The sequence below is a fragment of the Colius striatus genome, chromosome 9 (assembly GCF_028858725.1).
Source record: "Colius striatus isolate bColStr4 chromosome 9, bColStr4.1.hap1, whole genome shotgun sequence".
Taxonomy (NCBI): domain Eukaryota; kingdom Metazoa; phylum Chordata; class Aves; order Coliiformes; family Coliidae; genus Colius; species Colius striatus.
This window is the reverse complement of record NC_084767.1, coordinates 17,455,827-17,600,005: the sequence shown is the minus strand read 5'-3', so window position 1 is coordinate 17,600,005 and position 144,179 is coordinate 17,455,827. Positions and strand designations below refer to the sequence as shown.

Below are 144,179 nucleotides of genomic sequence, written 5' to 3'. Positions count from 1 at the left end.
GCTTAATTGGTCTAAAAGTAGTCATTTTCATTTTCTGTGCTTTGTGAGGGTTGTGCTCTTGTTTTTTCAGATGTGGTTAGCTTCATTTTTCTCAGAAAATTTGTTTGCTGTCTCTCTCCTGCTCACAGGGCACTCGCAAACTGGAGAAGCAAATGGATAGGGGAAGGTATCTTTTCAATTTAAAAATAGGAAACTGAAAAACCACATGAAGTTTTCAGTGCTGTGGCTGATACGCGAGCGGTGGCATTATTTGAGGTTGCAAGGCCGGTTTTATGCCAGACCAGGGCAGAACACAGGCCTCTCAATGGTATTTCAGGCTGGTTTAAGCCAGACCAGGCCAGCACACAAGCCCCTTGATGGCATTGCAGGTCTGTTTTAAGCCAGAGCAGGGCAGAACACAGGCCCCTCGGTGGCATTTCAGGTTGGTTTAAGCCAGAGCAGGGCAGCACACAGGCCCTTCAATGTCATTTATGCTGGATGAGGCTCTCCCCAAGGAGATTACCTGACTGCATTGTCTGTTGCCTTCCCAGAGCTCAGACCTTTCAATCCTTCAGCTGCAAGGACACGTGTTGACTGGAACATCTTTCATATGAGGAAAGGCTGCAGGAACTGGGGCTGTTTAGTCTGGAGGAGACTGAGGGGAGATCTTATTAACACTTATAACTATCAAAGGGTGGGTGTCAGGAGGTTGGGACATCCCTTTTGTCTATAGTAGCTAAGCTACGGGACAAGGCGTAATGGGATGAAACTGGAACACAAAAAGTTCCATTTAAATATAAGAAAAAACTATTTGACTGTTCGGGTGATGGAGCCCTGGCACAGGCTGCCCAGAGGGGTTGTGGAGTCTCCTTCCTTGGAGGTCTTCAAGACTCGCATGGACACGTTCCTATGCGACCTGTGACCTGTGGCCACCAGTAACTCACTAACAAAGAAAACTCAAACCAAAGCTGAGCATGGGGAAGAAACACCCAAAAGCTGCATCATTGTATAAAGTCAGTGGGATCTATAGCACTGAAAATCATTTCTGAGAAATCCACAATACCAGGCAGAGTGCCACCACCCTCACCCTCCTTCTTGTCCCTTCTCAGCCTTGGAAAGAGGAAATTACTGCTTTGATTTATGGGTCCATTGCTTGCTTTCCTGTGTGGAAATAAGCCCTGTAAAATCGAGGGACCATGATACAACGAGCCATGTCACTCTCCAGTTCTTGCACAGGCACAGCCATGAACACATCACTCACCTGTGGGACACCACAGAAACCCACTAAGTATGCAAGCAAGTATGCAGCAAGTAGGGAGAAATCCAGGATAAACACACAACATTGCTCATCTCAGATTTTTTAGTGTTAGACAGAAAAGTGAGAGCTGGGCTTTGATCATGAGAAGTGACTGTTTTGCACCGGAGGGGATGGCACAGAGACCTGAGCAGCAAGAGCAGGGCTGTTTTCACTGCGTATTTCCTTCATGAAATGGAGCAAACCACTAAATAACTTAATCATGGCTGTATGATTAACATACACCCCCATCCCTGCTACATTATTACCACAGATTATTTTGGCTAGTCACAACTTCCATCATTTCCACTTTGCAATAGCCTGAGTGTTCAAGAGCACAAAACTCTCCCACAAACTTTTCCTCTTGCACTTAAACACCCTCAAACACACAACACTCCAGTCCTCCAAAGGCAACTCATTCAGCCAGGAAGAGCACCTCCCTAGCAGCAGAAAAGGGAGAATCTGGCAGATAAAGCTGCTGCCACACCTCCAGGCTTTTAGCTTGAGAATTGGTAAAGCCAGTATGGGTAACCGGGAGAAATGAGTGACCGTAGGGCAAACCCCAGGGGAGGACAACGCAGCAGCTGCCCTGCAAGCCAGGAGCGAGGTGCCACTAGATGGTGACAGTGCCCACAGAAATTAAACTGCTCAGTCGAGGACCTCATCACCAGTACAAGGCCACGGTGACCTGAAAACTTGGAAATGAATGGTCAGCACTTTTTGTTTGTAAAGAATGAGGTTTGATTTAGCCGGTGTTTTAGTCAAGAGCCCCAGGAGGCAGTGGTTTGGTGATAAATAGAAAAAGGAGAGAATTCACCTGCTTGATGTGTGAAATGAGCCATTTCTCTATGGCACACCTCAGAAGCAGATGAACTCCATTTATCTTCCTTTCCTGCTCCCCTGCACCTCTGGTACCCTCAGGCTGTGCTCAGGCACAATCTGGGCTGTGGGATTCACCCATCATTCCTAAATGGGGCTGACAGTCTGCCATGGGGCAACTCTGACTGCTCTCTTCCTTGTTGCCAGCACTGGAGGGGCCCCCACATGAGAGCTGCTGCTGGGTATTGCTCTCCTGCTGCTTTTGCAACGCCTGCTTCTGTTCTGTTGGTTTACAGCACATTCAAAGTAACATTTCAACAGCATTCTAGCAGTCCATTAAATATTGCTGAATTCATTAACAATGATGGTAACACATAATCCATAAAATCTATAACAGGAATTGGATTGTAATCGGTTGTCTTGGTGTGCTTCTCGGGCAGACACTGGTGTTAAGGAACGTTTTATGCCTGTGAAAGTTCCCTTAGATGCTTTCTTGAAATCGGTGTTGTGTGAGAACAAACAAGTCCACACATCTGTTTCATCTACAAGTGTGACACATTATAAGATACTGGATTTTTCTTTCCTCTTGTATTAATCACCTACATGATGCATTCGAGGAAGTGCAAGTTTTTCAGTAAATTAGTAGCAGAGGAGAAACTTTTTCCTAGCATTTAATAATCTTTGTCATCTCTGATCTTCTAAAATTAAGGGCTTGTTTACATTTGGCTGGTTATCTTGTTACTGTAGTTGTCTCATCCAAAACAGCAGCTAAAGCATGAGAAAGCTCCCAACTTGAAAAAAAACCTACAATAACCAAGTTCTTTAAAAATCCATCTTCGTGTTGTGACCTGCTGTGTATTAAGACTTGTGTGAGCTCTCAGCTTGCTGCTGTGTAACACTGAGCAAAGCTGAAGTGATCATAGTAATTGCTGCAGAGCAGACAGCAAATTCACTTCTTTTTCTTCTGTTAAATAGAGCCGTAGCAGTGATGGAAAGAGAGGACTGGATGAAAAGCACAGAACTTGCAGAAACAGTGAGGAGATCTGCAAAAGTATGGGAAAGACAATGTTCTTTCAAAGATGGAGAGATAAAAAAAGCTGCGGGAAATTCTGAAAAATAAGACTCTTGATGGCTAATTAATATCTGACTTTGAGCTTCATTTAACCCTTCCCTAAGCCAGCAGAAACACTCTCTACTCTTCCCAAAGCAGCAGCTCCATCAATCAGATGGTGAGGGCAGGGTAGGCCAGGGCTCTGCAGGCACATAGACAAGAGCAAATGCAGCCAAGCCACTGTTGAGCCTAACATCAGGGCAAATCATGAGGAAACAGGATCATTCAGCCCACTGATGTGAGTCACACTTGCTCACGAACAGCAGAAGGCAATGGGAAGGATTTGTGGCCGGCGCTCCTGCAGCAATGGAACACTTCTGCTGCCCAATTGCCTACAGTAAAAATATTTACCAAAACACAATTTGAGAGTGTGTAGAAAGACAGAGATTTCTTCTCTGACTTGGCAAGTGTATCTGCAGAGCATCTTCACCATTTTGTTTTGGGTGTTGCTGCCAACACCACTACCCAGCTTCGGGTTTCTCTTTTGTCAAGCAGAGTTCTCACACAGAAGCATGCACATGTATGTCACTGTGCAGGCTGAGAGGTTCCCATCGCAAATCCCCTTTGCTTAAAGATGGGACAAATTTTACTCATTTCTGAAAAAAGCCTCATCTCTTTATTCGAAAATAACTCATTTCTAAATGGCAAAAACAAAAAAAAAAAGCCAGTGAATTTTTTAACCAAAAAAAAAATCAGGTTTCAATTTTACATTGAGTGTGAAATACCCAATTCTGACAGTTTTCACTTTTATTATACATTGGATTTATTTGCACAGCTTTTCTCTCACCCAGGGAAGTAGATGACTGGAAAGTCAAGGTTTCACCTCTTCTAAGACTGTATAAGCCTGAGAGCAGAAGCTATCTGTGTCTCTGTTTGGCACTGGGGTTCCCAGAGCTCTCCTGAGAGAGCAGCCACTGAGGGGATATCAGACATGGCTGGGTCCCTGCATAGGGACAGAGGGTGCTCTGGGGGAGACTGCGAGGGTGAGAAAATAGAGACCCAGCTGTGAACAGCACAACTGTAGGAACAGTGCCCTGCTAGAAGCTGAAAATCAAAAATATCCCTTCTCAAAGGAACGCTTGGGCTTTTTCCCAGCTGTACGAGCGTTTTTGTGAGAACCAGAGACCAAAAGTCTGCTCATGTACATAACCACCTCTTACCTTGGAAACAAAGGCAGCAAAGAAATTTGCAAATAAAATGGCTTTGTGTTCCCACTTCAGGACCTCTGCAAGAGTTTCTCTGTTATAATACTTCTTTTGTGTTTCCCATTTGGTGCCAGCTCAAGACATGCCATGGGGCTGGCAGGGTGAGGGGCACACACTCCAAACTGTGGTTTCCTGGGCAGAGTTCTCCGAATAGGCCCCTGTTCTCACTGCGCTGCTTCTGTAGCTCATAGACCTTGACAAATGGTCTGGCTGCTAGAGGTGACACCTGAGCTTGCCAACCGTCACCACCAAACCTCATGGCAGCTTTAAAAACCTGATGGGAAAATATCATCCCAATTTACAGCCAGGTAATTAATGCTCAGGGTCAGCACCACATTACCTTTCTTCGGGTAGCTGAGGTGGAAAAGGGCTGGTGTCCCCAAGAGCATCAGCCAAGCTGATCTCTGGTGTCCCAAAGATTAGCAGAAAATACCTTCAGTCTTTCAAGATTAATGGCAAGGTTTCAGGAAAAGCAAGCAGGAGCTCTGAGCATCTGCAGCTCCTCAACCCATCCCCACATCGAGCTCAGCGCAAGATGGTTCCCGGGCCAGGACTGAGGTCTTGGCCCTGCAGCCCCATGGCACATCAGGGTGTCAGAGGGGAAGCGGTGATGGGAGGTACACAGTAATGCAGCCCATTCCTGCCGCAGCCCAATAACCAAAGTGCTTAAAAACAAACTGCCTGTGGTTAGGCAAATGGAAAATATGTGAGATCGTTCCCTTCCCCAGCTTGTGTTCACCCTAAACCTGGCCCCATGGCAGAGGCTGAGCTGCTCCCATGCCCCTTTGGCAGGACAGGAGAGTACCTAGCACCTTCACTCACCCACTCCTGGGCACCTTCCAAAAACGTGCATGAACAAAGAGCTTTTGTGATTTTATTCCAACCAATCACCCCCATCACTTGCATCATAGGAGACCCCAAAATTCCCTCCAGGACCACTTTGATGCTGAGCAGCTGTAGGAGAAGCTTTGTCCTCGCATCAGTTCAACTGAGTGCAAACACATCTCTATTTTGGAGAAAACCTCTTTCAATAGTGGCCCAAGCTCACCCACAGTAACAAGAGAGCTTCATTATTGTAACCCATGCCACCAAGATGACAATTATTTTTCCAGACTTATGAAAACCAAAAATTATTTAAATATTGCATCATATAAACAACCTGATTCTCAAGCATGGGCTCATATGTTCCATCCCAAAACAGATGTGCAGTGGAAGATGACAGAGCAAAGGAAAGGGACCACCAGACAAATGTTTTGTACAAGTAGAGAGTTTATCTAGGCTTCATTGAAATAATCTGCTGTATCCCAGCAGTGAATGCTGCAAACTGTCAATGATTTCCATGTTTCCCTGACTTTCTGGCATGCACATGGAAATATGTTGTTATAAAACATAAGCAAAAATTTCAGACTAATTAAAGGGATTTTATCTGGTTAAAATCATATCTTGTTTTTTTCAAAAACACAGACATCTCCTTGCCTGTGTGTTCTAATGGCATCTGAGATTATTAAAGCTGAAAGAAGTTTTACAAAGCTAATTTACATCACGCCGTTTGTTGTCTTCTGTTTATTTTTGCATGTCTCCCAGTACAGTCTAGTCGGTCCTACCTTTCTTCAGCAGCACTTTCTAATCAATGGCATTTTCAGACTCTCTCGCCCGAAAGCAGGAGACAGGACGGTTCAGTAGTTAGGGCACTAGACAGAAATACAACTTTCTGCTGCCAACATCCCATGGGATTCCAGGCAAGGCGCTCACCTGCTCCCCGTCTCAAATCCCTGTCTGTAAAACACACCATTTTCCTAACTCACAGGGCTGTCCTGAAGCACACAACGTTTTATTTGAACGGGGTAATGAGCTACAGACTTAGCCTGTGTCTGCCTCTGTGCACACCACCACTGCTTATCCAAAAAAAAAGCTACAAAATGACTGATGGGAGCTGTACGTTGTAATTGTAAGCAGTAATGAAGCTCTAGGTAAAGCATGACTTTGAAGAAAAGAGATACATGAAAGTGTGCAAGGGCGCTTCAGTCCCTGGGGTAGAATATAAATGCCGCCTTTCCAGGCAAACTCCCTGCTCCAGAATTGGAATAAATTTATTAGACTTAAAGACTTTGCTTTAAATAGCACAGCAGTGTCTCATCTTCCTATCTTGACTATTAAGGAATCCTTTGTTTTTCAGCAGACTGCCACTGGCCCGAGTGATGTTCATGAGGCATATGACTGCTGGGGTTGATGCTAGCCAAAACAGGATGCTTGTTTTTTGCTATGAAATCCTTGCATATGGCAGACAGCCTGTCCAGAGGTGGCTGGAGTGGCCCAGACCAACATATGAGAGTAGAAAAGGAAGGCAGGACTGTCTTCTCCCTTGCCACATGCCATCCCAACGTCTTAGACTGAGGTTATGGCCTTGAAGACACGAAGCAGCTTTGCAGCCTCCCAAAAGTACATCCCAACTCAGTTGACCCAGCCCAGGGGAGGCTGTGATCTCCCACCTGTACCTCTCTCTGCCCTCAGCCAGTGTCAAGCAGGCAGTTACTGGCACATTCCAGAAGCAAGTCCTTCCCCATGCTGATCTGAGTGCACGTATCCTGTGCTGCCTCAAACCCAGGATCTGACACCTTGGCAAAGTGAAACATCCAAGCGTGTAAGGGAGCAGAGAGTGCCAGGGTCACCAGAGGTAGGAGAGGAGCTTAACAGTGCTCCCTCCCAAGGGAACCCACATGCTGCCATGCGTGCACCAGCCCGAGTCCCTCTCTGAGACCCCTTGAGGGGCCCAGGGACCTCCAGCAAATCTCTTTTGTTACCCTGTGGATTCTGAGAAGTCAAATGCTCTTGACCACCACTCTTGAGCAGAATCTGGAAAACATTTGATTTAATTCAAGCAGCTGCTCTCTTTGCCTTCTGTACTCTAGAATACTGCAGGCAGCCGAACAAAAGGGTATAGAGTTTTCCACTTCAAACAGATAAAATCCAGCTCAGAGTCCAAGAGAACTGCCATCTAACAGACAATGTAAAGAGGTTTGCGGCACCAGGTTAGCTCTTTCTCTGGCAAATGCCAGATACAACTGACAGATACAGATACAACTGTGCCAACGGCAAGTGTGGCTGAGAGAACCACCAGTGCCAGACCTTCCAGGACCCACCGCTGAGACCATCCTGCAGCCAGGCTGTTAGGCTGGCAATTGAAACGTGCCATCACCCCACTAAAAGTATCAAGTGCAGTTACAGTCAGTTTTTACAAGAACTGAATTGCCAGAGCTTGGAGCTAAACTTGGTGACGTTCAAAGCTCGTGCACATCCACAGCACATGGCAGGGGGCCAGTGTGCCATGCCTTGAATAGGCTTACAGAGAATGTGACATCATATCCCAATCAATGTAAGACCATCCATAAATCCAAATACATAGGTCCATCCCAACTACAATGGGCACTGGGTTACGTGAGCACGTGCTAGTCTCCAGCAAGTTGAACCCATATGTTTCCTGAATATTATGGAGCAATCAGGTCTCTGGTTTGTAACACAGTCCCTGAAAAGGCAACACAATTCTGTGTTTTCTCCCAGCTAGCTATCATTCAGTTACTAGCAAACTTTTGTAACCATAAAAACACACACCACTGTATGCACACGGGTAACAGTAGTACCTGCAATTACTGGGAAAAGCCCAGTTTGCCCTAAAACAGTAGTTGACTGTAATTACTTGTATTTACCTAATTGCAGCTAGTCATGCCCCTGACTAAGCAGAGACCAGCAGCTTCTCTGAGAGAAGATACTTCTGAACACCGTGGTGCACATGGAGCTTTGAGTTGCCCTTGGGGAATGTGAGCACCAAGAGTTAACCAATTTAATCAGTACCCAGCTGACGCCGGCCAGCTCCTAGGGTCAGCCCATCTCCTGCCACCCTGCGTAACATCACCCTGCAGCAAGGGAAGCCCAGCCAGCCACATCTGCAGAAGCCATGTTGATGCCCCAGCATCCTCAGACTCAGGCTCAGCCCCTGGGGAAGCACAGTCAGTGGGTGAAGATCCTGTGGATAACACAGGGCGTTGACCAAGCAGACACACAAAGATATTGTGTAAAGCAGAAGGCAAATGATTAAGAGACTGTAAACGCTTTAATACTCATTTCTGATACAAGCTGCTGATTTGAGCCACAGGTACTTATTTGTTCAGCAGGATGTTACATACAGCATGTACTTGACTTCAGCTACGTATGTGTTTCTTTTCTGAATCAGGCTTATAAGTAGCCCATACCTGGAATTTTTTTTCTCCCTGAAGTTTCATGAAATATTAAGAGTTAGAAAGAAAATCAGAAAGGAGAGATTTATTTTACTAAATGCAAATAATTTCTCCCTTCTTACCCTGGACTACAAGTGTTTAGGGCAGAGATGGGTTGGGGGAGCAAGAGGTGAAGGCATTTTCAGGTCTGCAGCTGAGCAATAGGAACATGCAGAACACCACAGCACCAGCAGTGCCAATTTCTGGGAGCCTTTATGTGTCAGATTTGACATAAAGTTCCTGAAACGGCTCCTGAAAAAAAAAATGCAATGGTGTCAAAATAACTTAATAATTTGAGCAGAAGCCCTGCTGGAAATGTAGACATAAAGAGTGAACAAAGGAAACCTATGTGGTTTCGTGGGCAACTCGAGAGGCCATTTCACCAGCTCACAGGTACCCACCATCGCACACTCCTCTGTGACCCAGAAACTCCGTGACCTCTCTCTGCATCTTCTGAGCCTGTCACCAGCATTTCAGTATGTAGCACTCACAGCAAACACTACTACAAGTCATAATATTATCCAGCTGTTTGTTGGGTTGCTTTTACAAAAGAAAACAACTAAAATTTAACTTTATGGAGCTTTTTGCTGTAATGAGACTTTAGCAGATGTTCTGTACCTTGATTATGCACACCACAAAAGCATGTTTTATAATGACATAAATACAAAGCAAGATGAAAGTCATGGAAATGCCTGTGTGTTCTTTTCTTAATGCAGCTGCATGTGAGATGGTTTTTGCATCTGTCAAGAATAAATCAAATGGGGAAAAATGATCCTCAGAACTAGCACATTCCTTGACAAAGTCAGTGCTTTCCAACACAAACATTGGTCCATGTCAATAATTATTCTCTGTTATAAACTTATCATCCCTGTGAATATGGAAAATGGAAGTTAAATGTTACTAAAGCATTTCCAATCCTGGACTGGAAGGGGCTGAGAGTGTCAGGTTTGATGACATTTATTGACTGGGATCATGAAAGACGAGAAATTAGTATGTAATGAAACGAAATTCTTCATTTCTGTTTCCAGCCGTGCCAAAACATACATGGGTGGCTATGGCCAAATCTCTGGCCTGGGTACGAGACTTTCTTTCGTGTGTTTTGAGGACATGTTAATTAATTAATAGCTTAAATGCTCAGATGAAACTTCCTCATCAGCAAATACAAGTATTTATTCTGTTTAAACTTTTCATGTGACATCTCTGGGGCACTGGCAAGCAGGATATCATATAAATGACAAACATGCTGAAGCGATTAAAAGTGTTACCGTGTAAGCACAAAATACAGTGGCACCAGGAGAAAGAGCACCCAGTTTTTGTCTGACCTTTCCCAAGCAAAGCACTATCTGCGGCGAGCCCTCGGCTGCGCGTTACCTATATCCTGTATGAATGAATTCCTTTTTTGTGTGATTGTTCAAAGCCGATATGTCCGTTTCTATAGAAGCACCCACAGGATCACCGAAAACCACACATTCAGCTCTTGTTAATGTCAGCAGTGACGTACCAGCGCAAGTACTTGTTTGTCCTGAAGAAATACAGGACTTCCACCTCTCGAGCATGAGCCTGCTGCTGAAATGCCTGTTCAGATTAAAAAAAAAAAAAAGGAGAAAAAAAAAAGTTGTTGACATGAGAGGAAAAACCAGGCTTCCTGTTTGAACTCTGACAGGTACTGGAAGATATGAGTAACATCAAATCTTGGTCTGCTCTAAAGGCAGTCTGTGGTCAGGGGGTTCTCACATTTGTTTGTGTGGAACAGCTTTGAATTGTTTGCAGATACCACGCAGAAGAAACTCAGAGATCCTTATCAGGGCACAGGGCCTGTTATGAAATATATGCATTTGTGAACAGGTTACAGGAGATCAAAACGGCTCCAGATGATATACCTCACATGCTGTAAAATGTGGTAGATGCTCCCAAGATATCTCCGAAAATATCACATGTCACAGCGTTGTCGAGTACAGGCAGTGGCCACCTTTATTTCCATTTCTCACTGCGTGGCAGGCGAAAGGAGTTTGGGGGATTTTTTTTCCAGATCATTCTTCTTTTCTTTGTGTGCATGTCTGATTGTTCAAATTAAAACTTTCCTTCGTTATGATTTTCACTAGCAGAACTGCCCAAACAATTGCAAAAGAAAAAAGATGATGGAGAAAATCATAGAATCTTTTTGATTGGAAAAGACTTTCAAGATCATCAAGTCTAACCCCTCCTCTAACACTGCCAAGCCCACCACTAAACCATGGCCCTCAGCTACATGGCTTTTCTGTATCTCCAGGGATGGGGATTCCACCGCCTCCCTGGGCAGCCTGTTCCAATGTCTAACAACTCTCTCAGTGAAAAAATTCTTCCTAATCTTCAATCTAAACCTCCCTTGGCACAACTTGAGGCCATTTCCTCTTGTCCTGTCACTTGTTGCTTGGGAGAAGAGACCAATTCCCACCTTGATACAACCTCCTTTTAGGAGGTCTCCCCTCAGCCTGTTCTCCAAGCTGAACACCACTGGCCATCCCACTTTTGCCTCAGCTGCGTGCCATGCTGTCCTCTGTGGGTGACACCACAGTGGGGATGGGGACAATGATGATTTGTCTTGCTTGTTGCTCCTCTGAGCTGCAAAACCCTACTGGGAAACCTGCAGCAAGGAGAGACAGAAGCAATTCTACATGAGTGATACAGGCTGTTTCACAGCAGAAAGGAAAGCATTTAGGTGGGAAGGTTGCAGACAGTGAGGTGAGAAGACAGGACCAGACCATGATATCCACCCCAGCTCTAAGAGGTGCTGGCAAGAATTGTACCATCTGTAAGAGACTTCCCAAAGGGCTCTGCCAAAATCATAGCTGAAAGCTCACCTGCCTTGTGGCACAGCCTGCCAGGCAACAGCATGCTGCTTCCTCCCAACTCTAAGATCAACCCTTACAAGCTTGTCTTTACTCATACCTTTGGACAAAGTCTAACCAGTTGACCAAATGCAAAGAGCACAGTCATCTGCGGAGCAGACGCTCACCCTCCAGGTCAGGTCTCCAGGTGTGAAGAGCTCAAAGGACCGTGCTCAGTTCCTTCCTTGCAAGAAGCAGGTCTCCAAGTCCACCATCCCCATTTGCTCTCACACACTTGTGATACCTTCTCCTTTCAACCACCTCCCAAGTCATATTACAGTGCTTTGCATACACAGAACTAAGCCTCAATTTTCATTACACTCTAATGCAAACCTTCATTTTCCAAAACTGTACTAAGAAAAATCCTCCCAGATCTTTGCTAGATCCAAGTCATATTGGGGGATACAGCTACTTCACAGTTCCATGTTACAATTTAGGTGGATAACTTAGAGCTGCTTTGGCTCATTCATTAAGGCAAAATTCTCTTCAAAACTGTGGATCTCAAACTCACGCCATCAGCTCTCACATAGCCCATACTGAGCCCAGACAAAGAGCCTCCACTGGAACCGAAGGCAGTTCTGCATACATACCCAATGAAGGAGGCACAGTCCTTCGGTTGGAACACTCTCCTCAGGAAATACCAACAACCTGATCCATTACCATGAAACCACCACACCAAGACGCTAGCAGGAGATTATTTGAAATTCTGGAATGTGTTTTGGCAGCAGTGGAGGTCCCCCGGATGACGGGGCACAGTGCTTAGCACCACACAGGGTCAGACCTTCAAAACCATCTATTTTAGGGCTACCTGCATGTTGCTAACCTCAAACATGCATCTGATAGACAGTGGCAGTAAGCTTGTCTCAAAAACCTGTGACACCTCAGAACTAAATGTTTCACCTCCTTACAGAACGCAGACCCAAGCACAGGAGTGTGTCACAGCTATAGAGACTGATCAAAGATAACGCCATACAGATCTGTTACTATTTGACTCTGCCTGTTCTCATGGATTTTTAGGGTTTTTTTTCAACAGTTTTATCTTTCCAACTGACATGAGTGATCCTTTTCCACTACAGTGAATGCTCACAGAAAGCAAGTTTTCAGCTTGCATGCTGTAATACATATGGAAGTAAATTTAAAATTAAACCTATTCCATTGAGGAAAGCAACACTTGCAACTATAAAACAGTTGGGATTTCAAATCTGGGCTGGTCACAAATTCACTCAGCTTGCAAAAGCTTTCCTTGAGGTAGTTGTAGTAACTAGTAAGTGTAAAGCAGAAAAAAGGCTATAAGTTCCTTTAATATCTGATGCACAGCTCAATCCCTCAGAATACACTGCCGGAAGAACAGAAACTCAACAAATAAATAGTAGGCATTGTGTTTGTCTTCATTTCTAAGCTGTAACTCAGATAAACTCATGATTTTCTATATTAATTTTTGTAAATTTAGTGGAGCTATTTTTCCCCACAAGACTTGGTGTTTTTTGTCAGCTGGACTTTAACTGGATGTTCCAGTGCAGCTGACAAAAGTGTAATATAAATAGTATGTTCCCAGTAGTCTGGTACTGAAACTCCCCTGGAATTGCTGAGACTTAAGAGAGTGGTTAACCTAAAATCTGTGCTGAAGAGCTTTCCTGAATCAGGGCTATAAATCAGAAGGGATCCTCCTGTCACTGGAATCATCCCCTAGTCATTTATTTGAGGGTATCAGGATTAAATTGTTAACTTTTTTGTCATAATTCATGGCAATGTCATTAGAAATGGACTTACACAATTAAACAGTGCATAAGATAAAACCTAACTATGAAGAATAAGAAAACCTATTAGATTCATAGCTAGAAATAGTATCAAATTAATTCTGCATTACAGGACACAGTGGTGTTTGTTTTTTTTTAAATGAGAACACTGGCTGTTTGAATACAGCACTGCAGCATCAGAAATCCACAAGAGTAAAAGTTTTGGTTTAATACTAATCTGTGATCATTTTTTAATAACTTTCAAAGTGAAACTGCTTAAAATAATGCATCACAAATCTCTGCTCCTTTGATTCTCCAAGTACCGATGTGAGTTATTACATTCAAAGTGCTGTCACTATCTATTCAGTCTTGATTTAGCAAATAAGGCCAGGTGTGCTCATGCTCTTTGTAGATTTTGAATATTAATTTACAATCAAGAAGATAATCAAATCTTAACCAAGGGATAAGAAAGACACATTAATGGAATTATTAGATATTATTTCTGTTAATTTGGTACAACTTCATTATGAACCTTTTCCCTTTTTTATTTAGCTCTTCATGCCTAAGTGCTGCTACCAAATGTTTGCATTCTTAATTGAATAAAATAATTAGGAGGAATAGTCTTCTTCATCTTATTTATTTTTTTTCTTTAACTTCTTTGAGTTTGGATTTTGAAACAGTGAATAAGATGCAATAGGGCTCTGTGTGCTCTGAGCAAAAGTTTCATTTATCATGTCCAGACTTCTCTGATAAAAAACACACGATCCAGTCCCACTTTGTAAATCCCACTGTATCGTTCTTAAACTCCAGCCATCAGGTGCCACAGACTGTATGTAACTCCAGCTCTGAATGAATAATTATCAGCAATACTACCCAATTTTCTGATATCAAGCAGGACATGCAGAGGCTGAGAATCAAAATAGCATGTTGATTTATTAAAACAAAAAGAAAAAAGGCATTCTCAACAAAGTAATTAATTTTCAAAGTGCCTGAATCTTTTTATCTTTTTCTCTTTTTTTTTTTTTTTTTGTTGAATTCTATACTTTCAGAATATCTAACCACAAGCATTTGAGCAAACTAGAGAAAAGAAACTGTTGGTAATTTTCTGTAAGTTTCAAAAGCCAGCAGGATATAGGCACCGTTTTATGTTTCTATCTATAGAGACCTGCAGGCAAACGTACAGTGGAACAAAGATAGACATCTCAATATATTTGTACCTGCCATTCTGTGCCTATATGGAGATAGATTCTTAATTAGATAAGTAAACAATGGAAACTTTTAAAATTCATAGTTTGAGTGTACTGAACTCTCTATTTCTCTCTGTTACTTCTTTAGTAACACATTTTTTAATCTGCTCCCTGGGAGTTACAGACAACCACAGAGCATCCAGCGCTACCACTGCCTGGTACAGCAGCTGTGGGCTTTGGGACCTTGCTTTGACCTGCACTGAAGGACAATCAAGCATGTACAAGTGAAATAATTATCTTTGATTCAAATATGCCTTTGGCATTTAGCATACAGTTTTTTTTTTTAAGAAAAATAACTTCTGAAGTACTGAGTGAGGCAATTGCTATGTGCAAGATCTGAAGCAGAACTAAAGCAGCAAGCTAAAATTTGACAAACATGGGATTATAATTGGTGCAATGGACTGAGTCCTGTATGGGGCCTTTAGTCACAGACAGACCTCCCTGAGCAGTCCTGCTCTCTGTCATGCATTCTCACCTCCTCACTGCTCCCAAACGAATATTCAGCAAAGTCAGGATCATTATCCAATTAATTCTAGCTGGGAAGAGTCAAACATTTTCCAAATTGGAGAAAACAGATATCTATCAGATTACAAACACACCCAGCCCTCTTGTTTTTGCCTCTCACTGTCCTTTATTGCCATGCTGCTGCTGTGATCTATTCTCAGGCTCCTTGCCAGCCACCAGCAGTAGCCACCGCTGATGCAAGATGCTTTGATACAGGACTCAACTTATTCTATATCCTGAAACCAATAGCCATGGCTCTGGGACCATGCTTTTGCTAAGGCTGCAATGAAGGTGCAGTGAAGATGTTGCTTTAACACTGCTAATGCCTAAGTTTATAAAAACCTAAACATTCATTTATGAGGAAAAAGACTACATTATCAGCTAGAGGGAATTAGAAAAGCTCTGGTGCACTGATTTCCCAGCACTGCTGGAAGAGCCATTGAAATGTCTGCAGAAATTAACCACTTCTAGCAAACTGAAAAGTAATTTGCTTATTTTTATTAAGCTTTCTTTTTCCCTATACTGGCAAGGTTTTAAGGAAGCAAAGATATAAAACAGAAATATTTAAGACGACCTTCATTAATTCGTAATATCTACAACATTGTGCATTTCAAAACCCCATCTTCTCTGGGAATCCTGTGTTAAATATTCATCCCCATACTTATGCAATTCCAAGGAGGGTACATATTACCTTTTGCATTCAAACTTCAAAAATTAATGAAGTTAAATAAATCAATCCACTAAAATCAGATTATGACTCTGACTTTCTTTAAAGAAATCTAATGGCTTCAAGACTCTCCTCCTTCCGTCACGGTCAATAGAGTTCAGTCCTAACTATAGCTGATGGTTTCTCGGTCTTTGTAACAAAGGATTTAAAAGCACAATTTTGATAATAAAGCTTGGCTGTAAAACGGAATGTGAGATAGACATCCAATATTAGACTGAAGGCTTTCCCAAATTTATCATTTCACTCTCCAGTAAACTTCCCCCAGGCACCCAGGTACAGAAAGGGCCGTGGCCTTGGGTTTGGGAAAGGAGGGGAAAAAAAATCATATTCCTGGAGAACATCAAAAAAAGCACATGTGATCTAAAACACTGTAAAACTGGCAATCTACTATCAGGTAAAAAATAAATACATAAATGAAAATCTAGTGATAGCAATGTCCAATGACAATGCTAAAATGCTATCCAGTGCTCTGGTACAGAAAGTCTATAACCTGTTTAACTGAAACCTTCCTGGAGGTTTGAAGCTGTAGTTTGAAACCTCAGTGCTTCTTGGACACCTAAAATAGCCTCTGAGTGTAGGATGAAATCTAACATATGCTGGTTACACAAGTAACAAGGTTGGATCCTTTAATATAACACATAGCTGTGTTTCATCTCATGCGAAACACAAATTTTGAGTGTTCACTAGAACTGAAAGTTGGCATTCAGACGAGCTCACTTTCTTCAAACTTCACCTGAGCTATAAATACCTCACAGGTTTTGTGACAATCCTTCACTTGTTTTTATTCCAGACTGGAAGGACAACACAAAGCAAACTGAAAAAAAATAAAACAAAGAGGATTAATGATAAAATCACACACACACACACGCACAGAGACAGCGAGAATCTTAAGGGTTGGAAGACCATCTAGTCCAATCCCCAAATTGGAATACAACCCCCAGTTTGGAATACAAAATACTCTAGAAAAAAAAAATCAGCCACTACGAGCAGATATAAGAAAGTAAAATGCATAGGAAAATAATGAGTTTCCATATTTCAGAGCCCAATTTTGCCGTTAAAAGCGGAAAGTTACTCTTAGTTTGCAAAGTCACTTTTCAGTTGATGAATTTCTCATTCCTAGTAAATGTTTCTGTGATTTTCATTTTCAGGGTCTGTGTTGTACAAATATTTTCTTTTTGCCCACAGTTGAGGCTGTTCATAACCCCTTGATGTGTTCCTTGGGCTCTTATTGATGCCATTTCAGGATTCTCTATAGCAACACATTTCTTGCTAATTTTGTCACTATCAGTTTTATCCAGTCTATTGTGCAGCTGGTGAATTCGAAAGTGCTGCATGAAATCCAGTGCTAGTAAATCACCATGGAATTTTCATTCCAGACTTCAACACTCTTTCCTATCTGAAAATCCAGGCTAAATGCAATAATTCTATTCCTGCAATACAATAAAAGCGTGTAAGTGGTTTTAAGTATTGCTATTTTTAGACAGTACAAAGCTTCTGTTTCCACAAACCAAATAAAAAAGGCAGAAGCAAATGAGACTCATCTGCAAAGGATGGGCATCTACAGTCCTCCAGTTGTGTTTGCTCTAAGTGCGTTTTGAGAGTCACAGCGATTCCAGTTTTCTCATTAAACTCCACATCAGCTTCATACACCAGGCTGGTACAATGTCACTTTTTAATCTTTCTGGCCATGATCCAGTTCCCAGTCACACTTCTTTTTTGTGTCATCTCGATTTATCTGGTCTCAGTCCTGGTTCTCACCTGGCCACGACCACTGAACCGAATGCCCAAATCCAAATCATGCCTTACCCATAATTTGCTACCTACGGTACAGGATTTCCCAGACAGGCTGCCCAGAGGGGCTGTGGAGTCTCCTTCCTTGGAGGTCTTCAAGACCCGCCTGGACATGTTCCTATGCAACCTAATCTAGGTGAACCTGCTTCTGCAGGGGGGTTGGACTAGATGATCTCTAAAAGTCCCTTCCAACCCCTACCATTCTATGATTTTATGATTCTATGATAAATGCATATGTGCACTGTAAAAAAGAAAAAAACCCTACCCTGAATGCAAACTTTCCTAAACCCTTTGATGACAGCAATAGAAAGCGGGACTGCAAGTGCGGATGCGATGCTGCTTACTTGTATTTCTCATTATTGTAACAAGCTGTCATTCTACAGGCTCTAGAAGCCAAACAGCAGCCAGGAACTAACTCTCCTCCAATTCCTACCCTTATAAATGTTACAGCATAAATTCACAGACAAATTCAAATACACAGACATGTGCAGGCCCATCAAAGGCACCGACAGCACCACTTCTAGTAACAATTACCAGGACAAGACAGGGGGCAGAGTATTTATCTGTTTGTGGAAAATACTGCTCCCAACTAGCAATACCACAGCACCTTTATTTGAACCGGAGCAAAATACACAAGTGAAGAGGAGAACGGAAAAGAAGCTGAATGGCATTGGGTACCAAAGACACACAGATCCCATGGCTTCACCGTCCCTGCTGCTGCTGGAGCTGCAGACAGCTGGGCAGTTCCCCTCAGCAGCGATGATGTGCTCACTACTCAGACAGGAGAAAGTTAAGTTTTCAAAACAAAAACCTTAAAATGTGGGAAGGCTGGAACACACACTGCCTAGGAGTTTCAGAAAGGTAGCAGTTTGTTTGGTTTATTTTTTTCTAAATTGGTTGTATTTCTGTTTTGTTTTTATTCTTTTCCACCCCCTCTCTCTCTTTCAGGTCTTACATTATCACGTTTACCTAATTAGAAAAGGTTTTCTCTAAACATTTCCAAGTAGCCTTTGGAAGGATATCTTTACACAGCCCTCAAAGTTTCTGCAGAAATCTACTTTCCTTCCCTATCTTAACAATCTTTTTTCTTCAACACTGTATTTTTTAATTTCTCTGCTCTGCACAGCCCTCCACATGGCCGTGAGCTACTAGCCAGAGACTTTCCATTGACTTCGGTGTGCTCTGGTTCACACTTGATGTTCAAAAGTTTTCTGCCACTTCTCATCTTCAGATCCCTTTACCACAATGCTTCCTACCCACACAGAAGCTAGTTTGTATGAGCTGGAAATCTCATGAGACTGTGGCTCTCAGGTTGTTTTCCAGTTCTCAAAGAAGGCAATGTTTTTACCCTCAGGGGTGTTCAGTAACTTCTGAACTAGCAACAAACATAATTGTTCAGGCTTAAAAGAGCCTCAGATTTGGTCAGCTTTCAACAAAACAGATGAGGGTACTTGGCCACTTTTAGCCCTATTAATTTCATACAGTTTGAGTAATTCTTCAGCATGAGTGCCAAAGCAGCTACCCTTTCCAGGTACCTGGGTATCCAGCCATACCCGGAGGGTGAACATCAACAACTCATTATCAAGTTGATTCATCAAAGATCTGCAGGAAACTGTCCCAGATCCAATTCTGTTCAATGTTTTCCCTAAAATCAGGGATGATAAACCAGAAAGGGCATGTTTAGATTTGCAGATGATATGAACATAGAAGGCACTGCAAACTTATCAGAGAAGACTGAAGTTCAATGTGATCTTTACAATAGAAATAAAAATGAATGAAGCTCAATATGAACAAGCATCATGAATGAAAGAAGAAAGTATTAATAACGTACCTGCAGGTGTACCTGGAGAAAGAGTCATAGTAAATAGGAGTCAACAATTCCAGGTTGTCTCGAAAAAAGGAATATGCAGTATTTCCTGTAGGATACCTGACAAAATGCATCAGCTGTGTTCAGTATCAGTGTGGTCTCAGCTGTACTACCAAGCCACTTTGAGGCTCCAACTTCAAGAAAGATATGGAGCATTTGGCGAGAGTGCATTAGTCAGAGGGATGATCACACAATCTGCAAATATAGTCCACAGGAGAGGACTGAGCTCAGCTCAGTGAGTTCCTGTTCTCCAGCAAGAGAACACCACAATCACAGCCCCTAAAAGACATCCAGACAAGGAATAGTTTATTAGGCACATACACATGTGATACAATGAGAAAAATGGACAAATTTTGGCACAAGAGACTTACGTTAGACTTCAAGAAAACCTTCAAGTGAGAGAGAGAAACACTGGAACAGGCCGATTGCAGAAGTCATAGATCATCATGGAAAGTCTTTAAAAACAAATTTAAAAGCTTTTCACTAGAAAGACAGGAGTAGTTTTTCCTGTAGTGGTTCAGGGAACGGGTCAGAAGACTTGAAAAGTCCTTTCCTTGCTTATTAAACAGCTACCTATGGTTAAGCTCTCCAGGAAGATCAAAGTGAACACTTAACCAAGCACAATGCAACTGCAGATTCATGGATGTTATAATGACACAATTTTCTGGATTTGTAAACCTTCAACAACAGTTAGTGGCCAGCCTTGCCCAGAAGGTCCACAGAGAAGATGCAATTCCACTTTGCTGACAGACATCTATGATGGGAACAGGGAAAAGTCCACCTTGATTGCTTTACACTTCCGGACCCAGAGTTCCCCAGGAACTGGCACGGCTTGTGTGAGAAGGATGGAGCTCTTGTGACAAAGCACTTTTCCACAGAAGGATCTCCATGGCACTCTTGGGCTCACATTTTCTTTCTTAGTCTTTGTCTAACAACAATAATAAAAAGCATTAACAACTCTCTCAGATCTTATGTCATCCTGTTTCCATTTCCACCCACCATCTGGCCATCCCTCACCCTCTCCCACCAGCTTCAGATCTCCTCCATCAATATAACATCTAAGCGTTGACAAGAACGTTAAGATTTTGTCTTATATAGAGAGGTCATGACTGAGATCAGCCTTTCCAAGTACTGAGAGAAAAGAATAAATTAAGAAGAAAAAAGATGAGTAACAATAACTGTCAGAGAGGCAGCAGAACTGCACTTTCTTTGAGCAAAGCAACTGCTGGCTCCAGAGCTCCTACTTTCTGTCCGTATCTTACCCTTATTCTCTTTCGCATTGGTCAAGGCAAAGGTAAACAACCAGCAGAACATCCTGCACTTCACCCAGCAGCAAGGCATTGTAATCATAACCCCTGAGCCAAATCCTCACATTACGACAATGATTTATCCCAAAGGAGGGTCTGGCCACTCATTTCAGTCACCGTCTGGCTTATTGTTGACACACGCTGTGTGCATGAGGTTCACCCAGGTTTTGCTCCCTTAACTAGCTTGATATTTACTTACACGATTATTTCATCTAGACTTATTGTTCAAGCCCTTTCTTTTGTTCTTGTAAAGATTAACTTTTTAGAAAGACATTCAGCTGGCAAAACATTTTAAAATATGATTCTCTGGTGGTCTATTTTCAGAAATGAAACGCTTGGTGGTCACTATACTTCACTACTAGCACTTAGTGGTTTTAAAAGTTGTTTTCTGTTCCACATATTAACATAATTTGTTTACTATAAAAAGATTCCTAAACATATATTTCTCCAATCTTCCTTGTCCATCACAGAATAAAACCTGAAAGTTATATCAAAGGCAAAGTCAAGTCTTAAAATGTTCTTACCCAAAACCAACTTCACTTGCAGACTCTAACTGCTTATTTTCCAAATAAGCTTAAAAGCCCTTAAAACAACAACGCGGGCACATCCACCACACCCCATGAGCGATGCACCACATTCAGTTGTTCTCACAAGAAATATCATGATAGCAGGAATGCCAGCACACAGGAGACAGACACGCTGAAAGCACAGACTCTGCTCTTCTGCACTCAGCAGACAGTATCAATGGGGAATAAATACTGATTTTAAAAGCAAGTTACAGGACTTATAGCTGTGTCTCAGCAACTGTCCCTGCTCCCTGCTCCTGCTTGCAAAAGAGCCATGCAAGGCAAGATCTCAGATGCTAGAGGAATCTTCGGAAAATGATTTTGAAGTGACCAGGAAAAACTATCCTATTCTCCCATCAGTCATGCCTGCCACTAATGGTTTATTCTGGGTAAATGTTTAACTGCAAGTAGTATTTAACGTGCCATACTCCCACTTGCAGAGTATATAATTACATGTTGGGACAGCGTATTCTCTAGTTGTGAAAGCTTCCTTAGCTAAGAGAGTGGGGTCATCCAGGTCTGTACACAAAATTCGACCCTCCATGGGTTGCATGTACACGGGCAGGGGAGAGAATAATGCCAGAAAGGCAGTGTGGGCAGTTTAGAAATCACCATAAAAGAGCAGTGATAAATAGGAAGCAGTTCAGAGCAAGACTAGCAAAATAATGAAGAGCCTGAGGGAATGGATGGTAGAAGGAAGATTAGAGGAATTGCATACTTATATCTTAGACCAAAAGAAACAGTCTGCGGATAACTGACAGGTATTAGCTTCACAGATGGGAGGGAAGTGTTCAGGATGGGACAGGATGGATAACTGGGAACAATTATGGGAAACTGAATGAAAAGAAATTTAGGCTCAACATGAGGAAGGAAAATTAAAGAAGACAATTAGAATGTTAAGTAGTTTTGGGGCAAAAGGGTAATTTGTAGAAACTCCATTACTGGAGAATTCAAAAGCCCTAACAAGTACTTGGCAAGAAGATTCATCCTTTGTGAAGCAGGGAGACTCTCTAAGTGACCCACTCATGCTTCGCCAGCTCCAAGAGCTAGTGCTCTGTTTACACCTGACCACATCATGGGACACAATGCAATAAAGTCTCCTAAAACTTGCTTTTAAGGAAGCCTTTGTTGATAGCTTTGCTTCCGTGTGGCCAGATTTGACACAGCTCCACAGACTCCAGCTTTTGCTGTGCTCCAGGACACTTAACCACTACTACTAATGACAGCAGGAGCCAAGTATATGCAGTGTTACTCTTAATAGCAAACAAAGAGCAGAGAGAGCTGCCAGATGCTGCCCTCTCCCTAGAAGGGTAAAACTTTAGAGCCATGCATACTGCTAGGTTATTCCCCTTTTGCCAGAGTTTATATCTGTGACAAACAACACAATATTCTTGCCCTGACATTTATTTCAATAAACACTGGGAGAGCTTCCAAAAGCCTGCTGCAGACAGTTACGAAAACTAACCAAGCCAATTGAACTATTATATAAATGATCTTTCAGGCCTTCATTATTATAGTTGCTGTTAGACAATAATGAGGCTTTGAGGGGCTTCCACAGCAGTAAATTCTTGTTTGAGATCCCAGAGGCTTCTAGTTCCGTCTCTTCTATTCAATCACATCAGAACTAGTCCAGCTCTAACTGAACTACAAGACACTGTGGGTTTAAAACCTGGCTTTTCATCCCAATTAAATACATCTGTTATGAAAATCTCCTGTGTTTTGCATATATGATTCAATAAAGAGTCTTAGCAGGATAATTGTTTTGTCCAGGTTGTTATTAACCAGAATTTTCTTACTTTTTTTTATTACTCCTCAGAATAATATTTAAGGTGAATCGCTCATAATTGTGCAAGAACTGCATGAAGTGGAATGTCCTGTCCCAGGTGGCCATTCCTGAATATTACGCTCTTTTGCCAAAAGTCATCCTTGAGTTACAAAGTTAATTTTGCATTTCAAGAAGCTAAAGCAGACGACATATCCAGATAAAGCATTTTTAAATCCACTGGAAATGAAGTTCAGACTATCAGAGGCAATGGCAAAGTGCATATTAGGTTTGAACAAGAGCAGAGCTCACTGCAGGGAAGGTCACGACCAGGGATTTGCACTTTACCCCTTAGTCACTCGAAGCTGGCTCGGCTCCCGCCGCCCACGGAGCGGAGCCCGCGGTGTCCCTGCCAGATCTGAACTCCGAGCTCTCACGCAGAGTTCCCCCGAGAGCCAGGCGCGGGCACCGACCCGACCCGTCGGGACTGCTGCCGCGCCTGCCACCGCCTGCCGCGCTACGGGAGGCGGGACACGGCCGGCCGCCAGGGGGCGCCGCGGTGCCCGCGCAGCCCCCGCCCCGCGCTGCGCCCCCCCGCGGAGCCCCTGGGCCCGCACGGCTCGGTCTTTCACAGCGCGAGCTTCGGCACTTGGTCTCTGTGGATAAGCGGAAGTATCTTTCGGCTCTGAAATAAACAGTTGTGTTTTGAGAGGAGGGCATTCAGAGTGAGCAGAGCAGAAAACGTGCTTCAGGGAGTTAAAGCGAACTTGAGCGCTTTTGTTCCTGGGTTACCTGAGGGACATAAAATGCTCGACAGAAAGAGAAGCTTGAAAACTATAGTCAAATAAGGAACAGGATGCATAAAGGGAGACTAGTGTGGACATTAAAGCCCAACGTCAAGCACAGCAATGCTCAAAAATCCCATCCCTTTGCAGATGACTCTATTAGCACCTACCCAAAGCCCTTCTGCCTGGGGCAAAGCACCTCAGTATCTCAGAAGCTAGTTCAGATCTGAGCCCTCAAAAGCCACGAGACACCAATTGTTCCTTTTCCTGAAGGATGCAATCCAGGAAAGTCATCGGAAGATACTTAGCAGGTTAGGTGCTGGCAGTGTTCATCTCTTCCACAGAAGAACTGAGGTTAGGACATTGGTTGGGGATGACAAGAGCACAGGCCCATGCCTCTCAGCAACATCAGCAGCATCCCAGCTGCCAGACTGCAGGCTGGCATGATGGGCAGCAAAGGCTGCACATAAACCTTGCTCCTGATGCTTTTCCCTTATCTAGTCTGGAACATTTCCAGACTGATTGGATTGGAAAAAGGGAACAGAACTGTGTAGGTCTGGGACAAGACTCTTATTCCTCTTGGAGTTTTAAAGAAAGAGCATTTCTCCCAACAAAGAATTGCTGCACAGGGATTTAACCTCTGAACTGAAAGGCTGCAACACTGTTTCCTGTGTTCAGGGAAAACTGCCATTTTGCAAACAGTGCAATCCATCACAAGTGTTGCTGGAGAAGTCCTACAAGTTTCAGCCCTTCTGCATAGACAGGCAGAGCTTTGCCTACTTGGCAAATCCTCCTGGGGCAGAGGTGTTAAATAACTACCTTAAAGCCCAGTGTCACAATACTCCAGTCTTTGCTCATTGTCACCTGACCTTCATGAGCCTGCTCATGCCTTTCTTGTCAAATTTAGCTTGTCCCAGAACTCGAATGACACCACAGGTGTCCTGCAGTGCTCTCAAGAGGCTGCTTCCAAACCATGTTTCATTAACAGTAATTAGTTGAGTAGCCATAAGGGATGAGATGGATAACTGGGAATGCCACGGTCGAAGCTGAGAGTGACCACTAGTCAGCCTTGCAGTCTTGCGACAGAAAACACATTGTTTTCTGCTATGTGGATGAACAGGTTGGACTAATTACCACATATAATCATTATTATTTATGCTCTGCAGACATCAGAGTTTTGTCTTTAAATGAATTTATAGAGAGGGGGAAAAAAAATCACAAAGCTGAATAATCCCTTTAATTATATGCTTAAAAATCCTGAATGGAAGAAATTAGGAGGCACAAAGGAACAAACATAAACTAATTATTCCTTGTTTTGCAGCTAACGTATTTCTATGGTAACCACTATAGTCTTTGAAGAAATTACATGATTTTTTAAAAATCAGTTCATCAGAAGAGTCACCCAGTAAAGCCACAAAACAAAAATCTTTCAAATAAGTCTAGAGATGAAGGAGAAAAGCATGCATTTTCCCAGCTGTTGAGCATTAGAGCTATGAAACTGCATTTTCATTAAAACCACCAAAAAGATTCTTTCTTATGTGCTGTGTGGAGAGCTTGGTGAGTGTGTGCATGGGCAGACAAGCAAATATAAATGTCTGTATATAGAAGAGAGACAACCTTCACCTCTTCTGTAAACCACATCTCAATATGGCAAGGTGAACAGAAGACAAGAATGTATGATTAGTAATAGTTGCAGTTTCTGCTCACACACTTATGTTTTTGAGGTTGAAATCTTCCAATCTAATTCTTACACAACCTCAGTTTTCCTGTGTGACTTCAAGTAGATGGTCAAGTATTGATTTAAATGTGGAGAAGCATGTCAGGTAGGCAAAGAGAGGTGTACAATTTTGGTAGGTCAACAACACATGCAAAGTGGTGTAGTATTCAGTAAAGACCAAGTTTACACATTTTTTGCCCTTGAAATGGAGCAAATTAATCAAAACCACTCGCTTAAATCTTAAAACAGCCTGTCACCAGTTTTATATTATTAAACTACAGCTAAGGGGGTTAATTGCCAGAGGAATAATTCAACCAGAACGGTCCATGAAGCAGACAGATTCTTCCTCTGTGGGAGGTTCGCTTCTTCAGGCTGTGCAGAGCTTGTTAGCCAAAAACACAGTTCATGCAGGCATGCGTTACTCTTCTTTTGACCACACCACCAAAACCAATAGTTTCCCCTATCGCATCTGTGGCCATGCTGGCACCTACAGATAAAGAAGTTAACTGAACAGGCTCATATGAAGGTATCCTCAGGCTTCAGTTAAGAGGAAAGTCCCTGCAGTTGAAGCTCAGGGACAGGGTTCAAACTTTTTCACAGAATTCTGAATTTTCTTCCTCTCTTTGGGCTCCACTTGGCACTTCACACTCTCAGATGTCTACCTTCCTTCACTGTTGCAACTAAACCAGCAACTTCGCTGCAGAAAAAAAATGTAAATTGAATGCTGTACACAATCTGCCTCCCTATGCTGGGTTGAATTGTCACAAACAGAAGAGATACCAAGAAATTTCAGTGTTGGCAGGGACTAAAAGGCTGCACAGATCCCTGATATATAGTTTTCTACAAAATAGCCATCGTCAGCTCTTGGATGGTTTTTGCCATAGCTTTGTGAGGACATAAAGACATGTTATACATCCCAGGCACAATCCAGCAACAGATTCATTCCTGGCTTTGGTTAACATAAGAATATTAATATTCTTAATAACAGCTCCTATCAAAACACTCTGGTGGCTTCAGAGACCAAGTTTCTATTTTCCTCAAATAGACAGACAGATAGAGATGTACCGAGACCAACCAACACTGAGCATCAAACTCTATGACATCTGGTGAAAGACAACAAGGATGTGTCTACAACCCTGTCTGACACCTCACCACAGTAGAAGAAATTTACTCCTATTTGAAGCAAGTTTCCTCAGCTCTCTGTGCCGTGCAAGTTGTGGCCCCATTCCACATCTGCTCTGCCAGATCTGTGTGCCCACTGCTATGTTTAGAAAAAAACCCAAACCTGTAAGGGTGAAATACTCATTTTGAGTTTGTAGCTACAGTTTTCTTCAAAAGATAAAGCAGCTTTACCTACACTGAAATAAATCTCTCAAGTCAAGCCTATTCATATCCTTTTTTTAAAATTTTTTATTAATCCAGTAAAAATATCAAAAACTACCTGACAATTTGCATCACAGTTCTAACAGACAAAAGAGCTAAAAAATAATTCATGAGGATTTTGGGTTTTTTTTTTTGGCTTTTGATTCTACAAAAGCACTTAGAAGATTAATTTACTGCAGGTAAGTAGAATGTGGCTCCAGTGGGATTTTGTATCTGATTAAAGAATAAATGTAATTGTCTCTATAGATCAATGCCATAATTTATTACTCTCTGGTGATATGAAACCTCACACACTACTGGAAATCTATACCCAGATCCATATTAACATCACCATTCAAGTATTTAATTTCTATTATACTTTATAGTTAAATAAAATATTTTATTTTTTCAGAACTCGGTATAAAGAGCTTATAAAGGCATCCCCTTACCTTTTCCAACACGAATTTGACAAATTCCAGACCAAAAAAACCCTCAAAAAATTACAGTTATCAAGTTAGATCACTTCAACAGGGACAAGTTTTCAAGACACTGAAAAAAGGGTAGTTAGAAGAATAAAAGAATTTTATAGACCAGCTGTAGGGCATAAAATCAGATATTGGAGTTGCTTTTGCTGATAGCTGGTGCTTTGGACGTGAGTTTTTTATCTGTACTTTAAGGACCCTTATTCACTAGTCTGAAAAGTTAATGCAACCATCAGAGGTATGATTTAATGGCCTTCCCAGCAAACAGTGACCCTACAGGAAGAATAAATGAGGATGTGTTGTTAGCTGAAGGCGAAGGCATGTTTTGCACACATGATGTCACTCTTGCAACTCAGGAAGAACTAATTGCTCTGCTTGCTGTAAAGTCTCATACTCGTTGGGCTCACTTGCAAATTATAGCCGTCTGGAAAGCTAGAGTATGTCATCAGCACACAACAATGTTGTCTGAAGCGTAATTAATATCTGTCTTTCTTTTCAAGTTCCTTATTTACCCTTTTTCCCCCATGACAAATATGTTAATGACCTCTCCGAAACCCACAAGTTGTCATTTTCAAAGAGCCCCCGTCTCTGCCTTGAGCTGAACACTAAATCACGGTGAGCCTGTTCTTGCCCCCATTAAAGCTATTGAGGGTTTTGTCAGTGACTTCAGTGTAAGCAAACTCTCACAGGTTGTAATGTGAGCAGGACCACAGACCTATTTTGCTTTGCACCTTTGGCTAAAGGAAGAAAATAACCAAGACACCAAACAAACAATAGGCAGGGATTGCCTTACAATTTTGTAGAATTTTGAGTTGAGTTGGGTGCTCAGAGCAACATGAGGACTGTCAAACCATCTAGTCTTACAGGTTGCAAAGTTTGTGTTGAGATCCTAAAAGAACACTTGTTTTGATTTTAATTTTGAGGTTGGGGTTTATGTGTTTATTTTCAGCAATATTATTTGCTTACCTGGTTCTCCCTTAAATACTTACCTGCAAAGGGTAAAATACTGTCCAGAGTTTAATATAATTGCATGTGAAAATGAACACACAGAAGATGTAGATCAGTGACGGCAGTAACTGTACTGGTAGCCTAGACCATTATGGGGCAACATTTTCATACCAGCTTACCAAGTGCTGCACACACTCATACGAGGACTTGGATAATTCTGAATATATGCCCATATTTTTGTGTGTGTCTTTACAAATGAGTCAGGTTTACAAATAATACATGCATTTACACTAAAACCAGAAATAGGATCTCCTATATTTAATTACCCACATATGTATTCTACTTTTCCTTTATCATTAAAAAAAAAATCCCCAGATTAAATCACCTGCTACGCAGCAGCAATCTCTGTATAACAACAAAAAAAAGTATTATTTCCACTACTACATAGCTGTTACTTTCAGATGTGAATAAAGCATTTCCCTTTCCAAGTTTTAAACACATGGCAAGTCCCCATGCTGTATTTATCAAGTTTCCACATGTTTCTATCTTTCCACAATTAGCAATGTAGATCTGGAATTCGTACCATATTATTAATATGAATGTACTTGCAGGTAAGAAACTAGAGGCTACTTCATAAATTTCTTCTTTTTTCACATAGTGCTGTAAAATAGAGGTTCAGACACCAACTTTTTTTCTAAAACACCTGTCCGTATCCAGTGTTAGCTGATGCTTAGCTCACCTCTTCTATTGATCTAGAATGACTTGCAGACCCTCTTGGGACCATGTCTGCAATCAGATGCTCATATCCAATTCCAGCTCTGCCTCCATAGCATTACAGCTGCATCAGTAGCAGTGCATTTGAGAGTGAACATGGTACCTAAGGGACACTGCAAGGTTTGTGTACTTCTGTGGCAGTGGTAAAGGTGTCAGCTAAGCAGGGGTAAATTTTGCCTTGGCTGGAGCACCTTTTCCCAAGTGCCTTTCCCCCAATCAGTAGCATTATACCATCCTCTGAGGCTCACAAGAGCACTGGGGCCAGTCTTCCAACAGGGATTTGCAAACCCCATCTATCTGTAAACACAAACACACACAAAGAGTCTACACCTACCCCATACACTGAAGTCTGTAATAGTCTCAGTCCTGTTGACTTGAGAAGGAAGGAAGCTCATGGTCTGGGAGCACTACAGTACAGTATCCTACAAGCCATCTGCCATTGACATTTTTAAAGGCTTTTATGTTACATAGGTAGAGCAGCATAAAAGGAGCACAGAATATAAACATTGCTGAATGACAGGAAATATCTGTTTCAGCAGGATTTCTTTTTCATTGCCTATATTGATTCTCATCCAATTGTGGTTTATATGTATTTCTTCAGCATTATGTTAAAACCCTCCTACATTCATCATTTAGTAAAGATAACCCCTCTGCATTTCAAAGCATGTGGAAGTTCCTCAAGTCTGCCAGACAAGCCCAGTGGATGTTAATGATCTTCTAACAATAAATGGGTAGCTATTAGAATAGGGGCTGTGATTCAGGATTCTTAGGTTCTGGTCTTCGTTTTGCAATACCATTGCTGCCAAGCTACATTTGACACCTCTGTGCCTCAGCTTGCCTAGTTCATAAATAGGCCCAGCAACACCTCTGTCACATGGTTTTAAAAGGTTTAGTTAATTGCTGCTCATAAATCATATTGAGAGTTTTGAAAAAGAGAAATATATATATATGCAAAGCAGTTTTGGTGTTGTAATAGAACTGCATTGCTGTCAGATGCAGTGTTTAAAATTAAGTTCTTAGAAGATTCATTTTTCTTGTATCGCTTTGCTACCCAGTAGCTCTTAGGATTACTTCCAGAATATTCTAAACCTAGGTACAGTATTTGTGCAAGACTCATGATACTCAGAGGGGAAGATACTGGAATAGGAACAACTTTCTCAATCCATTTTCTATTGAACTACAGTGAGTTTTGCATTCAAGGGCTGTAAGGCCCAAAACTACTCACCATTCATAAACAGCCTTGAAAAGGAACATGGCCACTTTATAAGATACAATTCCTACATGTTACAAACAAATGCTTCTCCTCCCTCTTCTTAACTAGCACATTGGATGGCTGAAGGATTTAAAATTAGTCACCTTCACTTTGTGAAGTGTTTTGAGATATGCCAAGTACAAAATAGAGTGTTAAGATTACCATTTTCACTTTTTTTTTTCCCCCCATGAATTGCTTGCTATCAACTACAGCTGCTTTGTGGACAAGAAGATAAGGGGTTTAGGAGTGAATACAGTACCTTTCAGGATCTCATACACACAAATGCAGTTTGCAGTGGCAGAAACAGGATCAAGCTATGTAGTCCAGAGTAGATGAGAAATTCCCTATTTAGACTTCAATAATTTCCAAAACCTCGGTTTTTCTTTCTGCCTACTGGAAAGACAAGGGAACATGTCCATGATTCAACAGAATCCAGTAAAGCTGTCCTTACTTGGGCTTTTGGCTCAATTTCAGCTCTAAGATAGAGCCAAAGTAGATGATTTCTTTGCCTTTCCCATGTTGCAGTGAAGTGGCATGAAAAGCAATAAAGATTCGTGGATGGAACTGCCTATAGCAATATGACTCCATTCCTACACATTTCTCCCACTGCTCACAGGAGTTGAACACTCCCCATGCTGCAGGCAGGCAGTGTATGCAACCACAAGCGGACCTTCAGAGGAGAGAGGACTTGAATCCCTATTGAGCTGCTCCATCCTGGTACAATTTCTGACCACACAACTATGACAAAATCCCAGACAATAAGACCTTCACAGACTCATCCTTCACCCCTACCTGAGGCATGAGGGAACACAAGCTCCATTCCCAGAGCAGCTTACTCAGTCTGTCCTGCAACTCATGTAAAATAAGCAAATGAAAGATTTGGCTTTTATTAAACTATTTAAGATTTAATCGAATCTGTTTTTTTCACAGATTGGGTGTGCTTCTCCAAGGAAGTCTGAGGTTTGCTACAGGCATTTTATTTCTTAAATCTTATATGTAGGAAAATAAAAAATATATACTAACAAGAGGGGAATATTTTGTATGCTTCGCAGAACGGCAACTTGCCTTCGGTGCTAAATTTCAGCATAACAGAAAGAGGCAAGTGAGGGCATCTTAACATTTTAGTAGCCACCTACCACAACATGAACAAATCAAGCTACAAGAGTAAATGATAATTTATTTCTTGCTGGAAGTCAAGGGGAGCACTAGGTATGCCGGGTTGCCCAAATTCTTACCCAAATCTGAAGCAATCAGATTTTACAGGAAGGGGCCTGGAGCCTGAATAGAGCCATCTATATGCTAGAGAATGTAAACAGGGAGATGGGTAATACATGACTGCAGGATCTGGCCCTCATTTGGGGGCAGAACCCTGAAACTATAATTGCTCTTGCAATGAATAGATGATGAACGAAAACAATTAGTCATTTTATTTAAGCTGTTGTTAGTTCTGCCAACACAAGTTTACAAAAGTTATTAGTCAGACTGCACATGAAAGATTTTTTTTTTTTTTTTAAATCGTGAGATGAAAAAAAATCCCCAAAACTGATAAAGATGTTCAAAGTCTTCTCTTCCTTTCTGATTGAGACAGCTTTTCTTTGGAGAATAAAAAAATCAAAAACAATAAAAATTCTATGAGGCAGAAAGCAAAAGCCAAGCCTTGAGACTGTGGGAGCAAGGACTTCCAAGATTCTCACAAGCCTCAGGATAAAATTCGTGTAGGATAAAATGGAGCATAGGAGCAGCACGGGACTGGACATGGGCTGACGGAGAGCGAGGCGCAGTGCCTGCTGATGCACGGCCTCTGTGCCAGATGCTGCAGCCACCCAGCCCTTCATGGGCCTGCACTGAAATTCAACAGCCTGTCAGACATGGCAGGAGGTGGAAGGAGGCCAACATGAGCACCATGGGGGCAGGAGGAGGGAGAAAGGCCAGCTCAACTCATCCACAGCACGACTGGATGGAGGGGCACGACTGTCCCCAATCTTCCTCTTCTGCCAGCCCCACAGGGACAGATGGCTCCTCAGCAAGTACTGGCCTCTCAGTGAGCACTCACGCTCCAGCCAGCCCCATGCACCAGGTGGCATCAAAATTAGCAAGAAACGTCTCACTTTTCTGCATTTAACCTTCTGAGGTTTGAGCATTTGGAGAAACATATCTGCCGTGAGAGCAGGCCTGCAGTCTTCCACCTGCCTGGCTGTCAGCCATTTTGTCTTCCCTTTGAAGGAGTGGCAGGCACTGTCCTAGAGAGGAAGGGTGGCCTTTTTCACCAGCCTCAGCCCCACCTACAGCCCTGTGAGGTGGCAGTGCCCCAGTGGAGTCCACAGAGCTGTGAGCAGCCTGCCCAAGGCAGGTTAGCCACAGATCCATTGCCCAGCACCACTGAGCACTCAAGCCCCACCACAAGACTTGCAGTGAGATGGCAGAGGGCTGCTGCCATGGCATAGCCACAGCCAGCACGAGGCTTGCCCGAGGCCCTGCCAGGAGACTCCTAATCCATTAAGACACAAACACTGACTTCAAAGAGCAAACAGACATTTTATACCCCAAACACACTCAAGTATCTAAGGAGACAGGCAAAAGTGGGACAGAAGAGAAAGGAGCACAGGGAAACAGAATAGCCTTGACTCGGAACCAGCATGGATCTTATCAACTGGAAACTTTGTGCTTTCCAATACCTTAAACCAAAAATATTTATAAGACTTTTCCCATTTCCTGGGGACCTAAATAATGGTTACAGATTTGCCTCACAGCTGTTGGTGGCATCAAAAGCATGCTCATGTGATTGTGCAAAAACACCAGGTGAAGAGCATGTGCTGCATCTTATTACTTCCTTTTAAAAGCCATAAATGTACCAATCCAGATATTTGCAAATAATGAAGTGCCACTGACAGAAAGATGGGAAACAAAATGCATGACCAGATAGTGGGGGAGGTTGGAAAGGACTACATCCGAAACACTGTCTCAATACAGGTATGCATTCGTTTCATAGGAGGTGCTTCTACTAGCCCAAATGATCTTGATGTAGTCTGTAGATGGTCAAGACTTTATGCGACCTGTCACTTGTGTTGCCCTCAATGCTTGAGTCTGTTCTTTTCACCTCTATATGTAGTATTTCAGAGTTGTTGTGGTCATGTTTCCCTAAAGAATGTGGTATCTTGCTACAAAATACACATACCACCAAGACTGAACAAGTCTCAAGCATCTGCACAGAACATGGTGGTCTTCACACTCCTTTTTCACAAGGATTCAGCACACCAAGAGGGGAGACATGCAGTGGTTACAGCTGCTGCTAGTAATACTGTAGCTTCTCTTTGGCTAAATGAGATGTACCTACCTCAGGGGAAAACAGACAAAACTTATACAAACCTCTTCTCTGTCTTGGATTCCAACACTTCTTCCTAAGAAAACTACCACAGTGCATAGTCACATCTCTACACAAGAAATCACCAAACTCCTGCAGTTTCACACCCTCTAAGAAGACACACCATCACAGACAGAGTCCAGAGAAAGAGGTAAACAGTGGCATAGCAAAACTAAATGGCTAATGACATTAGCATCTGTGAGCAGATGAGCTCTCTATAACAGATACATGTTTGAATGTGACAGATGTCAGGCAGAAATGGGACTGACTTATTTAATAGATTACAGATTGGACTGATAAGAAACAGACACGTGTCAATAATCTGAAAACAAAATGGCTTTTTGAAAGGGAGAATTTCATTCAAGTTTAGTCCCATCTTGCTTCAGTTCACAAGTTAGAATTTATTGCACTTGAAATACTACTTCATATGAACAAAAATATGTTGTACAGAACCTGGGAAGGTTCACATCAAGCTCAGGACATGCCATGCTATTAGAGACAAACCCAACTTCCCTTTATAGTGGTGTACTCCAGTATCAGTACTGGAAGAGAGCCTAAGAAATTTAGTTGTAACTAACTTTGTACAAGTAGCATATAAGCGTTGCATTTCCAATATGCTAAACCAGAGTACTTGCATATCTTCACTGAAAAGTACCTAAAGAACCGTGAGTGTAAAGTGCTGGACTAGACTTTCACATAGTGCATATGCAATCAAGGGAAAAACCCCAAGACTTAGATTAAAGCCTCGTGTACTACCTTAGAATCTGGAGAGTATCATATAATTTATTATAAGAGTGAAAATTAGGATCCAGTTCACACAGCAATTAAAACTACTGTAAAGAACAGGTATTTATCTTTGTCCCTTAAGAATTACAGCTGGAATACAGTTTGCATTTCGTATACTATGAGGTATTCATGATGTCCTCTGCCTTCATGCACCCATCCTTTTAGTGACTTTAGTCAATGTGCTCCAAACCCTCATAACCTTAATATTGTTTGTTAAGCAATATAGTTACGCAAATATTAATAGAGTGGCAAGTTTAATAGACTTAATGTTCATAAAGATAAGTTTTTGTTAGAGTCTAAACACGAGTAATTATTAGGCAAATGTAACTAATGATTCTGTGCCTCAGCTAGACCATCTCACAAATCACAAGAAATATCTTTTTTAAAGAAGATTCCATCCACCGTCTAAACAGTACATACTGCTCAAGAAAGGCACTCTGTAGTTTATTCCTCTGGCTGTATTTCCCTATGCCATATACTCAGAAACAGAAAGGAGCCTTTCTGCGATCCTTCTGTATGAGTGAATCCTGGGACTCTCTTTTGTCTGCCTGGATGTCCAGGAAATAGTGTTGGATCTCCTTAGCAGTGTTTTCATTGGCACTGCAAGAACACACTGTCATCATTCCCCTTCATTTTCTAACATATCTTTCCAAAATCATAATGCCTGCTTTTCTAATTATTTTATTTGGCAACCTGGAAATAAGGGTAATTGCAGTGTTTGCTATTAGCTGGTTAAGAAGGACAGAGGATCAGATCACTCAGAAGAAAGCAAAATCAGACCAGTAGGTTCTGGTTATACTCAAATAGGAGTCTCCAGAGGAAATATGTGGTTGTCCACGAAGTATTGTTGGCAACTTTGAGAACCGTTTTCCTGTAGAGCAATACTGAACCAGTACTCCAGCATGACAAGAAAGGCACAGTAACTCTGGATATGCTATATTCCCAAACGAGATGTTGAACAAATGGCTTTACCACATGTGGTCATTAAAGATTTGATGTCAAGATGAAAGGTGTTAACCTTGGAAATCTGGCCAGACTCCAACATGGGTAATTACATTCTGCCTCCCTAAGCAGTTCTCTGTAAAGTTTCAGCTGGACATTTCAGATCTTAAACCTTTCTGTGAGTGGCTTAAGAAAAGGACTTTGTTTGATCACTGTGACAACTCACTGATATTCTGCATCAACAACTCACATTATGGAGTTGCTCAGAGCAGTAACAGATCACATCACAGAAAAACTATTCTGGTTACTGTGCATTGCTGAAGCTTTTTTACATGTGAGTAGCCTCTGGAATGCAGTGAAACCTACTGTGCAGATAACTGTTGTGGGATGGACCTTTTGAAAAGAAAAAAAAAGGGGAAAAAAAAAAAAAAAGAGAGAGACTTTCTTTTCTGTCCAAGTGCCTGCCTTGGAAGAAACTCATAGGTCCAGGCTAGGGTTGCTGTTTTACTGTGGTTAGTTGTTAAAGTTTGCATTCTGTAACAGTTTCTCATAGAAGCAGCCTTGCTTGGGTCTGTAAGTTACTGGGAAGTTTTGCAGAGTCTTGTCTGCCATTACCAAGTGTAGGCATCGCGCTTGTAGCCTGGCCACTGGATGCTACCAGCACATTACATACTGTAGCTCTGAGACCTGCTCTGCAAGCAGAACATTAGAATGCCAGACACTCTTCCAAGGGAAAGTTCCCTAAATTGCTGGGCAGATGCTTCCTGCAGTACAGCCAACAATCCTTGTCCCTAGGTCCACACCTTCTCTGTTTCAGGAGAAGGTCTGCATGCACAACTGTCCCCCACACACACAGGTTTCCTTTGTAAGACAGCCAGGGTATGCCTGAGTTTGGAGACAAGGTGCATGCTGAGAGATCCCCAATCAGTGCAATCTGGGGACCAGGGCAGTAATGAACCACAGCTGCTGATACTACAGCTGCTGATACTACAGCTGCTGATACTACAGCTGCTGATACTACAGCAGCATTCAGAGGGCAAGAAGCAAGCAGCACTGAGAATATTTGCACAGGTTTCCCAAGTGTTGACAAGATTGTTGTTATTGCCATCCTCAGTATTACCATATGCATCATTTCCTTACAAAAAGGAATCAAATTTTAGCGAAAGCAGACATGACTTCTGCAAGTTCCGTATGAACAACATTGGCTCCATGCAAAACCCTATTGCAGAGGTTCACTGCTCACACGACTGATTAAAATGCAAGTGGCTTCAAGGACTGCAAGCTCAATACATAGAATGTGAACTTGTAAAATGTGCTGACCATCTGATATTCATAAGAGTAGAAATAAATTCTTCTTTATGGAAAAAAATTCTGAGCTTGGATTTGTTGCCCTACTATCTGAGATGTATTAATTTCAAAAGACCTTTAATGATACTGTGCAATAACCAGAGGCAGTAGCAATCTCTTTTCATTGTTAAGTTTCTAACACCATCAAGAGCAACATAGATCATTTTCAGAAATTTTCCCAGTGCTCAACATGCAACTTATCAAATTCCCTTCAAGTGTTCATCACACCCATGCAAATAATTTATTCTTCCCCACAGAAGCTTTGTGTTTGATCACAATGACAACTTGCTGCTTCTCCTCTGTCAAATATATTACGGAGCTTCAAACCTCAGAGCAATAGCTAAATCATGTCAAGGAAAATTGAGGTGAACATCCATTCCTGTAGCCCTTGCACACAATTAGTTATGTCAGTGTGGCCTACAGAACCAAGACTACACTTTGGACAAATTACTTGTTAATCCTGAAAAGGATTAACAGGTTGGAAGATAAGCAAATACCTAGCTCAAGATAATTGTTACAAAGGCACTTTGATTATAAATTACATTTTTATCATTTAGGAGTCACCTGTCCTGGAAATACACAGGCACTGATTTGTCTATGAAATCCCTGGGAAACTATAAACAGGTTTTAGAATCTGCTGATCAGTGTAAGTAGTCTGTCAGAATAGCTTTAACAAATAAAAGAAATGCAAAATACTGAAACGTACCTAGAGGACAGAGTCTCCTGGCTGAATGGAATTGCAGGCTGAGACCCAAATAGCTGGTAATTTGGGATGGAACAGCTTCTACAAATCAATCAGTACAGAAAGCCAACATCACACAAGCTACACATTTACCAGGCAGTGTTTGACAGCAAGAAACAAGCTACAGCACAGAAAATGTCTGTGTATTTTAAGCCTCCATCCCAAACTGACTCCTCATACAATTCATCTGCAGGCTGTAATTTACTAAATCCATCTGTTGTTCCTACAGCTTGATTTCTGGAAATGCTGCATTTCAAGGGTCTGCTTGTTAGAGAAGGTCAAAGAGTAAAGCAGGCCCTTTCATTTTAAGTGACTTGAAAGAAAAGGAAAGGAAATTTATATTTAGAAATAGCAATGATTAACTAGGGGAAATATATTAGAGTATTAAAATAAGTGACATAGAATAGCTTTTACTTCCAATTAGGCTGAATTTACTTCAAGAAAAATATTTATATACAAATATTAAAAGCTGGGTAATGCTAACCTATAAGATGAAAGCATCTCATATCATAATTCACGTTTAGCCATTAAAATGGCTGATCACATTTTTACGTACTTTTCCTTTCTTGTCTTTCTAAAGTCTCTGCTTCTGTGCTTTCTTCTTGTGGTGGTTTAGCCAGGTGCCCACCAAGTCATAATATCACTCCCCTTCCTAAACTGGACAGAGGAGAGAGAAATAACAAGCGGTTTGTGAATCGAGATAAGCTCAGCAGTTAATGTCATGGGCAAAACAGAGTCAATTTGAAGAGAAAATAGTTTGATTCATTAGTAAACTATAAGAACGGGGAGGTGAGAAATAAAAACAAATCTCAAAACACTTCCCCAAACCCCTCCCTCTTCCCAGGACTCTCCTTCCTTCCCCGCTAGCAGCTCAGGGGATGGGGGTTGTAGTCTGTTCCTTACAGATGGACTTTGCTGCTGCTTCTTCTCAGGGGGAGGCCTCCTCACACTTCCCACTGCTACACTGTGGGGTCCCTCCCACACAAGACAGTCCCTCATGAACTTCTCCAGTGTGGGTCCTTCCCATGGGCTGCAGTTCCTCATGAACTGCTCCAGCATGGGGCCACCCACAGGCACAGCTCCTCACACCCTGCCCCAATGTAGGTCATCCACTGGGAGAACAGTCCTTCAGGTACTGACTGCTCCAGCCTGAGTCCCTCACAGGATCACAAGTCTTGACAGCAAACCTGCTCTGGCATGGCCCACAGGCTCCCAGGTCCTGCCAGGAACTTGCTCCAACACGGACTTCCCACAGAGTCACAGACTCCTTCAGGCATCCACTTGCTCTGGTGTGAGGTCCTCCACAGGCTGCGAGTGTATTTCTGCTCCCCAGTGGCCTCCATGGACTGCAGGGGCACAGCTGCCTCACCATGGTCCTCACCATAGGTCACGGGAGTCTTTCTTTCAGGGTCTAAGCACCTCCTCCCCCTCCTTCTCCACTGACCTTGGTGTCTGCAGAGATATTTTCACATTCTCACTCCCTGTTGCTGCTCCATTTTAGCAACTGTGCAGCAACTTCTTCCTCTTCTCAAATGTGTTAATCACAGACCAGTTACTTCAGCCACTAATTGATCAGGCCTTGGTCAGGTTCAGGGTCTATCTTAGAACTGACTGGCATTAGCCCTATCAGCTAGAAGGGAAGCTTCTGGTAGATCTTGTTTATAGAAGCCACCCCTGTAGCCCCGCTGCTACCAAAAACCTGGCCCAGGCAAAACCACTACACTTCTCTAGTCAACAAAACTTTTAGCAACTTCTGTGTCTCTATTACTCTGATGCCTATTGCAACTGCATACCTACCACATCTCTATAGCCTTCAGAAATACATCATCTGCTACTACTGCATCACTCCTGGATCCATACATGTCACAAGCAGAGAGCTAACAGATTCACCACAGAATTAAGGACACAAACTCCCACATGCATCAGTCTGAAACTGAGGATCTCAAGAGCTAAATTCTGGATCAGGATTCACCAAACTATACCCTGGACTCCCGACTGTATTCAGGGCTTCTATTACCAGCCACTTATTGGATAAGGAACACTAAAGTCACATAGGAAAAACAGAAGCAAGCTGGGAAAAATTCCTGAGCGTACTCCATAGTATGATAGTGGTGGTATAACACAGAGGCACACAAGCCAGCCCACAACCCCAAAGGTGTACCCACAGACCCTGGGGACATACACAAGCTGGTTTTAAATGAGTGAGCTCACATACCACTAGTGCTGTGGCCACCATCAGGCAAAACAAGGTTGCCCTGTGACCCCTGCCTAAATACTGAGCAGCTGATACTGTAGTTGCCCAGCTGTTACCTTCCAGGTAACTAGATAAAGGTGCATCCCAACCAATGACAGTCATACTTCAGGGCTGTAACCTAGGCCATGGACACAGCTTTAAAGCAGGCAATTGACGCTATACAAAGCAGTTACTAAGAGGAAACATGGTTATTACAGATGGACATTAATTGTGAGACTGGAATCACTATCTATATGAGGGCAAAAGTCTTCGAGGACTTCAACTAGCATGAGAAGTCAGGTTTTTCAGTCTAAAAAACATCCAAAGCCTAGATATGCTAACGTCATGCAAGAGCACTGGTTCAGTCCTGACTCAGAAGAATCCATGTCACCTACTGAGTCACCAAAACTCTCCCTTGCAGCATGGGTTTCCTTGGAATTCCCTTTGTAAGCCTTGCTTAGGCCTGGCCTTGATTTGCCTATAAGATTTAGAATGATGGAAGTCAGAAGTCGTATGATGCAACGAGCCATACAGTTTATTTTCTTAGGGGCTCTCCCTCGCTCTTTCCCACTGCAACCCTACCAAAAGGTCTTTGTCTATGGAGTAGAATCAGGAACATAAGAGAGTGTTTGCATCTACTTATGGAAGAGCTACTCCAGCAACTCCTCTCAAGCCTCTGAAGTCAGCTCCAGTACAGTTATTTGGCCTAAGTTCATCTAAACTAAATGGGCTGACTTGGTTCACATTTATTGCACAACCAAATGATAAAACTGGGGGGGGGGGGGGGGGGGTGGGGGAATGACTAGTGATGACACATGTATTTAACACTGCATGTCTCCTCTTTCCAGATTAGGAGGAGCTGGCAAGCTTCACTCTGTACACATGCCAACAGCGGATGTCGGCACATATACAACACTTTTCAGAACAACATACTGTTGAAACACGTAGTTCAACTCAAAGGCACCCCTTCTGTTCAGCTAGCCCAAAACGACTATAAGAATTGTCTTGCTTAATATGGTAGGATTTGTAGCACATCTTTTAATGCTGCTTTAATCTAGTTTCTCTACAGCTACTTCAGAAGTGCAGAGAAGTAGGTAGGAGCAATGTGCTGTACTTTGCACAAGGTCCCCCACATTCATTTGAACTAGGGGAAGTGATGAAACTGTTGGCAAGTGGGAAATGGCAAGGATAAGGGGGATGGCATAAATGACAGAGGAATAGAACCCTCCCTTCCATATTTACCTTTCTTGACTTTTCTTTCATATTTCAGTCTGAAGTATGAAAGGTATGATGCTGACAAGCTCGCCCTGGCTTGTTGTCAGTGTGTCTTGAGAAAGTCATCAGTAAAGATCTGAAAGAAATAACATCTGCAAATGTACAAAAATATATTCCAAGTGGTAAATGAAGTGTTCTGCATTCATTAGCAGAAAGCTCTGCCTTGCTGAATTCAGATATCTAAATATGTTTGGTTCTTTCCTCTTGTTCCTTTCAATGATTTTGGTGTGAACATTTATAAGTTCAGTGTTTCTCTCCTAGTCCCATATTCTTTTCTCTGCTTCATCTTCCCTCTGAATTATTTTTCTTCTTTCTCTAGAGGCAACAAGCATAAACTAGGAACTAGGCAGAAAACAAACCGTAGTAAGTGCAGAGAAAGATACCTTTTGCTGTTTGTCTGGAGTGGTGCTGGGAGTAACGTACCAGAAATGATACAAGTGACTTTCAGGCATTGGAACCATTTTCCTTTGGGTCCCAACCTGGCCACTCCATCCCACCACCTTTATTCTGACAATTTCCTTTTTAGTCTCGCTTCCTACCAGCTGTTTCCATTTCTTTACCCCTTTCTCTCTGCACAGCTCCAGCACTGGGAAGGAGGTGATCAGAATGCAGAGGCTCAGGGAGGGCTTCCTGCCATGGGACTCAAATGCATGTAGGTGTACGGCAGGGGACTGCCAAAGCCTCCAGCTCTGCTCTGCAGAAGTTTGATGTGCTAATGTGGGGATCACAGAAAGAGCTGCAGCCAAGGTTGTCAGAGTAATCCCAAACTCTTTTCACTTTTCCCCAGCAGCACCAGTCCCCATAGGTACATCTCACAAAGCAGTCTCCAGTTTGGGTCTCATTCCTTTTGTTGCCTTTCGCAGCACCCAGAGAGAGCAGATCTCCATTTAGATGTCCCAGGTCATGACAACCAAAACCAATCCCACTGTCTGCCACTCGGCAATTCATTTCCACCGTCCATCTCCTTTGTTAGTGCTCATTCAGATCTGTCTAACCAAGGTTTTTTCAAATTATTCTTATTAGTGCCCTTTTAACAATAGGGCTGTCTTTTAGAAATGAGTTCCTTTGGCCAGAAGCAGGTTGGGGAGTGCCTGTGTGTGAAATTACACTGCCCCATCAGATGGAGCACAGCCATCTTTGATGGGAGATGTGTAAGAAGGGAAGAAGCAGATGGAAGCTGCCCCTGGCTAACTACCAGGTTCAGTTGTAATATGGATAGCATGTCTGAGCAAAGCCTGAGCTAAAAGACCAATATTTGGATTTCCCCTGTACTTTGTTCCTTCCAATGTACCAACAGGAATCCCAGGACAAAGTGTACTTTATGTGAGTTGTATCTCATGTACAGCAAGAGGCTACCTCTATTGGCTTGTAAGGATTTTGTTAAAATGTAAAGGATGCTATCAGAGAAAAAAAAAAAAGGAACCAAGCATTTTGGTTTGGTAAAAGTAAGATTTTATGGACCCCAAAATCAACACACTTTTCTCTATGGTTTATGGAAAAACGGTTGTGGAAGCAATGAGTGTGACTCTGCAATTCCCTCTTCATGGGTCCTTTTAATTTAGAGGCATGACTCATTGGAGCAGGGACTACTTGGATGATTGTATGACCACAGGATGCAGCCCTGGAAAAGTGTTTTTGTAAACAAATAAACATGTTCCTTCCTGTTGGAAACTCAGATCTTTGAGCATTGGCAAGAGCCTGAGAGCTTGACAGGGAAAGTAATAAGAAATCTTAAACACGATGCTCGTTACTTGGTCCAGTTCCAACAGCAAGAGGTGAAGAAAATACATAAAGTGAGAAATAGATGTCTCTTTTTAAAAGTTCCTTTAACAATCTGAAGTGTTACTTGTATCGGGAAGAGAAGGGAAAAAAAGGCTTGTTAAATGAAAATTGCCTGAAGAGATGGCCTTCCAACCTGACAAAATGGAAACTGGGGGCATCTTTGAAACAAAGGGAAAACCAAAAACTGAGCTGGGAGATTTCATGATGGCTTGTGCCATGTTGTGCCATACACGCAGGGAGTTATCCAAAGATCACAATCTCCACAATGTATTTTTGGCATTTGATGAAGTCTTTTGAGAGAGATTACCCACTTTTCCTGGAGAAAGCAGGATGCTGGCCCCAGTTGTCAGAATGCAGTGCCTTCACTACTTGCCTCCCAAGGGCCAAAACATGAGTCTCCAGTCCTCACAGCTGGAAATATTTCCAGGAAAGCAGGAAGAGATTATAAAGCAACCTTAATACAGCAATGTTGGGGAGTCAGTTTTCTGTTGGCATTTTAAAAGCAATCTCTTGGCAGCTGCCAGTGAATCCTTTAAGTATGTTTAGATCTATGTGTGAAGTGAAATAAACACAATTGTGCAAGATTAAGATGGGCAGATTGAATCAAGTAGCGAAATGGCTGAGCAGCTGCTTGACTCTTTTTTAGTCACAGACCAACAAAACTAGAGGATGCTCCAAAGCAACAAAAAATCCTCCTGTGCTTGAGTGCCCACAAGTGAAGGGAAGGCAAAGTGGAAAGAAGGGCATGAGGGTTTGTGCTTGCCTTAGCTGGGATGAGAAGTTTCAGTTGCAAACGATAGATCTATTTTACCTATTAGAGCTTGTCTAGACTAAGGAAGTGTTCCTGCTATGACTACACTGAGGTAATTACACCAATGTAAACTCCTTTGGGCAAGACAGAGCTTTCAGTGGCCTGATATTCTCTGGTAACTTGCCAGGATTAGCTGAGCCGGTACCAGCCCATCTCCCAGCTCCTGCTCCCAGCTGGAACTCCACACAGGAGTTTTCATCCCTCTCATCTGAAACATTTGCTTTGCCAATCTATCAATCAAGCCATCCTTATGGGACAACCGTGCAAATGTTTTCCTCCAAAAGAATGGTAAATATTTAGAAGGTTCCTCTGTTAGCAGAGAATTGATTAATTGGATAGAAAAAAACACACTTGAATAAATCCTTTTTTAAATTCAAGCATACTTTGATTTGTGCATGGATATCAGGAAAACCTATTTGTTGCAAATACAATGAAATAGGAAGGTAGATATAGGATCTTCAACCTGCCAGGGATAGATGTGTCACTTACACAAGTTAAATAAATTTGTATGAGAGGATAAACAGTGTCTAAAGAGAATAAAATGGGAACTACTCCAAACCAATTCTAGTAAATGAACAAAAAACTGAGAAAACCAAATAAACTCAATGAAATAAATCCAAGTGCTTCACTCTGAAGCCTCTTTTAAAGAGCAGAAGGTGAAACCCTAGCCTAAGAGCAGTTAGTGGCAATATTTACACTGACTTCAAGGAGAAGCTTCACTGAACGTAACATGGATGGTGAAGCTACGTAATGCTGCTGTGAGCAGCGCAGTATGGCAACACATGTGCTGAGTTTCACACACAGCATTCAGAGAGAGTGCTGATAAATGCAGGCTAAGGAACAGGCAGACTGACAGATAGACTTGGTTATAATTTAATCTAGTTTACTGTTACCTACAGGTGTTACAGTTAAAATGTTCAGAAAAGTTATTATAAACTTTTAATTCTAAACAGCTAGAAACCCTAATAATAAAACAAATATGCTCTTTTAAAATCTTCTTATTAAAAACAAGTGGAAAAAAAGTACGTCTGAAGCACAAAGATGACATCAGAAAAGTTCCTCAGTTCACAGATGGCTGCACCTTTCAAAAAAAATTAAAACAGGAACCCTAGATTGATTTAATCACCCATACAAGCGAAAAAACGTAATGAAGATACTTAGTGCCAAATTGGTTTCTTGGGACCTTTTCCATGTAAATAATACAAATCAAACCTTGAAGTTCAGTGCAGATACGATCTGACAAGTAAGCCAGGCTTTTTGTTTTACTTTGATCCAGCTCCAGAAATATTTTATCCAAGGTAAAGTTGTTTTTAAGTGTTTTCCATTTCAGTTTTTAATTTCAGATATTCATCATATAGGAAACTTGCTTATAACACTTAAAACATTGGTCTGGCTGAAGTGACTCACAATGCGGAACATACAGATTTCCTTCTATTTGCTCCTGAGAAGGGAAGCACAAAGAGCTCCTGACGTGACACGGAATCAATTTCCACTCACTCTGATATTTTTAATAGTACAGTAAAAGTGGCCAACCCGAGTTCAGTATTTCCAAACATCCAGTCAAAGCCAGCTACAATATTTTTAGCACTGTTCCACTTCTCTTAGGTGTGTTGGTAGATAATATTTTTGAAAATAGTAAGATAGATAGGCCTTTGTTTTCTAAGTGACTCCTCAGATTCCCCACATGCTGCCATTCCCTCAGAATGCCGTCTGGGAGTAACAGTGGCTTCTCTTGGAAGAAAATCTCCCCATGTGAAGCTTATGCTGTTTTTTTATTACTTTACTTTTACACTTCTGTTTGTTAAAAAAAAAATAGAAAAAAAATATTTTGGTTTTTTTTTTCTGGATGAAGATTCTGCAGTTCATAAAACTACAGAGATACATAAAAATGAACCTTGTTCAAAATTTTCTGTGCTGTGTCCCTAAATACATATTTAGGCACCTTGCTGTAGGCATCCAGTTTTCAAAAATTCTGCTGTTGTGAATAATGTAAAATCCTCTGGATTCTCTTCCTTCCACAAATTGGTATGTAGTATATTTAGAATTAACAGGGCTCCTTTTCTCTTTTCACTCGAATATGTGATGTAAAGTTAATGAAAATAAGATGGATCTTTTATTTTGGGTCTTAAATATAATATTATTAAATGTGCCCACCAGAAATGTAGGATAAAATATTTGCTCTGCTTGAAGATTATGTGATATTTGTATTCTAAGCCTCACCACAGTGGGTTTCTTTAAATAGAAGCTATACTTTACTCCTAAATTGCTTAAGGCAAAGGAAGCAGAGATGATGTTTTTATGAATGTTTAAATGCAAATGGAACTGAGAGTGAATGCTATGCTAGCTAACATCAAAGGCTCACCAAAGTCTCTGCATTAATGAGGCTCTTTGTTTCCTGGATCACAGATTACAACAGGTTTCCAACTCATTGCCAAGGCTTTATCTCCATTTGGGAGGGCTGTAAATCTCAGACGATTTTTTTTTCACATGCAAAACAAGAGGATCTTCTGAAAGAAGAAAAAAAAATCTTAAAGTAGCAAATATTTCATTCAAATGATTATTTCTCAAAGTGGCTGCAGCTTATTTTATTTTTGTGATGTTTAAAAGAATGGAAATTTGCAGACAGTTTCCTATAGGGTAGACCTCTCATGCATTTGGAGGGGAGAGCTGAGCAGGAAAAAAAAGCAAACGGTATCCTTCCTCTCTCCCACCTCCTTCAGCCCAAAGTAAACCGTGCCCCCTAAATCAGAACAATAATTCTATGTCATGCAAAATCAGCAATTAGCAGAAGGACGGATTTTGCTTCATTTGAATATATTCAGTACTTTTCAAAGTGGCTCCAACTAGTTCTTCTCCTCCCCAAAAAGTAATGAGATTATATCCCTAGTAATAATACCCTAATTAACAAGAAAAATAGGGACCAAGATTTTTAGCTTCCTATTCAAGGGCTGAATGTGACAATATGTAGTATATTGGGTCATAAAAAACAATTTACATGGCGTCATTACAGTCTGTAGAAAAGTCTCCAGGACCCAGGGCTATCTTATGCAATCTTAATTAAGGAAAATAAATATCGGTGTGTTGTTTTAAGCTACCAGAGACATGCACAGGACCTGTCGTTTGCGATCAGAAGAGATGAGGAGTTTCCTTTTCCATGGGAACTGCTTAAAAAAACTCTCCAACGCCGACACAGAAGTGTCTAGTGTCTTCGAAATTGGCTGCGAAGATGGTAATTTCATGTTTCCTGACCCTTGGGGCCAGTCAAGAAAACTAATAATTTTCTGCCATCCAACATCACATCTGTGCCTCTGAAGGGGCCGGGCATGAGGGAGTGATGGCAGGGACCCGGGTGCTGCGGGCATCACCTTCTGCCTCGACTGCTCTCTGTGGCCATGCTCCCTGTCCTGATGGCTGCCTGCATTCACACACATACACCCTGATTTGTCTCTGTGTGCACACACATGTATGTTGATGTGTGCCTGTGTGTGCACACACATACACTCTGATGTGTCTCCATGTGCACACAAATGTACGTGCTAATGTGTGTCTGCAGGTCCATGACTTCTGTCCTCTCTGTTTAGCTATGTATTGCTGACCTGTGCTTGTGGATTAGAGGGCAAATGTGAGCATGCAGATGTGTTTGTGTGTGCAGATGTGTGTGTGTGCAGATCTGTTTGTGTGCACAGATGTGTGTGCAGATCTGTTTGTGTGTGCTGATTTGTATGGTTGCGTGCTCACTTGTGCTTGGGTGAGTGTTCTCACCAGGGCGGGTGTATAGGTCTGTGAATGCTCATGTGAGTGCCAGATGTGCAGCTGTGTGTCCTGATGTGTGTGCACAGATGTGTAGCTGTACACCCTAACAGCTGCAGAGACATGTGTGAGGCCGCATGGATGCAGATGTGTGCTGATGTGTGTGTACAGCCTGTGTGTGAAGATGTGTGCCAGCAGGTACGTGTGTGCAAATCAGCACGTGCAGATGCGGACACGCAGAAAGTGTGCACATACAGATGTGTGTGCAGACACGTGTGGGCACAGGTGTGCGTACAGATCCATGAACTCAAGATATATGTGTGTACAGATATGTGTACAGACGCCTGCACATAGCCGGGGACTGCACCAAGCCCGAATAGCTGCTCACCTTCGGGCCACTCTGCATCCCCAACCCCCCACCCCTCGCCCCGAGTCTGGCACTGCGGGGTCCGCCGGGGTCCCTCCTTCCCGGGCCGGGCCGGGCCGGGTCGCAGGGGGTGTCACCCCACTATAGCGCGGCGGGGGGTGAGGAGGGGAGGGCTGAGGCGGGCTGGCGGTCCCTTTAAGGCAGTCACTCTGCGTCGGAGCGCGTATGCGGTGTGTGCGAGTGTGCATGTGTTGTGTGTGTGTGCGTGTGTGTGTGTGTGCGTGTGCCCGCCCCCGGCCCCGCCCCGGAGCTGCCAATCTCCCGGCGGCCGCTTTGATGTCGGCAGCCCTTGGCCGCCGCGCCGCCGCGCTCGCACACAGGCACCGGGCGCTCCGTGCCTTTGGCTGCCGCCGGCGCCCGCTGCTCCCAGGGAAACTTTCCGGGGCTCGGAGGGGGGGGTGGGGGGGCGGCGGCGGCGGCACGGGGGGGCCCCGTCGAGCCCGGCATCCCGCGACGTCTGCCCGCCCGCAGCCTGCGAGCCCCCCGCGAGCCGCCGGGGGAGGGAGGGAGCGGGGCAGGAAAGGATTTAGGAAGGAAAAAACAATTCAAATTAATTCTTTTTTCTTAAAGAGGGGATTTAAAGGGAATTTGAAAAATTAAAGGAAAAAGTTTGAAAGTTAAAGGACAGAAAAAAACTTTAAAAAGAAAAATTTCAAGAGGAAGTAATTTTTTTTCAAGAAAAAAAAAAACCAACAAATTTGAGGGAGAAAAAAAAATTGCGAAGGGCTTGATCCAGGCGACAGAGAACAATACTCGCCGGGAAAGTTGCTGCGCGGCTCGGGAGGGAGCGGCAGAAGGAAAATGCCGCAGCTGGGCAGCGGCGGCGGGGACGACCTGGGGGCGACGGACGAGATGCTGGCCTTCAAGGACGAGGGCGAGCAGGAGGAGAAGATCCCCGAGAACGCCTTCACGGAGCGCGACTTGGCCGACCTCAAGTCCTCGCTGGTGAACGAGTCGGAGGGCAGCGGCAGCCCGGCCGCCGCCGCCGCCGACCCCGAGGTGAGCCGGGCCGCCCGGGCCACCCCTGCCCCAGACCCGCGCCCCCCGCCCCGCCACCCCCAGCTCTGCCTCTTTCTCTCCTCCCCATGCAGGCCATCAGGCGTGTGCAGGATCCGCAGAGGGTTTATCAGGAGAAGCTCCCGGACCACATGGATGATGGTTAGTCACGACGAGCCCCGTGTCTCCCTCTCTCTGTCTGTGTATCCCCCGTCCCCGATCGTCGCTGGTCTCCGCTGGCTCACCCCGGCGAAGCACTCACTGTCCCCGGCGTGGATGAACCCCCCGGTGCCAGAGCCTCACCACACTGAGGCATCCGAGAGTGCGGGATGCTGGCCTGGCTGCCACAGCTTCCCCGCAGAAAGCTGCTCCTGTCCAGCAGCGAGGGTTCCCACCATCCCCACCCCACGGGACCCCACACCCCGCAGGGCCCTGGCACCCCCCCAGCACCTTCCTCAAGAGCTATGGGACAAAACCTTTCCCAAAATGTGTTGTAACCTCGTTGAGGTCCCCCAATGAATCACCTGTCGTAAGGCAAATCTTGATGGGGAACTTTATGTCCAGCAGGTATGAAGCATCAGGATCCAGGGATGTATAAAGGATCTGCATACTCTGGCTACCCTTTCCTAATGCTCTCCGACCCTTATTTGCCAAATGGATCTATGTCACCTCTGGTGAGTTCATCTTCTCCTTATGGAGAAGTTTTGTGGCCTCTCTCACTACTGAAGTATATTGCAGGTATCGTGCAGGCATTAAGGGAGAAGCACATGTTTTTTTTCCTAACAGATTGCAGCTCAGTTTCTAAAATGCCTAGGTGCTATTCTGTCTAGGCCAAAGGGAGAAGGAGTGGAAAGGAGAAAGATACTCATCAGCAAGCTCCTGCTTCACTCCAAATTTGCTAGATGAGCTTCTTTTTGCGCTTCCCCATCCCCTGTGTTAGCCTTTACTCTGTCAGCAATCAATCCCTAATACCTAATGTAAGAATGCCCTTTCATTTTTCTGGGTCACAGGCTTTTGAGACCTGGAGCAGCGTCTAATGTTTGTGTTCAGGGATATGTCCAGCAGCTTAACTTTAGTTTGACATCTCTGCTTGTAAAATGACCAGGTTTTGACTTGCCTTCAGTGTGCGTGTTCTGTTGTGGGTGATGGCCCAGAAAGTGGATCTTATGCTTCTAAAATGGCAATAGAGGTGTTTAGGAAAAGGCTTAATGCTGCTGGAGGGCTGTACCCGTCGTCTTCCTGTACAGTTTTTCCAGCTCAGGTCAAATCAGCTTTAGTAATTCTGCATATTCTAATGTTTGTAAGTTTTACTGTCTGGATAACTCAACCAAAGGCTTCTTTACAGAAGCTGTATTTTCCCATCACCATCTCTATCAGGACTTCAGAAAATAATGTCACTAGATTGCATCAGATAGTGCTCGTGTTTCTCTTTGCATTCCTTTCAGACGTTATCCTACGTGTACAGTCGGTAAATGAGAACAGAACATCATTTGCTTGATTTCAGTTTTAGTTTTTAACCTTTAAAGCGATAAGGTTTAAGGGAATCTATAATGTCATCTTTAATTTCAATCCTTTGTTCACTAGAGGGGTAGAAAATTTAACTTGGTTACAATAAATTGATGGATTGCAGGGTGTGAAAGTCCAGTTAAAGTGTGATGAAATATTATTCTTGGGAATCTCTTTCATACTCTTCCACCTGACCCAGCCTGCCTGGGTGGCAGGAGGCATATCCCTCCATGAGCCTGCCTTCACCCTAGCACAGCTCTTCTTGGGCGAGCCGAGTTCCCGGGCTGCAGACTGTTGTAACTTTGTTGATGCGCAGGTATTGAGGATCTATCCCTACCTTTTAAAGTTTCCCCTCAGTTTACAGTGAGAAAAGATGTGTTTGCAAGACAGGGCCCATGTACATTATTGTAATCCAAATAAGTGTTCCTTCTGTTGCTTCCTGCCTTGCGTCCCTTCCTCTAGGTACCACCTCAACCCACGAAAATATTGAGGTGCCCTCTTCTTGATGCATTTTAAGTTATTATATTGAATTTGTCTTATTTAAACATATTTTGTTTACTCCCTGGTGTAGAATCTGTGTAAATTCAGAGTTATGTTAGCCCAGCAACTATATGTTGTAAAAATCTTAAACCCTTACTAGAAGGGCAACAAAGTGCAACAACCTGTTTATTAGAAGTTAAGCTAAAATGTAGATTGTTGCTTGTGAATAGCCTTTCCCCTTGGCAATGTATTAAAAACACTGTACAAGACTTAAAGGGGAGAAAACTGAGTAGCAGAGAAGGAAAGATCACATCCCTTCGAGAGTCTCAGAAGTCATCCATTGATCCTGACAGCTTTACTTGGGCCTGTGTGGATCTTGTGGTGGTTTATGTTGCATGACTTAAAAAGATGATTTGATGTTTTCAGCTAAAAAAACTGTTATCTAACAGACGGGGGAAGATTTCTTCCTCAGCTCAAGACTGGTCTTTCGGTTTTTCAACTTTGTGCAATAGCTATTCTGATACGTCCTTCCAGACAATTTTGTTTTGTGTTTATATTGACTGTGCAAAGGTTATCATAGTAAATTATAGATTGTAGATCCCATATGGATTTATTACTGCTATGTATCTTCTATAAGTGTGGGCCATAATCTGGTGGCTGCTTCCAATAATTTAGGAGGTCAGACCTGTGACCGAAGATTGCAGATACTTAACCATCCATAAAAGTGTGTTTATTTAACACTTTAGCACAAGTAGAGTTGGGGAGGAGGGTTGTGCGAGTGAATGGGATTACGTATCAGTCATGCATGCACTGGATAGTGGAGGTTGTATTTTGGCTAATGAGGCTTCCTGGAAGTGGTTGTTTGCAGCTAGGATTAATTTCAGAATCTTCAAAAATAAAAATTAAAAATAAATAACCCAGGAGTATTTTGGCAAACTGTCAGGACTTTGCGTTTACTTGATTGCAAAAATATAATACAGCTCCCCGAAAGATGAACAGTGGCTGGCACCGAGGCTGCAAGTTGAGCTCCAGCCCTGCGATGCACCATAAAACCACATGTTTTTTTCTGTGGGCTCCCTCGGAGCCGTGTCGGGTGCCGTGAGCAGCGCTGGAGCCCGTGAGAGGCCCGGAGCCCCGGCCTAGGTGGGTGTGTCGCTGCCGGCACCACCGGCACCCTGCTTTCCTTCTTTCTCGTTTTCTCAGCAGCATCACTTTTGCTTTGTTTCCCTCAAGGTGGTTGCAGCCCACTGACTGTAGCACTGCTCACCCCAGCATCCTGCTTGGCTACCCGCATCTGCCCAGCCCAGATTGTCTCTTTTTACCAAAACACACCCACTCGCGTTATTTACGTGCTCTGATGTTGCTGGAGTGATGCACTGAACATCTTTAGGTACCTGACATCAGCAGGAATGCCAAGCCTAGCTGATGACCCCAGCGAGCTGCAAGATGTGGCAGAAGCCGCCCCCAGCAGCAGGCAGATCTGCACATTGGGCTCAGTGGGCCGCCTTTGCTGCAGGTGGCAAGTGCTGGTTTAGAGTAGTTCAGCCGTAGTGATGCTGGTTTGAGTATGCACAAGTTGCCTGGAATATCAATAGAGCTATCAAAAATAGAAAGAAGAGCTGTGAGGTGGCCAGGGTGGAGCTGGGGACAAGGTAGCGGGCTGAGCCTGGGTGTTCCATGTGTTGGGAGTGTGCTGTGGGCCCTCATCGGCTGGCCAGGCTGGGGAGGGCACAGACTGGGTCAGGTGTGGTAAGAGCATCTCAGTGCAGACACCGTGCGTCTGAGATCACACAATTCTGCAAAGGCACCCAGAGAAGCATCTCTCACTGGGCTCTCGGGTGTTGCCTGCCTGGTGCTTTGTGACTCTGCTGTGACCCTCCCAACCCTTGCCAAGTCCAGCTTTTCCCAGAGTGGAATATATAGGATTGCAAGAAGCTTCCAAAGAGTATTAACAAGTCAAGGAACTGTTTTTCTAAATGAAATATAAAATAATAAAACTATATCCTTTTTTAAATAGTACAAATGACTTTAAATCAAATTAAGGTACATCCTTAGTAAGAACATCAGCCTTTTAGGTGGTTACAAACATTAGAGGTCAGACATGGTCAAACATGTTAACACTTTGATCAGATTAAAATATTTTTCTTGCTACAGTTGTATAATTGAGTTTAGACCTGAGGGGGTTTTCTGAACATTGTTACATCTTGTACCATGTGGTAGTTAAATGGTAGAAGGAGCACTTATAAGTTCCTTTAAGTTCCTTTTGTTAATAGCTGTATAAAATAGGGGAATGAGCTGTGCTGTCCTGTATGTAGGGCACAAGCTCTACCCACTCCAGTCAATGGGAGAGCTCCTGGGAGGGCTCTTCACACTTTCTGTGCACCTCTATTGCATGTAGTGAGCATGTGAGGTCTGTGAAGGCAGAATTAAAATACTCTATATATAAAGCTGAGGCCCTGAACTTTCGCCAAAGGGCCTCTGTTTATTGGGAAAACAGACACTACTTCATTTTCTTAGTTATTAAGTTATCTAAACAGAACTCATGTAAGGGCAACAGGATGGTGGTACCTTCCCAAGGTCTGGACATATCAAATCCTCAAATGTGCTCTCAGGCCTAGGAAAAATGGCCAATGTTCCGAACCTACTCCCTGTGGTCTGCCAGCTACTCGAGCTTGGTTCCCGTTGAGTGGGTTTGAAATGTCCCCTTGGGCAGGGCAAGATGAAAGTGCAGTCACTGCTGGCCTGGGGCCACAGGTCCCAAATGTCTAACATGAGGTCGAAAAGCAGAGAGATGAAAGTCTCCTGCTGCCCTTTGCTGGACAGAAGCTCAGGCAGCAGCCCTGGGACACGCCTGCTTCTACTGCAGCCCCCTTCCCCCAAGGCTACTCCGTCCCTTTGCAGGAGGCTGTTGCCCCCACAGCAGTTGGTGGAAGGAAATGTACAGCTCAGCTGCTTCTCTGTAGAGATCTTTCTATCCTAGCTTGCACTGTCTGGGCAATCGTTTAGCATTGCCTTTTCCTGTGTTGGTTCTGATCCTGTTGAGACTAGTGGGAAAACTCCCTGGAGTCACCATGTGATGGGGATTCCTCGCTGTGAGAGGGCTGCTGTATCCCTCTCCAGATGTTGTGCATGGAGGGAGGGCAGCTGTAAGCAAACAGTCGCTCCGTGGTTCCCAGCAGTGCCTGCTGCTGTGAGAGAGCAGCATCGCCAGCAGCATCTCAGCCAGATTCCCTGGCAGCAGGGCTTGTGCCTCGGGAGCTCATCGAAGTGGGACTGTGTCCCTGTAAATTGTTAAATTCCCAGCAGAAAGTGTTAGAGGTGTGATGGCTCCTGACAGACGTCCTGGCAGATGGACAGATGAGTAATTTGTTCCCTCCTGACCACAGTGAATCCACTTCTTCCAGCTCTTCTACCTAGCTTGAAATAGGATAGTGGCGAAAATATTTTTTTTGTATTAAAACATAATGTTGACTAGGTGGATGTACCAAGGCACAGGGCTTCCGAGGTCATTTATTGCATGTCTGATTCAGCCTTGTTTCCCCCCCAAGGAAAATTCTTGTGTTAATTTCTGAGTTCATATCACACCCTCAATTTTGAAGCAGAACTTCCCTTTGAAATAGATTAAGAGTTCTGCTTAAGAAGCGGTGACATGATACAGCACTGCCTGTGTGTGGTCTAATATAACCTTAGTTTTTGAAATTGTTTGGAATGAAAAAGAATGAAAAAGTGTCACAGGGAAACAAAAGCAAATTTTATGTAAATCCATGCATGTGAAGAAGTGTGCACGTGATTCAGACAGTTCAACAATATCTGCTCTCCCACTGGGATTCCTTTGCAGGCTACCCTCGAACTGGCTTTCTAGGCATGGGATGCTTTGTCGGTGGGGAGTTGCTATGAGATTATGTATGGTAAAGGCACTGTTCCTGCAAGTTTCCAACTGTTGCTGCTTGTGAAATGTTATTAGTGCAAACGGTTGAGAATTTGGAGAGGAAAACAAAAACTTAGTGCCGATCTAGGCTCCCAAAGCTCATCTATGTTAATGATTAGTATTTTTGAAATCTTAACTGTGAAGACAAAAGTTATTTGGGGGCTAGCGGCGCACAACGTGTCCCAGATGAAAGAACATTGCTAGATCTGGTATCCAAAGCTGTAACCAAGAAGGGAGGGGTGGTGAGGAGCTCTGCAGCATGCTCTTGCTGCTCGCTGGCAGGACGTGTCACCTCGCAGCTTGCAGTCCCTTTCCTGCAGTAATTCCACAGGCACTATCTAATTCCTCCATTTGGGTGGAAACCCTGACAGATCCATACAGTCGGACGTGCTGGCGTTTGCTGTTCAAGGTATACGTTCAAGGAACCACGTGTGTGTTCCTGTGACTAAACAGACATTGCCAACTCTGGAGGAATGACTCTCCTGGCTGCTCTCAGATCATCTGTGAAGGGCCAGATGCTAATCGCAGGCTGAATCCCTCTCTATCTCTAGTGTGATCTGCAAGTGAGGCAGGTTTTCAGGATACAGATGGTGTGAGCTGCACACCTAAGATTGCAGTCCGGTCTGGACTGTATGTGTCTGTGTGTACATGACATGATGGTTATTGGTAGAGCAGAGTCAAGTGCTGAGAAATATGAACAGTTTTGAGGAAACATCTACAGCCTGACATTAATTTCACACCCACAGTTCTTTGTCTGCCCTTTGGCAGTGAGTGATTCAGCAAGACCAAGTTTAGTCTTTGTTTTGTACCGGTTGGCCTTTGAGCCCCTTTGGTAGTTCACCATAGAGAAGGTGAAGGAAGGATCTGTGTATCTGTGGATGTTGTGTATCCTTATGGAGAGGCTGTGCTGGACAGGGCAGGCTTGGGTCATCAGCACTCAAGCATGTGCTGCCATTCGATTAATAAAATCTCCAGCACCATATGTGAGTCACTGATTCCTAAAAAAAGTCCTCAAGGATTGTCTACTCCTGTCTGTTGCATGGATTTGAAGAGAGACTAGATGTCAGATGACCCCAGCACTATCTTCTTGGGGAGGGCATTGCCATTGCAGGAGCTTCTCTCCATCCCATCTGAGGGTTTGGATGTCTGCCTCTCCTTCCGTTTGCTGCTCACTTCCGTGGTTTCCCATGCTGTTGCTGCTCCAACTCACTGCTCATGGTGCCAGGAGATGGCTTACGTCAGCATCTCTCACAGCCTGATGTATATGTGCTCTTACCTCATCATTTACCAATGGTGGGTGGAGAGCACATAAATGGGAGAGTAGGTACAAGTTGCTTCCTGAACTCTTTGCAGACACTGTGGAAGGGAAAATTTCTCAGCCTGACCAAATCCCAGGTTGATGCCAAGCTGGGACATGGGAGTCCCCCCCTACAGGTTCCTCCATGTGCTCTTTGTCCAAATCTCCCTTTAAAACGTAGGCCACGATACTAGCTCATTAGTCTCTGTGTCTGGAGGATGGAAAAAAGGTTCAGTAGGAAGACAGGTGACTCAGGGGGTTGGTAACAGGATATAGAACTGTTCCTTCCCTTGTTTCAATTTTAAGGCAGCTGAATCAGGAAAGACCGGACACCTGTTCTGTCTCCCAGCTTGTCCAGGGGTCTGTCTGGGAGGGCTCCCTCCAGCCCCCAGGCAGGGTGAATGTTTCAGAGCTTTAATGATGAGATGTCCAGGGAACATGCAAAATCTGTGCCAAACCCTCTGTGAGTGTCAGCTGAGGTCTTCGTTCTTGGCTTGGGACTGCCAGTTTAGCATATGCTACTGGCTCACAAACCCACCTACTTCATTTCTTAAAGGAAGTGATTACAACATCATGCACCTCTGAGTCTTGATTACAGCAGGATCTTTGTCTTGGTCACCTCCCAATGATCTTGGTGACTAACTGCTGCTCTGGCCGGTGACACTTTCTCTGATTTTTACCTTTTGTTTTTTATAATTTATGACCATTCCCAAAGTCATGAAGGACTAGTCCACCACCACTGTTCCTGTGAACTGGTCTCACAAAGAATGTTGGACATTTGGTCAATGCTGAGGGTGAGGGGAGTTAGTAAAATCTGGCGGAGTTAGCAGTAGCCATCCAGAGCATCTTGCTGTCTGGAGGCGCTGGGCAAGAGGTCACCAAAGTAGCTTTAAACCACTGCTCCCATCTGCCACTTCTGTGCTAAACACAGCTCAGCTGCAACGAGAAGAATCTGACTGGTTGTGTTTCATGGGGTCCCAAAATTAGTATTTTGTTAAACAAAACAATAAACTCCACAATGCTGTGGTAAGTTTCTGAAACCAAAATAAAGCTGGATACTAGAATCTAGAGCACTTTTCCCCTCTGGTTATAACAACTTTACATTTGATTAAATGATAGGCAAAAAAATATCTCAACAGTATCTCCTTTGTTCCATTGAGAATCTGGGACTATAATATGCAAAGTACACGTCTGCCTTGAAGAGCTATGCAGTAATCATGGACTGACCAAAAAAAAGACTTATTTTAGCTATGCAGCTTGTATGCTATATGTTGAATTTGTTTTCTGCTGTAGTTTGCTCTGAGGAATAGCATACACGAGCATAAACAGAGGTTCTTCTCTGATGGAACTTGCACAAAAGAAACATGTGAAAGCCCAAGATCGTAAAGTATGCTTGGCTCAGCACGGGGGGGATGCAATTATAAACACACTTGTGGAAGAAGTGCTGGGGAGATGCTCTTCTCAGCAAAATGCTTATAAAAGAAACGAAACAGGAAAATTTTATTCCAACACTGAGGAGATGGCAGTGCAGAGATTGGCTCGTTGTTTAGGAAATAAACCATCATAAGGTCTACCACATGAAAATTTGTTGTTCTTAGCATGGAGCTGGCGCAGGAGCAGAGATAGTGAGGAGGAGGCATTGTCTTCTACAGAACTTGCTTTGCGTGACTTTGCCCTACAAGAAGAAGGGCCGATTCTAACACAGGAGACAGTGCACAACCCCTGACACCAGCATAGCTGAGGTGGAAATTTGGGCTTTGAACCTTGCCTTCCTGCTCTAACTTGCAGAATGCAACATTGCTGGCTTTGAAATCCAACCATCCAAAGGGACATGCAGATGCCAAAATCCAGGTGATGTTTTGCAGGATCCCATCCTGCCGTGCTGAGTGTTCCTTTGGGACAGCCAGTGCTGTCACAGAGGATAAATCAAAATATGCATATGATTCTTAAATCCAAAGTGAGAGCAATCATAAAAAATACAAAATAAAAACCCCTCCAAACAACCAACCCACCCAAACCTTTTTGTTTAACTTTCTCTGATACAAAGCAATTTCTCCAGGACTGTACACCATATGAAACACATTATAAATGCTCTTGTAAAATCCACATCAGTATACCACATGAAAGGCTGGGTCCTAAAAATAGCCATTCAGAGAGGATGCAGGCTAGTAGCAATTTCGGTGATCATGAAATAGTTGTGTTGACATCTCTATGCATGCACACCCACAGAAAGCTTTGACTTTTGTATATTCTTAGCAACATTTGTGCTTTATGGAATTTTCCATGTACTGGTCCTATGAATAGTCCTTTACCCAGGGGTGTTCCTTTCTGATCTTATCCATGTGTTTCTAACCCCGATTTTATTGGGAAAATGGGTAATTTCAATTTGTTTGTTTGGTTTGCATTAAATTCTTTCCTTGCTATCAATTTGGGAGCTGCTGGCAGAATCAGTTGTATTTCCCTGTCTCCAATCAATGGAAATATTTTGTTTTTCCTTCAATAGACACACACATCCCTGAGATGTTGGAGGGCTAACTGTCCAAATGTAAACCTGGAGTATTAGATGATAATACAAGGAGCTGCCACATCTATCTGGCCTTTGTATCTACTGTAGTATTCAAAAGAAAGTAAATGAAATCCACAGTAATTATGCAGTAATGTATCCACAACAAAAAAAATTCTTCCTCATCCCAGCAATCAGAACTTGGCTTTTGTTTTGAAATATGAAAAGATGCAGCCTCTTGGCTTTGGTGTGTTTGCAGCTAAGCCTGGGCTGGGATAAACTGCCATAGCTCTGGGATAGACAACAGAATCCTGCCAACTGATATCACTTGAGATCTTTTTGAAGAGCTCATCAGATTTGATTTTATTGCTGTTGTGTTTTGGTTTTAGCTTCTTATTTGTTTGAAATCATTACTATGGGGATAGCTTTCTGAAAAAACGTTGGAATCTTCAGTGCTGATCTTGTGTTTGCATTTTTCTTTCATAAGTAGAAATGGGGATGGTGGAGACATACACCCTCAAACATAGGTATGTCTGAAGGTTGCAGTTTAAGACTGTCCAGGATTTTAAGTGTGTGGCCTTTTTAAAGCCAGTAGGAAACAGTCTGTTTCCTCAAAATAAGTTTGCTTTTGGAATTGGAGCTAAGTCTTTGGAGATACTGAATTAAATAATAGGGTGTTGAAGAAAATTATATTGCTTCTTAAACAGCTGGCACAAAAATCATGAAGGCTGGAGTTTCATTCAAATCAGATGTAGCTGTAGTTGCAATGTGGCAGGACACAAACTCTTCAAGTAGTGCATCTCACAGTGATTCACTAGAAGACTTACAGTCTCTCTCCAGGTTGTTTTAACTTAAAGAGGAGCTCTGGGGTCCTTTTCCTATGGAAACAGGCTCTCAGATATTTAGATTGGTCAGTTGAATTCTTGCAGGCTGCTAGCAATTTTGAAGGATCAAGTGCTGTAAAACAACATCACACAAATGTGTTTGCTGTCACAAATTTAGCTCCCTAAAGCAGCTGCACCAGGTAACATGAGAACACCTTGACATGGAAATTATTTTATCTAAACCTCACAGAGCAAATGCATGCATTTCTACATGCAGTCAGCACTAATTTAAGGATATATTTCCAACTAAGCGCTAGGAAGTGTTGACGTACATGTTCTGTATAATGCAACAGATACTGATGTTTAGATAAAGCCAAAAAAGTGTTTGAACACTGCTGGCTTGAAGTTAATATAATGCCTAAATCCTTTTGTCTTTTCCATAATTAATTGGATGGCTGAACCCGGGATTATATATATGGTAGTGTAAGTTTTTTTACTGTTTTGGTGAACTCTGGGCTTTTCCTGCTAGGAACATAGTTCAGATAAAAATACTAAATTTGTGCTGGATGGGATTTCTGGCAGTACCTGAGCATGACAGTTGTTGTAGAGAAAATTTGATTTCTTCACTCAAGAGGACAGAAAATTATGTGATACAACAGCACCGGTTGCTTGGTTATTGACATTAAGTGGAAATGGTATATAACTACATGCATAGATTTAAACTTGGCCAAATAAAATGCTTTTAAATTATAATCTACTATTGGTACTGATCTAGTACATGGATCTGCTTATAAATGCCTACTAATAAATGAGGCTACAATGAATGCCTGAAACATCAGCTCCCACATCCAAAAGCATCACTTTTCATCTAGATTTTGTTCTAAACCCAGTGCCGTGGTAACTGCCTGCTGAGGGGATGGGTACGTTTCTGTTTGCCGTGGGTGGGAGCTGCCTCTCTCCTGCGCCCTGGGAGCTCGTTTGATATGGAGCTGAGCGATCCTCTTACCAAGAGCACCAGGTGCCGTGTCAGAGGTGTGTAAATAGCCAAATAAACAGACATTAGTAACACCAGTTGTTTATGTGCTAACACAGGATGTTCTAAAAATCAGGTAAGAAGTGAGGCATGTTACCAAGTTCTGTAGCTGAGGAACCGGATAGTCTTGTAACTGCCATGCAGGGCTGCGGCAGAGGAAGCACAGTTTTATCCCAGCTTCTGTCCCAGTCCCCCAAGAGCTCATTTTTCCGTGGCTCAGTTTCCTCTAGGAGCATTTTGAAGCTTTATCTTTTTAAGTCCAAGCAATGTTTGGAGAGCACTGCAGGGAAAGCCACGTCCATACTGAAAAAAAAGACCTCACCATAAAATCCAACACAGGCTACCGGGAGAGGATGTGTTTCAGAAACAATTAGAGAAGGACTAGCCAAAAGAAGTAAGCTGTGATGCTTTCTTAAACCATTTACTTCAAGATACTAAACAAATTGCAATTTCATAATCTTTTTGCAACTTGCAGGTGTCCCTAAAACCACAACTCCTTCAAGACAGCTGGCATCTTTTCTTGATTTAAAGACAAATCAGCTTTTCAGCCTAAACCTTTCTATGATTCTGTGATTCTATGATTCTAAATGGTAATTTCATAGACTGGCATCAATTGGGTGGATGGGAGTGATGATGGGATGGCCCAACACGTCTCAAATACCTGTGCCACACAAATCCACACAATTAAACTGAGGACAAAGTGTCATTTCGTATTTACCCACTTGTAATATGCCGATGAGAACAACCTTCAGGATTGCACGGCATAGTTTTTGGACACATCTACCAAACCCTGGATGTATACTTCAAATTCCCTGTCATGAAAAATGAGTTTATTTATCTTGGAACCTTTTTTACTTAAGCAGTAATCTCTAGGAAATCATTTGTTAACAGTAGTTAGCTGCCAGTTTGTCAGTTAATGGCTTGAGGCAAAATCAGAAGCGAACGAAAACTTTTCCAGGGAGATGCTGCTGTCACATGTGGTGAGGAAAGAGGAGGAAGCATCAGAGGAGGCAGTCAGATGAGTTCAGTCCAACTTTTAGAAGCACAAGGAAACTCGGCATAATGGGGTAGGGACAACCATTTTGCTAGCATATCCCTTTGTAAAACATTCAAGCCATCAATCGTGCCTGTGTCAACTTCTAAGCCTAAGTTTTTCTTATTGGAGGCTCCAGGTGTGAGCGCACGGAGGTCAAAACCACACGTGTTCATGGTGGCTAGGACTCTGCCTCATGCCCTGTACATCTCTGTACCCGAGGCACCTCTGCATCCTAGGCATCCCAGGCATCTCTGCACCCCATGTATCCTTTCATCCTGGGCATCCCAGGCATCTCTGCATCTTGGGCACCTCAGGCATCTCTGCATTCCAGGTGTGGGGGCAGCTGGGTGGGAGAGCCAGGGTGCAGCCTCCTCAGCTCAGCCAGGGTGCCACGGGGTGTCTAGCAGGGCAGCAGAATCCTCCAGCTCTCAGATGTTAACCGTTTCTCTTATAAAAGTCTAGCAGTGAGTTTCAGTTAGGTAATGAGTTATCTGATTTCTCTTTAATCTGAGCAGCGTCACCACAGCGCGAGAACCTCGAAATGCTGTTTATCTTGCGCATCGTGCTGCAGGGAGAGAATTGGCAAATATGGGTAAAAATTCACTGGAAAAGGAGCTGATAAAAGTTGTCCTTGTCTGTACCAAATCCCTCCTTCTCGCAGCAGGACCGAGTGAGAAGTAACTGCCCCGAGTACAAACTCTCCCATGAAGCCGCAAAATCCAGCTGAAGTAAATACCACTTCCCTGCAGCATTATCTCCCACTCTGTGCTGTCTACCCACAGAGGATGGTAGGGTGTAGGAACTGGCAGGGGATTAATGGCAGACTGGTTCATAAAAAAACTCTGCTGCCAGAAGGACGTGGGACCCAGACAGAAGTAAAGAGGGGCTGGTTCTCTCTGCAGATGCCCCCAAGTGCTATTTGTCTGAGAGCAGATTTTCCCACAGATCCTTGGCCTTCATATTATTTGAAGAACCCCCTCTGCAGCTGCAATCCTTCCCTCCCCCGAGGGGAAAACAGGGTGGTAACTTTGTGAACTGAATGGTGTGGAGGTTTAGGAGTACTGCCATGGGAGGGGAAGATTTGGCTCATTAGCGTGGAACATTGTGTTGCCAGGAACAGAGTTTTGGGGCAGAACTAATAACATGGAAGCAGATGCAGTCAGCTTTTATTAAACTGGTTTGTAGATGACTTTAAATAGGCAACAGTTGTATCTGGGGTTTTCCTTGCAAAAGGCAGAATGGCAGACCCCAGCAGCAGAGCCTGGCTTAGGTATTGGTTAGTAAGTACAGAGAAGCCAACCAAATCTCTGGATGTAAGGAAAAAATTCTCCCAAATATATATGTTTAAAAAAAAAAACCCAAAAAACACATCAGAAGACTTTGTGGTCATGTTGTATTCTTTAAACTCTTACAGTCCACACATCTCACTTGAAGCAAGGAACAGCTGTAGAGTCATAGAGTTTATAGTCTGAAGGATCCAACATTCTGTCATCTCCTCTTTATCATGGTACATCATCTCCTCTATGCCATGGGCTCCTGAAATTCACTGTTACTCCAGTAGCTGGATGTACCATTAACTGCTTGGCAGTGCATTACAAGTAGAGATGGATAAATTAATCTTCAAGTTTCGAAGCACTTCTCCCTTGAACCACCCTCTCCGTAGCACTAATTTACTCCATAATGCTTATCTGCATCGGTGATAGTCAGATGCCGTTTCCTGACACATGGCATTCCACGGCCACCAGTAACAATGGGTTGAACACACTCTGTAATTGCTTTACCTGGGCACGCAGGTCGGAATGACCACCAGCCAAATACAAATCGCCCATCTCAGGCAGCTACCAGAACCAAGCATGGCCATTGATACCTCTGAGAAGTCACCACAAAGACCATCCGTCCCTCTGTCAGAGCCAGCAATGACTATTGCTGTGTGTCCTTACAGTGTGCTTTTGGTCCTTCACCCTCTCCATGCAGTCTGGACTAACCATCCAGATTTCATGAGGATGTCAGGAATGATCAGTCCATGTCAACACAGCTGAGCCTGCAAATCTCTGTAGGAGTGTCCGTTGGATTTCTGATGTCTCCATAGTTGTCTATTAGCTGTCACCTCCTTCTATACAAACTCGAGCCATCATTGCATAGAGTAAAGAGCACCATTATCTGCCCTGCATATCCTAGAGCAGCCTGACAAATGCACCAGCTCTTCATTGATGCGCTCCTTGCAGCCTCGTCATCCCAGGCTGGCTGAATGAGGCACGAAGAATCCCATTTGAATGCTGTACTCCATCCTACCTTAGTTGTGCAATGCTCTTTTTTCTCAGGCAGTTTATAATCTCGAGATTTTCTGGGATCTGTGCAAGGCATGAAGGGAAGTCTCCTCATCACCTCAGGTTCTGTCTTTCACTACCAAGTGTTTAAGACCTAATTCTAGGCGTCCAGGGCTTGCTTTCTCTTTGTGTCTCCTTTGCTGTTGCTTTCATTTACTAACATGCTGAACTTCAAAGTCTACTCTTTCTCCTTCCTAATTTTTATGGAAAAAATGGTCTGAACCCCATTTGCATTTCCTCCCTGAGGATACTGGCAATCCTTAATCCTATATATTAAAGAATCTCAGTTTTCCCAGCAGTCTTTTATTCTGGGACTCATCTTCCACTCTGTTTTCTCCTTGAAATTGTCTCCTGTGGTTCCAAATTGCTCTTCATGGCATCCCTGACCGCTGTCACTTTCTGTTATGAGTTATTTGCATGGCTGTTTGATCACTTTTAAGTCTTTTTCACTTCCCATCCTGCCCTTTGCAGGTAATTTGTAAAGGTTTCGTGCTCGTAGCAGTGGGTGCACGTTTGCCCTTGGTGGCTGCAGCACAGGGACATGTGCTGTGCAACCCGCCGATCTGCAGGGACCGTCTGGAATAAGTAATTTTAGAGCCAAGAGGCAGCAGAACAAAAGAAAACAGGGTGAATAACTGGGTGCTGGTGTATTCAGGGTGATTCTTGTTTCACAGCCATGAGTCCATAATCCAGTCGAGGACATGGCTCCCTGTGACCACTGGTGTTGACCTGCCTGAGAAGCGATTGCCATCCTTTCCTGGCTGTGATGTAGGATGGCACTGGGGTGTGATCCTACCTGCCTGTCCCTTGTCTCTCTCCCTGCTTCCATGCAGGGACCATGGTGATTGCCCCTGCGTTCCCCAGCTCACAGGAGCTGAGGAAATGAGGTAGGATGGCAGCTGGGCTGGCTGTGCGGATCCAGGGATTTAGATCACGCAAACCCCGTATTCTCTCCTACCAGTCATTCTCAGCGATGTACTTGGGTAATTAGCATGTGCATAAACACTTTGTAATCTTGTGATCATGGCTTGCAGATTAGCTCTTTTGCCAGCTTTGCGATTTCTTTGCCAGTTTTAGTTTTAATTGCAAATCCATTACTGCCAGCTCCCTTGTATATTGTAGCAATAGGCAAATTAAAACACTTGGACACAGTTGGGCGGGTTTCAGTTAAGAAATTAATTGTTACTGCCAACCAGTGTTTTTTTATGTGAGGGTGGCATTTGAGCTTGCTTTTGAGGGCATAATCTCTGAGACTTTCTTTTTTCCCTTCTCCTCCCCCCTCCCCAGACTGCGTTGCCCTGTTGAGCAGCTCCACAGATGGCACGAAGCAAATGCTCGCCTCTTTGATCTCCTAGTCAAGAAATTTGGAAGTCGTTCTGAATTTATGAGAATCCTGTCTGAAATAAATCTGTCTGTGCACAGGGCCACACTAAGTCAACCCAGAGCTGCAGGCAGGGCTCACCTGAACCTCCCGGGAAAGCGCAGGATTACATCCCACAAGAGCATCGTGTGATGCTGTAGCGATAAAGAGAAACTTCATGCATATTGTTGAACATGAAAAAGTCTAGACAAATCTACAATTTACCAGTCGGGGTAATTGGCTAAAGGCTTAATCCACCCTGATAATCCAGTAATGGTATTGTTGGCAGGACATTGATGTAAATATCACTCAGCAGTGCTGGCAGCCGCTGTCTCCTATGATTGCTGCCGTTCCCAATTCTCTTTCCACAGTCGTTAGGGCTGACGGGGAATTTTCAGAGTTCTGAAAACTCCTTGCCTTTGGTATTTTTCAAAAGCTGCCCATGCTCAGTTGACATTTTTAACTCCATTAATGAATAGCATTTTTTCACCAGGGCAGAACTTTCGCAAAAACATTTTTCAAGATTTCTTTTTTCGTGATTTTTTTTCTTTTTCCCCTGACACATTTTTCATACAGCCCTTTCCAGACTCCCAGTGCTACAGTCACACAGCCTCCCCTCAACACAAAAAGCATCTGGTTTAGACCGCATGCCAGCACTGTAGGCCACCTGCCACCTTGGGTGCCACCCCCAGACCTGGTGATATTCACTGCAGCTTCGCTCTGCATGAGCCCGAGCCCATGCCACAGTGTGGCTGAGGCTGCCAATGCCAGTAGGGCACTTTTGAGGACAATGAGCTGAGTGGGGTTTTAAAAATACACACACCCCCGTTTTGCAGGGGTATTTTGAGTGCATATACACTTGCCCCTTGGGGACAGAGACAAAGGTGGGGAAGTGGGGCACAGGGGCTATAGCAGGAGCAGATGCAGGAAAAGTCAGGCTGAAGAGTTCCTCCTCCAGACATGGGTCTCCCACCACTGCAGCATTTTACCCCTACATGCTGCCTTTGACAGCTTAGCAATGTGTTAAGAGTGTGGCTGCTCTTTGAACACAGGCTATCTAAAAGGATTGTCTAATTGTTCATGAAGGCAGTTGATAGAATCACCCATTCAATGCCAGTTACATTGCTCCCTTTAACTGAGCCTCTCCAGTTACCTTGGTAAAACGGGTTGTTTGCAGCTGGCTTTACAGCTGAAGGGTTCTGCTCCTATAAGCATGTACAGCACCAAGCACAAATGAACCCTGAATGGAGTCTCCAGGGCTTAATTTATAGTAGAGTCATATTTGCTCACTGAAAAGCTGCTTGCTTGTTTCTCATTGCTGGCCTTGGACCATTTTAGTCCAGGAACTAAGAGACGGGTTAATTTTGTTTTCTGTGCATCACCACCAATTTATGCCCTGAGTATTGTCTGTACAACACCCCTGCCTTCAGCAAGGTTGTGGATGTGTAATTGATTGGAGTTCAGCAAACAATTCCCCAGATGACCGAAGTGAAACACCTTGGGAATTACTTTTCTGCAGGGGGGTTAACTCTGCATTGACAGCAGAAGTATTAAAAGCCCCATATATAATAGCATATATAAACTTATTTTAGTCACTGAAGCCAGGTGAGATGGCTGTGACACTGTTTTCAGGGCAGCCAGTAATGGCTTTCTTGAACATTACAGGGGGTTGAGGGGGAGGGTTCTGCTCAGAAAACAATGGGAGAAGCACAATTCCGCTGCAAACAAAACCTGAACGTGCTTTGACTTACATGTGAAATATCAAAGAGTGCTCATTGGGTACACATTACCACCCTTCCGTTTTACAGCATACACCTCGTCACGGCCCAGAGACTTTGGGAAAACTATGTATAATGTATTTGGCCGAATGTCACCCTTGCATTTAGCCCCCAGCTCTGGCCCATAGTGTTGTGGCTAACAAATCCAACCCTTAATTGTTCGTGATCTCTATCGGAGTAGGTATTGGGTTTGAGTTCAGCCAGTACAGAGTCAGGAGGAATAAACACAAACCTACAGTAAGATCAAAGCAGCGGAGAGGTGCGCATGTGCTAATAATAATAACAACTTATGAAAGCTCATATTTTCCTTCAACAACATCCTGTCATTTGTATATTAGCTTTGAAAAGGGTAAAAAAAAAAAAAAAGTTCAGTGCAGTTTACTTCAGCAAAAATGAGATAAGGCAGATACTTCATTGCACCAACTCATGTGTGGTTTGCTGCGAGGACTGTACATGCACCACGTCCTCCGGTGCCTGTGAGAGTCGAGTGTGCAGAGGCTGAGCTGGCTGTGACCGAAGTCCCATTGTTATCTGATTTTTATGTACAGTCTGTGACAATGTGATGCAGAAAGGAGGATGAGGTAAACAGTCTCAGAGTTGGTAACCGCATCCACACCTGGTGCACCTCGATAAAATGTCTGTAAACAGTTTTCATAGAGTGAGGTGACGGCGAGACTGAGAACATCTAACGGCTCCTGGCCACCCAGGCAAGTGCGGGGAGACGCACACAGAGTTTTGGGGAGTGATGGCTGTAGGTAGCTCTGCAAGTCGGCTTTCCAGGCAGTATGTGGCATGAGCAGAGCGTGGTCAGGGTGACCATACTCCGGACAACTCAGCAATCGCGGGGTCAGACAACAGTGATTTCCCCTCCAGATGATGTGACCTACTTAGGAAGCACTGGTCAGCCCTCAAAACTGGGCACAACAATGACCATTTCCTTTGTCCTCTTTCTTAAAATTTTCACTATCAACTTTTTAATCTAGTGCAACAGCTTAAACCTTCGGCGGGGTTTTTCACTGCCTGGCACTGGGATGCCCAGTGGGCTGCAGGGGGTTGGGACCCAATAAACCACGGGAGGAGAGCTGTGATGGGTGAGACTGGCCACGGGGAAGGAGACAGCATCTATTTTGAATCCATCTTTCACCTTGCATGCTGTGGTTGTTGACATTTGGTTGTGCCTGTAGTTCTCTCTGCAAGCAGGAAAGGGTTTGGGGTTTTGGTAAAGGAGAGGAAGGCTGACAATAAAAGCTGACAAAGTGGCCCACTAAATACTGAAGAAGGGCTGACTGAGGAAGGAGAAGGTTGTTTAGAAAGAAAACTAAGGGGAAGAGGGCAAACAGGAGCAGGTACAGACACAGTCTCAAACTTTTGGCTCTTTGTGTGCAGGTGCTGTGCCTGTCGATACCATGGGCTCCCAGGGTGAGGTGTGACAGTGGCCGTAGAGTGATAACAACAGTGAGTGAGGAGGTGTTTTTCAGGGTTGCGAGGCTGAGCTAGAGTCTATCCTAAAGTCTGCAGCGGCTGAATCGTGGCAAACAGGGACTCGTTAAGAAAGTGGAGCAAATAATAATGATCCGTCTGTTTAATGCAGCTGAAAGGCGTACTTCAAAGATCATGTTATCCTAAAAAAGCCCAAGTATAGAGGGGAATATACTTGATTGTGGCTTCCAAGTTTTGATGGTAGCATTGTAAGTAGGTCAGCAAACGGTAATATTTAAATTAACTCCTGTTTCTGGCAACTAGATGGAAATATAGGTCTGGAAATGGGTAGGTGCAGATTCTCTTCCCAGCTCTGCCACTCTGACAAGTCACTTCATCTCCTCGTGCCTAAGGGAAGAATACACCTTTGGGCTCTGCCCAGTAATCATCAGCCAAATGCTTCCCCACCTATCTAAAGGGTTTTAGAATATGTGATTGAAAAGTGCAAAGTGTTATTAACATTGAATTAATGTCTGCCATTACAATATGTAATGGAGTATTTCTGCACACACCCCATTTCCTCCTGCTTGACTGTTTTGTCAGACGAGTCCAAGTGTTTACTGGCTTTATGGCTGGCCTAAAAAGAGCCAGTGAGCTGTGCTGGTACCTTGTGGAGCTGCCAGGCTTGTTTGTCGGATGGGATATTTTGGGTGCAGGAGCTGGCAGCAGAGCAGAGCCGCTGGCACACAGCCGTGGCAATGGTTTGCAGAAGCAGGATTGGGATGGCCAGGTTGCCCATTGCCAGCCACCCCGGAGCTGCTGGGCACATCTCGTGTGAAGCCTGCATACCCTTAGCACCATACCGGAAGGCGAGGTGCCTTCGCTGCAGGGTGCACGGTGGGGTACAGATGTGCCACGCTTCCTGCCGGGGGTGGGAAGGACCAGACTGGGCTGAAAGCAGGGGGGGATGCGCTGCCAGAGCACCTCCCTTCACCTCTTTTCTGGGAGCTGAGAGTCACAGCCCTCCCACCGCCTGCACATCATCATCTGACAGCAGCATCTGTGCTTACCCGGGCAGCACAGCAGCACCCTGCGCAAATTGCTTTAATTTCTACCTCTTCTAAATATATTGATTTTCACTGTGCAAATAGCAAGCTGACTATTTGGTGACCCACAGCTGTATTTAAGGATATAATTCCAGACCTTTCAAGGCAGTATTCCTCTTTTTAGATGATCTGCTCATCCCATCAGACAGAAACTCCCTGTCTGCTTGTTGCCCTCGCCCATCGGGGTTTGGTTCACACGCAGGCCCTCAGCAGACCTGCCTCGCTTCTCATTATCACACCCCGTGCAGACATTTCACTTCTTTTCTAAAATATCTTAGCACATGGTGTCGATTACTGTCTAGACTGCATCGCTTGAACCAAATGTATTCACTAACATCATCTGTTATTAGAGCTCACTAAAAGTAACAAACAAAGTACATTTCTTTGTTCACTCCTTAATTGTTTGTTCATTAGCTTGCTTGCTGATTCATAAAATATGAAAACATCCAATAGGGCATCTAGTCACTAGTGCAAATTAGCTAGTTTCTAATGTGCATAAATAAATTACAACCCCGCATTTACAGTTTGCCTTTAGTACAAGGGCTGCACAGAAGTGCTTTATCTCATCAGGAAAGAAGTGGATCTGCTGCTCTGCACACAAAATGACAAGTAAAGGCAGAAGCTGGGAGTGCTGTATCCTTCACTTGCAAAACATGCTTGTGGCAAAAATTATCTCTTTGCTGGTGGATAATCTGTTTTCTTTAGCTTCGAAGGTGGAATATGACATCTTTACCTGTGCAACTGGGGCTGGATGTTCAGCTGGTGTGAGCTGGCATGGGCATGTGTGCTGTCAGTAGCTGGGAAAGCCCTGGAGCTTTCGTTATCCCGAGGCTCCATGTTTTCCCCCTGGCTTCTGTGATCCACTTCGTTCTTTCTCTCCAGCAGCAGCTCTTCCTATTTGTTGGCTATTCTTGTTGCTTATTCCCAAAAAAAGCTGTGTCCTCAGATTCCTAAGAAACTTACTTCCAGGTAACATGTGCCCATGTGCAAGACTACCAGAGGATCTAAGATCATTTTATGATGGTTTTTTTTCTAGCCTACAGAATTCTGAGTCAGGGAGTGTAATTCTCTAATACAATTCAGATATAATAATTCTTCTCTCCTTTCCGTACCACAGTTAACATGTTCATCACAAAGGGAACCATTCTCTAAAAATAGTGTAGGTTTTTAGATAAAATTCTGAAGGCAGCTGTTTAATGTCTGTGCATTTTATTGGTTCAATCCCTTTCCATTTTCTGTAATTCTCTTAAATCATGAATACAAGGTATCTGGGATAAGCTTATGATCCAAGTTGGGACTTACACTGCACAACCTGTCTAAAAGAGAGGTTGGAACCAGTGCAGTCTCACCATCAGTGGGTGAGAAAGTCCCACAGAGAAAGTACCAAAGTCCAAGCAGCACAACCTATGTATTAGTTATTAAAAACTCAGATCTTGTCTGATTTGTATGGACACTAAAGATTTATGGCTATTAATGCCTTGTGTTGATAAATGGACAGTTGCTGCCTCTTCCATGGGCAGCATTCCCAAGTCTTTGCTGCATGTAAGGCTCGGACCTGCAGATGCTCACGTAGGTAAATGATTTCACATGGATGGATGGATAGTCTTGTCAAAACCAGCCTAACAATTTGTGCATACAATTATTTGTATGTATTTGTATTTGCAAGTATTGGACTTATACATGCAAGATCAAGGACTTAGTTTGTAATTTTTTTTTTGATTCATACATGAAAGCTTTGCTGACTGGGTACTCAGAGGTCTCTGCTGTGTAAGCCCTGATGAATTTCAATAGCAATCACTCATATGCCTTTCTTGAGCATGCCAAGGTAGTCATAAAATTTTAAAGTTTATGATAAACTGAAGGATATTCCAGCAAGTCAGCTCTCTGTAGGATACAACATTTCAAATGATGTGCTGCCAGCAATCTAGACTAAAAAAATGTCTGGTTTCGGCAGAATGAAGTATACACATTTTTCTCAGCCTCTTTCAATGCAACTGATTAAACAGAGATTAGGATGATGTAGGGCTCATTTCTCTGGCTTTTTTTACCTCAGTGATATACCATTACTTTAACTGACTTTACCTCAAAGCCTTTCAAACTTCCTTTTCTTTGCTAAAACAACTCATGAATTCTCCACTTATTCACATGACCAACACCTCCACTTCTCACAGACATGGAAGAAACCTGCCCCAAGTGACATTACATGTCTGAAGTGTTCCCAGGTGATAACCTGATCACTGCAATGGGCCAAGGCTCTTCCAGACATTGCAAACTGGCATTTAGGAGGGAACTTCATCCACAGACAAAGTAGTGAAAGCTAAATGACAGTCCTGAAGACATTTTAGGACTTTCATGGTATCAAAAGGGATCATTTTTCTTACATGTTTTGAATTTGAAAATCCTAAGGCACGATTCATGTGGTCTGGGAGCTGGCAGGGCTTATGGTGCATTCTCCAGATTCACCAGGAGCCTGCAATCTGCTGTGCACTAAGTGTAGGGCAGTTAGGTCATCAGATTAAATGCAGTCTTGCTCAGAAAAGTCAGGGGCACCTTTGCCCCTCAACTTGACTCTGCCTTTCAAATGTTCTTTTCCTTGCTGGATCAATCATGGGTTTCTGTCATTTTGTCAGTATTGTACTTCAACAATAAAAGAGAATTAGTTCTAATTCTATTTAATTAACCCACAAATCAGTAATCTTTAGTTTATGAAAGAAAAATACAGAAGTGGTAAAATCTTGTGTCCTGCTGTTGGAGCCAAGCAGTACGTGATGCTGCGAAGGCCTGCAGAACGACTCCAAAAGGCGTCATTCAGAAATTCTCTTTCATCTTCATCTCATTCTGCTTGAATTTCTTCATTTAATTGTTCAAATCCTTGGCTGAGCTCGGGTTCTTACATTTTTGGTTTGCCCTGTGTGTAATGCTATCCAGGTCTCTTTGCAGATGACCAGATTAGGTGAAAGAAAATGAATTATGCTTATTTCTGTGCTTTACGTGTTTTTTCATGTGTACTGCCTTATGCAAAGCAAGGAATATGATTCTTTAATGTTTTCTTTAGATCCTAACTCTAATCCAGCCTCCCCAGCTCCACCTGAGTTATGTGTGAACGTAGCTTTCTTTGCTGTACAATTTTTCTGCATCGTTGAAGGTAAAGGTTCTTATTAAAGAGGTGGAAAGCTCTGGATCAGTATCTCTTCTTTTCGGTTGCAAACATCATTCCTTTTTTCTGTGCCTTCAGCTCTCTGCCTCCCTCTTCATGTTACGAGGAGTGGTGCTGACATTTTCTGAGGTTTTGTGACCATCAGAAATTGATTTCAAAGGCCACCACACAGCTCCTTTTATTCACTGCTGGTCCTGTCTGGATTCAGAAAAACAACTTGTAAGGCAAAATATTTTACTGCAGATGCCAAGAGTTTTAAAGTCCTCTAGCAAGCTTGCATTTAAAAGGAAGAGTTGCTAAATTCAACATACATAATTGACATATAATTTGGAATAATAGCTTTACAGGAGTGTCTGTGTAGAATTGACCTATATATTCCTTAGAATTGGTGACCATGTGGAGGAAGGAGAGAGCTTGACCCAGCTTGACATTCAAGTCCCAGAGGAAGGTTGCATGACTAACATTAAAAACCCAGCCATTTAATGTCAGTGTTGGAATTGCATCATGAAATCACAAGCTGACAACTGTGGAACCCAGTGTAGGCATTTTTGGGAGCCATTTACTGACCCTCATCCACCCGAGTTAAGAAAAAAAAGAGCTAACTACTTTCTTTTGAAAATCAGCTATATCTCCTTTTAACCACTTTGTTAAGGAGACAAACCTTCTGAGGATTCCAGTTGTACCTTTGACTCACACTATCTCCAGGTGGTGGTGATCCTGCTTTGTCAAAGTACCTCTATGTGAAATTATCCCAATCCCACAAACCACCCTGTATTATTGCATTGATGTTCTTTTGGCAAAGAGGCCTCTAAGATTTTAGAGACACAAATGGAAGCAGGTGCCTTTTTGTCCTCCAGCCTTCCCAGAAAATCTAGTGATGCTGTGGGATTTCCCTAATCCTCATAGGAATTAACCCCTTGGGGGAAGTTGCAGGTCAGAGTGGCAGTTGGCGTATTTAAATGCATCTTCCTGGCACAGAAGACCATGTCTCCAACACATCCTTCTCCTGCTTCTCTCTGCCTCCTGCTGCTGAGCCCTCACTCCCTGCTTGCATCCCTGCGCCACCTGGTCCTCTTTGTTTTCCCATTCCTGGTCCACACATGGTGGAGCACGGATAAAGGTTCAGCAGGACAGTGGTGCTTATGAAACAGGGAATTAATCCAATGACATCAGTATCCCAGGTACAAAACTCCCAGGGGAGTGCATGAGGTCAATGCCTAAGGACAAGAGCATCCTTGGGTGCTGCACTGGGTTCTGCTCTTTCTACAGCACCGCCCATTGCCCTGCGTTGCAACGTAGCGTATTCTTGATCAGCATTATGGAAAGGATTTGTTTATATCAACTGTTTCAATCTCAGTGTTTCATATGTGTGGAATGTCTCGACTTCCATATGTAGCAGAAATGGCTGTCGGGTTCGTCACTTCAGCGGTAGGACGTGGTGTACTCGTTAGGGTGATTCACCGGGCTGCCTCACTCTGCCTGCCTGTGCATTCGGTTAAGACATAACACGTTTCATGAGTATTGGATCACGAGAGAGCAGAAAAGGAGCAAAATGATGTTACTCTGATGTATTTTTTAAAGTTCTGCTTCTCAAACGATGAGTAGAGCATACTGAGAGCTGCTAGATATTGGTCTCTGTTCTCTTGCTCCCTTAAGCAACAGGTGCACCAGAGATTTGGATTTTCCCTTGCAAAGAGGATGGGTAAAATCAGCCAGAAAGGAGAGGGAGTCAGCTATTCTGTCTGCTGGAGAGAGCATGGGTGAAGTGTTTCCCACGTGTTAGGGCCACCACCAGCTGTGGAGATCCAAGCTGTTGCTGGATTGCCCAAAAACGTGCCCTGAGAGAGGAAGGGAGGGAGGGGAGAAGCTCAAGCTGCTGTAATCACAAGTAGGAGTGGAAGTGCCTGGAAAGGATCCACCAGCAAGCAGTGGGCCACTCCTTGGAAATGCCAGGAATAACTCCTGTGCTCTCCTGGCAAATGTGTGCTAACGTGGCCTTGCACAGTGCTTTCCTTTTCAGCCCAGCTAATAGTCTCAGCAACACATTTAGATAGATATTTATATAAAAATCTCTCCTCGTGTTTCATTTCCAAGCCATCACGCATGGATTTACTCATGAGTAATGGATGAGTCGCAGGGAATAATGCTCATTACACAGAGGGAGCGTGCAGGGTGGTGCTCGGAGCAGTGGCGAGGGCCGGGTGTATCCCAGATTCATCCATTCCCCCCGACGCTGGGCTTCCGCGGTGCTGGTGCCCCAGGAGCTAGGGCAAGGAATTCAGCTCATTTGTCCCCAAATTTTACTTCACTTCTCTCACAGTAAACTAAGCCTCTACCATGTTGTAGAGTGCAAACCAATGATAAAGTCTAATTTCAGCATCTTCTGCCTTCCACTGCTATTTGTGGAAGGGAGGTAACAAGTAACATTGGATAGCCACATACTCTCTTTTAAATGAGGATTACATTGCCTACAAAGAATGTCGGCAAGCCAGATGCAGTGGTGCAACTTTCTGAAGACTAGCAGCCAGTGCTAATGAGAGTAGCTGGTCATTCACAAATGGATTAATCTTTTTCCTCAGTCATATGTTTCTTTTTAAAGCACCTGCTAAAAAGGGAGGGATATAATGAAGTATCTGGGTGGTAAAAAGTGTTTTTAAAGCCCTGATTTTGCTTCCAGTTCTTCAGCCAACCTATAGAGCAAAGAAAGGGCTCCCACAGCATAGGAATCCAGGAACAGAGATGAGGAATTAGGATCTGGGCCCTAAAGCCTGAACTACACAGCCTGTAAAATCTCATTCTGTGGGTTGGGTGGAAAACAAGAGCAATAATTGAAGCAGAGAGACTGAATTTAGGAACAGAGCAGAACAAATTAATGTGTGGTCCTGGAGGGTGATTATTCCTGCTCCTGTGCCTGAGAACGCCTGGGCACATCCCATATCACAGAGATGCACAGGGGGAGGGATTAACTTCTCCTGTTCAGAATACAGTCTAGACCAACCCTAGCCAGACCAGAAAGACAACATGGTATGGAAATCAAAACACAGGCTCCTATTTTGCTAATGGTACACAGGATAGAGTGGGGCCACTGTGAGGTTTTTTGCCTGTGGTCAAGAATTCAACTTTCTTCTTTCTGAACGTGCTCTAGCATTAGTGAGACGGTTTGGGGATGAGGGTTTCAAATGAAACAAGATTCTGTGCATGCAGAAGTTGCTTGTTTGCAAATACAATGATGTAAACTTCAACCCCCTGTGGTTTACCATGGAAAATACAGCCATGGTGTTTTTCACCTGAACTTTGCTACACACAGACTGGAGGCAGAGGAGATGGTGTAGCTCAAGCAGTGAACAATTTCAGGTGTGAAACTAAAATTCACTTCCTCAGTGTGCGCACAGACAAATGCAGATAAACACACACAGACCAGGGCGCTGTCGGGCAATTTCCTCACACTGTGTTGGTTTGCAGAGTGGTTGGGTTGGTAGTGAGCAGCAGACTCTGCCCACCTCAGAGTCCTCCCCTCAGCCCTGAACAGACACTTAGCCTCTATGAAACTTTGTAGGCAAGTTCAAGTCTTTGGAAGATCTAAATTTATAAGTGCTTTCCCAGAAATAAGACATAAAAATCTTCCTTGCTTTTGCTCATACAAGATGTATACACCTCAGCATCCCACATGGATGACAGGATCTGCCCAGCTTGGAGGTGGCAGGGCAAAGGCATGGTATGGCCTTTCTGCAGGATCTGAGAGAGCCGGGAAGAGTTACTTGTGCATAGGACATGTAAATTGCCTCAGCTCTGCTTTCAAACATGCTGAGGGTCAAGATCCAGGGAGTAAAGCCCAGAAATACAGGAAAGGTGAAGAGTCCTTTCACGTCTTGTCCCTTAGTAGCGCAGTTACAGCTGCTGCCTATTTTCCAGTGCCTTGTGCCTGTGAAAGGAAAAACAGGGCGCAACAATCAGTGGTGGCATTATTTATTTGTTACCAAAAAGAGTCAGGGGAGAACATACAGTTGACCAGATCTACAATGCATCATCTGAATTGGAAAGTTTCTGCTCTGGGACTGGGGCAGATTTCATGTGTAGTTTCTCATTCTCGTTTACCCCGTGTATTCTCCATTGGTGCAAAGACCCACGGCAAGCTGAATACAAAACATCAGCTGCAATAGGGATAACCAGGACATGATCAGTTTTCACATGGGAACAGTTTTGTGGTTATTTGTCTTGAATGTACAATTTAGAAAAAAACAAAAACCACCTGGTTTAGAGATAGGATAAGGCATGTCTTGGGGGTTAAGGTTTGGGCTGGTAGAGACCTATGAACTAAATGAGCACAAGGTGCCGCTGGAAGTGAGCCTGGGGACCACAACAGAGCCCTGACATGTGTGAGACTTAGGGCTGATATGAGACGGGATGTGAGGTGAAAATTTTAGATTTAAGAATTAACTGAGAAGAGGCATGAGACAGTGTAGCTGCTGCTGAATTCCCATGATACACTGTTGAGTTGGCGCTTTCCCTCTGAGCTTTACCAGCTACCTTGAGCCTTGGTCATCAGTGCATTGCTGGCTGTGGTTGCAAGTGTGGCCCAGGGGCACTCGGCAGGTCTCAGATTGCTTTAGTGACCTCTGTAGTGTGACCTCAGCGGTTTCTCTTGGTTTAAACCCTAGTCTTGCGCTCATTGTCAGCCCAGCCCTAGCAACTTCTCCCAGTTCCCAAACTAAATATTATGTCTCCAGATGTGACAACACATTCAGAGTCCACCATGTAATCTGCTCAACTCAAATGTTAGCTCTGACTTCAACCTCAGCCCCTTCACTGCTCCAGTGACTCCTGATGCCCCCGGATTTCAACAGTCACATATGTTCTCAGCATTTGGTGCTGTCTCCCCCAAAGCTGTTTAGTATTCTAGCCCACCCGTTTCTTCTGATAAAACTGTAATTCTAGACCTTCCCAAAATAACGTGACCATCACCAGTCCGAGAAGAAAGTGGTCTCAAAAGAGCTCTGTGTCCTCTCCCCTTACTTTGTTCATCCACCTCCACTGAGCCTTCTCATGACCTGATGTCATCTGCTCATCCTATCCTGGATTAGAATCCCAACGCCTACTCCAACCTCAGTCTTTCCCCTCATCAAATACTAATCCTAAACAAAACTCTCACCCAGACCATAAAGGTGCTTGCTGTGCTCAACCTGTCTTAAAACAGGACCCAAGTGGAGCTGCCAGAAAGCTTTTTTTGGTAGAAACTACACTAAAATCGAGAGTCCCATGAGTTGGGCTCAGGGTTAAGGTCTGGGGATTACTATCGCTCTCTAAATTAAGTTTAGGGTTTTGTTTAGGTCCATGTTTCACATGAGCCATGAAGCAGGAAAAAATGGGAGAGTGCTGATGGTGCAGCGTGCCTCTGGTCACCAGTGCCGCTTTCCCAAGCAAATGGGCCAGGAAGCATCCTGTCACACATTTGCCTGCCTGCTTGCTGTTACAGGGATAAAATAAAAATTGGTACTGTAGGAGCAAGGTCTGACAAAAGTCTTCCTTGGAAAAACAGGCTTCAAGGAAGAGTATCTGATGTCATCACTGGGAGATGACTGGGCTAGAACAGTTTCCTTAATTAACCTCCTGTAAATAAGGTGCTTTGATGGACTGCAGCTCAGCAGTGATGCAAGGATCTGTTTCTGATGAAATTCTTCTGAATTCCAGAAGAGGTAAAGATGCTTTCACTGAGAAGGTACTGTATCCAATAATAGCTCTCGAGGTTGTAAATAAGTCTTTGATCTCTTCTGTTTCATGACTCCACATCACTTTTGAAAGATATCTGAATCTTCAACTCCCACTGAAAAATTCAGCTTTTTTTTCTTGCCCTGCTTACAACAAACACAGTCAAGTGGCGGGTCCTGGTGGTGCAGTGAGTATGAGGGAGTGACCTTCTCTTCCTTGCAGCTCAGTGACATGATCAAGAAATAGGAACAGAATGGAATATTTTGCTTGGAAGGAATATGACAGCTACTCCTATTTTATATATAAAAAGAGGGTTTGGGATTTATGTAATCAACGGTTCAAAAACTATCAGAAGAAGATTAGCTCAGGGCTGTTTGCTTGGTTGCTCGCAGCTAAATGCAAAGAAACTTGAGGCCAAAGTCTGTCCCAAACCACAGGCTCCTGTGTTGCAGACCACCCCTCAAAGCTGCGCAAGGATACTCCATTTCCAAACCTGTGCTGAGTGACAGTTACCTGTGGTACCGGGGAGAACGGCCATCTGCACACCTCTCCTGGGAGGTACACACCTCTCCTGGGAGGTGCACACATCTGTGAGCACATCCTTTCTGATTTGGTGTGTCATGTATGAAAAGAGGAGGCTCGTATTCAAACCTGTTCCCACTGTGCCCATGGCTGCAGGAGAATAAAGCTGTGGAGCCAGAAGTTAGTTCAGAGAAGCAGTCACAGGTTTTTCCATTGATTTCCATTCAGACATCCAAAGGTACTTTTTCTTTTCTCTGTGTTTTATAAAAGTGCTGCATACACCTACTTTCTGCTATAAATAAGAAATAATCATGTGCATTTAACACTTATTAAAATTCTTTTTAAATTTATATGCAAACGAGGAGCAGCCACAGGCTCCTGGCAGGTTGCCTATAGAGCCCTTTGTTCTGCAAAGATTGTACACCACTGATGAGGCAGATAAATTTGTCTTCTGTGCCATAGTCTTGTCTTTGCTCTGAATCTTTTTTATAACTACTGGAAGGTGTAGGTTGAGAAATGCTGGTTTGATTAGCTGGGCTTGTGGTTGGTCCCTTTTCATGCCAAAATCATTTAAGTGTTCCAGACATGGCATACACCCATGGAATCTACAAATATATCTCTCCCCAGTGCGTCATAATTCCTGGGGTAGCAAGTGATGAATCATCAGGATCTAATGTGAAGATAAGCTAATTAGCATTAATCAGAACTCCTGCCCGAGGTGGGAAAATGCTAGGTGAGCAGTCTTTTGGCTGCCATCTGACTTATTTAATTATTTTATTTTCATTTATTTCAATTTTATAAATCGGACTCTTCAAGTGTGCCAAGCTCATGGACTGGTAGCCAGTCCTCTGTGTCACACAAAATTTAACAAGCCTTCATGTCCCTCAGCCTCCATCTTGCCCTGATCTCACCCAGTGTCCCGCTTCTTACATCACCTGGAAGTCCACAGACCGTGACTATATCACGTTGTGGCGTGGAATGGCTGCTGGACTTGGAAGTTTCTCCCTGCAAGAAATCTTCTTGCAACCCCCTCCCATTAAAATCATTGAGTGACTGTCCCCAGAATGTAAATTACTCTTAACATATTGCAATATCACAGAAGAGAGAGTCCCATCACCTGTAGCAATGTGGTGGTAAGTATTTCCCTGTGCAGCGTAGTTGTGCTATCAGGCTTTGTTCCCTTCTGTCTGCTCTAAGAACTAACTTTCTGTATAATTTTTTAAATTGTATTACAATGTTTTTCTTCTAGCAAGGTACCTTCTAGCAAAAAATCCCAAGCAACAGAGATGACTGTAAATGCTTCCTTACATGTGCTGCCTGGATGCCAGCTGTCTTAGCCTGGTTGGGTCAGGGCTGTTGCAATCAGTGTTAAAGTCTGTGGCACAGAGGCACGAGGAATTCAGTCTCAGCAAACAGACGCCATCAAACACCACCCTCCGTGACTGCTGGCCTATTTGGAGGGTTGTTTATGACAAATTGCTTTGCTTATTGGCATCTGCAGCATGCCTCTAGGTTTTGAAATGCATTGGCTTTGGTGGCGTGTCTCCTCCTCTGCCTTCCCTGCACACCTTGGGTTTGGTAGCAGGAATCCCAGTGCAAATGGAACCAGGATTCAGATTCAGCCATAAGCATAATGATAATTAACTTGCAGTGAGACCCAAACCCTCTGAGGGAATGTTTTTAGAGATGTTTGGGCAACCGATGCACTATGTGGCACCGCAGAGGGGCTGTGGCTGTCCTCCTACCCCACAGACCCCACAACACATGTGCTGTCCGGGCCCTCCCAGCACAGCATGGGCTTGCCCTGTTGGGAACGGCTCATGGGCTCCAGGGGAAGCTATACCCAGCCCAACTGCAGCTGGGCTGCTGCAGCCTCACTGGGAGGTCGGGGAAGTGTGGTAGCAGACTCCAGAGCAAGAAAAAAGAAAATGTTTTCTACCCTGTGGGCTCAGGAGTCCTACAAAAGCCAAGTCCGTGTGGTCCTCCACCGTTGTGTCCAACACACGTCTTTGCCACCCAAAGACAAAACTGAAGTTATCTTTCCTTGAAACTGCTGGAGATCTGCCACTGGAAATGCCTTTCTTTGCCCTGGATTTTGCCATGATCCCGTAACTTATAATTACACCAACTCTCCCATGATGGTGAAACCCGCCCCTTCCTTTTTTAAGTGTGGCACACGGGCTTATTAGAGAAACCACCAAGAAGTTTCAGAGCAGCTCTGTGCCCTGCTGGCGTGGGTCAGTGAGTTTTACCTCTCGAGCATGTTCAAATGTAGCATAATTATTCCTTTTCACGTAAATACTGTTCCATAGCTCTTCACTGAACTGGGTTAAAAAAAAAAAAAAATACCAAAAAACACAACCAAAACTAAAAAGTGCAGGAGAACATATCTGCTTCTTTTACCGTGGTGAATAAACCACCTGGGCCAGACAGGAAGGTTTGTAGCCACCAGCAGATGTCATTGCAGCCAGCACAGCTTTGGACGCGTTGTGAGCAAACAGAGGCTCTGCGGGTGTTCAGGGAATGCCCCATGGAGAAGGGAAATGAAAAATACATCACGTAATCTCTGATTGCCAGGTAGCTCATTCTTAGATCACTGGTAGCTAGTTTACAGTAGATAGAGTAGATAGGAGGGATTAAATTCCACACTACAATTTGTTTTCTGCTGAATTAATTATGATTTATTAGTCCCAAGCACAAATTATAGTAATTTAAAATATTCATACATTTTTTTTAGAGAGCAACACACAAGTAGGTTGTGTTAGCAATAGTTGGGTCCTGGTAACCTAACAAGGCCAAGGATTAACAAGGAGGAGGGGGCTTTCGCTCTGCTTCATAGTAACTTCAGGTGTAATGCTCAAGAACGCATGGGGTGAGCATGCCAGTGCCCAGCAGACTCACTGGGGATGCAGGGCACCTTTTCCTGCCTCCTTGCCAGGAACATGTAGGATGTTCCTGGATCACAGTCTGTGCTGGTGCTCTGATGTTCCCTCCTGCACTGGCCCTTCTGAGGCAAATGGGGATTGGGGACAGCAGCCTGCAGGGATGAGGGCCAGGTCACTCAAAGGAGGGGCCCAGTGCCAGTATGTGTTATCTTTCCTTCTCTCCTTCATTTTCTCCACCAGGTCTCCAGGTCCTGGTAGTTTCTGCACATTCCTGTGTTAACAGTTGCATCAATGTTGGTGAAGCCTCAGCAGTAGTTTGGTCCTGTGGCCAAATCACCTTCTGGCTGCACCATCCCCAGAGCATGGCCAAATCCATGGGCTGTACCCAGCCTCTTCATCCAAAATCTGCCTGGGCGGCGATGTGCCATCCTTACCCATGCTACGCTGCTGGATGGGAGCACTGCTGGGCACGTGCCATTGAGACCCTTGTGTCACCTCCTGGTACAGCGTCAGGATTAGTGTTGTACTGGAGTTGTGTTGCTGGGGCTCACCATGCCTTGTCTGTACGTCCAAGGGCATTTATTGCCATTTTCTCACTAGTTCAAAACGCTTCCTCGGTGCAGACACCATACAGATACACTGTGTGCAGCAGTTCTGAGTGGCTAAGGGGAGATGGATCACAGTTGTGCGGAAAGTGCGGTCACCAGCACACAGTGGGACTGAGATGCTGCAGATGTGTGGAAATAAGTCCACCAGCAACTGGGCTGAGCATCTCAGTTCCAGTGTTGTGTCTTTGCAGTGTGTGGATAATGGGGTGTCAGACCTGCACAAACCCTGGAAACGATGTGCAGCTCTGTCTGGGAAGGAGGAGGGTGTGTGGGGTGTGCACAGGATAGCCTTGATGTGTGTGTTTGTGCATGTGTTTGCCTTGACATGTGTGTGTGTTTATACCTTTTCTAAGCAATTTCTAATCCCCATAAATGTCTGTGCTAGAGGCTATAGAGTGCAGGATGACACTCCTGTTGAAATCACTGGCAACATTCACTGTCATGCAGACAAAATATGGAAAAATGCTCATTAGCCTGGGATCCATGGTACTTTCTCACTCTTCTGTCTGAGGCTGTCAGACAGACAGAGAAATGCCACCAAGCTGAATGTAAGAGATTAGTGGGTAGCTGGTAGTTACTATTACACTGTTGTATTAAATGCATACAAATATTTTATATAAAATCTCCTGTTATAAGCAACATTTACTGTTTGCATGGTGAGGATCGCAACCAGAAGCGAGTCTGCTGAGCTCAATCTTGTTCAGATGCAGGAGATAACAGGTCTCCACCCTAAAAAGAAACACTTTACAGTTAAGAAATGCAATTACTGTTAAACTCTTGGTCTGATTATAGCCCCATACGAATACAAAACAGTTGTGCCGAGGCAGATAGATGGGAAGATAAGAGAGATCGATTAAAGGCAATGTTTTATAGGCCATGTCACCAATCTCCTAATTACAAACATTTACCTTGTGGGAAGCTTCGGGTGCCTGGTGAGGCTCTCGCAGGAACCCTGAGCACCGGAGGCAACTGGTGGTGGAGTGCTGTGGCCTTTGCTTAGCACAAAGCCCTTCCGAAACCCGTCACCTTTCATGTGGTGGGGCTGAGAACTGGGATCAGGGCAGTTTTGCTGCGGGGCCGGTGCTAGGAACGTTGGCGGGAGCAGATGTGGCTGCAAAGCCCGCGCGGGCAGGTGCCTCCTCACACTGAGGAAGGGAAGCGGGTTTCTGAAATGAGTAAATTCGAGTCGAAGCAGAGGTGCTAAAACATTGCAGAGCTCAACAGGCTAAAATTTCCTACTGTTGTTAAACTTGCAGTTTAAGGGTGATTTTCATTTCTCTACACTACGCTTCTGCCGCACCTGACGTTGCAGAATCAGCATGCCTGGCAAGCTGAGAGCACCTTACATTGTTTGTACACATTCTCAGAAAGAAAATGCAGTGAGCAAAACACCTGAAATCTCCCAGGCCAGTGAGATACAGCACTTCCTGCTTTTACAGTCTCTCAAAACCTGAATGAACACCTGGCAGCACTGGAGATAACAACATGTCTGTGGCCTTAAGGGAGATAAATCGTAGGGAAACTTTTGTTGACTCTAGTGTGGATTGAATCTTTTTTTCCTATCCTATAAATCTAATATCTTAGATGTTCTGTTTCTGCTCAAAGTCGCTTGGAGATGTGTTGTCCCTGCAAGGACCGGGGCAGGAGATGCAGGTACAGGCTGGGGAGCTGCAACCTGAATATACAGGCACTTTATTCTCATTTCACACATTTCAGCTGGGGACTTAGGGACTCACCTGCTCTGAGATGGAGTTTCCTCTTAAATCCCATAAATTCCTCTTAAATCCCATAATTTCCTCTTAAATCCCATCGATCACATCTTGTCTGCATTTGGGGATTTATTTCTTCAGAATGTCTTGGGCAGCTTTATGTCCTGAAATAGTAGAGAGCCAGCCAAAAAACATTAAAGGGAAGATACTGTGTTAAGCATGTGTTTTAAGAAGAAATTGCTTTCTCAGTGTAGCACCTCGGTTAAAGACAAGAGAGGTGTAAGAAAGCATAATCCTTGATAATCTATATGGTTTCTGCCTTTTACATTTTAAGGAGCTTAGATAATGGCCATAAGGTAGATGGGTTTATTTTGTAATTGCAAACTTTGCAGGGGAAATGGAAATCCTAACACAATGGAAAGAGAGTTTTAATTGGATTTTTCAGCAAACGTACAATCTGATGGTTTTGAACAATTTTACTTCAAAAGATGGAATACTAGTGGAGGATTTGATCATGTAGTAATGTCCTGAAGCAAGGGGTTTTTTGCCTGTGGATCATTGCACCAACAGCAAGAGAAGTTTTTCATTTCGAGATGTTCAGAGAGCGGGTATGGGACACAGACTTTCAGCTCAGTCTCTAATAACTAAGCTAAAGAGCTGCATTGTAGGCATGTGTGGTTTGTATGCATACAGGTGTGATAGTTACGTTTTTTTTCAGTGTAACTGATGTTCTTTGTAACTTCGGTTTCATCATTCAGCAGATACAGCTGTCAATTATTGTAATAGATCAGAAGGCATTGCAAGTACATTTTAAAAAATTTTGTGTTACGAAATGACCTGCAGTTAAATAGGTGATCCCTGATAGGGGGTTAAATTAGTTAACTATCTGGTTAAGAAAAAAATCTATGCCAGAAGCTTGATATGTTGTTGGTACCCTGGGTTATCGTCTGTTCTTCCTTCTTCTTGAGTCCTCTTTCTTCTTTTCATCTAAATGGGTACTGGGGCAGTTGTAGTAAATCAGTTTGTATGCTAAGGCAACAGCAGGCACAGAATGGAGCCCAAATCAATGAGTTCAGCAAATGCCTCCATGAAAAACACGATGTTTGTCTCGTGTCCATAAGGGCTGAAGCCCCATGCTCTCCCGAAGTGACCCTCAGGAGGAACTAAGAAAGCACCCTCTTTGTCCCAGCAAGTCTCCCAGAATGAGCTGCCTAAAGGAAAACAGTCACCTGCCTTGGGTACACTTCTGGTGGCCTTGTGTGGTGGCTTCAGTGGAGTCTCACAGTGTGGGCACATCCCACATGGGCAGAGGCAGAGACCTCTGCACCGGTGATGTACTGGGACACAGCTACCTGCTTGCACTTGAGCAACCCTGATCCCTGCCAAGTGTGGGACCAGCTGTACACACACCCTTCTGTTTACTCCGTTCTGCTCTGTTTAACATCTTTGGAAAACCTTCATGGAGGCCAGTGTTGCGGCTGACCGTGGGGCAGGGCAAGCTCCCAGGGCGAGCTGTTTTGGAAAACAAGCTTGGCCTCAAACAGAAAAAAATGGCATTTTCATGTTTTTGCCCTTCACAACCTGCATGAAATAGTGGTATCTCAAATTGATGGTGACGGGAGCAAACACACGCTGCCAGCCGCCACACTAAAGCTGCACTCCTCTGTCAGAGATGTGCCTCTGGGACTCTCTACGTGGTTCAGCTATCATGGTTCATGTGAAGCAGCACAGTCCAGTGAAGAACTACTATTGCAATCTGATCAGAGTATGAAAATAAAAGGAAAGATTCAGCATGAGTATGGCTTGTATTTGGGCCTTCTGCCTCCCGGGAAGGCAAGTGCGTCACTCAGAAGGTGGCTCAAAACTCTGTCTTGGACTTAAAATATCTCCCAACAAAACTTCGATGAAGATGCAGCCTGTGGTGAGTTGTGATTTCTATGACTTGTTTTTTCTGACAAAAATTAATGATGTTGCTTAAAATTCCTGAGCCCATGCTGTCTGGGATCAGGTGCCAAGCTCCCATACTAAAAACTAAATCTCTAAAACTGTAAGAAGACTTCAGTCCTTGCAGGTTTACACCCATTGCTTCTTGTATTCAGATGAACTCCAAACTCAAAGCAAAACCAAGTTGAAAGACCAAAGTTTCATCAATTATTTTTCTCATCAAAACCATATGAAATTGTGACTTTCTCCCTGTTTTTTTGACATGAAGCCTTTGATCAATCATGCCTTGTGAACTTTTGATCAGCCTGGGTTAAGGTAAAATCCAAGACCAGGAACATTTTGTGTGGTCTCTGGTTTCGAAGTGAAAATTCTCGCAAAGCTGTAGCCAGAAACTTGCTGGAGCTCTTGGAAAAAATATTCTGAGAAGTCAACCTAGCTGTAGCAGAATTCATTTATTATTTATTGCTTAGCATAAAGCATAAAGTTTGCTGTATTTCATTACCAGTCCAAGTTCTATTTCTCTGTTATGACACCTCCTGGCACTGTATTTAGCTGTATTTAGAAAATACAGTCTTTGAGCTGGAGACTCAAAGTTTGGAAACAAGCTCTCTCAAACCTGCTTTCCATACTGAAACCCAAAGATGAAAATAATCCCATGACCATCCACTCCCATAGTAAAATCTTATGCAATTAAATATATGAATCTCAATACCTGAAAAACAGGATTTGATGACACATGACAAGAGCTGAATTAAAATATGTATGACTTAACAGCAACATAGTAGGTAATCTTTATCATCATGAGTGCAGGGAAAATGAAATCAAGGCGTGAGGCAGGGATAGTGCAGCACGAGAGACTCCTTGTTTAGTCCTTTACCCCCAGTCCTGTTCTGGAAACAAGCCTGAGAACTATTGCTAAATAGACTATTTAGACAATACCAAAGAAAAAATGCCGTGGTAAGAGATCTGAAAAGAGGCCTGTGAGGAGTCGGTCATTGCTGTGGTACTTGGTGCATCCCATCTCTCTTGGCTTGCTGTCTCATTACCTAGTGCATTGTAGGTAATTAGGCCATTTAAGCAGCAGAGCTGCATGTTCCCCTTCAACCTGAGTGCAGTTCATGGGCTGGAATCAGACCACTCAGTCTCACATCTCAGACAGGATCTTGGGAAGCCTTGGCCCTGTGCTACTGATGGCCATGGACTGCCAGGGCAGCTCTTCGCTTGCTGTCTGCAAGGATTAGCTGGTGAGCCTTTAAAGTGCTCCTTGGTTTACATCTCATTGGAGGTAACATTTAAGGAACTTCTAGAAGTCAAGTGGCAGGACAAGATTAATTAGGATTCCTTTCTAATCCTAATTACGATGATATTTGCTTCCCACGATAGGAGGTGTTCATTATCATATGTATGTTTGTTTCTTTAGTCTGCTTCCCTTGCCCTGACAGAAAAAGGTTAAATAATATTTAATACATTTTACAGTCATTAAAAAAAAAACAACCCTTTTTAATCTGGTAAAAACATCAGATGGGCAGAAGAGAAAACCATTCAATTCCCTATTAATTTCCCTTGCTCTCTAATTATATGCAAATCCACCAAGCCCAGGTTTTAATTCAGCCATTCGCATTAAGAGATCAGAGGAAGATTCAAAATGGGAAAGCAGAGTTTGACATATCATCGGGGGCTCGTACGAATTTGACTGGAAGATAAATTCCACATTTTAATTAAAATGTTTATTCCACTCCGCACAATAACGCTTGCTTGCTTTCAGAGGGAAAAAGGAGTGTTAAGCATTAAAGGAACTAATTCCTCCTATCAAGAAAATTAGGATTTCTCCCAGGCAGACACAGGGTATCATCCAGGATTAGCAGCTGTAGCATTCTTTGTAAACATGTCACCCTTGAAAGTGAGCAACAAGGAAAACTGCTATCTCCTTACAGCTGCAGGGTGTCAATACAGCATCCCTTCGGCTCCAGAGGGGATTATCATCCCTCTGAGTCCTCCAGAGATATATTTATTATGGAAACTGGGAAATAAATGTGAGCGCAGATTAGGATAATGCCAGAGCAGCTCCATGCAGGCAGCAGCAGCTCTCCCCTCTCCCACCCAGGGGTCCCCCATGGCTTTTGGGGATTCCAATGAAGAAGATGCCCCTCACCACAGCCCTTGCTCCTCTGCATTCCCACCTGGTTGGCAAAATTAATACTAGGGTGGGAGTGAAATGGCAAGCTGCAGCTGGGCATCCCTGTGCTGTCCTGGCAGCGATGCTGTGGAAGGGTCTGGGAGAGACCCCAGAGAAGTGTTGGAGCAGCCGTGATTCATTCGTGGCCATCATGTTGGAAATAGGCTTGACATCCTTATAAATATCAAAGGATTTCACCCTAGCAGGGAAATGCAACCAAGGAATGATGATAACTATTACAAATTATCATCCCGGGTTGTTTGGTCTTATCTGCTTATTATCTGGTGGCATGTGCTTGCCCACGGCCACTGCTGTACATGTTAAACCATCTCTTGGTGTCATCTGCAAGCGCGTGGCCTCAGTGGTTTTATGTGACAGGGGAAAGCTCTTTCTGAACAGGTCTGCAGCACCACGGTATCATTATCATTATTGTTACTGTTATTACTATTATTTGTTCACAGGGCAGTCACTGAGTTTGGGGTTTACTTTCAGAGGGGGTGAGGCTTTTGATTTGTTGTCTTTTATTTTTTCAACCAATGATGTTCTCTTGTGGTGAGATTCCCCCCTGAAGCTGAGCTTGGAGACTAGCAGATGAAAAAGGGATAGATAGGATGGAATAGACTAGACTAGACTAGACTAGACTAGACTAGACTAGACTAGACTAGAATAGAATAGAATAGAATAGAATAGAATAGAATAGAATAGAATAGAATAGAATAGAATAGAATAATGACTGCCAGTAGGGGCCAGGAGCTGTCTCATCCCAAGCCTAGAGACAGGGACAACAGTCCTGTGATGGATCTCCTGTCCAGGTCCCAGGATGACAGTATTGACAGCAGCAGGACGGTGTCACGTGCCCCCTGGCACTGCCATGGCACAAAGGGGCAAGTTTCATCCCCTCTGATGTTCAGGGAATCGAAACGCTTTTGAGTCACAACAGAGTTGTTTGGTGTTTTGATTTTTGTTAACTCCCCTGCAGTCTTTCAAGTACATGGACTGGTTTTGTTTCTGTTTTAAATGGAAAGAAAAAGCTTGGGTGAGCAGCCAGGAGGCCCTCTATTAATGCCTGGGGATGTGTAAACAAACATTGGCCTCCAGAAAACTCTATGGCACTGCCACCCGGAGGGTTCTTCTTGGGCTGATTTGCTGACAGATGCAACCAGGAATCTAAGAGAGTTTTCCATCCATGGCTGCAACGCATCCTCAGCAGGGAGGGATGTGACAACTAGATGCCAAAGCCACCTGGGTTCAGTGTCAGGACCCAGCTAGGGCTGGGGTTTTGCAAAGGGATTCTTAAAAATCAGTGAAAATTCCCTGGGACCGGGACATGGCTCTTGCAGTGCAAGTCATCTGCATTTCACAGAGCCTTTGCACCCCAGGGCTCGGCCAGCCCTGGTGCCGCCCCTCAGCTGGGCACACAGAGGGTAGTGGCTCTCAAAATGGTGTCTCGAGCCTGAGTGAAGGGCAAGCCTTGGCTCTATATCACACTTATTTTGTTTTCCTCCCTTCCCCTCTCGGACATTTCCTGGATTAATTCTGAGTATCAGACTGACCACTCAGCTTTGAGAAATGGAGAGAAATAAAGGAGGTCAGATATTATCAACCTCTGCGGGTCAAGCGAGTGCCTTCTCATTTGAAGCCTCAAGTGTTACTGGTAACTCCAGGGTTTTCAGCTTTTACTTCAAATTCGGAGAACCACGGAGCATGAAGGGAACACAGATTGTTTTTTCTTCATAGCCCAGAACACGAGAGGGGCGATAACCAGAGATGGACATTGCAGAACAGGGGAAATAGCTGGGAGATGTGTAGCCCTGTCACAGCCTCTGAGTCATAATGCCCCAGCATTTGTTTCTATGTAGCCAGTGCCACCACTGCTCCTTGTGGCAGGTGGTACCTTGGGACCAGGGGGTGTTTCTGTCCCTCCTGAGCAGATACCGTGCCCCAGAGCTGCTTTTAGCATCACAGCAGCAGCATTTCCCGAGCAAGGCGGGCACTGAGCAAGGGGACTTTCTACACAGTTGAGTAGGCTTCTGGAGTGAAGTGGCTCTTCTGCCGAATGCGACTGTAAACATTGAGCAAGGATGACAAAAGTTCATGTTTCGGGGTTTTTTTTCCTCTCAGATACAGGACGTAACTACCTCTACGCTTGACCCTGTCACTGTAAGAGGAGTCTCTGGGAGGGACTTTTGATCTTTTGACTTTCCATGCATTTTTTTTCTTTTCTTTTTTCACAAAGAACCACCTACATCTTTCTCTGAGAAGATAAATACTTGAGAAGTGAAACGGTTCTTCCTGTGCCCGTAAACGGTGAAAGCTCAGCTATTTCCCCCACAGTTTAACTTAAAAATAATAACCATCTTTGCTTAAAAACAGAAACTGCCGGCACAGAAGGTCACTGAGAACTTTTAAAAGGTTTTTAAGTTCTTTCCCTGTATTTGTCCCTATCGTGCCTGGAGCTTGGCCACTTCTCTGAGTGCTAGGGCACGGAAAGTGTTAAATACTGGGGAGCTTGTGCCGTGATGCCCAAGCTGGGTCCTCTGTTATGCACATCTGAATCTAGGGGGACAGTCAGTGTCACGGGAACTGAGTCCTGCCACTAAGGCCAGTGCATCCCCTTTCATGTGCAATAAAGAGCAGAGCTGCTCAGGTTCTTCACTAGCATTTTCAAAGCAGAGCTGGAATTTAAAGAAGCCAAAAGAAATCAGAGGGAAAGGGAAGAGATGAAGGAATGAACTTCCCACTTAACCACCAAATGCAGATTGCAGGGATAAGAACTTGAGCAAGGACAGTGTTTGGATAAAAACCCGAGCAAGGACAGTTATTTGCCTGTCTACGCAATGTGTGTCTTACAGCAAACAGCTCCTTGCTGCAATGTGCAGAATTAATGCAAGAATAGCCACATATGATTACCTTCCCCTTTGGCTGCTGCTCATAAGCGTTTCTGGACCAGTCAGAGATGGGGTGTTTGTGGCAGTGGGGCTCTTCTGGCCATAGGAGACACGGTCTTCTGGTCCCTAGAGGAACTCTTGGTAGTGTTGAGGATAAGGGTCAGATACAGCCCTCTGCTCTGCAGCCATGCTGGGTGACCCAGACCCAGGCAGGGCTCAGGGGAATGCTGGTGCTGCTAAAATTTGGCTTTGCTGGAGGAATGCATGGCTGGGCAAGGGCAGCACCTGAGCGTGGGTGACTTTAACTTTCCCTGTTTCCTTTCTGCTGTGGCAGAGGGCTGGGGTGATGTGACTGCAGCAAAAGTGAGAAAATAGAAAAAAGCACACTGAGACGAGAAATGAGTCGACACCACGTTCGCCTGCGGGCTACCAAGGGCTCCAGCCCGGCGCTGCCGTCAGCACCAAAAACGGCCCGCAGCGGGTGGTTGGGCTGATCTTTTATCACAGGATCTCCTGGTGCAACACCACGGGGAAACAAGGGGTGAAAGTGTCTGCTGACGTGGTCTTGGGGCTCTGAGCTGGGAGGTTTCATCCAAACTCAGAGGTGCACAGGAGCTGTGCGGAGCTGTGTTTAAGTCACAGGTTCTGGGTCCCTGAGCACCCTGAATGACAGCATTGCCCTGTGAACCCTCCTAGCAGCAACTCCAATGCTGCAGGATGTACCCACTAATGTCCCTAATAATTTCCTAATTTGTATTGATTGTTGAATGAAGGGCCAAAAGCACAGTCCCCTTGTCTGCCTTTCTTTCTGTGGCACAATGACTAATTGTGCAATGAAAAGCAATTAATTCCTCAGTGAATCAGCAACAGCACAACTTTTGTAGGTTTTGTTTTTCGTAGCCAGTGCATCAACTTATCTCACCCTCTCTGAGAAATGATGTCAAAGCAAACACATTTGGGGCAACTTGAGCCTGGACTGCAGTCTGCAGCATGTGTGCTGCACCCAGGGCTTTGACCCTGGGGCCACCCAAATCAGGGAGAAGAGCACAGAGACTGTGCTTGGAGCTGAGCCTATCCATCTGCCTGCCGGAGGCGGGGGGACGGGGACGGGACGGGGACAGTTGGACACAGGGCACAGGTGGTGCCTTATCGGTGACAGCTGCCGGTGTGGCACAGCCACCAGCCCGAGCTGCCGTCCTCCAGCCAGGCCCTGTGCCCCATGCTGGCCACTGCCAAGCTGGGCCACAGCTCTTGCATTTCATTATTTTTGGGGCCAGCGATGTGGGAAAATTTGAAAGTGCTGTGACTAATCTCACCTCACCGCGGCTCAGCTCCTCGGCGAGGCTGCAAACCACAGTGCTCTCCCGGGCCGCTGGCTCAGCTCATGTGCCTGGGTGCTTCATGCCACCCTGCTGCGGGGTCAGGCCCTGCACCTCTGGGGTGCTTCCAGACACCCCTCCCCCAGGGCCAGGGCCAGCACAGTGTGGGCACTGGCCTTAGGGCATCATGGAGGGGCTATGGGGCTTTCCTCTCCCTGCAAACTCTTCTGCATCCATGGAGGGGCTGCCCAGACAGATGGTGGCTACCACAGCACAGGGCTTTCCAGCAGGCTCGTCTCTGCGCTGCTTGCTTTTGCACAGACCACAGGGATTTGGGCTGTCTGGGGTTTTGGTTGGTGCTTTTGACTGGTGGAATGTGTTTGGCAGCCAGGAGATAAGGTTTGCGTGAGGAGCAGGCAGCACTCCATCTCCATCATGGGGAGCATGGCACCCCTTGGAGTCATGTCCCCAGAGGTGCTGGGCCCCAGCCATACTGGTGCCAGGCACAGTCCTGTCCATGTTCCCTGGCCCCCAGGGTCCCCATGTGCAAGGAGTCACCTCTGTGTATGGAATCTTCCATGTTTATGGGACCCACAATGCCTGCAGCCTCCAGCATGCCTCAGTTCCCATATGTCTGTGAAGTCCCCTATGACATCCCCTCTGCATTTAGGGTCCCCATCAGCTAGCAGTCCCCCACCTCTCTGATGCTGACTCTGCAGAAGTTGTGCTCAACTGGAGCCTGAGCACTGAACCGCTTTCCCACAGGGAAGCCCCAGCTGCTCATCTCCAAACAGTCTCATTTCAGAGTAGCTGTTAAAATACCTTATAAAAAGCCATAGAAAAGTGGCATAGCAGGATTAAGATGTCTAGAAATCCTGTGGAAGAAACTCAAGTGGAGTTTTGCCCACTCCGAGTGGGGAACAGGGAGATGCTGTGAATTGCCTGTTTTTGCAGGAAGGTGATAGTGCACGTTCAGAATTGGCTGGTGGCATGGTGCGTCTCCTGGGGGCTTAGAGATGGCTTTTATAAAGTGAGAGCAAATTCTTCAATTCATTCTATTATTTCAAACATATGAGAAGTTTGTAAAATTCGAGGGTTTTTTTCTTACAGAACAGCATCCCCCATGTGACTTTGCCTTAAAAACAAACTGTGAAAAAGCCAGCTTTTCACTGCTCTTGTTCAAAATCTGGGAAAAACATAAAAAACTCTTGGAATACAGTCATCAAACCAAGAAGGGATGATTCTTAGGAAAGATGCTTTGTGCCTGTGTGCAACAGGGCTGATTAAGATCAGCCTTGTAAGGTGAGGTCTTGTCTTTGGCTCGTGGAATCCGAATCGTGGCAGACAGGTTTACTCTTCTCCTTTGATGTATTAAACAACTCGTCAAGGTGCAAGTCGGGTACGCAGCCACCACCTCCCTGTCAAGGATCAACCCAGGGTGCTGAGTGCAGCCATCATGAAATTTAACAAAACCTTTTTCGCTAAATTGAATGCCAACTGTTGGCAGGGGCAGTAGAACTAAGCTGCTTTATTTTAGTTACAAACTGTCTTCTGTCAGAAATTTAACTCTAAAAATGCCCGTCTGCAGGAGCAGAGGTGCAGCCCAGCACTGGTGGGATGCTGGGATCCCCAGCAGCCACCCAGGCATCTCGGTATGACCACTGCTGCTCTTAGTTGTAGCAAGGAATAGTTGTCCGAGGTTACAAAACATTCAGTTCATTTTTTGTTTATTATTTGAGTTTTTTCCTAAACTGATCCAAGCCCAAACAAATCTTTACAATTTTTTTTCCTAATAATTTCACAGAGCTAAAAACCCGGGGAGTTTTGCCACCCATGGAAATTTTTCAGTCTGATCATTTCACTCAAATGTTGATCTTCTGTGCTGTGTTTTGTTAAGATTAGCATTAAAGTTTAAAAGAAAAATCCTCAGTCAAGCAAAGCAAAACTACCAATTTTTAGCATGTCACAACTAAATAAATTAATCTTTAAAAAAATGAGTCAAAATACTTGCTAACACAAGGTGCTTTCCAGAAATGTTTGATTGCAATCTCTCACCGCTTTCTAACGAAAAGCCCACATTTTGTTTTAAAAAAACCTCATTTCTAGTTCTGAAGAGCCAGCAGCATCCTGGCATCTCAGATAACCCCTCAGGGGAGCATACAGCAGCCCATCTGCAACCCTTGCTGGGCATGTGGGGTGTGGGATGGGAGCAAAGGCAAAAGATGCTGTGCCTGGTCAGGCATCTCGGAGTCGAATACTACAGCAGTTCCCATCACCAGGGTGATCCTCAGGTGGAAAAGCTGCTGGGTTTGTGTGTGCTCAGCAAGAGGAGAGTTTTCTATCTGGCCTCAAGCTTCCCTCGCAATCAGGCACCCGTGTGTGAGTGCTGAGGTCTCCTAATTTTGCCTTGCCAACAATTAGTCTTTCTTAATAATTCATGCAACTGCATTTTCTTTTGCTCATCCAATTATCTCTAGTTATTATAGTCACTTCTTGGCTTCAACGTGGGTACTTCTTCCCTCAAAGTGGTTTTTTTTTCTTTTTAATCCTCTTCAGGCAGGTTGGTGGGGGCTGATTAGTGCCAGGAGGGTGATGCACTCCAGTCTCTGTGCCCGTCCCAGCACCGAGCGGTACTGGCTGACGGCACAAGGCTCGTGGGGACCTGATCAGGTACCCCATGGTGAGGTGATGGAAGCTCAGGGGAGCTGCAGTTTAGCAAGTTTGAGAAGGGAAAAGGCCCTTTAGGCTTGCAAAACCCATTCTGCTGCTCTGTTCCCTCTGAATGGAAATACCATTCTTGTGTTGCTGTAAATGTGCCTTTTCATTTCTGTAGCGAGGTCGTGGCTGCACAGCTCATTCCTAACCTGCCCTCAAAAGGCTGTGCTGGGAGAGGTGAGACAGAGCTTTCCTCAGAGCACTTCCGTATTTCCCCACAGCTGCTGAAGGACTTGGAGTGCCTGGGGTTGGGGCCAGGATGCTGGGCACTGGCTGCATTGTTTTGGGTGGGTGGGGAGCCAGCAGCTCTGTCACCACCTCTCTGAGCTGTATTGAAACAAGGCTTTGGGGAAGAGATGCAATAAGATGTTTCACCAAACCATGGCACATCCCCATGGTGTCCTGACCAGCAGCACCCCAGGTCCTCCCAGGGGACCTGCTGAGAGTACATCAAACCAACTGCCCTCCTATTAAATCAGTCCACTCAGCAGAAAACGTTTACATCAGGTTAATTTTATGGCGTAAGATCTTGTCAGCTGTGAAGTTCTGGCTGTGAAAAGAGTCTTCAGGGTTCATGTGCTGCAGCTGGTTTGCAGTAACTAAATCTAGACCTTGTAAAAAGAGGAATTGATACCATTTTTCTGGAGTACAGATATTATTCTGTAAATGAGGTATGGCTTCACAGCAGAGATGTGTGTGGCAGCCACAGTGCATCTGGTGAAGACCAGGAGCTGCAGAGTTTGGCCGTGGACTGCAGCTGCAGTATTTGAGCCAAGATTCAACACAGAAGGAGTCTTCTCTGTTTCTCCAGATCTTTGTGCAAAATTTCCTTCTTTCCTTGGATGGTTTAATTTGGGAGATGGATTCCTGTAACATGCTCCTTAATGGAGGAAGTGGGAAGGGTTTAAATAGCCTCTTGCAGAAATTTTTGGCTTACCTCCCTCCTAAGTATCCTTCCCACCAGCTTGTTATGAATTTAGAGAGCAGAGGAAAAGGTTTTCAGCTAGGCAAGTGCAAATGTAGAAGGGACACGGGGAAGGCCAGTGCTTCTTACTGGTGCAACATCTCATTTCCCATCTGAACTGATGGAAAATCTGAGTAACTGAGCTGCAAATTGTACCACCAACTTACCGTGTTCTGCTCTGATGAGGAAGGACAGCCCATGCCTTTGCTGTAACTGTGTGTGCTCTCTGCTTTTCATTGGTGAGGTGTCCGTCTTGTGGATCAGCATCAGGACTGTTCAGCTTCCTTTGTAGTGGTTTGTGTATTCTGTCATTGCTGTGAAAGCCGTTGGCAGTTGTCAGGCAGCAAGGCTGGCTGGCGGATGGTGCTGTGCTTCAGATCAGGTGTGGTGTGAATGGGAAGGAAAGATTTGCCCCCCCTTTGAACTGCAGAAATGCTTATGTAGAGGTTTTTAAAAATAGCTCAGCATTGAGCTTGCCCTGCTCCAGTGTCATGTTAAAATGTACATGTAGAACTGCATATCCCTAATTTAGGCTTTTGGGCTTTTAAATAACTTAAACCATAGCTAATTTTAGAAATATCACTGAAGAGGTGTTCTTTGTCTCATTTCATGGGCAGGAATAGTAAAAGCTGAGAGGTCCAAACATATGTTTAACTAAGCAGGAGACAGCCCAGCACCACTCTCCATGGGAAAACCACATAGCCCATGGCCCTGCTGCAGGACAGGAGTGCCTATACCACACTAGTTTGTGCTGGAGAGGAGGGTACATTCCCAGTATCCCTCTGTACACAGTCAATCTACACCTGGTAAGCACCAGGAATTAGGCTTTCATTCATTCGTAAATGCAAACCTGCACACCTCTTGGGTTTTATTTGCATAAGCAAACCTTTGTGGGAAAGAGAGATGCAAAGTGGAGTCTCCATCAGTCTATTTTCTTTCCCACTCTACGGGTTTCCTCCTCGAAGCAGCGATGCCAAACACAGGACTTGCTCAGGGTTCTTGGGTACAAGCAGCTCGGAGCAGCAGGGAAAGGGCTAGGACAAGTTCTGCAGGGCCATCGGCTCCAACTGCGCCTCCTCCACCAAAGCCAACTGGCATTTAGTGCTTGCTCTGTTGAGCAAAATCATTACCAAAGTGAAAGGCACCATTGAATCAAGTGCAGAGATCGTAAATGACTTGTCTAAAGGTGTCTTGGTGGCACAAGGTCTGGCTAGCAAACACCCACTCCTAGCCCCTGGAGAAATGTCTTACCTGCTCCATTCTCACTTTCTCTCCGTTTTGGGGTTTTCTCAGTCCTGTTTCTCTTTCTGGATTTATCTGGGGCAAATCCTAACATTCCACCACCAAGGCAAAGTTGGTTTGGGTTTAAAGGCAACCGTGGGCGAAACCAGGCATGTCGGGAGCAGCTTGGGGCGCTGGAGGCGAGGAGGCTGGCAGCAGACAGCAGCGCATGCCTGTCTCTCTCGCTGTGTTTTCCTTACAGCTCTTTTGAACAGGTTCCCCTCTCTCTGCTCCAACACGCACAAGTACTCCCCATTGTGTTCAAAAAAAGCGCCTTCTACAGAGATGTTGGGCTGCAATGGCCTCACCACACATCATCAGGAGCAGCTGCAAAGGCAGATGGGATTCTTCATGCATACATTTTCCTGGGTTTGATGCATCCCCAGCGCTGCCTCCATTCCTTCCAATCCTCTTCCCAGTGCTGGAACTGGGACTGATGAGGGTTTCAGCCCCAGGGCTCACTGGTGACCACGTCCTGGTTTCAAAGGCATTGCCCTCAGCACGGCTCTCCCTGCTTGAAAGCCCCGGTTAGGAAAGCCCAAGCATGGCTTTCAGAGTGAATGTGCAGGATGTGAAAGTCCAGATTTAGACCCTGTGGTAGCACAAGGCAGAAAATAAGAGCAATGCATTAGGTAACGTGCTTGTGGCATACATCCTGGAATAAACGACATGGGAAGTGAAGGAAAAGAGTTCTGAGTGTTGAAAACTTTTTGCTGATGCAAGCTGTTCTCCACCTGCCTGTGCAATTATCTTCAGCTGTTGTTGCTGCATGGTTTATGGGTCTGTCTTGCAAGATGCTGCAATGTTTATTTAAGTAGGCATGGGCATCTTCTGCCCACCCTTGAGAGTCACAGGGGACTTTCAGTGCTTGCAATGATGGGGCTACAGAGGGCACCAGCCCTCCTTGCTCACAGATGCTGACAACTCCTGAGCCCCATTTCTTCTTGTGTCTTGCAGTCCAACAAAGTTCCTGTCGTGCAGCCATCCCATGGAGTCCATCCGCTCACCCCACTCATCCCTTACAGCAACGACCATTTCAGCCACAGCTCCCACTCGCCCCACTTGCCTGCAGACATCAACCAGAAACAAGGTAATGGCACTACTGGGGACCTGTGTGGTGGGAGGGGGATGGTGCTGGGGACCACTGAAGGTGTCACCTTCTTGGTCCCAACTCAATGGGAAAAGTCAAGAGCTTTGGTCAACTGGGGCATTGCTTAGCAGTAGAAGTGGAGCATGAGCCAACAGTGTGCCCAGGTGGCCAAGACAGCCAATGGCATCCTGGCTTATATCAGAAATAGTGTGGCCAGCAGGACCAGGGCAGTGATTGTGCCCCTGTACTGGGCACTGGTGAGGCTGCACCTTGAATACCGTGTTCAGTTTTGGGCATCTCACTACAAGAAGGACACTGGGGTGCTGGAGTGTGTCCAGCAATGGGCAATGAAGCCTGTAAAGAGTCTGGAGCATGAAACCGATGAGGAGTGGCTGAGGGAGCTGAGCGTGTTTAGTTTGGAGAAAAGGGGACTCAGGAGAGTCAACAATCACTCTCTACAGCTACCTGAAATGAAATTGTAGTGAGGTGGGGATCAGTCTCTTCTTCAAGTAACAAGTGACAGGACAAGAGGAAACAGCCTCAAGTTGTGCCAGAAGAGGTTTAGATTGGAGATGAGCAAGAATTTTTTTCATTGAGAGAGTTGTTGGACACTGGCACAAGCTGCCCAGGAATATGGTGAAGTCCCCATCCCTGGAGACAGCCATGTAGTTGAGGTGCTGAGGGACATGGATTAGTGATGGACTTGACAGTGTGAAGTGAGTTGTTGGACTCAATGACCTTAAAGGTCTTTTCCAAACAAAATGATTCTATGATTCTATTTAGCTTATTGGCAGTGCTTTGTAATCCTGGTCAAGAGGAGTTTGATATCAAAAGTGCCAGCCCTACCGATCAAGTGTGCTCAGTTCACAGTGCAAGCTGTCCTGTAGCTTGAGACGAGACCAGAGCCTGTGGGGTGATGCGTCAGAGTCAACCAGAAAATGGAAAGTAATCTTTCCTCTGAGTCATACCTGAACTGTTGTCAGGTTGTCATTTTGAGAAAATAAATGCTTGAAACAGGAAATATTTTGACTAAATAGGATCAATGTCTGATAGCTTAGTGGATTGTTATGTGTGTGCGTCTGTAGCCACACGTTATGTGGTTGTCACACGGGTTGGCTCTCTGGGTTCCTGTGTGAATCCGGGACACGTCAGTTACCTCGTGAGGCTACAGAGGAAAGTACAGTAGGTAGAGATTAAACCCTGAACTGTAAAATATAGGTACATGCACAGGAATTCACTCCAGCCCATCATTCTTCATGGGTTACTGGCAAGCTGAGTGTAAAAATCAAACTTTGTCAGCATTATATTAGTGCAACCGAGTCTTTCAATGTCTGTTCCTATTACCCAGACTTTTGCACAAACCTGGTCTTGATTTCATGTGAAAGCAAACAAATTCACACTTTTGTGTCAAATTGCATTCATGAAGGAGTTCAGAGTACATCAGAGCCCAGGAATCAGTACAAAAATGAAGGCACAGAACCAACTGTGATGGTTTGGGCCAAGGCCTCCAGTCAAGAGTGATCCAGACTGCCCCAGAGACATCAGCTTCACCAAGTTAACATTACTGCTAAAACAATGGGGTATCAAGGCTGCTCTTGGATGGAGGATGTACTGAATTATCACTGGTCTCAACCTGGAGGCCGTGTTCTGGACTCTGCAGAGATGCTGATGAGAAGGATTCAGGTCTGATGTAAAAGACACCCAGGCGCATCCTGAGTTTTTTCCAGCCAGCACGTTGCTTGTCAGCCACCAGAGCATTCTAAACTCAGCAGAAGAATATGACGAGTTAACAAAATAAACCTATTAAAAGCTCAGCTAATGGCAGATTTCTGAATCTCCAGAGGAAGTGTGCAGATTTCTAAGTCTCCCGGGAAGGCAACCCAACACACCTTCCTTCACACTGCCTTTGCAGATGCCTTGCAGAGCACAAAATCCCCTCTCCATGAGCTGCCTCCAGGTACTCCCTATTAGCCTGGAAAGCCTTCAGCAATACAGGAGCAGCTCACCAAGAGGATGAGCTGGTTATATCTCTCTGTGGAAACTATGGCACTGGAGCAGTCCCTATGCATTCATCTCTGCAGTGGGTCAGTAATTCTGGGAAGCTGTCCTCTGGCTGCACATCCTCCAGTCTCCCATTACCCTTTTAGCCTGTACCTTTGTGGCAGAGGCAGAGGCAGTCTGTCCATCATGGGATCCTCTGGGTCCTATTTATGGAGAGGTTCAGACCACCATACTCAGATGGGACCTGTCTCTGTGGTGCAGCTGTTACCAGATTTGCATTCTCCATCCCTGGGCTGCTGGGGTGAGGGTTTCCTTCCCTGTTCATCTGGATGTGTCCCATCTCTAATTTAATCTCTGAAATATCTCCCATTATCACCTGTCTAAGTGCTGGAGAATCACCATCGTTCTCATTCTCACAGCATCCATTTGAAGTATTTCACAGTAGCCCAAGGACACAGAGACAAGGAAATACAAGCAGCATCTTCTGAGTCAGTGGCTAGTGCTCCAACCACTGGGCCAGCAAGAATAACTTGTGCTCTGGCTTACACAACTTGTTTTGTTGGAGGTCCAAATCTCAGGAAGTCCTGTCAGCTGCCTAAGGCAGCCTAAGGCACGTGCTGGGTTTGTCTGACCCTCAGTGGGCTGCTGCATCCCACTTGGACACAGCTGTAGGTAAATTCTCATACCAGGTTACATATTCCTTTCAGTTCAGTTATATATTTACTTTAGCTGACTCCAAGTAAGATGCTTGGAGTCTGTTGGTGTCCTTCCTAATTAATAATTTATCGTTAGTACACCTAGGAGAACAATCCAGACTTCTGAGATTGCTTGCATTTAAATACCAGTTTATTCAATATACTTCTTGCCCAGGAGAGCTGCTGGGCAACCTCTGTGCACGATTGTTGTCTGAGGTTTGTAGGCACCCAGGGCAGAGCTGATGCTTGAAGTTGCCATGTCCTGCAAGCTTGGCTGGATGATACGGCATCTGGCTGTTCCCGGGGACCAGGTTCTGTATAACACAATCTTGCAGCAGAGCTCAGCCCCAGCTCCCTTCCAGTTTTGTAGGCTGGAGGTCAGCTGGAAGCTGCTTTTGCTGGCAGCACCACTGCCGTCTGAGTCCCACCTGCAGCCCCAGGCTCCGTGGGCTGTTTTCAAGTCCAGATAGAAGCAGGTAGATGCTGTGGCTGTCTCCTCCGGCCACATCGCCTGTGCCAGCAGCTTTGAAGATCACACAGGGATTCCCCGTGCAAAGGGTGAATTCCCACCTGGCACCATACCCACCTCTGCTGTTCCCTGGCACCCACAGAGCCCGTGGAACAATTGCTTTGAATGGGGACTCAAGTTGTTTAAAATTGATGTAGAAGTGATGCCTGCTGGAGCATCCCTGCTGGCTGCTTACAGGAAGTCCCAGAGGTGACTGATCAGAACGGGGTAAGGAGACAGATTTGACCATCAGTTGTGCACCTGAATGGACTCCCTGGGAAGGGCAGAATGGTGTCCCAAATCCGTCAAATCCTTACCAAAGCAAGTTGCTGCTTGGCCTCATGGTGGTGCAGAGCAGGGATGATGCTTGTGTGGGAGCAAGCTGCCATCCCCACCATGACATACAAGTATTTGCGATTCTGCAGCAGCGTGGCCAACCCACCACATCCCCAGAGAGAAAACCGCAGGAATAAAAAGGGCAGTTAGGGTATTGTGCCACTTGCAGACAGCTGTTTCACAGACATTCCCTGCTGCTCACAAGTGCCCATGGATACAGCAGGGAGGGGGTTCAGGAAGTGCCCAGGTCAGCTGAGGGATGTGGTGCTGGGTCCAAATCATCTCCTTCTCCCTTCTCCAGGAGTGCACCGTCCTTCGCAGACCTCAGACATCCCTGGTTTCTACCCGCTGCCTCCCGGCGGAGTGGGACAGATCACGCCGTCGATGGGATGGTGAGTGAGGAGGGCTCTGCCCTGCGCAGCCCCGGCCCGCTGGCCGCTCCCTGCTCCCTGTTGACTCAACAAACCACCTTCTCCATAACCTCCACAGTGCTTTCACCTCGGCTTCACCCCTCCTGCGTGGTATGTGATGGGGAGAAGGATTTAGCCCTAGTTTAGAGATAAGGAGCAGATCCATGGAGAGGCTGAAGGCTTTGTCCCAGCTAGGGCATTCCTGATGCAGGGTTACAACCTGCCTGATTCACAGCCATCTCTGCCTTACATCTATCTACCTGTGTAGATCAGGAAACCCGGGGAGAATTTCCTACCCACCTCTCCTAATCAAAAGGAAAGCCTCTCTTTTTGAGAAGGACAAAGAATTCTCTCTCACTGGAGTTTTCAGCACAAACAGTGCTTTCCCTGAGTACCTCTGGAATGGCAGGCAATAAAGCTGGGAAAGGATCTGGAGCATAAATCTGATGAGGAGAGACTGAGGGAACAGGGGGTGTTTAGTCTGGAGAGGAAGTTGCTAAGGGGACACATGATCACTCTCTACAACTACCTGACAGGAGATTATAGTGAGGTGGGGCTTCTCTTCTCCCAAGTAACAAGTGACAGGACAAGAGGAAACAGCCTCAAGTTGTGTCAGAGGAGGTTTAGATTGGAGATTAGAAAGAACTTTTTCACTGAGAGAGTTGTTAGACGCTGGGACAGGCTGCCAAGGGAGGTGGTGGAGTCCCCATCTCTGGAGATATTGAGAAGCCGTGTAGTTGAGAGGTGCTGAGGGACGTGGTTTAGTGGTGGGCTTGGTAGTGTGAGGTGAGTGGTTGGACATAATGATCTTCAAGGTATTTTTCCAACCAAAACAATTCTGTGATTCTAAGAGGATGCTTCATCACTAGGCCAAGGTGCCTTGGGGTCGGGCATGCAGGGAAAAAATCATGCCAGAGGCCTATTCCAGTGAGGGACCCCAGTACCTGCAGCCTGACTATGGCACAAGCCAGGAGATGGAGCGCTCCCAAAATGTTCCCCCCTGCATGGGCCAGACCTGAGGGGCATCCCACAAATGCCTGTTGGGAAACCTGCCCTGGGGACACAAAATAGATACATGTACAAGATAGGTACACATGTGTGTGTGCTCTGTGGTCATTGCCACTGGCTTTTGTCACAGTGAGTGTAAGCACGCTGAGGGAGCAGGTCTGGCCAGCCGTGCCCTGTCAGCGTCCTCACTCTTCAGGTTCATCTTTAATCCCAGTCTGTGGCTCAGGGTCCTTGCAGAAACTGGTGGATGCAGGTGGCAGGTCAGGGTGGCCAGGGGCAGAGCAGGGAGGGTGATGGTGGGGACAGGCAGCCACATCCCCCTTGGTGCCAGCTGCTAAAAGCCCAGCAAATCCTGGCAGAGACCTCCAGGTACGAGAACATGCTGCGGAATGGGAAAGGCAGAGCGTATTAAAACACAAAGTAAAATGTTAGCTATTTGTTTTGTTTTGTTTATGGATTTCATGTTCCAGATATTTAACCACAAGGAAACAGAGACTGAGGCCTTTGATACAGAGTTTGGCTTCAAAGAGATTACATTTTGCCTTCCATGCTAAATCTGCTACTCTTGGGCGATGATTTAACTCTTCATATGATGTGATTCATCCTCAGGAAAAACAAGTACTGGGGTGACTGTGCCATAACATGAAAGAAATAGTTGGGGGTGAGAAAGGAACCTGTTTGCCAAGCGCAAGGTCCGCTGCTGGGGTGGGATGCTGTTACAGGCAGCCCTGGGCTATGGAGGGACAGAAGTCTGGTCTGCAGAGAGGGTTTGCCGTGGTTGGTGGTGCAGGGAGTTTGCATTGCCAAGAGCTGCTCCAGCTTCTGCAGGTTTGGCATCCTCAGCAACCTTGCCAGACACGTTCATTAGTGACTAATAGAGCAGATATGGTAAAGCAACAAACGGCCCGATGGAGAAGAGAGCAGCACCTTGAAGCGTGTGTGTCTGTGATAGAGCCTTTGCTCATCCCTTTACCTGCCCAAAATTTAAGCAAAGCGTCCCAAAACCACTCCCAAAGTGCCCAGTCCTCAGCTGCTGCTCAGCATATCAGTGTGGGTGGGTGCAGAAGCAGCAGTGTTGATCCCAGGCAGGAGGCAGGAGGCAGCAGGGGCTGTGTGCCCAGGATGCTCATGCCAGAGATGCTCATGCCAGGGATGCTCACGCCAGGGTAGCCACGCGTGGGAAGGATCTTTTCTTCCACAAGTTGGCAGGCGGGAGCAGGGCAGACAGGAGCAGGGCTTTATTGGTACTTAGGGAGGAGGAGCTGCAGTCCCTCTCTCCTAATTAGCTGGGATGACAGTCAGGTAAAAGCCTCCAAGAGTCCAGTCAAGTGAGTTTTGCTCAGGGGAGCCTGGCAGCAAGCATCAGCCATGAGGCTGTGGATAGTGTTGCTCACGTGCTCCCTGGGCCATGCGGCAGTGGTGCCACAGCAGCCCCTCCACGGCCACCCTCCCATCCCAAGTGACAGGGTCTGTAGTTGTGTACTCCCAACCATCAGGGATTGCTTCTGCAATTGCATGAATTTGCACATCAGAATCACGCTGGCTGGAGTCACGAGTGCCCAGCTCCTTCTCTTCCCCACTATCTCAGCCTCTGCAGCAACGCGTGTCACTTCTGGATTAGCTCCGAGTGTTTTCTCAGCCCTGGGGCAGCCGCCTTCAACTTCAAAGACTGTTTCACTTTCCCGATGCAGGGTAGCACTTGGCTGCTTGTTGGAGTGTTTATACCCACCAACATCTAAGGGGTGGGAGAGGGCTTCTGCCTGGCAGGGTGTAAACAGCCCTGCCGCCTCGGCTGCCTTTCCTAGAGACAGATCCTGCAGATTTTGGTCAAGCTGAGACACAGCAGCTCCTTGAGCAGCAGAAACAGAAACCTTCTTCCTCCCCAGGGGCCTGACTGCCGTGGTGCTGGTGTTATTCCTCTTCAGGGCAGAAGCTGTCTTTAGCCCTGCAAAATCACTGGCACCCAGGAGCTTGTTCCTTCCCAGAGCACGGCACTTAATGGGCTTTTTAGGTTTTTTTCTTATTAGAACTGAAAATAGCTGGTGCTCGTCTTAGGCACAGCTCTATGCAGGCTGGCCAGAGGAACACAAGCATCAGCACAGATTTAAGCAGCTCATCATGCCCTCCTCACGCACCTCAGTTTCCATGTGCAATTTTAGGCTGGCAGCACCTTTTGGCAGGTTTGCAGAGCAAGTTGGGTTTTTTTTCACACTATCTCCATATAATGGGGCTCCCTTGCTGGGAACAACGAGGAACTTTCTGCATGGTTGTTACAATATCTCAAAAATCATTCCTAGCTTGAGATCTGGTACATACCTGGTCCCCAGTATGAAACAACTTTCCAAAGATATGTAGGGCTGAGCTTTTGGTTTTGGTTTAAAAATGACAGACCTCCATAAAAGGGTGGTCTGGGGAAATCAGAGCATTTCTCAAGCACATACAAAGGCAAAGTATGTGCTTTCTCTCCCAACACTGGGAGGTTCCCATGTCTGGGCATCCTCCTGGTGCAGCCTGTTGCTGTGCAGCCTCTCATGCACTGCTCAGGGAGAGACTCTGACCAGGCATTCATGTTTTGATCTTTTAAGCAACTTCTTCTGTGCAACAGCAACATCCCCTAATGTTGCAGCATGCCTCTGCATTTTGCATTGTAACAGGATAAACTCAAAGCTGCCATGTTACACAGCACCAGGGACAGAGGGGGGTCAGAGCTGGATCCAGCCTCTGTAGGGAGGCTCAGCAAGTCCAAGTCGCACACTGCCCCTTGAGCCCAGGGGACACCCCCGGCACCCCAGCAGGCAGAACTCCTGGGGCATGGCTGCTGAGTCCCCATAGCAAAGGGTATCTTTAGGAATATCACGCAGCTGTGAATGCTTTATAGACTCTTTCTTCCCAATCCCAGGCAGAGCCAGTCTGTCTATCCGCTCCCGTCATGTGGATTTAGACAGCCGTATTCATCGGCGCTTTCTGCTGGGGCTTCTTTCTCCAGGTGAGTATGAGCTGTGTGAGACAGGGCAGCAGCTCAGCTGGTCTCGCAGCTTGCAGTTTGTGCAGTAGGAGCTTGCAGCAGACCACAGCCACCCAGGGACAGCCACACACCTTCCCTGGGGCAGCCATGGAAAGAGAAGGTGCTTTTAGGCAGCATCTGGCCCAAAGGGTGCTCGAGGGATATCGAGCATTCTAGAAATCAAGTTTTAATCAGCAGAAGTCAAACCAAAGCCAGAAACCCCTGCCTTCAGCTCAGCATTGGGAAAAATGGGTGAAGACCATGCTTCTAATTCCAAATATATCCCTGCCACCACCACGGCTGAGGTTTTTCTCTATAGAGACCAATCTGCTTTACTTGGTGCGAGCCTTAAAAGCAGACCAGGCAGCAGGCAGCAATTTGCTGACCTCCTGTCGGCACAAATCAGTTCTCTGAGACATATGCACAGCTTTTGTCTCCCCTATCCAGTCACCATCAGGCAGTGTGGGGCTGCCATGGCCATGGGACAGCTCCTGCACACAGCAAGAGATGCCCCCCCACCAGGACCTGGCCCTGCAGCACAACCCAACTCCAGTACTGAGCAAATTAAACCCCATAGTGTAGCTTCAGACCATTCATACTGGTCACCCAGGAGTAAATGTTGCCCTCTATAAACATATCCAGACCCAGTGATGTCCAGCTGAGCAGAATCCATCCCCTGTGAGTGGAAGTTACAGAGCCCACCCCCTTGGAGCATGCTGGTGGGCAAAGCCCCCACGGCTTTGGGAGGGCAGCACCAAGGGATGCTCACACACCAGCTTCGGCTGCTGCTTTCCATTGTCCTGAGGAGACATTAGCAAAAGTTTCCCCCAGGAAAACCGTGCAAACCCTTCATACACCTTCATACAAAAACCTTCACCTGGGCAGCCCTGGATCCAATGCAGACCCTCAGCCCTGCAGCAGAGGCTGGGGAGTGCTGCCAGCCCTTCTCACTCGCCAAGACATCGCTTTGCCCAGTCTCAAAGGCAAAAGCCAGAGGAGCTAACGGTTTGCCGTGGAGGCCTGACAGCCCCCCTGTGCTTGGTGCAGGAGCTCCTGCTTGCAGGAATTTGGGGTGGATTTTGCAGCACTGCTGCAGCCGAGAAAGTACACCTGGTCAGATAAGGATCAGACTGTGCTGGTGGATTAAATTAAACAGCTTTTCTTTTCATGCCAGCATATCTAATGAACAGTTCACCTCCCATGGGCAATTCTGCCATCTCGAGCTGCAGTCATAAAGTGGCAAGCTTGGCAAGGCTGACTGTGCTGACTTTACCCTCTAAAACTCCAGAGAGAGCTAATGAAGCCTGAGAGCTTGCAAGACCTCTCATGATCTCAGTCAGTGTTGGTGGAGAGCATTGCTTAGGCAAGGTGCACCTCCTAGAGTAGCAGCTTGGTTCATGTTCAGACTTAGGCTATTTCTGTTAAAAGAAAGGTGTGGGGTGGTCCTAATCTCTCCCATCCGAGCCCTGGGTTAAGTTTGCTGTTCCTTTCCACAGCACTAATAAGATATTGCAACAACAGAGTTGTCTGAGTAGCTGAAACCGCTGGTTGGAAGCACCTTTGATCTGCATCACCTGGCTCCCACTGCAAGCTGGGGCCTCACAGCAGCACCCGGACCGCTTCCACTCACTCGCCCACGGCTCGGCCGGCCGTGCCCACTGCCAGTGGAGTGATGGGTGCTGCCTGCCCTGTGCCAGCCAGGCAGCACCTGCAGGATCGCTTTCCATGTCCTCTGCTTACTGTCTGCTTCTGCCACGTCACAGTGCTGTCTCAGGAGACACGGCTCCGGCTGCCCAAGCACCCTGGGGCATCCCTGGCACAGCCCTCCTGGCACAGCTCATCCGCCCTCTGTTGCAGGTTCACTCACCCACTGATGCTGGGCTCCAGCATGCACACCACCGGCATCCCGCACCCTGCCATCGTGCCCCACTCCGGCAAGCAAGAGATGGAGCACTATGACCGAAACATGTAAGTGGGACATGCCGTCAGGGCTCCACGACTGCATTGGTGCTTTAATGCCTGTTTCATTTACCCCTGTGAATGCTTGCATGGGGTGGTGGGGATGGACGACCACTGGGCTCTGCCTGCAGTCAGGCAGCGTTGCACATCCGAGGAGCAAACCTCAAGCCTCGCACCTGCTCATGCCATAGGGTGGGTTTGGTGTCAAGTCTTCTGCTGCACTTGGTGCCACCAGGCAGCTGGGCTGGAGGGGGCTCCGATGCTGACAGCTCTTCTTTTGGTCCCACCAAGGAAACCTCAACCAGAACCAAAGAGAGAGAAGGAAGCCAAGAAGCCTACTATCAAGAAGCCCCTGAATGCTTTCATGTTGTATATGAAAGAAATGCGGGCAAAGGTCATTGCTGAGTGCACGCTGAAGGAGAGCGCCGCGATCAACCAGATCTTGGGAAGGAGGGTAAGAGCGTGTTGGGCCTGGAACAGCCATCCCACCACAGCATCCTCAGCCCTTGCTGCTGCTCTCAAGCACGCGACAAGCATCTGCTTCCAAACCTGTGTGCTCTTAAACAGGCAGAGTCGGACGTGCCCCATCACGGGTGGTCTCCAGTGGGGTGGGCAGGGAGGGGATGGTGGGGCCGCATCGTGTCTCACCGCCGTGCTTGTCCTTGCAGTGGCATGCGCTGTCCCGGGAGGAGCAGGCCAAGTACTACGAACTGGCTCGCAAGGAACGGCAGCTCCACATGCAGCTCTACCCAGGCTGGTCTGCCAGGGACAACTATGTGAGTAGCTGTGGCGGCTCAGGCTCCCTCCCCATAGCATGGCCAGAAACGACCACTGGTGTTTGCCAAACATCTCCCTGTGCCAGTTAATGCCATTCCTGACAGCGTGATAGCTATAGAAATTCACATTTCAGGGGTGCTTTGAACATTCTCTTGGGTCACTGCCTACCTATAACACAAACATTCCATCTCCTCAGCTACCACAACTCATTGTTCCAGTAAGTACAAGTAGAAAGGAAGAGGAACTTTTAGGTGGTGTGGATGATCTTTAGCAGTATAATTTTATGGAAACTCACTGCTTTGTGCAGCTCAGGAAGTAACAGAGAGATCTGTGCAGCAGGAGCAGAGCACCGGGCAGAGAAACTTGGGGCAGGATGGCCAGGGGAGTGCTGAACAGGCACCTGAAGATTGCTCAGCTCCATTCACTCTGATATCACCTTGTTTATCAGCTTGAGGGATGAGTGCTGTGGGCTCTGCAGCGTCAGGCACAGGATGCTAAGCCCAGGCTCACTCTGAAGGTTGGGGGGATTTGCCAAATTGTGAGCTGTTGCTGCTGCCATGTTGTGCCAGTGTAACACAAGCACAGGGCATCTGCCCGAGCCATGCTCACAGGAGCAGAATCATGATCATGGGAAATAATTTAGTAAAAGGCAAGGTAGTGAAGTGTAAGCTGCTTTCTATGAGTTGCAGTGCAAATCTTGGTCTTGCAGGGCCAAATTCAGACTCTCTGTGGGGTTGCATCCCAAGCAGTTGCCCTCTGTGTTGCAGGGCATGTGTGACTCTGGCAGGATGACAGTCACCAAGTTCCTGTCTGTCCCTCAGGGACACTGATCCCACCCTGAGCGATCATTTTTGGAGGACCCTGACCATATCAATCACACCATATTCTAAGTGTTCAAATGCAATTTGGGTAGACACAGGCGTAGTCACTGCTTGTTCTGTTTAAAAAATCCCCCAAAGCAGGCAATGGCTGCTGACCAGAGCAACTGAGCCACACAGCAAATAGAGGTGATTCTCAGCAGTAAAAAGTAACTAGTGCAGAGGGCCCTGAAACATGCTGAGGGTTGGGATCATGCATTCCTGGAGTTGGAAGAGCTTTCTCTGTGTACAAGGGTGAGAAGGGAAGCTCCAGCCTTGGTCTTCCTCTGTTTTGGCTATGCCAAGATACAGCAGCCAATGCCAAACTGGTACCCAAAGTGTGAGCAGAGAAAAAGCTGTGTTTGGTTTTTATAGAGAGCTGACTTAACTCTATGTCTAAAATAGTGGCTCTTTTTGGAGGAGACTGCAGTGGACCAGCCACGCTGGTACAAACGGGGCTCCAAGGGCTCGCAGGGACCTCGAATTCCCAGGGAGAAGCAGCAGCTGGCAGGAGGTACAAAGCTGCGTTATAGCTCATGGTGTCAGGACCAGCACTTGAGAAACCTCTATGGAACAGTTAAAGGTTACTCTTCAAAAAAAAATTCACTTCCTTTTAGTCATGTTAATCACTTCAGTGGCACTGTGTTCAATGAGGTTGCATTGGTGTAGCGATGCCCAGGAAGCACAGGATACACTCCAGGTCTTTTCTTTCTCAACTGTTTTGATCTTATATGCCTAATGAGCTCATTAAAGACCCGAAGCAAAGCACACGTAAGTCTTCAGATGTCCATCCATCCGCTCAAGGGCTCTGCCCTTTGATCTAAGGCTCCATCCTTTCCCTCGCAGACGCTTTATTTCTACACAACAAGCATCCATGTAGCCCACTCTCCTTCCAGAAAGCCCAGGCTCCACGGAGGGTGAGAAAACAGAACAAAACCACCCCAAAACCACCCCTCCCCCCCAAAAAAATCCCAGAGATGATGCAGGAAAAGCAAAGGTTACAGGAAGCAGCTTGCAAGCACGGATGAGGAGCTCAGCATCCATATGCAGCTTTGCAGGATCACTGCTGGGTGCTGCTTTTCCATGGAGCTGCCCTCTGAGACATCAGAGAGCAGCACCAGACAGTAGCTGAGTCAGTGGGCACACATCTGGAGGGAAGCATCTGGAGAGCAAAGGCATTTTCATCCTCCAATAGCACACTCATCCTCCCTGGAAATCTCAATCCCATAGCATCCTTCGTCTTGGCAAGGGCTGGTTCTTTTCTCCAGAAGCTGGAATGGATGGTTGGCTCCAGAGTTGAACGTTGGCTGTCCCAGCAGCGGCCAGAAGCTGCTTCAGGTCTTGTGGTCATTGGACGAGATGCTTTCCTGTCTGGAGCTTGATCGGGGAGGAGGAGGAATGTAGGTCACTTCTGCAGCACATGATGTAGATATCAGGCAGGAAGTACAGTTGCTGCCGCACTGAAGAAAAAGTTCACCACAGCTCAGAGCTTTCCACCTTCACTCAAACCACAAGAAGTCATAAAAAAAGTCATGGGTCCAAGGCAGCCCCATGAGCTGCTGGCTCCTCGCAGCCCAGGCCCGCGTCTGTGCCACTGCGCCCCACTGAATGAGCTCGCTAGGAGAAGAGGGGAGTTGTTGCTAATTGTGAGTCAGAGGGACAGTTTAGGGATAAAATCAGGTTTTCCTGATAGTGAGAGAAGAAAACAGAAGTATGAGAGATGGGGTCAGAGCTGTGAAAGCACTTAAATAGATGAGTATCACTTTGAAAGTAAATTTCTGGGGATTTCCTGAAACTTTCATTCCTGTTTGAAATCAGGGATGCGCCTCCTGGTAACACGTTACGGAGCAATTCCTGTGTGGGTGTAAGGCACCACGTTACAGTGCATATGGGAAATAGAGAAGGGGCTAAAATGGGCCACACGTGTTTCAGAAACATAAAAAGGGGGAAAGAATAAGAACAGGCCAGGAGATTCAGCTGATGGTCATATTGCCTTCACTGCATGCAGTAAAGCTTGGTTAATTCTGTCAATCTAGTTAAATCTATTAATTAAATTCTCCATTAACTAATCCATTAGAGCAGCAATGGGTGGGCTTCCCAGGCGAGACACCGCAGGGTGGGCTGAGGAGCACTGACAGGCAGTGGCAGAGGTGCTGAGCAGGGTTTTGGGTTGAGTCAAAAGGCCAGTGGTGCTGGACCCAGAGGTACTGGAAATTAGGGTTTATTCCCAGGAAAAGGCAGCCATCAGCATGTGTGCAGGCACAGATGTGGGTGATTGTCTGAGAGTTCCTTCTGGGTTCCCAGAGCATTGGGCTGGGCAGTTGGGGAAAGGAAAGGGATTGCCACTTAGGTAAACCTGAGCGTGTCCCCTTGCAGTGATTTCCAGTTCCTGTCCCCCTGGATGGGCAGAGCCAGCAGCTGTTCTAGCCAGCAGCCTTGGCCTCTGGGAGCAGGGGCTAATAGCCTTCCTTTTCTTTCCTAGGGGAAAAAGAAGAGACGGACACGGGAAAAGCAGCAAGATTCCAACTCAGGTAAATGCTTGCGGCTCGGTGCCTGTCCCTTCGTTTCTCCTCAGGGGGATGATCCAAAGTAGTTGTCATGTTTTACTGTGTTTTATTCTCCTAACTGTAGAAATACCTTTTTTTTCTTTTTTAAGATACAGTAAATTAACAGTTCTGAGACTTTTCCATAGACATGTTTGAATTAGAACACGGATAGTGGGAAGATTAGATTTTGGCAAGCGCATAACTTCATATAAACCATCACTAAACTTAACCTATTCAAAACATCCAGGGTCAATGGCCTCATCAGCCCTACAGATACCATTAATTAACTGCTCTCAAACACATCAGCATTGCATGTGAGACTAAATGCAGTGACGGGATTGAAGATCACCTAGGGGACTCCTCCAGGTTTGGTTTTCATTTCAAAGTAACCTGGAATTGAAGCAGAGTCACGCTGCAAACCAATACCAGCTGGCTCCCTGCACCACACTGTTGATTAGAAAGGGCCCTTTGGACAGATTTCAGCTGGTGACATGCACATTCCTGTCATCCAGGGCTATTCCTGTGCTGGTTTCTCAACTATTTCTGACATCTCAGGAATAAATAATATCTGTACCACTAAATAGTACTTATAAAATATCAGAAGGCTGTCCTTGCTCACTACAGCATCACATATACATGAAGTTAGACAGCCTGTTTTTTCCACTGTGTCCATTCTGTGATTGCCTATAGACTTACAGTGAGTTTTTCCCATTCTCCAGCCTACCAGGTCACTACTGCTCACTGCTGTCATTTACTTTTGGGTGAAGTTAGGTCAGCCAAATGACAGGCTATTGGCATTCTAAGCAAAACACGAGTTCTCTCCAGAAGTGCTCCCTGGGGAGGGTGCCAGGTCAGCTTGTTGCTCTCCTGGCCTCGCACACCTACACAAGACCTGAGCTGGGGACCCCAAGGTATACAGTTGGCTGCATCTGGTTGCTCCATTGTTGGCTGGGACTTGGGAGTCCAGCTCTGGTGTTATTGCTGGGGATTGCACGTCCATGTGACCAGAATCCCACAGCCTGCATTAATTCATAAAGTTCGGGTTATCTCGTGAATTTAATGAATCACTGCTGGATGACCTCATTGAGTCATCCATAACAAGCAATCCCATGACTTTGGCCCAAGAATATCTTCAGTTTAGTTAACACAGTTGATCTCATTCAGTGTCTCGACTGAGAAGGAGAGTATGAACTTTTAGAGTGATACATAGTGTGTGTATGTATATATTTATATATACATATATATGTCTAGTCTGCGTGATACAAAAGTGATAATTGCACTTGTTATGTGTTGAAAACCAACTGCTGGTCACACACAACTGGAGATACTGGTGGTGGCTGAAAGAGGGAGCATGAATCCAGCACAGAAGTGCTGGTCAAATCCCATTTACAGCAAAACACCATGTGCCTGAAAACAAACAGAGCTTCACCCTAATGAGTCCCACAATTATACAGTAAAACCGGAACGTTTCAGGAAAGGCCACGGAGAATAGCTTTCCATTAAAACTGGCTGGGGAATGGGGGGTGGGGGGCAGAGTAGAATAACCTGGGCCTGAGTCTCTTTGGTGCCAACTCTGCTTTCAGCCTGCTTCTGCAACGTTTCCTCCTCTTCTTTTCCGTGCGCAGTCTGAGCTCACCGGCAGCCCCGTTTGTTCGCTGCTGGAGAGGCAGGGAGCAGGTAAGGTGCAGACACAGGTCGCAGGCAGCACCTCTGGGATTTGGCGGCTTAAGAAATTCAGAGAGCTGTGAATTCCCTGTACTTCCCAGAGCTGAGGCCATTTCCCAAACCCCCTCCCTCTCCAGCTGCCAGCAGCGATCACTGTTATGTGCGTAACGATCACTTTTTTCCAGGAGAGGTGGTGCCAGCACTGTTCTGTTGCGGAAAAAAGAAATTGCAGTCCGATACTCGTGTGTTAAAGTGGCTAAAATGATGTTGCCTCTTTTCTTCCTCCTGCTCCTCCTCCTCTTTGTGCCTCTGCCTTGCCCATTCTCCGCCACGCATGCTTCTGTGTTCAGATCCTGCCTCTCCTAAGAAATGCAGAGCTCGCTTTGGCCTCAACCAACAAACGGACTGGTGCGGCCCATGCAGGTGTGTATCGGCATCTCCTCGCTGCTGGGGTGCTGCTGGGCGAGCGGGGGCTGCTCCAGATGGCCGGGATGGGGATGTCTCTGGGCATTGGCAGGAGCTGCTGTCCGAGCTGCGAGGGTCAGCCTGTGCCTTGGGCCTCTTATCCTCTCAGGGTAATGTTGGTGTGATGCTGTACATGTTCCTCAGCTGATGGACTTCCCTGGTTTTAAAAGCTTCCAGACTGGAGACCTCTGTGATTGATGTGGGATTTTCTTCCCTCATAAAAAGTTCCTGTCACATAAATAGCACCCTGGGGTCAGCAGTGGGGAGTTACTGAGCTTCTTTTTCCTTTTTATCCTGGGGCTAACCATGTATTTCAAGAACCAGCTCCTCTTGACCCTGAAATTTTGCAGTACCCCCTATGGCTGGAGTAGGAGATCCGCAAGGAATGAGACAGTTTGCAAGCACCCAGTGCCTCAGGCTTCCAGGGAATGGACATGACTTTGTACATGAACCAAGTGCTACCTGGCAAATGCAGCCAGGCAGAAAAAGCTCCTGCAGGGAGCTTGTGGACCTGGGCATCAAAGAACAGAGGCGCTCCAGCCCAGACAGGGGGCTACGATTTGTAGCACATTTTTATAGCAAAGCATTGAGGGCTCTGGCAAAAGCTGGAAGTAAAGCATTGCTTAATGTGCAGCTTGAAGTGACTAAAATCATTTCGTCTACCCAAGTCTGAACCCCCAGAGCACAGCCCTGGAGAGCCCCAATGGCACATGGCCACCAGCCTTGCTGGCAGCCTGAGCCTGGGTCCCTGTGGCTGAGCCCGGGGTGAGCTCCCCACTCCTCTTCCCACAGCTCCCCCCTCCCCAGCTGCATCCAGCACCACTGATTAACCAATGAAGAGTCTGGACAGAGCCCTCTTAATGTCTCATTCATACGTTACCTGGAATGTCCAGAGAGGGACTTTTATGATGCCCGTGACACATGGCAATGTGGTGGAGGTGCAAGACCCTCGCCCTAGTGCAGGGCATGGCTGCAGCTCCCCCAGCTCCCCACCGCCTCCAGCTCTCTTCATTCAGCTTCTCTGCACTGCCTCCTGATTAACCCAGGCTGATTAGTGCTCAGACACCTCAGCATGCTTTTATTTTTTAACCTTTGCCTCTCGGGCCCTGGTCAGTCAGAGCTGTCCTGCCATTCCCTGTACTAACGTGCTGCCACCAGCTCAAGGGCTCCTATCCTGCCTGCTCTGGACACCTGCAGAGAACAATTTCCATCTGAGGTTTTACACTCCATGGGAGAGGTTAATTGGTTAAATCTGTGTGTTCCTCCTCTAGAGCCTTCACCTGCCTCCCCTCACTCAGACAAAACAATCCAGGGTGCTGTAGTTTGCAAAGGGAGAAGGATCAATCCCTTTAGCTGTGTAACAGCCACCTCAACCCCAGCCCACTAACCAGTTCATTATCAGCAATCTCTAATATCAGATCTGCTTTTTTTTCTCTGTTACTTTAAATCAGTGAACTGATGGATAGATTTGTATCGTTATTGTGGTTTAACCCCAGCCAGCAGCTTATCACCAGGCGGCCGCTCACTCCTTGCTTCCGCTCCCAGGGGGATGGAGAGGAGAGTCGGAAAAACAAGTAAAACATGTGGGCTCAGATAAAAACACTTTAATAACTAGAATTAAATACAGTATTATTATAACAGTAATAATAATAAAATATAATAATAATAGTAATAAAAAAGAATATAACAAAAATAGAGAGACAAAACCCAAGACAAGTGATACCCAATACAGTTGTTCACCACTCACTGACTGATGTCCCAGCAGCGATCTGCCCCTCCCTGCTAGCTCCACCCAGTTTGTATACTGGGCATGGAATAGCCCAGTGGCTAGTGTGGATCAGCTGTCCTGACCATGCTCCCTCCCAGTTTCTTGTGCCCTACTCGCTGGCAGAGCACAGGAACCCAAAAAGTCCACCTCTTAGGATCAGCACTACTTAGCCACGTCTAAAAACATCCCTGGGTTATCAACATTATTCTCACACTAAATACAAAACACAGCCCCAGGCCAGCTACTGGGGAGAAAAAATAAGTCCATCCTGGCCAAAACCGGGACAATCATCTTAAACCGGCCATTGAAACTCCATCCTGAGATGTCTGTGGGAAACGCAGCTCCTCCTCGGGATTCTCTGCTCTGGGAAATTAACAGCCCTTGTAGAATAACCTCTGAGTTAAATATTCAGTTCAACAAGGCTGTCATGTTTCATATCTATCGCATTAATTGGGTCACCACGGGTAAGGATGACACTGACAGCAGTAATAGCACTTCTCTTGTTCACAGCCAGTGCAAAGTCATGTTTAATACTGGACTAGTTAATACATATTCTATCACTATCTAGTGTTTCATTAGTAAGATCAAAGAAAGGTGTGTGCCCACATTAGCGAGTTCTCCATTTGATCTGTTGTTCTCCAATGAGATGGCCGAGGCAGGAGCCGGGCAGGAGGAAGATGTTCTTTTTAGCTGTTCTAGCTGGAGAGTCATTAATACCACCTCCAGCAGAGGGATTGTTGCTTCGCTACTATTAAGGTTACATCTTGAGAGCTCTTTTGTTTAAAACTATACTGAGATGCTCAAGGATGCAGAGCAGGTGACATGAGGCATCTGTCATATGAAGAGAAGGAAAACCAGCACAGCACAGTGTGCCAAGGCAACCCGAGGCAGTGCGAGAGACTGTCTGGATAGCCAGGAGTGGTTAAAGTAATCTGGGTGTATGAGATGGCAACTGGAACTCAGGGTAAATGTTCTTGGTTTTGATACAAAACAGCAGAATTGTCAAGGGATGTGGAAAAATCATTCCCAAATCCAGTTACAGCGAGGATGATGTAAGGCTTGCATTTTTGAGACTCCCAAAGCTTAACATACAAACAAGTGAGGGAACCTAAATATCTTCTCTAGGGGGCTGAAGGGAGGCTGGTCACTGCATCTCAGGCACTGCTGTCTTTGGGACCAGGCTTTGGACTAGAAAAGCTGGGTCAGGGGAGGAGAGTTGCCACCAATGGGGTACTCTTCTGTAAAAAAAACCATCTCCTTTTGTAAGTAAATCTTCCCCAGCTGATGAGCTCCATCACACGTCACAGAAAGGGAGTGTGGAACCGAGTCTTTGGCAGTTGCAGGTCCATTCAAGTCCTTGTTCTGCCTCATCTGTCTCCTCAGTGTCTGTCCATGTTGCATTTTGCATTTGTGCCTCTGCTTCCTAAGGGAGAGATCACCACCCACATTTTCTGCCTAGAAAAGCCACAGGTTGAGGTGTCAGTTCTGTTTTCTCATTAGCTTAGCAGTTGAAAAGGTGATCTGCCCTCTGAACACCAGCAAGTCTTCCGAAGGGTTCAGGACTAACCCCCAAAGCAGGAGCACAGGCAGCCTCAGACCATGGCTCCCTCCAGCCAGTCCCAGGCCAGGTTCTTCCTTCATCCTGAGTCTCTGCTGAGCGCTTCCACCTATGTCACCGAGTCGTCCTTGGAGGTGGGAATGAACGCAGAGTGTTTTGAGAGATAGAGATTGCCAGGATCAGAGGCCAAGGAGCACTGGGTAGATGACATTGTGTGCAAGTCTAAGGATGTGCTTGGAAATGGGCTCCTAAAAACCTTAAGATTTGGGGTTAGCTTGCATTGCCAGAGGAGAACAGCCCAAACTGCCGGGGAGGGCAGTGTCCTGGCAGTGCCTGACCTGGCCCTCCTGAGCACAGCCCTCCAGCACCCCCTCTGAGCCAGCACAGCCCGGGGCTGGCCGTGCCATGACACATGGGGCACTGCCCTGTAACGCCGTGTGGCGTCGGTGCTGCGGTGGCGGCTGCGGGCGTCCGCACTGGGCAGGGACAGGGGAGAACGTTGTACCCTCGGACTCAAGAGCGTTCAGCCCACGCAGCCTCCCAGAGGTGAGAAGCCTGGCTGGTGGCCGGTCAGAAATTACCTCCTCGTTTTAATTTTTATTATTATTTTGGAGTTTATAATGGCGGCTTTTTTGTTGTTGTTTTTACACATTTTTTAGTTGTTTGGGAGTTTTTTGTTTGGATTTTCACCGTTGCTTTGATTTTCATTCTTTTTTGTTGTTTGGACTTTCATTCTCGTTTTGATTTTTATCAGTACTTCATTTTATTGATTTTTCTACTTTCTATTCCCGTTTTACGACCTGTCCGCATCCGCGGGTGAGGCCGTTCCGTCCGCGCCGGTGCCGCTGCGGGTGCCGGTGCCCAGCTCCGGGCGATCCGCCGCCGCTCGCGCGCGGCCACGCGTTGCCGCCCCCCCCCGCCCCGCCGCCGTTACGGCGCCGCCTGGCGGGCGCTGCGCGGCACAGCAGCCACAGGCCGCAGCCCCGGCCCCGCAGCAATCGTCCCGCGGCCCAGGCCGAGCCCCAGCTGGGGAGAAGGCAGACAGGGCCTGGCTTGTGGCCGCGGTGAACCGAGAGGCTTCGAAGCCTCAGCAGTCTGCACGGTTTACACTTCACGTATGACACTGAACTCGCCCTTCATTCATAGACAACTCTCTTCACTGTTCTTAGGAGGAAAAAGAAGTGCATTCGGTACTTACAAGGAGAAGGACGCTGTGCCAGCCCAGTTTCTTCCGATGGAAGTGCTATAGACTCCCCTCCCTCTCCTCTGGACGCACTCCAATGCATCTCCTCTGCTTTTCCTTCAGACAAGCTTGCAGCCCCCGCCGACTCCGCACACAGAGAACAGCCCGACCCCTTCCCCGTCTCCGCTCACCTCCAAACCGCCACCTGCTCCTCCAGACTGACGGCCAGGTGCTCCTCTGCGCCCACAGAGTCCCCAGCGTACAGCGTGGCCTCCACGGGGACATAGTCCCGCGCCCAGACGCGTTGGCCGAGACACTGGGCACTTCGCTTTCTCCCACCCGGTTTCGCTGCCCACTGACAAGGACCAGAGGCCCATCCAAATTCCCCATCTCACTGTAAAACGTGCAAAGTTAGGCAACAGGATGACTTAAAAGATGCTGGAAAACTCATTTGGGTTTTTTTTTGGAGGGGGGGGATGGTGGTTAAAGATAGAAAAGTTATTTCAAAAAAAAAAGGTAAAAGAGAAGTACTTGCCAAACTTTAAAGTGCTGATGAGTAAATAAGCCTTCTGTCCCTGCCCTGTGCTGCTTTTTTTTTGTTTGTTTGGGGTTTTTCTCTATTTTTTTTACTGCATTATCTTCAAGCATGGCAGAAAGCAGATAAACTCCCCAGCTTGCTGCAGTAGATGGTAGGTGCTATCAATCAAACACTGGCTTCCATTCCCTTCCGAGCTGCTTTAAAGTGTAAGTCGCTCAGATTTCTCGTAGCTGTTAAACCAAGGAGCTGCAAAAGCTGGAATAGGAGCAGTTTTAAAAAGCCCTTCTGTCTGAAAACTAAATGTAGCCATGCTAGGTTTCTGGTCTGACCGGAGAACAGAGACATTCAATATTTCAACCAACGAGGTGAATTTTTTAAACTCCTTGTTTGAGAACGGGAAGATGTTGTTTACAGGTAACTGGTCTCTGCGCAGCCACATCCCGTTCCACGAGCGAACGGCACAGGGAAAGGGAGCACTGTCTCTGATAGTCAATTGCTGACAGCATCAGTGAGGTGCAGGGTCTCCCTTGCTGTTAGGAATTGTCTGCTGCAGATGTGGACAGCCAGAAATCTCATCAGACAGGCTGAGCAGAGACTCAAAATTTGCTACTATGAACTTGACCTGCTATGGCCTTGAGCGAGCTGTGCAGGGACCACGGCAGGGGACCGAGGGGCCGCCGCCTGCCCTGCGGTTGGGCTGGAGGAGAGGATGAGCTCAGCCACGGTGCTGGGCCCTGCCGCAGAGCAGCACACAACCCTGCCCCTCGGGCACCCGTCTGCACACACCCAGCAAGGTCAGAGCCCTCGTTTTCATGATTTGGTGTCTCACTTTTTAAAAAAACCTTATTCTAGCTTTTTCTGAAAGATCCTCCCACCACCTCCGTGAGATGCCAAATGCTGATGTATTCTCTCTGGTATTTTATTTATACTTTGAGCTTGATCAACAAAAAACACCGTGGGCAGATTGTGATCGCCCTGAATCAATGGGAATCCCAAATTAATCCAAATTCTTGATTTGCCTTAGGTTTACAGACTTCTACCAGAGACCACAATCTAGTCCAGTGCAGATCTTTTTCCCGCTTGAAAGAAATATATCCTTAGACTGCTGAAGAGAACCCCACCACACAGAGGGAGGGGGGAGGGACCCTATTTTTTTCTACTTTACAGAATAGGTTTTAGAGTGCTGAATACAAATTCCGTAGTAATATTATTACAGAACTGCAAGAAATTTAAGATGACCTTTATAATGTACAAAATATTTTTGTATTTTTTTTCTTAAGGCAAAACCACAAACCCTAATTTTTTACATTGGACTAAAGGTAACTTTTTAAAGAAGCTTATGCCTCAAAGATTGAAAATTTAAAAAACTAAAAAAAAAAGCTTAGTCTGTAGAGCAGCTTTAGGTTTATTCCCTTGATGTAGGTGCTTTTGCTTACAGTAGTGTAGATGGGTTTTTTTATTCCGGTTTTAGTTTGGAAGACCTAAACCTACTGCTTCGTCCTTCTCCTGCGTAAACTTCCGAAGCACTGAATGAAAGCTGTGTGCACAAACCTGAAACGGTCTGAAGAGTCATTTTAGAGATTGAATTATTTTAACCCTTCGAGAAGTAGCATTACCTGAACCGGCTGTCAGCTGTTCACTTAGTCACGTACTTATTGCACTCAGAGGGTTAATGATATAGCACTAGATCGATATGCAATCTGCTCGGTTTTAAATTAAGCTCAGACAACAGCACGCTGCAGTGCTGAACAGAGGAACTCACCAGACTCCTCCCAGATCTGACAGATTCTCTTTTATATACTTGATTTAAAAGCAAAAAAAACCCCACATATTGGAAAAAAAAGCTTAAAATGTCCAAGTGTGTCTCAGCTTGTTGTGTGTTACCCTGAGAGCTCCCTGCTGTGAGCGCCAGCTGCTGTGACCACCCCAGATGACAGATCAGTGGTAACACCGGCTGTAAAGCTGGTGCAACATAAGACCCGAGGGGTATTCTGTGGTCGGATGAAAATGCAACTCAGCAGCAAAGGCAGGTACAAAGAAAAAGCAGATGTGTCTGAATAACACCTGAGGAGCTTTAGGGATGAGTGGTGCGTGGCAAAGCCTGTGTCTCCTGCCTCGGGACGGGCAGCATCAGCAGAGCCGGCCCCATGGTGCTCCAGGCGGAGGGTACAGCACTTTCACCCAGCTCCTCCGAGGCAGGTTCTGTGGGTGCCTGCGCCTTGGTTCAGGGCACACCACCCAGCGAGAGACCCAGCTCTGCTCCAGCCTTTGATACCATTTTTATTCCATCCAATTCCTGCAAAATGTCCTCGGTGAGCCCTCCTGCCCCCTCTCTGGGAGCCCTTCCTCGTGCATTCCAGCGCAGAAGCACAGCCACAGGGATGGAGTAGGCACTGCTGCTTTCTGGCCCCGGGCCCCTGCTCCATCCATACAGGGTTGTAGCCAGGCCTCACCTGGTGCTTTCAGCAGCCACCCAATAATCTCAGAACAGGGGCCTGCTATTCCGTAACACAGTCAGCTTACGTTGCCCTACCTAAGAAAAGTTTAGTTGGGTTTTTTCCCAAAACACCCTAGATAAGAAACCCTTATGCTGCCCCTTTTGAAGACAAAACAGTGCACAGGACCGAGCTCTGTTACAGCCCCATGCCTGATAAACCATGCCAAAACAAACTTACTTAATACCAAAAACATGTCTTTAGAGATGCTCTATGAAGTGTTACTGTTTTGTGTTAATACTCTTTTTTAACAGAAGGAAAACTTTGTCCTTCCGTTTTTAATCGCCAACAGATTTCTAAGTTCCTTTACAGCAATTTCAACTCTTCCTGAAATACAGATTTGACATCCTGAAATCAGTCTGAATGTAGAAGTCATGGAAGTACCACTTCATTCAACCCAGGAAAACCACTGTATGTATGTAGCAGGGATAAATGTTTTGCAGCTGTACTTTCCACCATTTGTTGTAATTTTTTTACTTCATTGAGTTTGTATTTTTTGGCTTTTATGTTCAAAATATGTTTATAGCTTTATAAATAAAATAATTGCCAGACTGGCTATTCAAAATAAGCCACTGGAAGTTATAATCCTATCACACTCTCCAATAACTGTTTCTTAGAATTCAAGAGGATTCTTGCCTTTCCCCCCCCCGTGTGTATAGGTTTTAAAATAATCACCAACAGTCTTCAATGGGTAAGACTGAAATAGTAAACCACGACTGAGGAAAAAAAAACACCTCCTACAATCCCTGCTGCCACCTTGCCTTCCCACCCTCTACCCCCACACTTCTTCATTCAGCCAAGAACAGCCATCCCCAACCACGCCACAACTGAAAAAAACCCCACATTAAGTTGAACAGTGGGAAGCTGGACAGGCTCTTCCCTCCCCCTTTCAAGCATTTCAGAGGGCAGAGCTGGCATCTGAAACAGCAGGCAACTGCCAGGTTCAGCCAGAGGGCTGGCAGCAGCCCCTGGCACATTGAGGCATCCCAGCATCTTCCTGAAAGGCATTGTGCTCTGTAGCCCAGCACCACGTTACCAGAGTGAATAAGAGACTGAGAGGGTGTGCCTCAGGTCAGCAAGATGTGTTTTTATATGACAGACACATCAGGCAGCTAGAGTTTGAATGTAGATGAAGGCTGAGATAGAACTACTGAAGGACAACCCTGACTGCTAGGACTAAGAATACTTAAATCTGTCACAACTGGAACACTCTGACCACCCAGACCAACCCTTTCCCGACTCACATCAACACCAAGAGCAACTAGCACAACTCTGGAGCTTCAGCAGAAGTTTCATCACAGCCTCTGACCACCCAGGGTGACATTTTAGGCAAGCTCTTGTAATAATTAGTGAACCTTACCCCAGGGCCAGGGTGTGTTTGCAGGTATGGCAAACAAAGAAAGTGATGAGGAAGACATGCTCCGTGCCTTTGTCTCTTCCTCATCCCACAGCTCAGTGGGGCATGGCATGAGGTAGTGGCTCCTAACAGACATAGATCCCTGGCACCTGAAGGAATTTAAGACAGGCTTCTGCAGTGAACACAGTTCCAATGTAGGCTTTGATGTTAGCAACAGCACTCCAAAGATGAAACTGATATATTTGGAAATACCAGCCTATAACACAGATTGATTTATTTCTCATAAGAATCTGGGATAAGCTAAAGAATTGTCCTCACACTGACAGAGAAGATGCCTACTGCATCTTCCTACTGGCTTGCATTAGTCATTTAAAATCTTACATCTGCTTTATCTCCATCAACCACTGCCTCCGTGCTGCTATTTGTACACAAAATAAGAGACAGTGAGATTGTCTAGTTTCAAATAACTAGAACCATTTGCAAACAAAAGTTTAAAAGCCCTTTATTAATTCAGAAGTGAAACACTGATATTTAAAGTGAGATAAGTATGTTTATTAAGGTTCATTCTACTCTAAAGTTTATACAGAGAATGGAATGCAATACAAGCTAAGAGCACACCTCAAAGATCTACTACACAACCATCCCCTACTCCCTATAAGGGAACTGTAAAAAAAACATCATAATCAGAAAACCAGTTACTGTTTTAACTAGTTGCAAGTGGCTTTGTCCAAAGAAGTTAAGCTTCATATTGCATTAGCTTTGTATGCAATAATTAAGTCTCTACAAGCTAAAGTATCACATACAGAGGTATGGGATTTCCTGTGGACACATGAAACCATGTTTTAAAGAGCTACATCACAAGGGTTGTTTAAAATTGTCTAAAAAAACAGCCACTAATGGCATGCACAGGTCAATAATATTAACTTTGGTAATGTCAGTCATTTTTTGGTCAAACCTGGATTCTGCTTTTAAGAGTAACATGTATAAAAACACACCCATCCTGTGCATAAAGCAACACACTTCTCATCTGCAACCAGCCAGAAGCAGGTCTTCAAGACATGGTTGGAGTATTCGAATTGTCAGGAGCTTGCTTATTTCTAGATGACACCTTTCACTAGCTACAAGGCAAGACTAACAGGACAAGAATGTGGTCAATTTTATTTTTTCTTTTTTAAATGCATGACAAGAACCATCTTGAAAGTTCTGTAGCTTTAAGTAACACTCATTTTCCCCACAATGTTTTTTGGAAGAAATCCAGTAACTTTTGCTTTATCTAGTTCCTCAAGATACATTCTTGTTTGCTTTTCTTTCTGAAGCTATCAAGACCCTGTAAATACAAGCATTTTGTTCTTCTTGAGGAAGAAGTCATAGGTGGTTTTATTTACAATGGAGTCAATCCTTAGCACTGTAACTGGACTTGAACAGCTTAAAAGTGTAATGAAAATGATAGCCTTAAGTGCTGCTTTCCATACAGAGTCCACACTTAGTTCAGTTTTATTCATTGCAGAGTAAAGTAAAAAGACATCCAATTACACTAGTAAAAACCCAGAAGATTTAAATTTGTACTCAAAAAAACCACTACACATGCAAAGGGAACAATATCCTGCTAACACAACTTCATTTGCTGCTGCATTTGTCTAATATTAACAATTATGAACAGAGCAGTGCAACTAGTATTTGGAACAATCCTTACAGTGTTTGAGTGTCAGGCACAATGCTTCACTTCTCTTCACACCACTGGTTCTCTTTACGTACCTGAAAGAACATTTTAACTATTAGTTGCAGTGAACTTGTGTAAGTTAGCTGCATATACGAGCAGCCAGGACTGACTCACTGCAGGAAGACATAAACTTGGAAGCATGCATTTTTTCATGCAAGGTTTGTAATTTGAAAGTCGGTCTTCCCAACTGACCTTTTATCTATTTAAGCCTAGATTTGATCCAAATTGAACTTCCACAAGTAAGGCAAATGGACTAGCTTCAGTTAAATTGCTTATTTCACAACATGGCACTGATGCTTGAGCGTACTAGTCACTGCCTTTCTATTTAAACAAGGCACCTCGCTCTGATCTTTCCCTGCCCTATTTTGCAGTTGGTTTGTTGTTCAAGTTTAAAGATCAATGAGCTCATTACTTAAAGATGAGAATCCAAACATCTTCCCCTTCTAACCACATGCAACAATATGTCTTCAGTATCCTTACTACAGCTCCAAAGCAGCAGAGGCTGCCATAAACAATCCTGCACTTTCCCAGCAGACAGACATTTGAGCTCATACTGACTCAAAAGTCAACATGCTTTTGACCTTTTGAGGTAATGAGCTGCAAGCACTGAAAGGTCTTGCACTAGCAGCAACCCAATTACAAGGACCTGATGTATTAGTTCACATTTGTTAACAAGCCAGTTGCATCACACATTGTACTATGAAGCACCACACAGTAATTCAGTAGAAAAAAAAAAGACAGATAAACTATAGTTAAACCCAGATCCAGTACCTGTGCTTCTTCCTCCTCGGTGAAGTCATTCTTAATATTAAATGTCTTGCGAATTTCTTCTGGAGTTTTGCCCTTGATCATGTTCGCAACTGTCTTGCATGTGACATCAAGCAAACCTTTGATGTCCAAGTAATTTGCAGCCTGTAGAAGAGTTTCCAAATTTAAAGCCTCTGCATCAATATTCTGACTCTGTAGTACTAAAGTTTTGCTAACAGTGAAACTGTAGAATGCTGGAACTGCAAACAGATCACCCCCACTTTCAGAAGCTTCTAGCTACAACCTTCAAGTACCTAAAATCTGCTTGCCAAACAGAAGGGAGATTTGTACCATCAAAGACACTCCCCCGCTTCTCCTTTTACAAAGGGCTTTCAGAAGGCTGCAAACATTTGAGACCTTCAGTGTTGAAGTGCTGTTAACTAGCCAAGACAAGTAATGTTGGCTCACAGTACCATACAAGGTACAAATTTTAAAAGCCAAAGCTAGATTTTAATTTGTATGCAGATCTCCACAACTCCATCTTCTTGTAAAAGCCGTCAACGAAGACTCAAGAGCCACAAGAATAAATACAGCTCTAGGGCCCTTTGCATTCAGAAAACTGTATTAATTGATAAATGAGCAAGTACAGATTAATGCCCAGCATGAAGTTAACAAGCATCCTGACAGCAACAATTGCAGCCAGTAGTTCCCAGAACTCCTTGCCATCTTCCCTCATCCCCTCCACACAGAAGTTATTCAAGTAGCATGAAAACTTCATCCTTTTGACACTAAAACAGAGTGCACCTCACAGGCACAGCCTTTGTATTTCTTATGGGTACTCACCAGGATAAGTTCAAAAAGTGTTCCTTGGTCCACTTTCAGAAACTCCTGATCCCACACAGGGATGTCATCTGTTCTTTTTTCTTTGTTCTCATCATCCTCAGGAGGAGGTGGATCATCCTTGTGATGGGTGCACCACTGAATCACCTAATTATGGTTTTGATATTAAAGTTTTATCCAAATGATTTTCCCATTAGGCCCCAACTATAACTTCATTTCATTTTTTGAAGAACTGTACTTTTTTTTCCCCTCTAGATTAATATTAGAACCCTGTATGAACATGCTCCATTACCCAATATTTCCATTTTAGAACAACTGGTCCCAAATCCTGAAGTATAACAGCTTGGAAAAATCCCATCTGAGATAATAGCTAGTTAATTACTCGTGACCTTAAAAGCCAGCTCCTGGTGTTATACAGTTAAACCCTGTGCTGACACATGAGGCTGTACAAAGGAAATCTAAACCTCATTTTACAGTGTTTAATCTGTTTGCAGAAACAGTTCTTACTAAGTTGAACACTACGTAAGGGCAGAGCTTAGACTGATGATAGCCACCAGCACAACATGTTCACCCCAGTTCAAAATTCAGCTGGCAAAAGTTTGCTCATTCCCAAAATTGCTCTTTTTTTTTTTAAGCACACCATCTCACCACCCAGACAATTAAAGGAGTAGGGATCTACTGCAAGTACAGTCCTGTTCTGTTTTGCTGGCCCCAGAAACCTTTGAAGTTTGAAGTTATTTATGTGTCTGTTCATCAGGAAATAATTCCTAACCCCAAAACAGCCAGTGATTATTTTGGCACAACACTTGCTACTTTAGAGCAAAAAGCATCTGAGGTAACAACATACCTTTTCACTTTTCTCACTTGCCCTAAGAGCAATCACGGTCTCTTACTGAATTTGGTACCACTGACTGCACAGCATCCCACATGCACTGTCACAGCTACTGCCAGTCACTCTCCCAACAGCTGGATCTCACAACAGCCACCTCAGTTCAAAGAATCCAATTAAAATCAGTGCTTTAACACCATTAAATAACCATGTGCACAGATGTCCAGCACCACTTCAACACCTTTGGAAGCTTATTTGGTCTCCAGCTGCTGTTTCAGAAGGTCTCCTGCCATGATCTGCCTGGCAGCTTCACCCCAGTTCTCCGATACCCTACATGCCTATGTTCATCATCTCAAATTAGTTAAGCTTGTTGCTAGCACATGAAAAGTATTTGTAACACAATAATTACTAATACCCAACTCCAATGTGAATTTCACTTTTTGATATTGCCAAACACTGCTACTTCCAGCATCTTACCTTTTTTAAGATAGCTGCATTCACATTTGGAAGAGGGACTGGGTCATCATCACCTTCATCATCCATTCCCAGATCTAAAAACAGAAAGATGACTAAGCAACTGACTGGCAAAGCCATCGACTCTTCTCTGAAGTGGGCTGCTGCCACTGTTTTCACACCACTGGAATGGTGAATGGATTGGTAGCAAAGGATCTTTACCTAGTGAGGACAGCAGCTTTTAGAAAGCTTCAATGAGGCTTTATGGAGCCACAGTTGCATTATGCATCCTAAGTTATACCTAAGTATGCTTTAGGCTAAGTAGCTAAAAAGGCTACCTCATCCTGAGAGAGCATCAACCAACCAACAGTTAAGCAGCCAGTTACTCATCCAAGCAGAACTTGCTAGTTCACTGTTCTGGGAACAGGATATGTTGAAGGCTCAGACAATAAATATTTCTTTATTTTTACCACTTTCCATAGCCAAATCTACAAGTTAAACCAAAGTGTTCCAACTGAATCTCCCACTCAACATATTTAATAATTCAGATTTGCTATGGTAAGTAGAGATAATGTTTTGTCCTCTAGCAGTGGATACCACAGCCACAGAGGTGCTGGCCACCCAGCTTCTGCAGCATTAACATTGATCTTTACTAGCTGAAGAAGGTCACATACTGAGATAGCAGCACAAAGCCTTCAATCAAAAAAGCATTTATGAAGCACAGTACTGATAGTCTGTTTTAAAAGACTGTCAGCATATGCAAGATGGATTTGGATAGTTTGTCACTTTTTCCCCTTGACATAATTAAGGGGTCAAAGCAAAAAGTGAAAAATAATTAAAATTTGACATGATAGAGAGAACAAATATCACATTAACCATCTGATTAGAGAACATGCTTTATTACACAAACAGTTGGATGACACCTTAGCTGTCAAAGATTAACATCTTGCAATTAGTTACATAATTGAATCACTACATAGACCTTCACTTGTGTGCACAGCTGAGCCAGTTCTACAGCACCAGGGAACTTAATCTTGAAGAAGAGACGACAATCACATCATCATCACTGATCAAATTTGTGCACAAAAGAGCATGTATGCCTGTATTTAGGCAAGTCAACTACTGTTATCATTAGTGGGTACTCATTAATACAGTTATTGGTTTGGAATAACTAGCTTCATAGATTCAGACACTACAATACTGACAGTAAAGGGCAGGCACAGCATGTTCCCAATTAACTAAAGCTCAAATGCATACTTTGAACATGGTGCAGATACCAGCCTAAGAAGTGACCAGTCCAAAAATCATTGGTATGAGGAAGTAAGTCAAGCAATAACTCAAGTTTAGTCACCTCTGCTCAACTTGTCCCTACTGCCTCCACAAGAGTAATTCCATCTCTTGTCAGAGAATTAGTACTTCATTGGTGGCCCCACAATGCTCAACATAACCCCACCTTTCAGCTCATCCCCTTTCAACTGCAGGACTCAATAAACAAGGTTTTGCATGTTAACTGATGGTTAACCAGCTGCACTGCAGACTGGTTCTCCCATAGGTTAGTTAGTAAGAGGCAAGTTGTAGAGGCCTAGCTTACCATGTGTAGCCTCCCTTCCATCAATACCCAAGCATCACTAAACACCACCAGTGACATAGCTTCTTCAGGAGAAAACTGAGAACTGTGCTCCCCAACACATTCCAACCAATTGCTAGGTTTCCTGCTCATTTTTGTTAGTCACATTCAAAAGCATCTTATCAACAGAATGAAAGTGTTCAATAGTTGGAGTATTTCAACCTCATTTTTATTGTTCTTATGCATTAGATGTCACAAATAGACAAAAATTTATACCCAAGAATATAATTTTAACTACATACCCAGAAAGGGGTGTTTGTTTTCCCCCAAGTTAATTCATGAATACACCCAAAAACTGGAAAAATCCACCAGTAAACAATAAGGATTTGCACTAGAGGGATTAGACACAATTTGCTCTGTATCCTAGCCATCTGGCAGATTTCCCCTCCCCCACAACACATTCTTTTGTTTCAATTTTATGTCAGCAGGAGATCAGAACTAAGCGTTTATCCCAAATAATTTAAATGCATCCATAAGCTCACAATATAGGTTCCACTTTAGCTCTTTCTTCATTGCATTGGTTCATAACTTCCCAGACCATTTAAAAGATATTTACACCATAAGACTTGTTTGTATGATTAAATAAACTTATTTTAATATTATTAGATGTTCTGTTTGCTTAACTTTCACAAAAATGAAGCAGGCTGTAGGCAAGGCAGTGGGGTGCTTATGAGCACTTACAAGGAGGCTAGTAAAATATAAGAATAGGACTGAAATTTAAACTTTTTGCAAGAGCACATCCACCAAAAGCATAATTTCAGTTACAATAGCAACTGTTCCAGCTATTCTAATATAAGATAGCAAGCTGCTGTACAGGCCTGGAAAAGTCTCTCTCAGATCAGCACTAGTTTGCCTCCTTTGGTCATAACTCCTGTGCAAGAGGCTTCCTTGAACATCCTGCTATCTCTGCACTGAGCCAGCAATCCTCAAGGCTTCACACTCTTACCTTCCAGCATAGTCTTAATAGTTACAGACTGCTTTGCAATTTCAACATCAACTTCAAAGATTTCTCCATCTGAACTCTGCAGTTTAATTGAAGGCATCTACAAGAGAAGGACAGTTATTTCCACACAATATTCAGTAGATATTAGAGGTTTACCTGACTCTCAGATGTACCTTACCTTTACTATTTATACCACTTCTTACCAAAAGCAGCCAGCCCCATGCCACTTAACGTGTGCTCAGATTATTCACTGCTTTAATCAATAGGCCTAAATTTATTGTTTCTTAAGCATGAGGATTAAGAACTGGTAGAAGCCCAAGACCAATTTAGGAGAACTTTATCATTTATTTGAAAAGCATAAAATAAACAAAATGTATAACTGTTAGTAGCACTTCTCTCTAGTGTTACACATTGTACAAAATAGATCTTTCTCTTGAATTAACTTTCAACAACACTTCCAAAACACCATTTGTCTTCAATTCCAGAAATTGCTTTTCACTTTGACTACTCAAATGAAGTCAGACCTCAAAAAGCTGTTTTCAAATTATAGACTCTGGAACAGGATCACCAAGTTGAGGCTGGAAGGAACCCCTCTACATAATGTAGTCTAGTCCAGCCTCCCTTGGTCCAAACAATCAGACCAGGTTACTCAAGCATTTGGTTTTCTGAAGAGATTAAAAAGCAACATACCTCAAATAGGAAGGCTTTCAGCACTCAATACTACTCTGTCAAAGTGGGAAGTTAGATCAGCACTTTGTTAGTATTAAGAAAGACTGAGATGACCACACACTTCAACAAAATTTTTCAAACAAACAGTGGTAAGACCAAGAACAAACAGAAGCAGCAGACATCAAAGACACTCACTAGCAGAAAAATAATCCCACTTCACATGAATGCATCTTTCCAGATATTTAACAACTCAAACCCATTAGTAATGCACTTGATACAGAAGCGAGGAGGTTACAGCTTCTGCCTGAAACTACACATGAAATCTGTTTGGGTATCACTGCACTTGAACCAACTGACTTTAAAGACATGATAAACATAACTGCCTGGCCACAAATTTTTTTTAAGTCAGTTCTCAATAAACCAGCAGGATGTTACAAGTTCCTTTGCCACTCAAAAATTTTATTGGCAGCAAACCATTGGAACAGTTCCACTATTTTCCTCAAGTTACCTGTTTAAAGATCTCAAAAGCATGTATTTATAAATACAGCCTGCAAGCCACTGTGAAGAACAACTCATTACCATTCATTTTCCAATACTCTTCCTCTACCAAAACTAAGAGGTATGCATGCCAGTTTCTCACAGCAGTACTTGAGCTACTGAAATTGAATTAGCTGGACCCTTTTCAGCAAGCTTACATTATCCCTTTCTGAGTGCCTGCTGTAACTCATCAGTATGGCTGAACCTGACAGTACTGCAATAAACTAAGTCCAAAGAGGCCAGCCAAAGCACAGTATTAAGCAGTTCACATCAGCCTGAAGTCCTCACTGCTTTAATTTCCATTTGGCAGAGTGAGTAGCTAGTTAATGTTTACACAGTAATGTAACTCTATACGACAATGCTACTTCTAATTAAGATGGGTGCTCTGGAGGGATACAGTCATGATTGTTCCAGACACAAATATAAAGATATAGAGCCATAAAAATAAAGTTTAGATTAAAACATAGTTAGCAGTTTGATCAATGTCCTGTGAAAATAAATATCACCTAGGCATGCAGTTAATGCGACCTAATGCATCTGTTCTTGCTGTGATTGCCTGAAAGCACTCAGAACAAACCCAGCTTTAGACGCCAGCCTTCTCATGCTTCTGTCTAGGGTTACATAATGCTGCACAAGGGAGCCTGCAAACGGGATGCTGCCTTAATTCTTGCTGCCCCTGTAAGAATATTTGCATCAAGACTCCTGTATCACCTAAACCTACTTTTACCAAGGCCTTTAGGTTATCATTAAAATTTTGAATCAGATAGAATGAAGACTGCCTTTTCACTGATCACGATTCCATTATTTTTATACCACAGAGCTCCTTCTCCCAGAAGAAACAAAGTCATTTTTAGCAAACTGCAATACAGCACCGGGAAGAGACAGGCCCTGGACAGCAACACAACTGAGTGACTAAGCAGGAGAATCCTAAAAGCTGTTTTCGACAACAGCAAAACCAGGTTGTAAGTTAGTCAAAACACAAACCTGAATGACAACAGCAATTTGCATACCGAAGCCTTAAACAGACCCATCAGGCCCCTCCGCGCCTCTCGGAGCCATGCTGGACGGGTGCCCTCTCCCTCCTTCTCCCTCTCCTGGGCTGTTAATGCCGCATTTATTTGATAAAGTCGCACCTGAGCCCTCCCTCGCTTGCGCTGCCGCTCCAGCGCTCCTCTCGTTCCCAAGGGATACCAGGTGTGCTCCGGGGCTGCCCGACAGCCGTTCCGGGAGGCTCAGTCCGGGCCGGTGCGGGGGTAGCGCGGCTCCTGTGTTTACCAGCGCCCACACCCCCCCGTCACCTGCCCGAAGAGGGAGGGGGCCCACGGGCGTCTCAGCGCCGCATTACACAGGAAGGCCTCAGATCTCGGCCTACTCCCTCAGCGGCCCTCTCAGACCAGCGCCCGGGAGCTCCGCCGCCGCGGCCGCTCTCCGCCCGCGCCAGGCCGCACCGGGCCCACTCCTCCAGCCCGACGGGGACCCCGCGGCCCGGGCCAGCTCCAGCCGCTGCCTCGAGCGCCTCCGCGCGCCCCGCCGGCGCCAGGCAGCGCCCCCATCCTCCCCGAACCCCAGGCCTCACCGTGAGGCGGCGGCGACGGTCGGCTCGGTGCTGACTCGGGCTGACGGCGGCGGCAGCGCTCGGGGCCCAACTGCAGCGGCGCCTTTATATGGCGGGGGGAGGGGAGCGGGGGGGGGGAAGGACCCGCCTCCCGCTGCCTCACAGCCGCCGGGCTGCCCGCCGCGAACGCCTAAGCAAAACACCCCGCCGCGCCTCACGAACAGAGCGGAGCGCGGCTGGCGATAAAAGAAACGGCACCCGCGGCGCCCTCTGCGCGGGAGGCAGCGCGGAAACGGAGCCGAAGCGAGGCGCGGGGAGGGCGCGGCGGCCGCCAGGTCTTTCAGGCAGCGGCGGGGCCGCGCCAGGAGCCGCGGCATGGGCGGGGGCGCCTCGCGCCGCCCAACGGCTGCGGCGCCCTTCCCCTGCTCCGCCTCGGGGCCGCCACGCCTCGGGGCCGCGCTATCGGGGGGCTCGGGGCCGGGGGAAGGGCTCGGCGGGGCCGGACCGGGCGCGGCCCTGTGCGAACCGCCCGCCGCGGCGAAGGGCGCAGGTGTGGCCTGCAATATCGGCAAGCGGGTCTGCAGCCTTTCTTGGGAAACAAGCGTCTGTCGTCGTCAGTAGTTGCAAGCGGTAGTTCAGCCCGGTTACAAAAAGCCCCCGTTGAGTGTTTTCCGTCCAGTGGGGTTTCACGGAGAGAAGGCCCAAGGCACAGGGGGTGCCAGAACCCCAGCGAGGGGAATGTAAAGGGAGGGTTTGGGTACGGCTGCTTCTATCTGTGGTGGCGTCTCGTATGTAAATACGGCGAAATACAGGCCTCAGGAGCAACTCGGGCAGCAGAAAATATGTTCACTGAGAATTTACACCGAAAAGCTAGCAGATTTCAAATTGGTGCCACTGTGGTTTTCCCTCAGCAAGTGGAAACAGTTCACAGTGCTAGAAATGGATTTCAGTCTGGCTACCAATCACTGAACATCTACCCCTCATCCTAGCGAGAATTTGGGGCAGCTACATCTCTGTTCATAGCTGGAGCCCATTAAAGTATTCCCCAGACACCAGCTGCATGAGGAGCTACCCAGCCAGAGAAGCAGACTAGGAGCTAGGTTTAGTAGGGAACGTGGCAGTGCTGGGCTAACAGTTGGACTCCATAATCTTAAAGGCTTTTTCCAACCTAAACAATTATGTGACGTGCCGCCAAAGCAGTGCTGGTTTAGCACAACACCTCATTTGAGCAGTGTACCTCTACGCAGGTAACGTCTGAAAAGTCAAAGATATGTGATAGATGGCAACAGGCATTGGGTTTTCAGAAAAAGAGATGAAGGCTTTTGCACAGTGACAAATGCAGATCAGGGGATGAGCTCACCAAAGTGACCCCAAGGTGCCTGGGGTGCTGCCTTATGCTGCCACACACAGCACAGCTGCCATGCCAAGCTAAGCTCAGTCTTGCATCAGCTGTCTATGGCAAAGTGAAATATTTATACAGAACCTGTGATTGGGACAATTTGCTTTGATTTAAATCTTACTTTAAAGTGTTTTTAGAACTGGTGATTGTTTTCACAGCACTTGGATGCAGACATACCCGGGCTACCTGTAACTGGTACCTGCAACAACATTTCACTGCAGAGCATGAGTGCAGCCTAAGGACCCCATTCCCTGGGGTCCCAGGCTGTGCACCGCACCCCTTATTGAACAAATGTCAGTCATACTGTCTAGAAAGTATCTTCTAACATAAAGAATTCTCCTGAGATTTAGAAATTCTCAGGTCATAAGCTTGTTTTGCTCATTTCAGAGTTGACAGCTGATGTAGCAGCCTAACTACAGAAGTATCCTCCTCTATTTCATCAATTTTCTACCGGAGTGATGTAACCAGTGAGACCACAAATATTAAGAGTATTTAATATTAAGTAGACTGTTGATTAGGGCTGACTCTGCAGATATGGAAGACTCACAGATTCTCAGCCAGGAAGAACCTCTTGGGACTCAGGTGTCAGTGAGACTACCCTACATCAGCTCTTAAAATTGTTTTGGTATAAATTCCAAAGTGCTGTTGGAGACATCTGCCTGACTCAGGAATCTTGTTTCGTAGGCTTTCAGATGCTGAGCAGCTCCTTAGTTACAGCCCTCTTGAAGATGACTGAGCAACCTGATTTGACTTTGAAGATGGATCCAAATTCAGGACATGGTCCAAATGACCCTCGGTGGTCTCCTCAGCCTGAACTACTGTATCTGTGCTTCAGTGGAGCTCCTCTTCATAACAGCCAAGTGAGCAGCCGAAGGTGTCAGGTGACGTTTATACAGCAGACTTTTATGCCAACAGAGGTTCCTCAAAGATCCTGGTATTAGTAAGCAGATAAGCTGTTTGTTCATCATTTATTAGGACCTAAATATAATATTTTCAATATATGTGTCTCATATATAAATGTGTGAAGCCTCCAAACTATGCCTGATATGGCCTTTTGATTGTACCATCATCACATTTGCCTCCCTTCTCCCCAATCACTCCCTCTCCTACTCAAATGCAGAGAACCACATTCATGGCACTAACAAAAGAAACAGCACTGCTTTAATTTTCCTTAAATGCCCTTTTAAAAAATATATATATATATATTTATTGATGTTAACACTCCTTGGTTTATGGGATCAAACAATGGCAGAAGGTGGTCTGTGGAAAACGTATCTGCAAATCCCAAATCCCAGTTCCTGATGTTGCCAAAGATGCAGGTTTTGGATCTGGCTGGTGGTGAGTGAGCAGAAGCATGTGGACTGCAAATCAGGCACAGCGGAGGGGGATGGGGTTTGCTCTCTATACCAGACAAATCGAATGAAATCTAGGAACAGGCAGAAAGCTTGGTTCCATGCTTAATTATGGTCTGTGTATGAACTTAATTCAAAGTGATGCTATTGATAAGTTTCATACTTGATTCAGCTCTCTGCAGCTTTCTAAAAGGAGAAGATTCAGTCCATGGTGGACTTTGAATTTAGCTGTTAAATTAGAATTCTGGGAAAGTTAAAAAAAAATACCCACCAAAAAAAAACCCCAAAACACTCCACACCCCAAAAAGCAGCAGACAGCTGTCACAGATATGCTGTAATCACAAGGGGGCCACCTCCCGCTGTGCCCTACATATCCTACAATGAACCATCCCAGCTGGCCCAGATGCTTTCTGTTATCTGTTGCAAAAAAGCAGCTGCTGCAGCCTTGATAGCCAAAGTCCTGTGAGTAAGTCAGTATTAATAACACAAAAGGCCCATCCTTCACTAAAGCTGCAAGGCAAAGAACAAGATTTTTCGAAAGAGAGGTGGCCCAGATTCAATTGTTAGGCACATGAGTAATCCTTGCAATGCAAATCATCCTAAACCCAAGCATCACCACCTGGAGCCATAAAGGTAATCTCACCAGGAGCCAACCACGGTTAAATTGCAATCGAGGGCCCTTTACCACTGAGAACTCAGAGGAGGAAGCTGAACACTGCAGCAAACAGCTGAAAAGATGGGTGCAAACAAGATCAGTGCAAGCTTGAGTTAATGCTTAACAGATCTAGAGAGCTCTGACCTACATCTTCACAGCAGCCACAGGCAAAGGCAGCTGTGCAGTGATGCAGCTGCGGGGTGATGGGGATTTTACCACATGAACGTTGAAGAATAGCCCCTGGGCATGGCCCTGCATCTGCTCTGCAGCTTTGGTTTCTCTTCCCGGCTAATTCTCTCAGGAAAAAATGACTGTGGCCCTCACTCCTCAAAACACTCAAGATTCTCCACTTCTACAGAGAAACTGTGTGGGGTTTTTTTTCTGCTGGTGGTGATTTCGAGCCTATGGAGATAACATATTGATGAATTTTCAATACTGCTAGTGTGACATGTGGTTGGCAAAGCCTATCGAGAACCAGGCTTGAGAGATCTCTGCTTTGCTCCTCCAACAAGTTGGGAAACTTATCATAGAATCCTTTAGGCTTGAAAAGACCTTTAAGATCATCAGGTCCAACTGTAAACTTCACAGAACTCAGCTTGGAGTCCCTGGGCTGGTGGTCCCGAAAGCAGAGTTGCTTTAGCAAGGAGCGTCAGGTGCAGTTCTCTGGAAGGGGAGCTGTGACCATCAGATCTGAACAAGAACCTCATCTACACACAGGGAGAACAAGACTTGCTGAAAAAACTGTGGGCTTTTTTTTTGTTTTTCAGGAATACAAAAGATGAGGAACATGTTTTAAAACAAGCAGCCACATCAGAAAGTTTAAAAAAATTGAGCTGAATGTTTCAGTGTAACAGCAGGAAAGGTGAGAATCACATGTCAGAGATGGTAGAAAGGCACTACGAGCTCAAAGCCTGTGCCGCTCATGTTCAATCTTGCAACAACACAAGTAGCAAAAGAGGAAAATTCTTGTTCTCAGTATGACTCCCGAAAAAGTTAATGACTTTGTTTCCACTTCATCAAAACTTGTGTTACAACAGCATCCTTGAGAAAGTGTTGCTTGTCATCCCAGTAACACCAGACCGGGGGTGGCAGAGCCCACCCATTAGACAAGGGTTCAATTAACACTGATGGAACTTGATAACTGAACTCTGTCACACAGACACCAATTCACTTTTTTACTTTATGAGCTTCTATTTCTTAAGAAACAAAAGAGTAATATTTCCCCATACATAATGACAGGGATTCGAAAGAATTTAGAAGACTAAAGGTTGGGGTTTGGGGAGAAGTAAAGGTTAAAAATAGAAACGCGCCTACCTCGAATATATTTGCAGCATCTGGTCCCTAACCTCACCCCCGCTCCGCCTCCCCACGCACAAACTGCGCGCTGGCTGTGCCCTGGCCTCCCTGGAAACGCTTTGTGCCGCACGGGGCAGCCGGGCGCCCGCCTCGCCGTTGCTGGATGCGAGAGTCACGCACGGCCAGCCCCGGCGGGCGGCGAGCGGCCAAGCCGGGCCGGACCGGGCCAGGCCGGGCCAGGCCGAGCCGTCAGGGAGCGGCCTCGGCGGGGGACACGCGAGGCGCGGCCACGTGGTGGCGCCAGGGCCCGCGCCGAGGGACGGAGGACGGGCAAGGAAGGCTCTGGTGGATGCCGTGAACTGAGCAGATGGAGCAGCCTCGCTTTAGCTACCCTTAGGACCGCTCGTAAGAGGCAATTTGTAAAATTGTGAATATCCTTCGTAAGCGGACGTGGGAGCAGGTGAACTAGAGTGGCTTTAATGGGTTGCACGGCCCAGGGCTTAAAACCTCGAGCTGTTCAAAGTCCAAAAAGCAGGCTCTGTGCTGGTTCTGATGTCACAGATGATAAAAAGCTAGTGCTTTAAGGTTTCAAAGTCCACGGGAATAAAGTGTGTTTCAGAAGTCAGGCTAATTCAAAGCATTTTTAAGAAAGTGAAGAGAGAGGGAGAGCCCAGTAATAGTTTGAGATGACTGAGCTAAAGCTAGAGAAATTCATGGCCAGACACAATGCAGAACCCATCACCAGCTTTTCTTTGAGAGGTGGGAGAAAACAAATCAGGCTTCCCTCTGTGGGGCAGGGGTCTCTGCCTCAGCAGCAGTCTGAGTCCTCCTCCCCAAGAACACAGGCAGCAGTGGAAAAGGAGTGAAGCTGCTTGTAAAGTGGGTCAGTGTGGAATGAGCACTGCAGAATCGTCACAGACAAGGCTCCTTCAAGGCCCTCCCTATTTCTTCATAAAATGAGGCAGAGGAGAGCAGTGGTCGCTGGCCACTCCTTCACTGACTGCTACCATAAATAAGGGGTTTTCACAGCAAGTGTTACAATTAGAAGTGGAGGTGGGTTTTCTTCAAACTGCCTGAAACATAAAGGCAGTTGGGAGCCAGGCCGAAGCCTTTCAGCCCATTCATACAAGTATCAGTTTAAACCGTACACTCCTCTCTGACAGTTTTGCTTTCAAATGTGTCATCCAGAGAACAGGTCATATATTTAATGAAAAGTTTAAAAAAACCTAACCACTCCTTCAAAAAAACCCCAGCTGTGTTTGGCGAAATCTGATGTAGAAATTGTACACCTAAATCAACAAGATGACCAAACAGCAAAGGCTTCATCTGATTTATACAACCCTGTGCAACCATACAAGACTCTGTAGGACAGGCTTCTCGCCATGTGCCTGCAAGTTTCCCTCCAGGATTCTCACCTCTCATCACACTGCTCCTCTTCCCTCACCAGTCCCTGGGCAGCGTTCGGTGTCACGATCAGGAAAAAATGAACCAATGCTGATTTGAAGCTATTGGAACATCCGCTCCCCACCAGGATTTTTTTTTTAGTCGATGTTTTGCAAACCACAACCAAAGGCTTGACAGCTTCACAGCAGTGTGCTGAATGAGCAAACAGGATAACCACCAAGTCTCGTGTACCACAACCCAGTGAGATGCTGCTTCAAACACAGAAATGTCATTGGGAAGGTACCCTGCTCTGCCCTTGAGGCTGCACTAGTGCCAGTGCTGCCAGGGCTTTCCCTAGCGCAGTCCACAACATCCCGCAGCCCCGCCACTTCACCTGGCCTGTGCTATTGTGCCCTCCTGTTTGAAAAGCCAGTACAGCCAACTTGCTTTTTCTACGTTGGCTATTACATACATATAACGTTTAGGTACCCTTAGTGATTAAGGTTTTTTATGGACTACCAGCAATCAGCTTAATCTTCACCCAAAAGCAGCTCTCTTCAACGTAATTAAGAGATGAAAAGCTATAGTTCAACCCATCTTAAATAAAGCTTTCAATCCACACCACAGGTTTTTAAAGGCTATAACATGCAGCACTGCTTAATTTAAAACCAAAAGTGATGTTTCAGCCTTTTTTTTTTTTTGCCAGTATATATGCCAAAGAACCCTGGTCCCTTGCTCAAGAGAGCAGCCTGCCTTTCTTCTCATCCAGGAGCACAGCCAAATGAATTAGAGCACCAAAATAACTTTTTAAAAAACCACAGCAGGCTGACTCGCAAACCGCTTACTCTGCAGGGCTTTTTAGTGTCTCCACGGGCACTGAAGGATTGCTGCACAGACCAGTGTCATTTTTACTTAACACTTTACCTGTTTCCAACCTTCTCCTGGAACTTGCAGAGAAACAACACTTGGTGTAGGGATCACTGTAAGGTACAGAAGGCACTCTGTGCATTCTACAGGACTTCAAAAACTATTGCTTGCATTTTGGTTCAAAGCTCCCACAATGCACATGGTTGCAAAAAACAGAGAATACTAAATCACGTTTCTCTCTTATAAAACTTTGCTTTAACCTCTGCAAAAAATACCCCAAAAACATTTCTCAGGTGTCCAGGAGTGCTCAACATATAGACAAAACAAGAAGCAACTAAGGAGTGGTAAGCGTTAATAAATGCATGACAGAAACACAAGGAAGTGGTGAGCGAGCTCCACCTCCAATTCATTGAATTTGGAGCAGTATTTAACAGGAAATTCATAATTGTGATTTGATCACATTTGCCTCTTCTCAGACCATTTTTCCTTGAACAAACAAGAACATTTGACTGCCAGCCCCATCCTGCTCCTCAGGTCACAAATGCTCTGACAGCAGACCTATGCTCCAGTAGCACTAAAGGAATGAAGGGGTGAGAGGGGAAAACCCAAGGAATGTGTTTATTGAACTATGAAAAAAGGTCCAAAATAAACCTGGCACCTGGGTAAGAGTTTTGGGTTTGTATTGTATGTGAGGAAATCCTTTCAGATTCAGGCTGAATTTGTAAATTGCCAGAGCAAACTCTGTCCCAGGCTCTTGACATACACTTTATGAAAAAGGCTTTCAGTGTTTAAATTTACTACTGTAAAAAATCCCCTTCCTGTGGAAGCATGGAATGGTCAATATGGGTAGCTCTCAGAATTCCCTAACATTTCCAGATGGACTTTTGCTACTAACAAGACTGAAATACAGGCAGATGAAGTGTCAAAGCTTTCAGCAGCAGTATGTCCACTCAGCACCTTTTTCCCCAAGGGAGAATTTATTCTGTTACTAGACAGACACACATACACATAGGGAAGAACAAGGCAGCCAGCTTTGTCTGTCTTCACTTGCCTGTGCGTCAAATGTCCTTCCAGGGCACGATCAGAAGGTCTAAAATAGGCAACGCTGCCCGAGCATTTGGAGCAGAGACACTGAGCGTGTGTGCAAATGTCAGCAGCTGGAAACAATCTGACAAGAGCACAAGCCACTAGCCACACGCGCGCTGGCGTTACCTTGGAGCACATGTCCACCCAGGCGCAGCACTCTCTGTCAGTCACGCATGCACCAGGGAGAGCCATGGGAGGAGGGCAGGGAGCACAGCGTGGGAACAGGCCCAAGGAAGGTGTAGAAATGAGCATGATGATGATTGGGGGGGGGGGGGGGGGGGGGGGGGGAGAACTGCCATACCTATCCACTTCAAAACCATGTCCTTTTTCCTTTCAAAACCAAACTTACGGGATGTTTTCCTGAATAGGAGTGCGATTGTGTCTCTTGGTTTTGACTGAATGACCTCTGACAGAAGTATGGGCCTCCAGAAATGAAGACTGCTTACTTCAGTCTGATAAATGGCCAAATGACAGGACATCATTTAGTATGGCTTGGTAAAACACACGGAAAGCTCAAAACACGCCCCTATCTGCCCAATAGGGTTCTATCGACCTCCATTCCGATTCAGAGAAACTGCAGGAAAAAAGAAGACGTTTCTAGAGTAGTTCATAGACAAGCATCCTTTCACTCACAGCTGCCTTCTGGCCATTTCAACCTTGATGTCTACTCTCCCTGCTAACACTGGGCTTTAGTATCCTGCTTAAAAAACAATACCCAACTACCACAACATGGGATTTTCAGCTGCTCCTATTTCACATCTAATGAATTCACCACTCTTGATGGAGGAAACATCATCTCCAAAGCAAGCACAAATCCTAATTATGCTCATTTCCCTGCAGCCAGCATCAGCACAGGCTGAAGTAAAGGAAGTTTTGCTCGGGTGAACTAATCGATCAACTACCATAACTCAAGACAATCACATCTATTTTAAGTCTCCTTTCTCGAATCTTTCAAAACATGCTTTTAGCTGGTTTAGTACTGCTGCTAGCCAGTCTCCATCACAGTAACATTTTTGTGTTCACAATATTCAAGCAGCCAGTCACTGTGTAATTACAGGGGAAAGCGCAAAACCAGTGACTTCCAAGGTTCTCCACCGACTTTACCAACAACTACTTGCATCTGTCTGCAGAAACTCTGCACATGAACTGACTGTTCCCCTCAGAGCACGGGATGAGTCACAGCAATAACAGGGAAAACAGAAAATAGGGCAAAGTCATTACTGTTGAAGGAATGGTGTCAATTAAGGCATAAAGTTCTATGTACAAATCCATTTATAGCGCAAAAGGAATTTAAAGTGAACTACTCTCTCCAGCAAAGGATGGGTTTAATAGTGATCAAAGCAAAAGTTCGATATACTAAAAAAAGACACTTTAGAAGCACTTATTTTTAGTCTGCACTTGTTCCTGTGAGAGCTCAAACTGCAGTAGACAAGCACTCTCCAGAAACCATATGAAACCCAACCTACAGGACAAGCCTGAATTTTTGCGGAAGAAAGAAAAGCAACCACTCAAAGTCTTTCAAAAAAAGGAGTGAAGTACCAACGCTTGGTGAAATGCTGCATATTCTCTGCAAGTTACAGAATTAAGCAGTTCTCCCACAAAAAAAGTGAGAAAGACACAAAAAGTATGTCTAGGCTTGGGCCTCGAGGTAGGCTGGACATCCGCAGAATTTCTGTACTTTCCCTGTGAAGCATGTGAAAAAAAGAATTAAACCTCTCTGTTGGTGCAGAATCTACCTTGTGCCCAAGAAATTTAGAGTCTTGTAAACATTTCAGTAGGAGTCCTCTATTAAAACAACAGCCAGGTCCATCTTTTTAAGATATGCCCAATCAGTTTCAGGCCTTAAGGCGGCACAAACTTGAACTTCTGTTTTGAGCAGAGTAACCAAATTGGGATTCAAATTCTGAGACAAGTGAGAAGACAGGGAGTACTTCAACAGAAGTTAACATAAACCACATACCACTGTTTTTCAGAATGGAAGCCTGGGCAATACACATAGCACCAATTTCAAGTTATTTCCTTTAATGTTTAGAAAACTGGTTTTATTCTTAGTTTTTCAGAAAATGATTATAAGTATTAGCACCTACATTGTAAATGATTTATTTAGATTTACACTTGAAAAAAAAGCCACGCTCAAGTATGTGATCCTGTGTTCTTCCATTTCTTACTATTTCCGTAGAGCACCAAGAGGGAAAGACAGCAACATGTCAGGAACAAGCGAGCTGTTCTCAGCTGCATGACAACACCTGACCAGGAACCTTCCTGCGCCAGAACTCCAAAGGTCAGTGTTTTCCAGCACATTTCAATCACCTCAGTTTTAGTTATTTAAGGTGGAAAGTTCTATGCAAGTTTAAAAACCCCATCCAGCTACATGTTAGTTTATTAAACCACAGTTGACCTGAGATGCAATTAGGATTTGACATTTTTCCATACTTAGTTCACAAGTTTATTATGAAAAACACTGCAGCTCTGTCCTGCAGTAACATTGTTTTACAGAAAAAAACAGTTCTGTTCAAAGTAATTCACTATCCTCGGACAATTACAAGGGACAATATGGTAGGGCAAAGAGTGGAAGAGGGAACTGAGTGCAGACAAAAAAAAAAAATCAATACAATTAAATTAAACAGTTTTCCCTGAAAATAAAACAAACAAACAGTTTCAGAACAAATATGAGGCCTTGGTACTTATTTTAAAAATGTTCTTTA

At 45.1% G+C, this 144,179-nt stretch overlaps 3 protein-coding genes across 10 annotated transcripts in view; 1 reads left to right on the top strand and 2 right to left on the bottom strand.

Moving 5' to 3' along the window:
* Nucleotides 1-48,318: 48,318 nt before the first annotated feature.
* Nucleotides 48,319-122,744, top strand: TCF7 (transcription factor 7). 8 transcript variants are annotated; one of them, XM_062002217.1, is made up of 11 exons: nt 48,319-48,828; nt 48,921-48,987; nt 49,393-49,499; nt 98,254-98,386; nt 102,228-102,318; nt 108,206-108,316; nt 108,599-108,761; nt 108,976-109,083; nt 112,424-112,472; nt 114,503-114,575; nt 119,113-122,744. In XM_062002217.1, the coding sequence occupies exons 1-11, from the start codon at nt 48,631-48,633 to the stop codon at nt 119,411-119,413; spliced, it is 1,401 nt and encodes a 466-aa protein (XP_061858201.1). In that variant the 5' UTR covers nt 48,319-48,630; the 3' UTR covers nt 119,414-122,744. The 8 variants fall into 8 exon arrangements, with proteins under 8 accessions (XP_061858201.1, XP_061858196.1, XP_061858202.1 ...); XM_062002212.1 differs by lacking the exon at nt 114,503-114,575 and adding an exon at nt 106,244-106,330 and having other exon boundaries at nt 119,250-122,744; XM_062002218.1 differs by having other exon boundaries at nt 49,390-49,499; nt 114,503-114,577; nt 122,461-122,744.
* A 1,302-nt stretch (nt 122,745-124,046) lies between these two features.
* On the bottom strand, nt 124,047-133,564 carry SKP1 (S-phase kinase associated protein 1). Its single transcript, XM_062002509.1, has 6 exons — nt 133,458-133,564; nt 130,679-130,775; nt 128,130-128,203; nt 126,827-126,970; nt 126,008-126,148; nt 124,047-125,271 (listed from the first exon to the last, which is right to left on the bottom strand). Exons 2-6 carry the CDS (start codon nt 130,773-130,775, stop codon nt 125,236-125,238), a joined length of 492 nt encoding a protein of 163 aa, XP_061858493.1. The 5' UTR covers nt 133,458-133,564; the 3' UTR covers nt 124,047-125,235.
* A 9,915-nt stretch (nt 133,565-143,479) lies between these two features.
* The window catches only part of PPP2CA (protein phosphatase 2 catalytic subunit alpha), a 17,155-nt gene continuing 16,455 nt past the window's right edge, over nt 143,480-144,179 (bottom strand). Inside the window, exon 7 of the mRNA XM_062002488.1 lies at nt 143,480-144,179. This exon is cut by the window's right edge and continues 472 nt beyond it. The gene's annotated coding sequence lies outside the window, so the exon portion shown is untranslated.

What these genes read in the sequence shown, in the direction of transcription:
- TCF7 (XM_062002217.1), top strand. Translation starts at nt 48,631, where the DNA reads ATGCCGCAGCTGGGCAGCGGCGGCGGGGACGACCTGGGGGCGACGGAC. An exon ending in ATGGATCTATGTCACCTCTG is followed by an intron (nt 49,500 to 98,253) that starts GTGAGTTCATCT and finishes TGTGTCTTGCAG; the next exon opens with TCCAACAAAGTTCCTGTCGT. An exon ending in ATCACGCCGTCGATGGGATG is followed by an intron (nt 102,319 to 108,205) that starts GTGAGTGAGGAG and finishes CCTCTGTTGCAG; the next exon opens with GTTCACTCACCCACTGATGC.
- SKP1 (XM_062002509.1), bottom strand. Translation starts at nt 130,775, where the DNA reads ATGCCTTCAATTAAACTGCAGAGTTCAGATGGAGAAATCTTTGAAGTT. An exon ending in TATTAAGACTATGCTGGAAG is followed by an intron (nt 128,204 to 130,678) that starts GTAAGAGTGTGA and finishes TTCTGTTTTTAG; the next exon opens with ATCTGGGAATGGATGATGAA. An exon ending in CCGAGGAGGAAGAAGCACAG is followed by an intron (nt 125,272 to 126,007) that starts GTACTGGATCTG and finishes ATGTTCTTTCAG; the next exon opens with GTACGTAAAGAGAACCAGTG.